This window comes from Astyanax mexicanus, chromosome 5 (genome assembly GCF_023375975.1).
Source record: "Astyanax mexicanus isolate ESR-SI-001 chromosome 5, AstMex3_surface, whole genome shotgun sequence".
Lineage (NCBI taxonomy): Eukaryota > Metazoa > Chordata > Actinopteri > Characiformes > Acestrorhamphidae > Astyanax > Astyanax mexicanus.
Window position 1 is genome coordinate 51,610,854 of NC_064412.1, and position 144,179 is coordinate 51,755,032.

At 37.1% G+C, this 144,179-nt stretch overlaps 5 protein-coding genes, 1 long non-coding RNA gene and 1 pseudogene across 11 annotated transcripts; 3 read left to right on the plus strand and 4 right to left on the minus strand.

The window, feature by feature from the left end:
- Nucleotides 1-308: 308 nt before the first annotated feature.
- gadd45ab (growth arrest and DNA-damage-inducible, alpha, b) lies at nucleotides 309-3,938 on the minus strand. Its single transcript, XM_049479704.1, has 4 exons — nucleotides 3,805-3,938; nucleotides 2,545-2,646; nucleotides 2,210-2,423; nucleotides 309-915 (listed from the first exon to the last, which is right to left on the minus strand). The coding sequence occupies exons 1-4, from the start codon at nucleotides 3,852-3,854 to the stop codon at nucleotides 802-804; spliced, it is 480 nt and encodes a 159-aa protein (XP_049335661.1). The 5' UTR covers nucleotides 3,855-3,938; the 3' UTR covers nucleotides 309-801.
- A 1,712-nt stretch (nucleotides 3,939-5,650) lies between these two features.
- Nucleotides 5,651-36,838, plus strand: sec16b (SEC16 homolog B, endoplasmic reticulum export factor). Of its 4 annotated transcripts, XM_049479536.1 has the most exons (27): nucleotides 5,690-5,736; nucleotides 6,253-6,274; nucleotides 7,410-7,505; nucleotides 7,622-7,971; nucleotides 8,417-8,514; nucleotides 9,459-9,561; nucleotides 10,151-10,238; nucleotides 11,053-11,173; nucleotides 12,199-12,350; nucleotides 12,714-12,775; nucleotides 13,335-13,473; nucleotides 16,072-16,314; nucleotides 17,495-17,592; nucleotides 22,737-22,818; nucleotides 23,681-23,798; nucleotides 24,313-24,424; nucleotides 25,545-25,650; nucleotides 25,862-25,999; nucleotides 26,777-26,875; nucleotides 27,432-27,510; nucleotides 29,305-29,700; nucleotides 30,846-30,874; nucleotides 30,968-31,063; nucleotides 31,556-31,654; nucleotides 31,953-32,070; nucleotides 32,877-32,926; nucleotides 33,958-36,838. In XM_049479536.1, exons 4-27 carry the CDS (start codon nucleotides 7,676-7,678, stop codon nucleotides 33,964-33,966), a joined length of 2,931 nt encoding a protein of 976 aa, XP_049335493.1. In that variant the 5' UTR covers nucleotides 5,690-5,736; nucleotides 6,253-6,274; nucleotides 7,410-7,505; nucleotides 7,622-7,675; the 3' UTR covers nucleotides 33,967-36,838. The 4 variants fall into 4 exon arrangements, with proteins under 4 accessions (XP_049335491.1, XP_049335493.1, XP_049335494.1 ...); XM_049479537.1 differs by lacking the exon at nucleotides 7,410-7,505 and having other exon boundaries at nucleotides 5,691-5,736; XM_049479535.1 differs by lacking the exon at nucleotides 5,690-5,736 and having other exon boundaries at nucleotides 6,089-6,274.
- Nucleotides 36,839-38,756: 1,918 nt separating this feature from the next.
- Nucleotides 38,757-39,314, plus strand: LOC125802221 (uncharacterized). The gene is made up of 3 exons (XR_007439237.1): nucleotides 38,757-38,855; nucleotides 38,917-39,123; nucleotides 39,217-39,314. It is a non-coding gene; the product is annotated as an uncharacterized LOC125802221 (long non-coding RNA).
- Nucleotides 39,315-42,808: 3,494 nt separating this feature from the next.
- Nucleotides 42,809-46,488, minus strand: znf648 (zinc finger protein 648). The gene is made up of 2 exons (XM_007253444.3): nucleotides 46,255-46,488; nucleotides 42,809-44,781 (listed from the first exon to the last, which is right to left on the minus strand). The coding sequence occupies exon 2, from the start codon at nucleotides 44,691-44,693 to the stop codon at nucleotides 43,209-43,211; it is 1,485 nt and encodes a 494-aa protein (XP_007253506.3). The 5' UTR covers nucleotides 44,694-44,781; nucleotides 46,255-46,488; the 3' UTR covers nucleotides 42,809-43,208.
- Nucleotides 46,489-77,184: 30,696 nt separating this feature from the next.
- Nucleotides 77,185-82,141, minus strand: LOC125780434 (uncharacterized; annotated as a pseudogene).
- A 20,443-nt stretch (nucleotides 82,142-102,584) lies between these two features.
- glulb (glutamate-ammonia ligase (glutamine synthase) b) lies at nucleotides 102,585-109,270 on the minus strand. Its single transcript, XM_022675412.2, has 7 exons — nucleotides 109,118-109,270; nucleotides 106,458-106,642; nucleotides 105,890-106,051; nucleotides 105,377-105,523; nucleotides 105,107-105,234; nucleotides 104,547-104,746; nucleotides 102,585-103,625 (listed from the first exon to the last, which is right to left on the minus strand). The coding sequence occupies exons 2-7, from the start codon at nucleotides 106,621-106,623 to the stop codon at nucleotides 103,307-103,309; spliced, it is 1,122 nt and encodes a 373-aa protein (XP_022531133.2). The 5' UTR covers nucleotides 106,624-106,642; nucleotides 109,118-109,270; the 3' UTR covers nucleotides 102,585-103,306.
- Nucleotides 109,271-123,686: 14,416 nt separating this feature from the next.
- On the plus strand, nucleotides 123,687-141,761 carry rtn4a (reticulon 4a). Of its 3 annotated transcripts, none has more exons than XM_007253441.4 (7): nucleotides 123,687-124,185; nucleotides 131,381-131,588; nucleotides 131,976-132,114; nucleotides 135,750-135,819; nucleotides 138,626-138,672; nucleotides 138,777-138,835; nucleotides 140,734-141,761. In XM_007253441.4, the coding sequence occupies exons 1-7, from the start codon at nucleotides 123,885-123,887 to the stop codon at nucleotides 140,774-140,776; spliced, it is 867 nt and encodes a 288-aa protein (XP_007253503.3). In that variant the 5' UTR covers nucleotides 123,687-123,884; the 3' UTR covers nucleotides 140,777-141,761. The 3 variants fall into 3 exon arrangements, with proteins under 3 accessions (XP_007253503.3, XP_007253504.3, XP_007253505.3); XM_007253442.4 differs by lacking the exon at nucleotides 123,687-124,185 and adding an exon at nucleotides 127,618-127,721; XM_007253443.4 differs by lacking the exon at nucleotides 123,687-124,185 and adding an exon at nucleotides 130,179-130,277.
- Nucleotides 141,762-144,179: the final 2,418 nt, after the last annotated feature.

Consider the following 144,179-nt stretch of genomic DNA (forward strand, 5'->3'; position numbering starts at 1 on the left):
AACATTAAAAAGCTCTAAAAACATAAAATAGTAACACTTCCCATTTCGTCCCATTTAACTGACACAAGTGGACACGAGTGAAGAATTTTTTTTAAATAGTTCAAATAATAATAATAATTAATGGTAATAATATTAAGGTCATAAGTTATAATATATATATATATTTTAAACATCCTCTCTGAATTCCAAAAATGTAAAAAAACAAAACAAAACAAACAAAAACCCAAAACTGTTGCTGTGAACTGTGAAATTCAGCAGTTCTGCAGTCTATCGTCCATCTGTTAGTCTGCTCATGCTGAGCTGTGCAGCTCAGGCTTGTCCAGTCCAGTCCGGCCTGACCGGGTACACTCCATTCTTTCAGTTCGTACTGAGTTCATACTGTTCTCTTCCTGCACATCCAGTGCCAACGAGTGTCAGCGAGCGCCAGCGATTGAGCGAGCACTCACATGATTCAGTTTTCGGTACAGTCTTCCTGTTTCCCGGCTAAAGGCAGGCAGTGTCATTCCCTGGCAGCAGCAGCGGCAGCGGCAGTTAACACACTGCTGAGTCATGCTGCCTGCTCTCGACCCACCGTACCAGCCCCTCCTCCAGCCGGCCTGAAGGAAAAATCCACACTCCTCCTCTTCCTTGTCTTTGGATTTGGATTACTTTCCCGTGTTCCTTACACAATCTGCCGTTCCCCTCTGCGCTGGCGTTAAGGTGGAGATCCAGGGCGAGGGCCGTTTGGCCGAGGCAGTATGCAAATACAGTGCAGTAGCTTGTGCAACGTGTGACGTGAGTGACGACATGCTGCTCTTTGTCTCATCGCTCAGGCAGGTTGATGACCGGCACCCACTGGTCCAGACAGCGGCTGTCCTGGCAGAAGCGGTTGAGCTTGCTGAGGGCCGGGTCTTTGCAGGCTGAGGACTGCGGTTTCTGTATAACAAACAAACAACAAAATGCAAATACATTAATTCACTGTTATAAACTGTATATGAGGCACGGGATGCACTGAATATTTGGCAACCAAAACTGAACAATGATGTTTTTGACATTCAAATCATACTGTGCTTTTTTGGTATGTCAGATGTTTAGTGTTCAATAACTATTCTACATATTAAATTGTAGTTTGTTTTTTTTCAAACAAAAATACATTTAGGCTAATGCACGTATGTAATGATGAAAAAGTAGCAAAATGCATAAAACTTGAACACTGTATAAATGAATAACTGTAAACTAGATGAAAAACACTTGCAGAAAATTAGAAATGCAATGAATATTTGTAAATATTTGTAAAGAGTTGGCTTAAAGTGGCTAAAAATTGCAAAAACACAAAGGTTAAAAGGCCAGAATATGGGATGTAAAAATTATTTCTTTAAAAAACAAAATAAATATATATATTAAGGCTATTTCATTTCTGCAATGATGAAAAAAGTTGCACATTACATTAAATTAATTTCATGACCTCCCTACAGAAAAGCACATGTTGCACCCATTTCTACATCCATTTCACCCAAACTCCTGCAGCAGCTAGGGGAACTACACGTTTTACTAATAATCTTGGCCCACACAGCACGTCTGGCAAGGAGTGACTCAACAACCGCTTGCGTACAACAACTTACAGGAAGTTGTTTTCACAAGATCCCATTCTAATTTGCAAAAAAGGTGGTCACTTCACAGAGCTGTTCTTCCAGGAAGAGCTGTTTGCACAAGTGGCCCCACAGGAAGTGCTGTGAAGTCTGTCGAGGGCGGCCACACAAGCTCGCTAACTGGAGGCAGATCGCTGTGTACGGCTGCCAATTTAGCACAGCTCCAGACTGACTGGAATTCCACATCACAGACAGTGGGGCAGATCAGGGAACTTAACTACTGAAAGCCGGCCGTCTTCAAAGGCTGTGGCTAAAGCTAAGCTCTATCAGCCCAGTCAGTCTCCTGGCAGCGCGAAAGCTTGCAGTGCCAGGAATTTCCAAGAAACCTCCAATCCAAGAGCAGCTGCAGCCGAACCGACACAATGCACTCCCATCAATCCACGTTTTAGTGCAAGTGCAGGAAGGAGGCGTGAGGTGCGAATGAACGAGATGAGCCGTGTACACGTGAGATCTGAGGCTCTGAGAAAAGGCTAATCTTTAATCGATCTACACTCCCCTGTGGTTACTACTGCAGGATGGATGAGTCAGGGGTGAGAGGAAAAAAAAAAAAAAAAAATCAAACGAAACGGTGAGAAACGTACAGTGACTAATACACAGTGCAGGTCCATGGGCTCTCCTCCAGGTTTCACCCCCTCCAGGATCTCAGCCAGGCGTCTCATGTTGTTCACCCGCAGGATATTGATGTCGTTCTCGCAGCAGAAGGCCTGGATCAGAGTGAAGTGGATCTGAAGGGCGACATCGTGGACATCGTCCTCGTCTGTAGCCAACAGGCACAACACCACGTTGTCTGGATCCCTGAAAGAGACAACAATAGAAGGAGGGCCAAAGGTTAAAAATGATCACAGTAAAATCCTCCTAGAATGTGCTTATGCACTTTAAATAGCATAAAACTACTGGTTACAATTAGTCCACTTACACATTTAGTGACTTTGCAGCCTCATAGACCCCCACTGTAATGCAGCCCTGAGGCAGAGCTGCAGTCAGCACCTCTTCTAGCGCTTTGACCACTGAGGCCATCCTGCAGACAAAAGAATACAATCACATGTCAAATGATTTGTTAACCAGCTTGTTCATCCTCACACTTGGCTTGACATGAAGTAAAACATGCAAATCACAGCATTTGAATCTCTGGAGTAACAAAGTACATATATGCTGAACTAATAACAGTTTATAACAGTTTTATAACAGCATTATTGCAGATAAATGAGGAAAATGTAGTCAGATGACATGCCCATGTGGAGTCCCTACAAGTATCCCAACTGGGTACCAGAACACTGCTACTGTAAACTGGATATGAGCTCCCACATGGAACCCACATGAGCTGTAATGATGGAGCCATCTCAGAAGCTTAACTAGGTCCCAGTTACAACACATATCGATAGCTTAACAAAGTCACTGAGAGCCCAACACCCAGACCCATTTGGAACCCACACAGCCCATGCTGCACCCATATAAGCCCCACATAGGATGTTGGGTAACTCAGCTGTGCATCTACTGTGGTTAGCAAGCTAAACTGGTGCTGATGCCTCGTGAGCTTAGCGTGCTGTAGCCTCGTGACGCCGGTGTGTGACTGTAAGTAAGCTCGTCGTGAGCATGCAACATACGGTACATACGGTAAAACAAGGTAGTTACATTTTTGGAACATTTAAATAAAATGCATTAAAAAAGGTTTGGTAAACTTGAGGAAACTTGTTTTATATTTTAATGTTTTATTAATTATATTTTCACTTTAAATGTAACATAATTTTGCGCTTTGCTAAAATGCATTTTTGCATTTAGCTAATTAGTTTTTATGAAATAGTCTTTACAATTGTGCTATTTTTTTTTTTTTTTTTTAATTATTTGTATTATTTTAAACTGTACTGTACTAATTTCACTACTCTCTTATTAGCTATCAGGTTTGCTTGCGTTGTTTGTTACTGAAATGTAAGATGCTTTATAAATAAAGCGCATAGATTAACTAAATTATAATAATATTATTATATTGAGCCAGAAATTATCACATGCTGCAGCAACCTTAGCTACACATAAAGCATCAGCAGTGAAACTTGCAACATTTATTACATTAATATACTTTCTGCTGTTTTAAAACGATCTAAATCGATGTAAAACGACAGAGCATGTCTAAAATAAAGTGTTTACCGCATTTTACATGCATAAATGTAGAAATTCGTACCTTTCTGAGGCGTTTTCCCCGCTGAGCTCCTCCAGTGTCATCCTGCACATCAGGCTGCAGCTCCAGTGACTGACTCAACTCAGCTCGTGAGCGCGTAGTGAGAGCGCGAGCCCCGAGTGGGAGGAGCGATACCCACTTCTCTATTTGCATACCGGGCTCTCATTGGACGGCTGGGGTATCGAGACTAAGTGGCTCAACAGCGGCACAAGCGGCTGTGAATTGCATTGCACCTAAAACTGCAAAATCTGATCTCTGGATCAAATCAAAATGAAATAAACATCAGGGTTATTTTCACATTTCACATTTTCACAGGTGTACAGGTGCGTAGTACTATCATGATTTATTCAATGAAAAGTATATAATATATACTCATTGCACAAAAAAATAAAATGTGTTTGTAATTGATGGTTTAGGTGGTCTGCAAGCATGATCAACTCCACCAAGTTTAAAAGCTAGTATGACAGAGCCAGGCCATGCTGGTTGAGCAATATGAAAAAAGCAAGACCAAGCTTGTTGACCTGCAGAACCAGCTTGACCATTAAAGACCAGCTTAGGACCAGCTTCTAAAACCAGTTACCAGCACAGACTGGTCTTGAGCTTATTATTTTTTACCAGACGATTTTACAAGGTTTTGTAATGTGCATTTTTTAATATATAAACTATTATCTTTGAAATATAAAGATGGTTATTATTATATTTACAAATTATAAGTGATTACCCTGTAAACAAATTCTAGCTGGTCATCTAGAGAAAAAACAACTAACTTTTTTAAATTGTGCATTACATTTACTTCATAATATCCAGTGCATATTTATGCCAATACATTAATGTTCTATTAGATATAAAATATTTGCAAATTATATATTTTTGTTTTATAATATATGATTTAACCAATATCTGTTTACGCGATTGACCTTTTGAAACTGCCTTTAAAATTTAAAATAATATACATTTTTATCATATATTATTAGAGCACAATGGCCATAGAAAGCGCTTTAGTGAAGTGGCGATTTGTGTAAAGCAACGGCGTCCCCGTGTGGCGGTTTATGAAAGCGCACGGTTGCTCTTCTCAAAATACTTTAGTGTTCACTGAGGGTCACTCGTACATTTATTTTAAATGAGCAAGATATTATGCATTAATTCACAAAACTAATTATTATTGAAAAAAAAATTACCATTATAAAATAAATGCCATTCTACTGCAATATGAACGTATGGCTAACTTTACTTGATTCCGTCAGTAAGGCAGAAATTAGCACAACACCCAGAAAGCCAACTTTCTAAACTCCCACTATTCTACAAACCAATCAGTGTGAAAAATAGAAAATGCAAAGACATAAAGTAAAGTAAAGTTCTTTTGTACGTTTAATCACTAAACTGCACAAACACATCAACCTTGGTTGAAAAAAAAAATCCACCTTGGTTGAAAAAAATGCAGTGAAATAATTTGACTTGGCCCGACAAAATAACCAATTTCTTGGATCACTTTTTGTACCATGATAGTTTAGTTAATTTTTTTAATGTATTTTAAAAATCGCAATAAATCACTTTGCTTACAGTATTGCGATATATTGAATCGTAACCCCTGTATGTTGATATTCTATCTCCAAGTCCCTGCCAATACACAGCCCTAGTGGCTTATTTTATTTTATTTTATTTTAATTTAATTTTTTAATGCCCTTTTCAAAATGGAGCTTTCAGCCTTCCTTTTTAGGGTATGTCCTGTAAATGTTCCGGACTGCTACACCGCTCCAGCGCTCAGTGGTTCCGCACAACGTGGCAATACAGCGCCTCTAATGGTATGAGAGAAAGAGAGGGAGGGAGGGAGAGATAGGAAGAGTGAGAGTGAGAGGGTGTGTGTATGAGAGAGAGAGAGAGAGAGAGAGAGAGAATCACCGCTGCTGTGCTGTGTAGTGATGCATGCTGGATAATGTAAGTTACTCTAATTCAGTTAATTTACTTTAATATTAACTTTATTTTAGTCTCAGTCACAAAACAATAGGTGTGCTTGTGTTTGTCTAACTTATTTATTTACTCTGTACTGTATTGTATTAGTTCAGTTCATAGATGTTTATAATGTATTCCAGCGGTTTCCACAGCTGTACTGCTGTCTGGAGTAAAGCCTCCACAGCTGGATGAAGTTATGAAGTTCTAAAGTAAAAAAAAAAAACAGGTTTAAAACGTTCAGACCTCCTGAATTAGTTAGTTAGTGCAGTAGAAGTAGCGGCAGTAGAGGCAGAGTGTATATAGTCTGTACTTTGGGCAGGTCCATGGGTCAGTGCTGTCACTGGTGTGTGTTTGTGTGTAATGATGTGGCAGTGTGTACTTTGAGACAGGAAACAGAAGCAGCTTTTGATCAGCTGTGATTTAAACAGTGGGCTGTTGTGATTTAGTGGAGGCTGATGAAGTTCAGAGAGCTTATTATTGCAATTTTGTCTTTTCAATCAGTGGAGAAGAAGCTCAGCGGCAGGTCTGTACAAATTTGTAATTTTTCAAAATATTCTTAATATTGAGTTTGAGGTTAAAATGTATTTTTAAGTTTGCAACAACAGCAAGAAGAAGAATTGTGAAATCATGTATACTAAGGGCTGGATGATATGACCAAACATTTGTATGGCAATATATATGTTCATTTCCTTTGACACAATATAATTCAGATTCAGAACAAAGGCTACTAAAAAAACAACAACTTTAAAACATGATGTACTTTAATGACCACCAGTCAGTTACATCTGCTGTAAACAATGTATATTTATATAGCAGAAATTAAGTAATACAATAAAAAGTTTTTATATTTGAAATATTACAGTTGTCTGTTAATTTCTATAGATTTTTAATGGTCAGTCATTTGCTACCAGGAACACCAAGTTTTTAATTTTATATACTGTTTTAGAGCTTTTTAGTAAGATAAATTAGTCTCTCCATCAATATTTTGTCCCTCTTTCTTTCTTTCTTTCTTTCTTTCTTTCTTTCTTTCTTTCTTTCTTTCTTTCTTTCTTTCTTTCTTTCTAATTGATTCACACCTGGTAATGCAATCAAAAGTACTGAGCCTTTCTCTGCTCCATAAACAGTCTCTGCACTCACAAAACAACTGATAAGGAATGACCCAGATAACTTTTAGGCTAAAGCTGAGGCAATATTCTCCTAATCAAACTGCAGTGTCATTCTTATTATAGAAACCTTTATATTGGTATCTATTGGTTCTCTTTGTAGTGATTCATTTATCATTCAGCCAGTTACTGACAGAAACCTGTTTTTTGTGGTCCCAATCGATTAAAGAACTTCCTTGTATTTTTGTGAGTGCACTCATTGCGGATTGGCTATTTATAGTAAATATAAATAGTGAATAGCCACATATATAATAATACCACAATAGAACTTTGCAGAACATTTTGTTTATGCATATCAACTACAATTATATATATTAATTCTTTATAGTAAATAACAAATAAAAACATTATATAATTTATATATTTATAACATAATACAGAATATCCCTGTTATGACTATAGAAATATTTTCATTGTTTCAAAAATAACAAAAAACATCCTGACCTCACTGAATTGCTAACTAGCTCTTGTCTCTGAATGTAATCTAATCCTCAGAGCAATGCTCCAAAATGTAATAGGAAGCCCTCCCTGGACAATAGAGACCTAAAATCAGAGACACTCAAAGCAGGATAAGAAACAATAAATGAACAGGTGTCTCATTACTTTTGTCTATATATTGTATGTTTTTACTTTTATCACTATTGTGTACATATGGAGCAACATATCTCATAGCTCTCTCATCTTTTTTTCCTCGTTTCTTTATTTAGGAGTGTCTCTGTGTCTCTCTAGTGTGAGCAGTTAGCTTTAGCACTAAGCTAATTATGGATTCCAGAGGGCACGGTTGGTACGGACCTGGCCAACAGTACCACCCCTCAGGCCACACCCCACGCCACAGAGACAGACATGACCCCTACACGCCTCCTTACCCCGGACAAGGCCATTACCCTCCTGCAGACCCCAGAGAGAGAGAGCGAGAGAAACAGTGGTACCCTCCGGACCCACGGTACCGGCAGTTTTTGACCAGTCCTCTACCGAGGCCTGAGTTTATCCCTGGGTATACCAGCACTCCACAGCCCAGCCACGGCTACGGACCGAACCATGCTCGCCCACTTTCAAGGTAACTACGGGAAAAAGTGTAATTTTTTTAATGATTGACAATTTTTATTGAACTTTCTTTTCCAAACAAGACATTCATTGTCATATTTTTTGCTTTAAAATAATTCTACATACATTTCCAATTGGGATAAGGGCTGGGATGCAGGCAGGGCCGTCCAGTACTGCTCACAGTTCACATATTAGCATGATTACAATAAATTGTTTTTACACTTAATTTTTACACTTTAATTTTGTAAACCTCATACTACCTCTAAATTGCCCCTGTCCCATTTTTTTACTGGAATGTGTTGCCAGTCTAAATTGCAGGTTGGATATATATTAATATTTATAATACACCATTTCCAAGCTAGTGAATGGTTGTGTTCATGGCATTGGTTTTAATGCAGTGTTATGCGCCATTGTAAGACATTATAACAACGTATATCTAATTGGTGTGATCTATTTAGACAGTCATATGACTATCCTCCTCAGAGCTACTGGGACTACAGGGATGACTATGGATATTATGATCACAGCTATTACAGAGGCCACTATGGATACCCAGGTATTTAATAATACAAATCATATGTGATGTGTGTGTATCATTTGCTTGATGATTGAAACTGTTATACTAAGTAAAACTTTAGTATTTAATTTTGTTACAGTAGTATAAGGATGTGTCATATCATATTGTATGCAATAATATATATATATATATATATATATATATATATAAAAAATTGACATGATAAAAAAAACTCCACATCATGAAAATAGTGATATTCCTGAAAGCCATATCTACCTAGATCTATCTAGATTCTTCTGATACATTATTTTTGTATTTATTTTATTTTGTTACATTGTTACATTGTAATGTTATTATTATTATTATTATTATTATTATTACTATTATTATTATTATTATTATTATTATTATTATAGTATAGAGGTAGCTAATGGTTTATATATTTACTACTGAATCTACTGAATATATAAAACTGTTATATGTATACTAAATAAAACTTTATATATTCTTTATCATAATAAAAAAAAACAATATTTTGTCATATTGCCAAAAATATTGTTATTTAAAAATACCCTGAAATATTGCGATATTGGCTTTAAAAATATATATTTTTAGGTGTTTGGTCCTACTGCCAAGAATATTGTAAATGCAGAATTACCCTGAAATATTTTGACTTTAGAGGGTGTGTGGGTTAATTATCTAAGCTAAATTGGGAAAAAAATTGAATAAGCAAACAAATAAATAAATTAATAGATATATCATATAAGCAAAAATGATCTGATTTTTAAAATTAGTATCGCCAGATTGAAAAATTATATATCAGTATCTGATATGAAAAGGGGAATCGTTCCACCCCTACCACAGTACACAGAGGAAGGCATCGTATTGTATCGTATTGTCATATCATCCACCTCTCTTTAGAGTTAAATTAACAGTGAACAGGCCAAATTCCAGCTAAATAATCTCTCATGGGTTTATTTCAGATGCGAGTGGATGGCCAGGGCAGGAAGGCTGGAGATCAGATGGGCATCAGGGCAGGGGGCACGAGCAGGAATGGACAGCAGCTACATATACAGACCAGCAGGGGTCAGTACATCCTTTATTAACTCCCACAGCATCTCTATTAATCTTCCATCTCCTCTTTTTCTCTTTTAAAGGGGCACTAAACTCCCTGATTTTAGCTGACTCCACACTCAGCTCAAATATAAAAAAAGGCAAAAAGATGGGAGGGGTAGTTTGGGAAGGGCACTGGATGATGTATGGGTTTAGGGGCGGGGCAGGAGGGAGAGCTGATTGGCGGAGCTGACCTGGCCTCCGATAGTGGTGAAGTGCAGATGATTGGACGTCAGCATAGTGCCTAAAAAGGCACTACTAAGGCGGAAATTACCACAGTAAAAGTGTTTTTTAAAGGTTAGGAAATGTTTTTTTTATTTTAAGCAGGACTGGTATGTTTCATTACCTCAAAGGAACACATTTAGTCTATTAATAGAAAAAGAAATGTGGTTTAGGGTTTAGTGGCTTTTTAACTGGCAGAATGGTAGTGGTAGTAATTTTATTGTTCTATAATATATCGACACAGACAATACACACATTTTTGCACAATATAATGCTTTTTAAGACATTAATATTTGAATACGGTGAGATTTTTAATTTATCTCTGATTATTGTCTCTCAGGTATGCTCCCAGAAGAGACAGCGCTCAGTATGATGGGGGCGTGAGGGAACGCAGAGAAAGCATGGCCAATGGAAATGGAGCTGGGGAGGTTAGCTGCATCCAATCTTACTGCAAAGAGCCCCTGTAATAAAAATAATAATAATAATAAAATCAACAAATCAGTGTGTTCCCCACTTTGCACTGCAAACAATTATTTTAGCAAGTGAAATCTTCCAAAATATAGTCTAAATATCTAATGTTTCTCATTTTGAGATTGTTAAATTGATAAAAAGACTTATTTCTAACTTCCTTGTACTTGTTCTAAGTGATTAAATTTACTAAAAGTGTCTTATTGTATTGGCAGATTTTTTTATTTTGCTTAAATGATTTAAATTTTACCAATGCAACAAGGCACTTTCAATAGATTAAACTGTCTAAAACAAAAAAAGGTTTAATTAAGTCAAATATTTGTATACAATTCTGAAAACAATGCAAAAAGTGAAATGTCATATTTTTGACAAGATTAACTAAGATTGCTAAGATTTACATTTTTGCTGTATTTGTGTGTGTGTGTGTGTGTGTGTGTGTGTGTTTATGTACTATGTTGCTTGTTCCAAGAAAATGTCATGCACTGTGCATTTTTCATTAAAATAAGCAAGCTAAAAAAAATAAATTAATTATTATATTATTTTAACACCATTTTACCCAGCATTACCTCAGGTAAATATATCATGAACATTTTTAACAATTACATGTGACATTGCATGCCCTGCAATGTGACTACTGTGCATGCATACATTGCAATGCTGATGCTGAACTGATATATTGTGCAGCACTGTTATAAACCAAAGCAAAGTAAAGCATCCTGCATCTCTTTCTGCTTCAGTGTTCAGCTCACACTGCTCTTGCTGTTTTACCTGCAGGCGTGTGAACCTGGAACCCTGGCCAGTTCTAAAGCGTCCGGCCTGTCGTCCAGCAGCTACGAGCTCAGCCAGTACATGAACGGGGCGGAGCAGCCTGACGCTGCACCTGCATTTCGCTCAGGTAGAATCTGTACGAAAAAAAAGCACTCAAAAACACAACCTAATGCTTTTATGTTGTATTTAAATATAGCTTAATTACAATTGAAATATACTTAAATAGTACATTTAGTATGTATTTTAGTACTTATTAAACTATGCTAAATTAATTAATGCTAAAGGTGTGTACTTTTTAATGTTAAGTATACTTTAAATATATTTAAATGCACTTTTTTCACAAGGGCAGTTTTTATATATTTCTACATATTTTTTTTGTGTGCAAAATCTCTAGCCCTTAGTTAACTCTAGTTAGTTTCAAACTAACTTTGTCTGGCCCAAAGTGGTGCGTCTGTCCAAGAGCATATTCACACCTGGCATTAATATGCATTATTTAGAGACGCTTTAAGAGACTTTAGCCCTGATCGCCTTCTAGTATTATTGGTAAAGAGACATTAGTCCTAATATTTTTACTCCTCACTGCTTTTATTATTTTCCTTGGTGCAAAAGTTGTGTGAATTCTGTTTAGATGTACTGTGTTTAGGTGCATCTTAAAAAAAATATATCAGTGAAAAGTTACTTTATTTCAGTAATTCAGTTCAAAAAGTCAGTAGTTCAGAAAACTTGAATATTTCAGCTGTCCACTGATGTTGCATTAATGTTAGCAGAGACTTTAGTAATGAGGAGACCAACAAAAAGAGCCAATCAGTTTGCTGCTTATACTGTGGGTGGAGCATAGCCATCGTTCATGTGGGGCATCTTAGTGTGGAGATTTGCGCAGGTGCAGTAGCCACAAAAAGCTGAAAAATTACTTTTTTGGTGCGTTATCGAGTCAAATTCTAAAAACTGTTCATGAGGTTTATATAATATATTGTACAAAAATATATTTTGGTGTCTTCTGCCAAAGAGATAGGAGGTTGTACTTGTATAAGTGGCTATAAGTCATGCCCGGCCATGTTCAAAGATGGTCGTCAAGTAAACGGATTTGTCTAAGACTTTGGGGGCATTAAATTATAAGATATGGTGATAATTATGTATTTTTTCTAACGTTAGAACCTGAGGCTGAGCCAAAAGCGGTCGCTCCGCTGAAGTTCTGCATTCCTCATGTTGCAGTGAGCTTTGGGCCTGCAGGGCAGCTGGTCAGGGTCAGTCCGACTCTGCCCTCTCATGGTGAACCTGCTCAGGTGGAGCTCCACAGTCTGGAGGTATTGTACAAAAATCAGGATGCAATCACTGGAATAAATAAGTGCTTATATCCCTTAACACTGCTTTTATGTTATTGTTTTTACTGAGATGCTGATGCTAGTTTATACACTGGCATACCAAATGTCACAACATGTGTTGCTAAAGAAGCTAAAGAACACTGCACTGATCTGTAGGATATGTGTCAGGTACAGACATAATCCTGTGTGTCGAGGAAAGTTAAATACCCACACAATTTAAGAAGTGCACCTCATACTCAGTTGACATACTGTAATGCTGTCCTATGACTTTTGGCATGTTATACTGTATAGACAGTGTATAGAATGAACAAGACAGTGAATAAATTGTACATATTTGTTTGTCAGGTTATATTGAGTGATACACGAGAGCATCAGGATATGAGAGATTTCCCTGGACCGTTGGCAAGGTGAGGACACACTGCATGATTAATTAAGATAATTAGTTCATGCCTTTTGCTTGTTTAGAGCCATGCAAGTGTAATTTGGGAAGAAAATTGGTATATGAATTATGTTAAAAAATGACCTAAAATAATAACTAGTAGTAGTACCCTTCCAATGAATAACCATATATCAACCATTACTCCTTTTTTGAAGAAATGTATTATTATTTTTTTTATATAATTGGATGGACAACTTTTTAACATTAAAAAAACTAAAATGTGGTTTCTTTAAACTTCTGTTTGTTCATTAATGATGGATTTGTAATATACAAATAAAAAATTAATTACAATAGTACAAAAAAATAAAATAACAGATGTCTTAGGATAAAATTCTTAATATATGTTTATTTGTTAAAAGGGCTCAATTGTATATAATCCTGATACAAAATCATTATTGACTTTACAGAACTGCTTGTGTTTATATTAATGTAGCTTTAATCTATTTAAAGCAAATATAAGAATGATTTTTTTTCCATTGCCTGAAAAAAATGGTCTCTCTCTCACCTCAAATTGTTTTTTTGTTTAGGGAGGATTTGCATAAGGTGGATGTCATCAACTTCGCCCTTCAGATGGCTGATGAGTGTCTGAAGGATAAAACTCTGGCAGATGCAGCCACTGCTGCCCTTCTGTGGCAGGTGTTGGTATTGCTGTGCAGACAGAATGGGGTAAGTTCTCAGTGGGGTCAAACTGCATTAAACTTTAAACTTTGATTTAATGTTTACCCAAATTAATTAAATGAGTTGAATTTAGCTAAATTATAATTGGATTTTATTTTATACCCACAAGGGGGAGCGACTCCTGACTAATGTCTATGGGTTTAGAATGGAATGGCATAATAGCTTCCGTAGGTGTGAGGTATAGGTGTCCCAATATAATATATTTATTCCATAAATAAATGCTGATATGATGATGATTTGAGCCTGTAAGGTCTAAATATCCACATTGAGTGCAGGCTCAGTTAAGGTCTCACCTGCGTATCCCACAGGACAGGACAGGACAGTACAGCGCTCTTTAGTTTCCATGGGACTAGAAGTGTCATGGGACACAATGCTACTTTCTCCACCCTTACATTTGGTGCTTTTTAAATATTGTTACAGAATTATATGAATATTTTTGTAATTGGGTAAAGGTACAATTATGCCATATAGTGGGGTTCTGGACCACAGTAAGGTATTTTAAAAATCAAAAATCTGTTTTACTTGGTTCTATAAGTGAAAGGTGCAAACTGCCTTAGTTGAGTGCCACAGCTCTAGGAAAAAATCTGTTGAGCTAACCTGTCACTGATAGTAGAACCAGAGAAGTGGCTGGAGGAGGTGATGGCTGGGGTGAGGGTGGCCAGGTATAATCTTGCCAGTGTACTGAACGACCCTGCTGATATTAATGTCCTGGAGCTGGCAAAGTTCACCCGACAACTTTGCCCTAATTTGTTTACCCAAATGAATTAATGATGGGCTAATAGGTGGTATTATTTTAAAAATGATAATACTATAGTTTTGAAAGTGAGGAAAGTGAAAGTGTGGGTTTAAACATAAACACAAACAAATCTCATGTTCTGAAAATTACACATGAAAACTAGTCTAAAACTGGAAGATCGATTTTTAGTCATTAATATATTTGTATATCATTGCTGTCCAATGAAAAACAAGTATTTCCAAATGAGCTTCTTTACAAGAGAGAGAAAAAAAATCTACACTTTTAGTAGAAGTCAACGTAAAAAGAGTTTATTTCAGGTCATTTTAAAGTAATTCTATTGGTCCATTTATCAGGAAACTTTGGCACAGTGTAAGAGACAGTTTGTCTGTTCAAATTATGTAGTAAACTAAAAAAACAACAAAAATGGAGACACTTGTTTTTCATTGGACAGCGACACTATGCAATAAGTAACACATTTGTATCACCTTGGGATACTTCATGTACCACCTGTGATTTGAGAACCATTCTGCTTTATAATCCATATTTTGTATTTGGGTGTTTTTTGTGTCTAAAAGCAGCCATAATTGTGTTTTGTCAATTTTACAACATCACTTTAATTTTACATTTTCATTTAGTCCTGTTGCCAAAGGTGTATAAAAGACTGCACCTAGCCATGCAGTCTTCCACACCTGCTGTTAGATCTGCACAGGGGGACTGACTCCACACAAATGAATATAGATTTATGTGTCCTAATACATTTCTCTTTACAGTGTATATGACAACTCTAATAAACAACAAATTGCGTGAATATGTTTAAAAGCAGACTGTCTGTGCAGACAGACAAGCAATTCTGTTATAAATTACATCCACATTCAATGCAGGAGACCCCACCCACCTTCAGCTCTGTAGCATTCCTTAGCTTCTATGGGGCACGAGACGAGTTTCTAATGGTTTTCATAGTAAACTCGTGTAAGCAGGTGAAAGAGCAGAGGCCTGGGGTGAGAGCGGTCAGGTATAATCTTGCCAGGCTACTTTACGCCCCAGCTGATATAAATATAAATGTGCTGGCCCGTTAATCGGTGAATGATCCAACACAGATGGTAATATACTGTCCAATATGGTGGATAAGTTAATAGTGTAAGCATCCTTGCTACACTATTTACACTATGGACAGAATTTTGGGACACATGTATATTCATTGTTTCTCTGAAATTAGGGGTGTTTTAAAGAGTTTTTCCGCTTTTGTTGTAACTGTCTCCACTGTCCAGGAACGATTTTTTAATATATTTAAGCAAAAATACACAAGAGGGAGTGCTATAACATGTAATATTGGCACTGCTTATTAAAAGATTTTGAGTTAAAGTGGAAGAGAAAATACTATCTGTTTGGTTATAAACACTCCGCGAGTTAAAATTGTTCCATTGCTGCTATGTTTGTAGCTGTGCTGTTTGGCTTGTAAGCGCTGCATCGTTGCTAGGTTACCTGTATGTGGCAAAGTAATACATGGAGAGCTTCGGTTACAGTGCATTATCAGCTGATATTGGCACTCATAGAACACCTCTCAGCCAATCACATTGCAGGGTTGGAACTAAACCCCCCTCCCAAACCATTAAGTTGTGGAGCAGTCGAGCTGTGCTCTCTATTGCTATGGTGCTTCATTCAATACTTTTGGAAAAGCCTTCCCTGGACAGTGAAAACAGTAGCTCAATACCTTAATACCTTTGATTTCAGAAAAAAAATATGAATAAGCTGGTGTCCCAATACTTTTGTCCATATAGTTTACACTGCATATCTGATTTCATATTGTCACAGTATATAATAATAATAATCTTGTGTGTCTTTGTGTGCAGAGAATCGTGGGTTCTGATATAGCGGAGCTGCTGGTGCGAGGCCGGCGGTCTATAGGAGCGTGTGAGGGGGACAGTGAGCAGACTGATGTCGGGAGTCTGATTGATCTGAGTGGATCTCCGACTCCAGAGACGGACAGCCTGAACACTGCAGACCTGCTGACCGGAAACCCTCTCACTGAGGAACAAGCCTCTGAACAAAACCTCCAAAACTACACCAGACTCCTGCTCGCCGGCAGGAAAAAGGTCAGCCCTCTGTCTGTGCTGTGTCTTAACTAAAAAAATGCACTGTGTTCTCAAAGTGACGCCATCACAGGTCTAGCACTTCTGTTGTCTGGCTCCACCCATCCCCATATGTTTCAGTGACATGAGTCATGCCCATTTTTCAATCAATTACATTCCAAACATTAACTGCACTTTCACTATAAAGGGGAACAAAACCCTCTGATTTTTGCTGACTCCTCCCTCATCTTAAATTTATAAAAGGCTAAAAAATGGGAGGAGTTGTTTGGGAGGGACACTGGATGATTTATGGGTTTAGAGGCGGGGCAGGAAGGAGAGCTCATTGGCTGAGCTGCAGCAGCAGCAGTGTGTTTCTGATAGCAGTGAGACGCAGATGGTTGGAAGTCAGCAGGGGGGAGGTATTATTGATTGACTGATGTGTATGCATAGCAAAGTACACAGACACATCATATACGCCTATAGCACAGTTGAACTTGAGAGGGCGCTGCAAAGGTGGAAGTTACCACAATAAAAGCATTTTTTAAAGGTAAGGACTGGTGTGTTTCATTACTTCAAAGAAACACATTCAGGTATTAATGGATAAAATATGGTTTAGGGGTTTAGTAAATCTTTAAAGCATTACACTTAATACCCAAAATGCTTCTGGTCCTTTAGGTTGCACTCTGAACTAAGTGAAGGCAGTCTGAGACACTTGTTCTGGGAGAAGTTATAACTTTATTTCTATAAAATGGATGGAAATGGAAAAGCCACATCCATGCTTATAAAGCCAGTGATTTTATTTAGTGACTTATTTAGTGTGAGAAAAACTGATTTACTATTTTTTGCAGTCGAATGATACATTAGTAATAGGACCATGAAACAGTTCTTGTCATTTTGCAGCTGTACATCACATAAGTGAGTTACAAAAATGTAAATGTAGTGTTATTGAACTTTCTGCTTTGCTTCAAGGGGTTAAACAAAAATGTAAAAAATTGTTTATACATTCTACATTTACATTTTTCCTCTGTCCAAGTATTTTTTTTTATATCTTTCTTTATTGTTTAAAGTTTAAAGGCAGTGCCAATGCAAACAGTTAATGAATGATTGGATTTTTATTGTACTTTATTGTATATACTGTAAATAATTTAATCAAACTGTTATTTATGGATTTCACTTGGATCTAAACTATCACTCACTTTTGTAGGAGGCTTTGGAGTCGGCCATGAAGAGTGGACTTTGGGGCCATGCCCTGTTTCTGGCCAGTAAGATGGACAGCAGGGCCTACACCACTGTACTGACCAGGTGTGTTATGCTGTAGATGCTGAGACTGAGTATGTTGACTGAGTATCTTGGCTCGAAGTGTATCTATGCTCAGCTGCTTTATACAATACCTATGTACCTAATATGGTTAGAGTCAATGGGTCATTTGTTTATGAAACTAACACAGTGTTCAAAAATGCTGTTTTTACAATGCCAATAGTCATTAGTAATAAACTTTACGGACAAAAGGGTTGATACACCTGCTTATTTGTTAAAATAGTTAAAATAACTTTCTGTACTCTCCATGCAGTCCACTAAGCAGAGCATTGGTGTGAATCAGTATTCAGGTTAATTTTATTTTTGTGGTGCAGATAGAGCCAGCAGTTCTTAGAGGTGTGTCTTTTCATATTATACACAATAATATCGCAAACTTTTTTTTTATGATAAAAAAATAATAGAATAATAGCAGTATTCTTGAAAGCTGTCTGCTTTGTATTTGTTTTACTGTTTACTTTATTTACTTTCAATTGTTTGTATAGAATTTATATCCATGCACTATATATTCTGCACTTTATCATTATGGTATGGAACATTTTTTATTGTATTACACTATTATATTTTATACAAAATCAGACGAATTTTGATATATTTTATTTGACTGAATATATGAAATATTATTATACTAGACAAAACATATTATTTTTTTTGTTGCAGTAGTACATTCGTAAAAGTTATTTTTAAAAATCAATATTTTGTCATATACTCGCAATATTATTTTAGTACCGTATCGCTCACAGCAGCAGTTCTATTTCCACAGCAAAGAATTAGTAGGAAACACATTTAGATATCTGCACTTTATTATTATGGTATGGTACATTTTTTGTTTTGTTACACTATTATATTTTATACAAAATCAGACGAATTTTCATATGTTTTTTGTTTTTACTGAATATATGAAATATTATTATACTAAACAAAACTTATTATTTTTTTTTTTCGCAGTAGTACATTCTTAAAATATATTTTTTTTAATCAATATTTTGTCATATGCTCGTAATATTATTTTAGTACCGTATCTCTCACAGCAGCAGTTCTATTTCCACACCAAAGAGTGAGTAGGAAACACATTCAGGCGTTTGAAGTTCCTGGATCTTGTAATGGGAGATTTCACTTTGGAGTGACACATTTTGCAGGCCATTAACGCCGTAGCAGTGGAGGAGATCAAGTGCTGACTGTGGGAAGCTGCCGGCTGAGCCATTCATAGGTCAGAGCTATATCAGTCTCTGTTCCAGCCTTCTCCAGTTCTGCACCGACATCTACATCTGCTGCTGAACTGAGCTTACTGGAAACGGATTGGTTTTGGCTCTTCTGCACAGTCAGGCGTATCCAAAAGCGCTTGATTGACAGTGTTAAATTCTCGCCACCTATTTAAGGAGACGTTTGTCAATCCAGAATTTCCCCACCTCAAAGACTGATCAAAAATATTCAGTGGCCATCGGTTGCCATTACTGTAACAAAATATTTGAAGGGGGGGGGGGGTTCTTAGAAAAGTACAGTGTGCATAATGGCTTACAGTGGTGCCTGAAATTTTATAAATCCAGTATAATTTGCTTCAGCTTATGCAAACATTTGATTGGCTACAAAGCCAAGCCAATCAATCAAAAGAGACAAAAGAGACTTATCTGACATATCTGTGTGTGGCAAAAGTATGTGAATCTTTGCTTTCAGTATATTGTTTGCACAGTATATTATTATTTTTTGCATTGATATGACAATTTAAATATGTGCAATGATCACATCGCAGGACATGCAATGTTTCTAATGTATCTAATTACATTTTTCTAAACTTTTTGCTCACCCTGTTCTCATTTTGCATGATACTGTCTATCAGATTAAGGATTACATCATAATACATAATTACTGTTACTTCAATGATTGACGCACAGACTGCATTTTTAATGTTTAGACATGTAAAGTCATTGATATTGACTGGCAAAATTATGCAAAAATGTCTGGATTTTTTAGTCGTTTATCATATATTACAGAACAAGAAAATATTTACACTTTTTTCCAGTATTGTTCAGCCCTATATCAGTATCATGTGTGACCCCCTTGTGCAGAATTAACTGCACATCGGTTCGGAAGAATGTAGCCCCTACCTCTGTTTCACCATCTCTGTTGGATTAAGAACAGGACTTTAATGGCCCCATTCCAAAGCATTAAATTTGATAGTAGATCTTGAGTGCTTAGGGTCATTGTCTTGCTGCAAGACCCATGTTTTCTGGATATTCGGTGTTTAACAGATTGGATATGATTTTAATGCTGGAATGCAGTGTGACCAGGATTTTTTAGAAGTTAAAATTTAAGAATTTTTAGAACTTAATTTTTCAGAATTTATTGAACCTAACTGTAGCCGTATATTTGCAAATGTGGTATTTTGTACATATTGTGGACTCCAGGTAATGACTCCATTATGGAACTGAGGCTGAGTCATTGGACAGGAACTTGTATTGTGTTCCATGACTTTTGCCATCTTCAGTGGTAGCTAATGGATGCTGCACTGACCTGTGGGATATGTGGGTAATGTCTCCTGTATTGATTGTGGATGTCGCAGGTCTGTTTGCATGGATAATTCTAGCCAGACACTGCCGGTCACAATCATTACCACCCACTGCACTCATTGTCCACTGTGGGTGGTAATGCCTTCTATTACTTATTCTCAGTAATTCACATTGCCTTGAGCAGGTTGGCCAGTGTTTATCCTCCCTCCAAAACATAAAAAAAATTGATCTTTGGCCAACAGCCCCCCTTGTAGTCCCAATGCAAACCACTAGGGGGCCACAGCCCACAGGCTGAAATCCACTGCTGCAGAGGATGTGTTTTTGATTTATCTAAACAGGGCTGTCTGTATATTTACATCATCCTGACTGTATATATACAGTATCTCCCAGAAGTGTGTACACCCGTCACATTTCTGCAGATATCTTATTATATCTTTTCATGGAGCAATGCTATAAAAAAATGAAACGTGGATATAAATTAGAGTAGTCAGTGTGCAGCTTGTATATCAGTATAGATTACTGTCCTCTGAAAATATCTCAACACACATACAATCATATCTAAATAGCTGGTGACACAAGTGAGTACAGTACAGTGTACAGAGTACAGTGAACATGAAATTCACCAAAGCTGCACAGGATGCTACTGGAATTTCTCTTTCACTCCTCCATGGTGACATCACAGAGCTGGTGGATGTTAGATAGATACCTTGCACTCCTCTACCTTTCATTTGAGGATGCCCCACAGATGCTCAACTGGGTTTAAGTCTGGATTTCATGCCTGTAATTCGTTTCTATGGTCCAAACCAGTTGATGAGTTTCTCCTTCTGTTTGGTGAGTGCTACAGACTAGTAGCTCTCCAGCCCAGAGGGTTGTTGAACCCAACTGCAGAACAGTTGATCTCAAAGCATGTAAACCCAAGAAGAAAGGAATATATAAATAAGTAAACACACTGCTCCTCCTGTAGAATCGAACCCGTGTCACCAGGGTCACGGTCCAATACACTATCACTGCCAAAGCTAGTGAATTGGGACACGACCTGGAAAAAAACGCCCTTATAAGTAGATAGGGAGCCCGAGAGCGGACGGAAACTAAAGTCACGCAGAGTGCGACAGAGAGACAGGGGAGGTATGTAAACAAAAGCTCGCTCAAGAAGTATTAATTTTTTTTTCATGATCGTTCACTATAATTCCAAAAACCTCATGGGCCAGATGTTTTAATGCTTACGAGCCGCCTATTGCTGACCCCTGTTCTACACTGACTACTCCAAATTATATCCAAGTTGTATTTTTTTATGGTGCTCTCCTATGAAAGTATATAATATTTTTTTTGCAGAAATGTGAGGGATTTACTCTCTTTTGGTAGATACTGTAACTACCTTCCACTAATAAATCTCATTTATCAGAGCTGGGTCCCAATCCAAAATGACCTAGCTGGAAGACTCAGCACTACAGGGAGACCATTCCCCTGATCAACACGGCCAGAATGAAACCCGATTCTTAAAGAAACCCAGTCCAGCAACCAAAGTGCTGAGCGCACTGTGTGTGTGTGTGTGTGTGTGTGTGTGTGAGCGTGTGAGCGTGTGAGTCAGGGTGATGTGTGAACTTGGGGAACCTGAGTCCGTCCAGAGGCCAAACTTTTATTTTTGGGTCTTGTGTGGAAGCGTGTCATAGTATGCATGTTTTACAATTTGTGTGTGTGTGAATGCACTGGTGTCTCCCTGTCTGTGGTTTTACTGCTTGTGGCAGTCACTCTTTAATGGCTGAAGAAAGTTTGTAAACACTCATAAGGGATGTGAAAATCTTGGCAGTGTTGGGCTTTGACTTATTTCAGAAATCAACATGATTAACCCTTGTGTGGTGTTCGGGTCTGTGGGACCCGTTTTCATTTTTCATCAAATGATACTAAAAAAATGTTTTTTCTAACTCAAACTCATTGGCATTGGCTCATTTTTTGTGAAAAACATATATCAAAACACATTTTCGATAAACACACACTGTACACCCCCCCCCCCCCCCCCCACACACACATTTATATTACATACAGTATGTTTGGCCAAGGGCTAATAAACATTTCTTCATTTGTAAATTTGATACTAAACAAATTTTCTACTCATATCTTGAGTTAAATTTATTTTCTTTTACATTTTATTAAAAAAACTAATAAAAAAAAGAGTAGCACTTTTTGAAAGAAATGTAACATAAGAAAGGTAAAAGGCAAATATTAACCATGTAAGCTGTTTATATTGTTTGCAATTTAGGTGAAGCAAGCATGTGTAAAGCATTTTAATGTAAAGTTGCTTAATTTTGCTGAATTAAACACAAGTAACAAAGTAAACGAGTAACAAAAATATGAACACCACACAAGGGTTAAGATATTGCCCACAGGTTCAACTATATACAATAAGCACACCAAATTTTTGATTAAATGACCCTAGGCTACGTTCACATTACAAGCCACATTGCTCAAATCTGATTTTTTTGCTCAGACCGACTATCTTGAAGATTTACATTCACAAATGTAAGTGATCTGTATCTGTGTGTAATATGAATGAATCTGTCCCTGAAACGCCTCAAATGCGCACACTGATATGTGTATAATTGGAGTGTGTGTGTGTGTGTATGGCAGGTTTACAGGCAGCCTGGCTCCTAGTGATCCACTGCAAACCCTGTTCCAGTTGCTTTCTGGACGGATTCCAGCTGCTTCCACAGTAAGTTTCAGGTACACTGAGTGCACTCAGAATGAAATCATACACTCAGCTAGTGTTACATACATCAAATAATACACCATAATCTCACCAACTTTATTAACTTCTCTTCTCTTCTCCTCTCCACCTCATCTCTCTCTGTCATGCCACTTTGGTCTTCTCATCTCACCTCTTCTCTTCTCTTTTATTTTCCCTTCTTTTCTTTGCTTCTGTTTTCTTCTCTTCACATCTCTTCTCTTCTCTTCTCTTCTCTTCTCTTCTCTTCACATCTCTTCTCTTCTCTTCTCTTCTCATTCTCCCTTTTTGGCCCGGGTCTTTTCTTTTCTTTAACTTTGTCTCTCTGCTCATCTTTTCCCTCACCTCTTCACTTTTATTTTTGTCACTTCACTTCTCTTTTCTTCTCTTTTCTTTACATCTGTCCACTTCTCTTTTATTCTCTTCTCTTTTTACCTTGATCTTCTCTTCTCTTCTCTTCTCTTCTTCTCTAATGTCTCTTTACCTGTGTGTTCTCTTCCCATCACCTTTTTCCTGTCTTCTCTTCTCTTTTACTCGTTTCTCTTCACTGCTTTTCTCTACACCTCTCTTCTGTTGTCTCATCTCCTCCTCCCCACCTCTGTTCTTTTTTTTTTGTTACACCTCTTCATTTTTTTCATTCCACTCTTTTTTCTCTTCTCTTCTCTTCTTATTTTTCTTCACCTTGGTCTCACTTTGGATCTTTTCTCTTCTCCACACTTCACTTCCCTTTCCTTAATTTCTCTTCTCTTCTTTTTTCTTCACCTCTCTGCTGTCTCGTCTTTTCCTCCCCACCTCTTTTCTCTTCTTATCTCTTTTCTACTATTCCTATCTCTTTTCTTTAACTCTGCAGTGTTACAGCAGGGAGAAGTGGGGAGACTGGAGGCCGCATCTTGCTGTGATGCTCTCTAATGAGACTGGAGACTCTGCTATGCACTGCAAGTCCATCATCACCATGGGTGATACGTTAGGTATAAAACCAAGAGAGCTCTTTATGTGCTTCTGCTCACTTTTACATTTAAAATCTACTCTTATTTACACAATATAAAGCACCCCATTAAGTTTGAGATACAGATTAGACACTGGGTCTTTAAACAAGAGGCTACTAACATGTATAAAGACATTTTGTCGAGTTGACTAGAGACTTCTTTTTTAATTAAACAGTTTTTCCCAATAAACATATACATTCCAGTCTACTTTTTAATAACAATTTACTTGTCAATAAGTGTATTTAACATATCCTTATTTTGGGATTCATTTAAGCAGTGTAGCATCTGTTCTTTAAGATAACAGTATGTCACAGTGTTGGAAACATCTCAAGCAGATCTATTAGAGAATATTTAACAGTTTGAAATGGTTAGAGGCGAGGGTGTGATAAACCAAAGAAGCAAGCTAGACCCCAAACGTGTTGTAACTGGCAACTTAAATTTCGTACTTAGAGCTTACTGCTTTAGCTTTACTTGTGTTCGTGGTTTTCCCTGCCAGCGTCACGAGGCCTTCTACATGCTGCTCATATCTGCTACCTCACAGCTCATTCACCCTTTGGCTGGTACTCAAACAAGGCCCAGCGCCTGGTTCTTCTGGGCAGCAGTCATAGGTAAGGCCATAAAACTAACACATATTTTTAATATATATATATATATATAGGTGATGCATTGTGAAAGATAAAGGCTGCATTCCTGTTGTGTACCAGGCTAGACTAATTACTACTTTTAATTACTAAACGAAAACAAATTTTACCAGTGCAGGTTTTGCTGGTTAGAACCAAAACAATAGAATATTGAATTTTTTTTCCAGGTGTTTACTAAATTTGCCACTTTTTTGTAGTTTAATACATTTTATAGTCTAACTGTATTTTTGTCTTGCTTAAAGTTTGTGTCTTCCAACTGAAAAAAAAACAGACAGTGTGTAAAGTGGTAGTAAACTTATACTAAGGGTCCTATTGTACACCCTGTGCAAGACGTGTTGCGATGCTCTTAGTTATCTTAAACCCCGTTAACACTCTATATTCACACCTTGTGCCCACGCTATTAAAATAGCATTGGAGTTTTGGAATAAATCTGCACTGATGGGTTTGGTGGTCTGGAAGTGAAAGGTGTGTTCAGTTAAATTTCTTGCGTGTTGCTATCTTGGCGGTGGAAAACACAAGTGCTCCACTGGCTGATTAAAACCAGGACAACAGCCGATCATCAGAGTGCATTCCTATAGGTGCACTCAGTGCTGCATAAACCCCCCGCTTGCTAAATATACACACACAAACTGACGCACTGCAGAGCACAAACACAACTTTTAACAAAGCACACGACTTTTATCATAGCACACCAACACGCCCTAAATCCAGCTGCTTAATCAGCAATTGAACAGTGGGATATAGATAATAAATAGATGTCTAAATAGGGCCCTAAAATTGATACGTGATGATGAGCACCGTATTTCATTTAATGATTAGAAGTAGAGCGTAAAAATGAACTTAAACTTGCAGTTTGTTGTCTGTTTTCCGACTCTTTCCCGACTTAAGTACCCATTGGGGAGGAGGAGTGTGGGGCTAATGCTAATGCTAAAAAAATGTATTAGAGGTAACTAACAAAAGCAATATAACTTCAAACATAAAAAAATGAGTCATTGTTAATTTGAAATTATTCACTCTTTTCTTTTATTCTTCAATATTAACGTATTCTGCAATATTTTGTTCTTTTATTTTACATGGTTAATTTCAGTGCTTCCTTTGCTGAATTCTGCCGGAATTCGGTGATACGCTGCACTGAAGTGTTTGAGTACAGCCAGAGGCTCAGCGATTCGACTTTCATCATCCCCTCATTTCAAGTATGTTGCTCTATATTTGTAATTTCCCTGTCTGGCAATCTTAGCTATAGGTCTACACTTTATTATAGATATAACATTAGATATGTGTGTAGTTTTAATTCCTGTTTAATTCCAAACTAGTGTGAGTCTGCTGTTCACTGTAGCTTGTTAAATTGTAATTGACCTGATTCTTCACTGTGTTGCTGTAGCTGTGCTTAATTTCACTGTGCAGGTGTATAAGTTCCTGTACGCCTGTCGTCTACTGGACTGTGGTTTGACCTCACAGGCTTTTCATTATTGTGAGGTCGTGGCAAAAGCTCTGCTCAGGATAAAAGAGCCACACACGGTACTGATGGGAGAGGTTATCAAGGTAACATATATACACACATACAGGGGTTGGACAATGAAACTAAAGCACCTGTCATTTTAGTGTGGAAGGTTTCATGGCTAAATTGGAGCAGCCTGGTGGCCAATCTTCATTAATTGCACATTGCACCAGTAAGAGCAGAATGAGAGAGTGTGAAGGTTCAATTAGCAGAGTAAGAGAACAGTTTTGCTCAAAATATTGCAATGCACACAACATTATAGGTGACATACCAGAGTTCAAAAGAGGACAAATTGTTGGTGCACGTCTTGCTGGAGCATCTGTGACCAAGACAGCACGTCTTTGTGATGCATCAAGAGCCACGGTATCCAGGGTAATGTCAGCATACCACCAAAAAGGACCAACCACATCCAACAGGATTAACTGTGGACGCTGTAAGAGGAAGCTGTCTGAAAGGGATGTTCGGGTGCTAACCTGGATTGTATCCAAAAAAACATAAAATCACGGCTGAACAAATCACGACAGAATTCAATGTGCACCTCAGCTCTCAACTTGTGGTTTTAACCCAGGCGTTTCAGTTTCATTGTCCAACCATTGTATATATACACACACACACACACAGTTCCAGACACATTTGTTTTTCACCTGTATGCATATGTCTGCTTTTTTATTTGAATTATTCAGAGTCAGTATTTCCATATTACAATAGAAAGGCTAAACTCAGCAGTCCCCTCTTCCACTCCCCATCTTGCTGATCACTGTGTACTGTATTTGTGTGTGTGTGTGTGTGTGGGTGTGTATATGTGCGGGTGTTTATTGTAGTTAGTGGACAGACTAAAGCACTCAGAAGCTCAGCTCAGTGAGACCGGAGCTGACCTAGACTGGCTGGAGCTGCTGCAACGTCGTCTACACGACATGCAGGTAAACAAACTCCCCCCATCTAATCTGATGTTATTCCTCCACTGAATTCAGTCATTTTTCCTGAATATTAAAATACGTCAACCCAGAAATGTCCAAAACACTGCACTGTCCACTGTGGGTGGCAATGCCTTCTCATACATAGGTTTGAGTAGTGATACACAGTCTAGACTGAACTATATTTCTTAAAGTTTTTTTTTTTCTTTACTTAGTTGAGTATATACTGTAATATGCCAGCATATGGATTAGAACATTGAAATTCAAGTAATTAACTCTTAACTCTTAAAGTTCAGCACAAATGGTAATTGAAAGCCATTTAGGTGACTTTACTTAATAAAGTTGACTGAGAAAATCCAGCCAAGATGTCTAAAGCTAAGAGATTCATCTAAGCAAGGGATTCCATGTTTTTTTCAGAGTTTGGATGCTTTTAGTATGAATCTATTTAACTTTAAAATAATCTAAAACCACTGAATTTAATGTGTATCCAAACTTTTAACTGGAACTGCAGTATGGTTATAATTGGCTGTAATGTGATTTAATGGTGCTTGTGTATCTATAGATGGGCTGCAGTACTGGTGTGTATCCGTCAGCAGCTGAAGACAGCATTGGGGCTCATGAGGAAAGCAGAGAATATGCAGGTAATCTCAGGCAATTACCTCAATATAGTATACACATCATCCATTAGATGGCAGTATGTCATAAAAACACTGTTATTCACAAGTATCCAGACACACTTTGTAATGGATGAATTTGGCTTGCAAAAATGTACAGCCATTTTTTGACACAATTCAACTGCCTTCTTACAGCTTGTAGAATATCTTTGTCTCTATAATAAATATGCATTAACTTTAGAGTGGGAGGATCAGGAGCAGCCGCACATAAGTTTAGGACCATTATGCCCAATGTTAAGCGTAGGCTACAGCGGTATATCGCCCCCCAGAATAGGACGTTGGTTGGATGCCAGATGCATGTAAACAACACGCCCACCAGGAGTTCTCAGAAAAATGTCCTGCTTGAATTACATGCGGGCTTGCTCAGACATTACCTGGACTTTTGTTTCCTTTAAGTCATGTGAGAATCATGAATATGAGATGAGTGCAGATGAGTGCAACCACAAACTTGCAGAATTTTTGACCGGGAAACATGCTTGTTTACAATAGTTGTAAATACTGTACATTATATTGGTGATTTAAGACTTGAATGAAGCTTCTTGGCCTTCAAAACTGATTCACTAGCAGAGAGTCACTGTCGTTCCCAGTCTCTTCCACTGTGTTATAATATCACTGACAGTTGGCTGTGGAATATTTAGTAGTGAGTATTGAAATTTCACGACTGGACTTGTTGTACAGGTGCTGCATCCTATCACAGGACCACAGTGCTGGAGTTCACTGAGCTCCTGAGAGCCTGAGACTCATTCTTTCACTAATGTTTGAAGAAGCAGTCTGCATGCCTAAGTAATGGCAGTTATTGGAACCTGAGTTTAGTGATTTGGATGGGTGAGCAAATTATATTGCCAAGTTTTGGCAATATCATGTATACTTGCCCTCTGTACACTAAAAACCATAATAAGTTAAGTCTACTCAAATCATTTGAGGTAATTCGTCGCCTCAAATGAATTAAGTTTTTAAAACTATAGGTCTCAAAACATAGGTGTGGACCTATGGCTAAGATTGCCAGACAGGGAAATTACAAATTACAAATTAAGTTTTTTTATATTCTTAATATTGTATGGAGTTGAAAAAGCGTTAATCTAAAAACAGTTCAACAGACAAAATAAAAATACTTGACACTTAAAATGTGTCGTAAAAAATGTGTCTTAAAATGTGTTGTAACTAAAACCTAACTTTTTAAGTTAAAGTAACTACTGCACAACAGGTCTATCTTACTTAAGTTTATTGCATTAATTACAGTAATTTGTTTTCACTCAAAATATGCATATTGTAGTTGCTTTTATAGCCAAAAAGTATAAAAAATTAAAGGGGCATCACTAAAAAAAATTACATATATTCTTAACAGGATGCAGTAGACAAAACAAGCTTACATTAGTAGTCTTTGCTCAAAATCATTAATTCACATTAACATAGAGCTATTAAGTGAATAGTATTGAGAGCACAGCCAGCACAGAGTTACTGCAGCTCAGAAAATGATGCTTGTTCTTACAGCCTACAACACAGAGTCCAGGCTGTTAATCATAATATATAATCTACCTTAGTTTACCTAAGGTAGCCTATGGAGTTTGACTACACACTGATGGTAAGTGTCAGAAAATGGGGTACAAAACCAGTATGCAAAGAGATTGTGCTAAAAGCCAATGGAAATGAAGCTGCCAATGGCAACAGACTACACTCAGTTATTAGGTTGGTTATTAAGTTGATTGTACAAGTGTACGTGTATACATATTTTTCTTTAGGTGTAGTCTTCTTTTTCCGCAGATCTTAACCCAGACGATCTGTCCACTACTGAAGAGATGATCCAGGCCAGTCATCACAATGCAGTAGAGGATCAGTTTAAGCATTCTCAGCCTGCAGCTCAACCACAGCATTCCTTCTATCCTTCAGAACAGCAGTCTTACGCCTTCAGTGCTTCAGTAGAGCAGTCTTACCCACCAGCAGCCCAAACAAATGCTCCTGAAGAGCAGCTTCCCCAGACTTATGCTCCAGTTCCCATGTACACCATGCAGCATTCTTTGGCCGCATCTCCAGGCCAGACTCTGGGTATGCCTGGGCTTCTCACCGTGCCTGCTGACCAGGATCATGCTAATAATCATTCTGACCCTTCATACCACCAAAACGCTGCTGATCTGAATCAGGGGAGCCGCAGTAATACAGGTTAGAACAATGGTGGAGCTGATCAATGCTCAACACAAACATCAACAAACTGAAACATGTATTTGTATGTTGTATTAAATCTAAAATATAATACGTTATTGACCGTCCTTTGTAGAGTTTGTAGAGTTTGTAGAGTTTGGGCATCTCAGACAAATTGTTGGCTAATTCTTTAATTTACTTAATCTCTAAACCCAAACTTTAACACTAAACTTCAATCCAACACCAAACCTCAAAATCATTTGTATTTGAGCTAAAGTAATTATTCAAATATTAATGATTATACTACCTTGTTTAAGCTGGTTATTTTACTCATTGTCTGCCAGATTGAATGATGGAGAAGGATGGTGTTTGCTGCAGAAACTTGGTGTTCATTCACAAAAGTTGATGTTTGTTAGAGAACACTAATAGTTGTTTAGCATGAATAGTGTTGGTGTTTGTTAAAGAATGTTAGTGTTTAATGGAGACTGTTGGTGTTGGTTGGATTGTTGGTTTTGGTTGGAGATGGATAGTGGTGTTTGTTAGAGAGCATTGGTGTTTGTTGGAAAATATTAGTGTTTAATGGAGACTGTTGGTGTTGGTTGGACTCGTTGGTTTTGGTTGGAGATGGATAGTGGTGTTTGTTAGAGAACATTGGTGCTTGTTGGAGAATGTTAGTGTTTAATGGATACTGTTGGTGTTGGTTGGATTGTTGGTTTTGGTTTGAGATGGATAGTGGTGTTTGTTAGAGAACATTGGTGTTTGTTGGAAAATATTAGTGTTTAATGGAGACTGTTGGTGTTGGTTGGACTCGTTGGTTTTGGTTGGAGATGGATAGTGGTGTTTCTTAGAAAACATTGGTGTTTGTTGGAGAATATGGAGACTGTTGGTGTTGGTTGGATTGTTGGCTTTGGTGTGAGATGGATAGTGGTGTTTGTTAGAGAACATTGGTGCTTGTTGGAGAATATTAGTGTTTAATGGAGACTGTTGGTGTTGGTTGTGGATGAATTGTGTTGGTACTTGTTTGAGAGCATTGGTGTTGGTTATAGATAGATTGTTTTGGTGCTTGTTGGAGAACATTGGTGTTGCTGGGGATGGAATGCGTTGGTGCCTGTTGGTGTTTTGAAATTGTAAATGTAATATATTTTTTATGTTGTTTGTTGTTTTAGGTCTTGAATTCTCCCCTGATACAAATATGGTAATCAAAACCAAACAAGTTTCTTTTTATTAAGAGGATATTTGTTTTTTTATTTAGATTAATAACATTTGACAATGTGTTTCTGTTGTCAAGATGACCACTCCTGAAAATGGAACTGATCTTGGGGGTCAGGAAATGGATTCACCACCTGAGGAAACCAAGGAAACAACCAGCCAGAAACCAGAAAAGGTCAGTGTGTCCTCAACAAGTACTGTATACAATCAGTATTTGGAAAGTGATATTTTTTTGCTACTTATAATGACACTTAAATATATTTATCACCACTATACAAGCATGCTTAAGAAGCTGTAACTGAGCAAGCTCTAGTTGTATCAACTATATCAGAGGTGACTGCAATTAAATTGCATTCAGATGGTAAAAAATAGTTTTTTTTTATAGTTGCAATTATGTTTGATTTTTCAAGCATATTGAAATTGGTGAAAATAGAGGGGGGGGGTGTAAAAATGGCTGCATTTTGTAATCGGTTCGTAAAATATACTGTATTTTTTAACTCCTTGAATTAGCAACAATGGTCATTACATGTTGATTGCTTAATTTCTTTGCTTCATACTGTAATGATCTAGTAGCAAATGGTAGACTAGTACATTATTAATATTAATATAAATGAATTAATATAAGTTTTAGAAGAAATGTTAAATGTATTGCGTTTTGCTTAAACAGGAGGCCAAGTCAGGATGGTTCAGTGGATGGTTCAGGTCTAAACCCAAAGAAACTCCTCAGGAACAGAGCACACCAGAACAGCCAAAGGAAACTAACCTGGTGAGATTTAGTTTGGTTTTTATTGACCAATTAAATCTATAATGATCTACAGGTGCTTTCTGACTGGTGCTTTACTGTAGTATTGAGATAAGTGAGATCTAACAATAATGTTATAGCATCGTTTATGATCTTTTTTCCAGAGGGATGTGTATTTGCTTGAAATTACTGTTTGTATAAATGCTACAGTTATGTGTTATATAGTGTATATGTACAGTAGGTTTGTGTTACAGTAGTTTGGGCACTTTGCTGACAAAACTGTTCAATATTTTTGCACTATAACTGTTATGTCCTTCTGTAGGAACCTACACCCATCCCTACTTTTCCACCTCCCATGCCACCTGTGCCAATGGCCTCTCCCAACATGTTGGCATCACAACCTCCAGCAGCTGGCATAAATCCTTTCTCTAGGAGAGCTGGTAAGTTCCCATTTACTGTGACTAAGCAACAGGTGATCACTGCTATTATGTAACTGTCATTTTAAGCTGTTCAATATTGCCAAGGCATACCCACATCTCCAAATGTTTTTATAAGATTGAATATTTGGTACAGATGTGTTTAGGATCTTTTAGCACCAATTTTTAAATACCATTTATGTGCTTTTGTTTGGTATCTGCAACAAAATGTATAGTGTAGATATTTATAGTTTTTTGCAACTTGTGTCCCCCTTAGCCCACCACAAAACAGTCTGTGGCATGCATATTAATGTAATTGACCATTTGAAATCTACAGAAAATCTACAAAAAATACAACACAAATACAAATACAGCACAACACTCAGTTTACTTGAACTGCCTCAGGATCTTTTACTGTAAAATATTCTGCTTTCATCCTTTTATTAATGTCAAATTTATTCAATATTATAAATGCATTTCACTCAGGCTCCCTCTAATATTAATGCAACTAGCATGCTAATTCAACAGTTGGCTTTGTTGGTCATGTGACTGTACTTTGCTGGACCAACAAATCAACAAACTCATAAACTCATACTTGTTTTATTTTAATATACTTATTTAAAGGACTTTTACGTTACAAAACTGATAACAAAATAACACAAATTTTGGCCAAAGGTCCACTAGCAGTACCACTGCTGCCCACTGGGGGTGTTGCTCCCAGGTTGTAAAGCACTGTTTTAATACATTTACTACTTTGTCATAAACCTGGCTGTTTTGTGGCCAAGCACAGTATCTTTTCAGTATAAATGAAGTCACATTTTTCTTTTTAGGTCAGCAGACAGGTGCCAGTTTGCGTCAAAATTATGGATCAATGCCACAGGTAGGTTTCTTATCTCAGCATTAAATATTTATGAATGAATGAAGTTGCTGAAGATCCACTTATATAGCACAATTCAAGACACTTAAGGATACTTTACAGTCAACACTCCACACAATAAAGAACACTAGAAAGAAGCGGCAGCCTATGGCACACAGTCTGCTCTTAACCAGAAACGGCTGTCCAGCTGAAAGACTGTTTTAAACACTAGGGCACTGATCTAGCCATCCAGACACACACACATACACACACACACACACAAATTTAGAATATTGCATTTTACACACAATAAGGCACACCATATTATAAGGCACACTGTCAATGAACGCCTATTTTCTGGTCTATTTTCATACATAAACACATAAAAAATCGGATTATAATGCGATTAAAACTGTAATTGTTCGAAAATAAAAAACATTTTAACAAAGTTAAATGAGCTCTGAATGTTAAACTACACAAATTTCTCTCTTAAAATCTGTTTATTTTGGGTGAGTAAATTGCTTTTGTTTACTTTCAGTAAGCTTAGATTTCCAATATTTTAAACAGCGCTACCTGCAGTTAGCAGAAGCACTAGCCGTGGTTAGCAGTGCTTAGTCCTAGTAAATACTGGCAGACAGCGCTACACTGAGAAATCCTGAGTGTTCGGGTAAGCCAGGGTGCTATCAGCTAGTGATTCGTCCCATGTAGCTTGTTTTAACATGGTAAACATGCAGACTACAGTTCGATATACTCACCTCTGACTGGCAAAAGAGCTAGCGCTGAGGTTAGAGGCTAATGCTAATAAGGCGCACTGATGATTTGGGGGAAATTAAAGGATTTTAAGTGCGCCTTATAGTGCGAAAAATACTAGGTCTAAGGGAGAAAAGCATTGTCCCCAAAGGAAACCCACATGGTACAACATAAAAAATTGCACCCAGATAAGGACTTAAACCCAATATCACAGGTTTCAAGCCAAAAAGCTGCATAAATTTATGGTTTGAGCTTATCATCAGCCAATGTCAGTAATTCATATGTATGTTTTATTCTGTTTCCAGGGTCCATAATGTAGATCCACAAATAAGACTCCCCTCTGGATGTGGTGAAAAACATCTGGACTGAAATATCTCAGGACTTAACGCCTTAACGTCTGTGGACCCTAGACTCTTCATTAATTGAAGTACATACGCAGTACTGTAAGCCTTAGTGTGTAGGTCCGAGTGTAGGACTGAACGTTTATGGCTTGGGGGGTGTCCTCCTCTCTCACTGAAGAAGCAGAACAGCTGAGATGTGGCAGCTGGAGCTGACTGTGGAGATTTGCGCTGGTACACAAGAAGTACGATAGGGTCTGGGCATGGGGGGGGGGGAGAGGGACCTGATATGTCACAACAGCCTCAGATTTGTCCCATCAGCTACATTCCTGATTATCATGGACCCCAAAAGAGGTGGGGTGGGGCAGAACGGGAGCTGTGCCAGGCTTCCATCTTTAATTACGTTTTTCCAAAAATATTTGAAATTTTTGAGCAGAAAACTGATATCCAAAAATAGGAGTATTCATGTTTATCGCTTAAAATAAGATATCGATAAACATTTGATTTCTGACATCAAGAGAGGTTCAAAACAAGTCAACCAGTTAAATGTGTAATCTTTAATATAATATCACATAAATTACAACATATCACAGCTCTGCTGGTTTAATTTTCACCCATCATGCAACAGTAATCAGAAACAGGCTCCTCCAGCAACCATACTGCTTCAAATATTTTCCAAGTTGAATCCTGATAGGCACACACTGTTCTTGGCTGCGAGGGCTGGAACATGTACAAGTGTGTAAGTTCATTACGGACACTGCAACGCAAGCAGTAATATTTACGTGCTCAGGTTAAGGACAGGCTCCTCCAACAGCCGTCTACATCCATACACAGACTGTGTTTTCCTTTTGCAGATAGAACAGCATTTATAGCCATTTTTTTTTTTGTAGCATTTTTAACTGTTGCCAGCAATTATTGGATATTTTCAAAGCAAATATTAAGAATTCCTCTTTAAATGCTGTTAAAATTGCTAAAAGTTAAAAATCAAAGGGATAAAAGCAAATAAAAGAAAAGGTTTTTAATAACCTTCATGCTACAAAGGGTTACAATAATGCCACAATAATGGGTGTACTGTAAAAATAGCTGTACCTACTTATTAATAAACATTGTGTTTGTAGTGTGTGTCAGTTCTAAAGGCACAGTAATAAAAATACCCTGTTTAATTTAAGACTCAGGAAAGTGAAATATGAGAAAATGCATGGTATGGGCTCTGCAATAAGGGGTTGGGTTGTCAGTGTGGTCAATGGATTCTGCTGAGTAAGGAAGTTGCCACACTCTCTCCAGTCAGTCTGTCCGTCCAGAATAAACCTCGCAGACAGAGACACGGACACGGAGACAGCTGTTATCAATTGGCACGGCCTAAAATAATTTTAAGACGCTCAGCATGTCAACATTTCACACTGCTGCTCAGCTAATGTTGTAGAGCTTTGCGATCATGCTGATATGCTCATCCTGCTTTAATGCATTCCTTGTTAATTAGAAAAATATTCTATTTAATTTTCAAAAAAATCGTATACTGTAAATATTTGTATGAATTTGTATAAAACTGATGAATTTGTACTGTTGAGTTTCGATTTTTTTTTATGTTTTGTAATTTTTTAATTATTTATGTAATTGATTATGTAATCTTTCACTATTGTATACCTGCTTCACGTGCACTTGGACACTTAAAGGAGAACCCAAATGGACTTTGGGTGTATTAAAATGTATTAAAAATGAATATATACTTACCTTTGTTGAATAGCCCACCTCCGCTCTACCGCAGCTTTCTGAGATCCAGTATTATCTGCACTTTGCCCAAACAGGCTTTTAGAACGACTAATACGGGGCATGCCTTGGGCCTGCAGATAAATCACACCATTTTTTTCCACCATTATCCAGGATCAAAGTAGCTCCACACTTCATTGGTAGAATCCGGAGAGCCCTGACATTCCAAACATGGCATTTAGAACTTTAAAACTGCACAAAAAAACAATTTATTAAAAGCCACTGTTTACATCCCATAGCATAGATAAATCAAGGCATGCCCCGTATCATCCATTCTAAAAGCCTGTTTGGGCAAAATACTGGCTCTCAGAAAGCTGCGGGAGAGTAGAGGTGGGCTTTTCAATTTAGATAAGTCCTTTTTATCACGTTTAAAAACACTCAAAGTCCTTTTTACATCGGAGATCTCCTTCCTAGACAGGGATAAGGTCTAGTCCTAGACTAAATTTTCATTTCAATGGGAAATCTCCACTCGAAATACTATGTAACCTAAGACTAGAATGAATCCATATCTGGTAAACTGCCCTTTAGGAATTAAGCCTAGTCCTGTATTATATTATCCTTTCAATGGGAAATTTCCACAAAAAATGTACATACATTTCTACATAATTTGTCAGTATTGTGTTGATTGTCAGTATTGATTGAGATCGGTCTCCTGGAAAGAGATTAAGCCTAATCTTAAACCCTATATGGACGGGATTATTTTCTCAGGCGGACTGTCTGTGAAAAATAATTCAATAATTAGTTCTACTCAGTGATAAAACCGCATCCTGCGTCCGGACTGCAGTTTAAAAAACAGGAGCACCAGTGAGTTTTTAGGCTTTCTCTGTCACATGACATCGCGTTCAGTAGCTCCTCCATTTCCACTCTCTGTTGTGTTTACGTGGATCTCTGTGGAAACAAGCAGGAATTTTAAACATTTCCTTTTAGTGGGAAATCTCCATTTAAAAAGCTGTGTACACCAGTACTAGGCTTAATCCTTGTCTGGGGAACTGCCCAAAAATGTACATTGTCACAGAATTATTGGAATCCAGTAACAGCATTATTGGCAACCGAAGCTAATAAAAGGAAATGATTGACTGCATGCTATGTGCTTTATTGTGTGTAATAATTACCGGCACGCTGTTCAGACATCCACTATCAGAGGGGCTGTAAGCTTGTGGACAATCGGTATGTGTCTGTGTATTTTCCAATTAGGACAGCTGAGTTTGACAGCTAGATTGATGGCATATCGTTTTACCATGAGCTAGCACAGCTTGATTCAGCATGTGCCAGTTGGTAGCAAGAATGTGGCACACTGGACCATTCATTCCAGATCAGTGGGAGAAGTGCCAGTGCTAGCCATCAATAAACACTCTCCACCCAAAATATCAACATTTCAGCTTTTATTTCCAGGTATTTACAGTATATCTGAATTTGATACACAGTTCATAGATATCACAGATAGCAGCACATTTTGTCTGTGAGCAAAGTATTGGAACAGTTCAACTTTAAATAGATTAAAGCGAATAAGACTTATTTAATCTTTATTTGCAAATCCTTTACCTGTAAAAACTGTATCACATCTGTGACCCACTGACATCACTAACCTTCTGCATTCTTCTTTTATGATGCTTTTCCAGGCAGTGGATTTTGGGTCATTATCTTGCTGCATGATGAAGAATCTGACAATCAGTTTAATTTCATCTTTCTTTAACTTGATAGACTTCTGAGTTCGCTAAACATCAATTAAGATTAATGAGCTCATGCAAGCTTATGCCATGACACTACCTCCACTGGGTTTCACAGATGAGCTGGTATGTTTGAGATCATGTAGGATTTCCTTCACCCTAGTAAATGTTAATCCTTGTCTCAATAGTTCCGAAATCAATCCATAGGCTTGTCTCGGTATTCCAGAGTGGCTTTACAATTGATACAGCGCTGAAAATAAATAAAAGACCCTCAAAAATGATGAGTTTCTTTGAATTTACCGAATTGAAAACCTCTGGAATATAATCAAGAGAAAGATGGATGATCACAAGCCATCAAACCAAGCTGAACTGCTTGGATTTTTGCACCAGGAGTAAAGGCATAAAGTTATCCAAAAGCAGTGTGTAAGACTGGTGGAGGAGAACATGCCAAGATGCATGGAAACTTATTTTCTGCAAATAAATGCTCTAAATGACAATATTTGTATTTGAAATTTGGGAGAAATGTCCATAGTTATTAATTTTTCCCAGAGCTGTATACTCTGTGGTAGCACAGTTTGACAAGGTAGCAAAACTCGTCAGTCGGAAACTATGTGAACCTTTGAATCCCATAAATTGCATGCATCGCTTTTACTGCATGTTTGGCATAACAAAAAATACACATATACTATGTTTAAATGTAAGGCTGTTTATTTGAATTGACCATTTTCATTAAGGAAGAAATAAACATGCTATCTTATGCTAAAACCAGCTAGTATGCTAATCTTTGTGCTATATATGTTTTACAAAAAGGGGATCTCCTGATATGTACACAGTGTACACCATGTTCTTGGCTGGAGTTGCTGGAACATTTACAAGTTTATAAGTTCACAGGGGACAGTGCCATGCAAGCAGTAGTGTTGCACATGCTCAGTTCCATGTGCTCTTAAAGGTGAAGAACCCTTTACCACATTACCCTGTATGTTAAGGATGTAAATCATTTAAGTGTTGGAACACCTTACTAGAAAGTATATGCAAAGACTGAATAAATGAGATGCAAAAACACAACACTATATTAAGTTTGTATTCACAAAGAAACAATTTAATTGACCAGTAGTGAAATAAATGTCTTGTGCTTTTGCCTCAAAACAAAAAATATAAATATACTCATTAATATTACATTCAAATATTGTCCATGCAGTATATTGTAGTAGGCTGTATTTCCAGTAAACTGATGTTTAAGTAGGCTGAGATTGTACGATTTTAAAGCTATGAGGTGGTAAAATGAGTTGATACAATTTGTTTGTTGAGTTGAGTGATTGTTGAGGTTGTTGTCTGTGGTTTACTAATGCTGTAGGTGGATGCTGTATTTTGTTAAGGTTGTAGTTTGTTGAGGTTGTAGGTGGTGGCTGTAGTTTTTTGAGATTGTTGTAGGTGGGGTCTGTAGTTTGTTGAGGTTGTTGTAAGTGTAGTCTTTGGTTTGTTAATGCTGTAGGTGGGGTCTGTAGTTTGTTGAGGTTGTTGTAAGTGTAGACTGTGGTTTGTTAATGCTGTGTGGTGGAGTCTTTAGTTTGTTGAGGTTGTTGTAAGTGTAGTCTGTGGTTTGTTAATGCTGTATGGTGGAGTCTGTAGTTTGTTGAGGTTGTTGTAAGTGTAGACTTTGGTTTGTTAATGCTGTAGGTGGGGTCTGTAGTTTGTTGAGGTTGTTGTAAGTGTAGTCTGTGGTTTGTTAATGCTGTAGGTGGAGGCTGTATTTTGTTGAGGTTGTATTTTGGTAAGGTTGTTGGTTGTTGAGGTTGTTGTAAGTGTAGTCTGTGGTTTGTTAATGCTGTAGGTGGGGTCTGTAGTTTGTTGAGGTTGTTGTAAGTGTAGTCTGTGGTTTGTTAATGCTGTAGGTGGAGGCTGTATTTTGTTGAGGTTGTATTTTGGTAAGGTTGTTGGTTGTTGAGGTTGTTGTAGGTGCAGGTTGTATTTTGGTAAGGTTGTTGGTTGTTGAGGTTGTTGTTGGAGGAGGCTGTATTTTGTTGAGGCTGTATTTTGTTGAGGTTGTTGGTTGTTGAGGTTGTTGTAGGTTGGAGGCTGTAGTTTTTTGAGATTGTTGTAGATAGAGTCTGTAAATTGTTGAGATTGTTGTAGGTGGATTCTCTGGATTGGTGAGGTTGTAGTTTGGTAAGGTTGATGTAGACAAATGTTAAAGTAGGCTGAGGTTGTAGTTTTGTTGAGATTGCTGAAGGTGTATGCTGTAGCTTGAGGTTGTAGTATGTAGTTTGTTATGGTTGTACTGATTCTGTAGTTTGTTTGAATTGTAGAATGTTGGAGTTGAAGTAAGATGATGTAGTAGGTGGACTTTGTAGTTTGTTGAGGTATTAGTAGGTGAACCCTGTAGTTTATTGAGGTTGAGGAAGGGAAGTTACTGAGAATGATGTTTGCTGAGCTTGTAGTCGGCACAAGTTGTAATATGCTGAGGTTGTAGTAGAATGAGGTAATTTGTTGCTAAAATTTCAGCAGGTTGAGGCTGTAGTATGTTGAGGTTGTAGTTTGCTGAGGTTATAGTAGGCTGAGTCAGAAGTTCACTGAGGTTATAGTAGGCTGAGTCACTAGTTTGGTGAGGCTGTAGTATGTTGAGGTTGTAGTTTGCTGAGGTTGGAGTTTGTTGAGGGTATAGTAGGCTGAGTCAGTAGTTTGTTGAGGTTGTAGTATGTTGTGGTTGTACTTTGCTGAGGTTGGAGTTTGTTGAGGTTATAGTAGGCTGAGTCAGTAGTTTGTTGAGGTTATAGTAGGCTGAGTCAGTAGTTTGCTGAGGTTGGAGTTTATTAAGGTTATAGTAGGCTGAGTCAGTAGTTTGTTGAGGTTGGAGTATGTTGCGGTTGTACTTTGCTGAGGTTTGAGTTTATTGAGGTTATAGTAGGCTGAGTCAGTAGTTTGCTGAGGTTGGAGTTTGTTGAGGTTATAGTAGGCTGAGTCAGTTGTTTGTTGAGGCTATAGTATGTTGGGGTTGTAGTTTGCCAAGGTTATAGTAGGCTGAGCCAGTAGTTCACTGAGGTTATAGTAGGCTGAGTGAGTAGTTTGTTGATGCTGTAGCATGTTGAGGTTGGAGTTTGTTGAGGGTATAGTAGGCTGAGTCAATAGTTTGTTGAGGTTGTAGTATGTTGTGGTTGTAGTTTGCTGAGGTTGGAGTTTGTTGAGGTTATAGTAGGCTGAGTCAGTAGTTTGCTGAGGTTGGAGTTTATTAAGGTTATAGTAGGCTGAGTCAGTAGTTTGTTGAGGTTGGAGTATGTTGCGGTTGTACTTTGCTGAGGTTTGAGTTTATTGAGGTTATAGTAGGCTGAGTCAGTAGTTTGTTGAGGTTGTAGTATGTTGTGGTTGTAGTTTGCTGAGGTTGGAGTTTGTTGAGGTTATAGTCGGCTGAGTCAGTAATTTGCTGAGGTTGGAGTTTGTTGAGGTTATAATAGGCTGACTCAGTAGTTTGTTGAGGATGTAGGATGTTGAGGTTGTAGTTTGTTGAGGTTCCAGTCAAAAATTAAATTGAACACAAAAAATAAATAAATACAAGACAAGGAATATAATTTTTAGTGCAGTCTTTAACGAAACAGAAAGCAAAGAGAAATCACTGCTACTTCTGAGAGACAAAGTGCTACATGTTTAAAAGTATAACTCAGACTTGGAAGTAAGAATGAAAGCGACACGGGAACAGAGAGAGAGGGGGAGAGCGTGTGTGAGACAGAAAGTGCTTTCCAGTACGCTGAAGTCCAGCAGTGGCAGGTGCTGTGCACATGTCAGGGAACGCTCTCAGTAATCTGAAGCTTTCTGCAGTAATCTTCTCACCTCCTAGAAGCTGTTATCACTCTATGAAAAGAGTGTGATGTGCTCTTCAAACAGCCCAGAAACAAATGTTAACAGCACAGCATACAGAACTCAACCAGCAACAAATGGCACACACATGAGAACACACACTCAGAGGAAACAGATTAAAGATCCCTGAGGAGCAGATAAATTAAATCCCTCCTAAACATAATGCCTGAGATTACAGGTCACATTGATGCCATTTCTGGGCTTCTATCTAATTATAGCAGAATATAATATTACTGCATTAATAAATAAGCCAGAAGCCAGTGTTATAAGCCAAAGTTGCAGTCAATCATAGTCATAGCCAACTATGGCTGCCATCATGCTTTTATAAGCAGTAATAAATGTATCATCAGCATATAAACGCGAAAGTCCTTGGATTGTGCGAATAAGACGTAGTGCAAAGTGAAGTCATTGAACCAGTGGTCGTGGTGTTATTTTGGTACAGAGGTCTAAGACCATAGGCCAGAAACGAATCAAACCCAAGTACATAAACACCAGGAGTGGAAAGTTCTCAAGTGACTGCACTTTGCTACTGTATTATTATTATAAGTTAATTATTATTCATTCAGTATTATTTCTTTTTTTTTTTTTTAATCTGGTACTTTAATTAAGCTTTAAATTTCTGTGAGTTTAAAATACACCTTGCAAATCTCAGAGGATAGTGTGTCTGTTAATGACCCCATTTACACCTGGTCACTTCGTGCATCTTCAGTAACCGGATTAAATCTGGATAAGACCAAGCCACATAAAAATACAAGTGTAAACGCACCCAAGATAGATTTAGATTTGAAACATGCATGCTATCACTCAAACCACTTCCATAGGTGTTGTGAGATGCATTTGAGCCAAATTTCCGAGTCGCATTAAAAACAGATCCAAACCGATCATTCACACCACTTTGAGACACTTGTTTACACCTGCCACTGAATGCATTTTTGGTAACACATATGGATCACATTCATATTTCAACTGTCAGAATAAAAAGCCAAGTGTATACACTGCCAATATGCAATATAATGAAATCAGGATCAGATCACTCAGACTACATTCAGAGCAGAGGTTACCTGATTCACATGTAAAGGATGAAGATGCATAAAAGAAAAATAAATACAGGATAAAATATATACAAAACAAACTGCTGAGTAATCAACCAAACATCAATTATCATCATTATTTTCGATGACGATAAAGGGAGTGGGCTGTTTGTTCATTTTGTGTTAGCATTTCCGATGTGACAGCAGATCCACGGATATACTGTAGATTACACCCACAGTAACAATAGATGTACAGAATGAGTAGTTTAACATGCTCAGATAAAGAGGTCCCAATCACTTGAACTTGAACAGAATTACCATCACACAAAAAAAAATCTGTGGTCCATGAAATGATAAGCGCAGACATAAAATTTCCGCTTGGAAGGATATTTTAAATTTGTATTCAGTAAACGTATAAAACCACAGATGCAGCTCCTCTTCTTTGGAAGAAAGTTTTATATATATATATATATATATATATATATATATATATATATATATATATATATATATATATATGTATATATATATATAGCTAAAACACTCACATCTTTTTTTCAAATTGTTTTGAAACTTTTTAAGCTATGCAACAAAAAAAAAAGCTCTAGATAATTTTAAATAGCCTGTTGGAATGTAAGGTTAGCTACTTTAAACACTTGAGACTGCAGACACTTTAAATTTGCGTCGAATAAACCATTTGATACACAATTACCGGAAATTCTAACACAAACTGAAGAAAACAAACTGTTGAAACTCTTGGGTTTGGTGGAATAAGGTGGATAACAGTGAACCACAACTGAACCACAACCTGAAACATGACAAAACAAATCCCAAGGAAACTAGAATCACTCTGAAGTACATTGCAAAACTGAGTTTAACCGAATGTTTGTTGGAACCATAAACATCAGTTTAGCTCAACGGACGATTCTGCAGCGTCATGGCTGAATATGTTATCAGCGAACTGGGAGCTACAGGAGGATGACGAATCACTTTTAGAGCACACAGATGTTTGTCTTTCACACCTCCGCTGCAGCAGGTGGCGCTGTAGCGCGGTGGGTCGGCTGAAAGTCATCTCGCAGCTCTGGCACGCGTAGGGCCTTACGCCGGTGTGCGTTCGCTGGTGGCGTATCAGTCGAGAGGGCATGGCGAAGGTCAAACCGCACTCTGAGCACATGTGCGGGCGGAGCCCCGTGTGAATGCTGAGGTGTTCCGCTAGGTTGGAGGACTTGGTGAAGGATTTGGAGCACATGTGGCAGGAGTATGGCCGTTCCCCAGTGTGGATTTTGCGGTGTTCTGCCATTCGACTGGCCACGGCGAAGGCTTTGCCGCATTCGGGGCAGAGGAAAGGTCTGTCGCCCATGTGGGTGCGCTCGTGACGCATGAGCGAGAGCAGCTTGTTGAAGGTTTTGCCGCACTTCTTGCAGGGGAAGGGCTTGTCGTTGGCGTGCATGTTGCGCTCATGTTTGCGCAGGTCAGAGGAGCGGACAAATTCCTTTCCGCAGTCCTCGCAAGCGTACGGCTTCTCGCCAGTGTGCGTACGAATGTGCTTGCGGTAGTCGGACGACCAGGTGTAGGTCTTGTCGCAGAAGGGGCAGCCGTAGGGCCTCTCGCCTGTATGCAAGCGCTTGTGCTGTTGAAGCGTGCCCTGGTGCGAGTAGGCCTTTCCGCAAATGTCGCAAACGTGAGGCTTGAGTCCACTGTGGGTGTCCATGTGACTCAGGAGGTTGCTGTACTTCTTAAAGGCCCAGTGGCAGCAGGTGCATTTGTAGGGGCGGTTCTCGGCGTCCACCTCCATCCCCTGACGTTTCTTCATCGCACTAAAGACAAAGCATGGCCCACGATTAGCTTTACTTGGCTCATTATCCTTGGCTGCCTTCACTGTAGCTTTAGCTGTTGCAACATGTTGACGTACTTCTGGGGCCGGTGCCAAGTCACAGCCCTGCTCCAGTTTCTCCCTGATCCTGATGTCAGTAGAGCCAGCCACTTCCTCCTCCACTCCTGTACGACTGGCCGGAGAACTAGAACTCTGCACCTGTCCAGGCTCTGATTTTGCTTTCTTGCTTATTTCCTCAGCCCTACACGCTCTTTCTTGTTGTTCACCATAAGACAGCTCAGCAAACCTCTTGGAGAGACACTGTCCACCAGATGTAGCCAGACTGAAGAAAACTGGATTCAGACCATCGGCAGCAGACAATTCAGCAGGTGGCAATGCTTCCTTTTCGCCGTTTAGCGACGGAATCCCTCCACGACTTTTCGGATTAGCATTAGGTTCTTTCTCCACCGGCACATACCTCGTCTTGCTGACGAAGATCTTCCTGATGCTTCTTTTAGACATATAGGCTGTGTCATTGAGGATATCTAGGCTCAAGTGGTCAAGATTCGCAGCCATGTTTTTTCGTTGGTTAGTGGTGACTTGGACTCGAAAAAGGAGGGGTTCAAGTCTCAGCTTGCTTTTGTCTCAGCTAATGCTTTTGTACCTGAGGAGATAAAATAAAACCATTGTTTAGACCACTTAATTCAGGTTGGGTAGTTTTTTTTATCAAGTATAACTGACATTCAGATGACAGGCTGCAAACATATATATATATATATATATATATATGTATATATATATATTTACAAAATATATATATATGCCAATTGAATAAAAGCAATATGAAAGCAAAAGTTTGGGTACCCTACATGGCTGGTGCTTGGTAACAATTCCCTTTGGAAATTGTCACAGCTTGTAAAAGCTTATTCAGCTAAAAATTAGTATACATTTTATTTATGTTTATGTATGGTTTGAGTTTTAATGGCATTTAATGGAATTTATATATTATTTAATACATTTTCTGACACAGAGCTTGTATCGTTTCTTGTATTTATTTCATTTTAAATGTAAATAAACAATTATAATTAAACAGTATAAATTGTTACACTGTGCTTAATCAGTACATACTGTATATAAACAAGTCCACCACAGAAAACTTAAATAGAATTCATTTATAAATTATTTTCCAGTTTAGTCAAAGACTAAACATAACATGTTAATAACATATACCATACACTTTATGCATGCTAGATTTTATGTTTCATATTTTTTTCACTATTCCCATTTAAGAAAATTAAACAAATAAAGTTTCATTCATACATTTTTAAGGCTGGTAAGCACTGAGGTCTGGAGGTCTGGAGCTGACCCAGGGATCACTGGGTGCGTCGCGGGAATACCCCCAGGACAGGGCACCAGGCCATCACAGGGGAGCAAATTATCAGCATATATTTTCTGTTAATATGCTGCTTATAGAAAAAACTAAGCATGTATATTTTGGTACATAGTATTAAAATGATATGTTTATTATTTTTTAGCTTAAACTCAGCTAATTAACTGCATTAAAAATACATGTAATTATAGTTTGTTTTTTGTAGTGGACTTATATATGGTATATATATTTGGTATGCATATGTATTTAGTAAGTATATCGTTGCTGTCCAATGAAAAACAAGTATCTCCAAAACAACCTTCTAAACTTTCAATAGAAGTTAATTTAAAAATTATTTATTTCAGGTGATTAAGAAGTATTTCTATTGGTCTGTTTATCAAGAATTTTTTGTAAAATAAAAATCCACAAAATTAGAGATACTTGTTTTTCATTGGACAGCGCCGATATGTATATGTAAATATATTGCCATGTGAAATTTATTTATGATTTAATTAGAGTACAACATTTTAAATAATGCCAATGAACAATATTAGGTGTAATAACTGTATCAGTGTCAGTGGGGGCAGTAAATGTAGTAAATCAACGAATAATATTAACTGACACTATTTCAGGCATCTGTGTTATAAATTCCAGTTATAAATTCAAAGTGATAAATTACAGTCGTTATATTTAACTACATTATAAATCTCATGATTGCGGCGTATAAAAGTTATAACACACACATTTGAGTGTGTGTGGGTGTCTTACCGTGGAGAAGCAGCAGAGCTCTGGTGATGTGGGATTCACAGTGACCAGTTCATATTTAACTCCCAGTTCAGAGGGAAGTGTGAGATGCTAGAGGAGGAGGAGTTCAGCATCTGAGGCAGAGCTGGAGGAGCCGCAGGGGGGCTTTGGAGATTGAGGGTGAGTGTCATTTAGAAGTGACCATGCCTGTGCCCTATTCCCTACACCCTACTCCATACACCCTACACCCTATGCCCTAGCAACACCATCTGTCTAGAGTAGGAAGGTTGGAAGAACATTTAGCAACGTTTTAGTTTTAGTTTCCAGGAAAATTAGCCTGCAGTGTTACATACTGTAAATAATGTTCCAGGAACGTTTTGGAAAGGTGTGACATTATAATAAAGTTTGCATCACAAGGTTAATACAACGTTTTTCACATAACGTATTCAGCTAGAAGAATATTAACATTATGGAAACTTTAAAAGGAAGTAACATTCCCAAAACTAAAACATTAAACACAACAAATGATGTTGCATCAACGTTACCAGAATGTTTATAAATGTTAACAGTGGTTTTTAATAAGATTCTTGTGCACTTTTTAAGTTATTAATGCCTCGTTTAAATGTCAGGGCTCTCCGGATTCTAGCAAGGAGATGTGGAGCTACTTTGAGCTGGATAACAGTGGAAAAAGCGATTTATCAGGGTAAATTATGCCCCATGTACTTTTTATCATGTTTTACTACAACAAAAGTTCATTTTACATTGGAGTTCTCCTTTAACTCTTTATAAAGTTGCCATTCTTTCTAAGAACATTTTAAAGAGCACAACAATGATGTTGCAGCAACGTTACTAGAATGTTTATACATGTAAAATGATTGTTATTTAATTGTTATTGTGATTGTAATGTTTGTAAGAACATCTTGACAAGAAATATGACAAATTAAAAGCTTTAAGAACTTAAGAATTATAACATTCAGGAAACATTCTACTGACCAAAAATAGTTAGCTCAGATGGTTGTTTGACTATTTTTGGCTCTGTAACTTCAAATCAGAATAATTTGGGACAGAAAAGCATTTACCTCTTCATAAAGTTCCAACTCCTATTAAAGAACATTTAAAAAACATTTTTTTTTTGCACTGAGGATTCCAAGTGATAAAGTTATTCACATGTTATTTTGTTCTATTTTTTTACTGAAACCACACCTTAAGGTGTGCAGCATTGTGTCCTTGTATGTCAGTCTGTACCCTCTGCTTCTGCTGCCATGCCTTTGTAATATATGCAGCATGTGGTTTTGCATTGTTTTGTTGAATAATGGATGCATGGAAAATACATTGTCTTGAAGGCATCATTTGTTACTCTAAAATCTCAATTAACTTTTCTGTATTAAAGCTGCGTCACAGACGTGTACTGACACTACCCCATACCATAATAGACCCTGGCTTTTGTTGGGATTTGTTGCTGAGAACAGTCTGGATGGTCCTTTTCTTTTGAATGGCCCCAGTAGAGAAGTAATAAAACATGTAATATCTTGGGTTCATATTGTCTGCACAACCTCTTTTTTAAAGAATAGGTGTTTTCCCATAGATCAATTTGGCTGTGAATCTTTGCGTTGTCCCTTCAAAGTGCCCTAGAATTATTCCATTTGGAACACACCCAGTCTACACTGGTCTCAGGCTGTACATCCCAAGAATTTACATTCCCAGCCCTCAGGCTTTACATTCTCACCTACTGGCAAGTTCTTGGTAGTAAATCAGAAGAGAATATAATATTTACTAGTAGCTTTTGAAACAGGATATCGGTATACAGTCCAAAGTTTGGGTACCCGGGTTAAATGACATACAGTATATTGGTCTAGCAAAAATATGTTACACATCTATGTCCATCATAAAATTTCCAACACTCTGAAGGGTATTTAAACTAATGTTTGTTTAATATAACATATCACAAAATTTAGAAAATAATAAATGCAGTGATGGGAAAAGTAATTACAAATTATTATTATTTTTTACAAAACAACAACAACTACAGGAATTGAGTCTGAAGTGTGCAAAAAAAAATATATCAATATTATAATACACAAAGAATATTATTTTTTATTCATGTATCATTTGTCCAGTGTCACATAAACTTTTGTTTTAGTCTATAACTTATACGCATTATTTTAATTTAAAATGTAAAGATTGCAGCTAAAGTGTTGAAATGTTCGTACGTTATAAATATTAGTTCCTTTCAGTGTAAGTACCCATGTTCTACATTACATAACTAACGCAATTAGCTTTTAAATGCTGAGCCTAATTAATTGATTAAGGGAGGGATTTAGGGACAGGAATAAAATATGCTGATAGCAGGCATTACTGACCACTTGATAGCCCCTGAAAAGAGTAGATATAGAACAGGGGAAACCAGTGGTAGAGGAAATATGAGAACAGGACAACAGACTGGAGGTCAGGCCACAGCAGCCGGCACACCTGTTAACATGCCCAGGTCCCTCAGCCGTCTCCACCAGGCCTCAGAGTGCTGAGCTATACTGGACTATTTCAGGCCCGATAATACAGGAAGTACTGGGAGCACGCTTGGATATACAGTACCAGTTAAATGTTTAACACACCTTCTCAAAAACATTTAATATATATATATATATATATATATATATATATATTACATTATAGATTAATATTTAACATATGGACACAATTAAGGGATACATATTTCATAATTATACTGTAAATTACATAGTAAACAGTAAAAAGTGTATGTTCTCCACATTAATCCCCTGATCTAAACCTGATGAACTGAGATGAGGTGATTTGAGGTGATTTAATTGGGATGAGCTGGAGCTTCTTTCACAGCGTGAAGGAAAGCAGCAAATGTTGTTCAGCACCTCCAGGAACTCCTTCCTTCAAGACGCTGAGAAAACTATTTCATGTGACTCTCCCTCATGAAGAGACACTGTGATTAAAGACCAAGAGCTCATCCCAAATCCCAAACCTTCTCAGTTGATCAGGTTTAGATCAGGGGTTGTGGAGGACAAGCACTATTTTACTGTTTACTATGTAATTCCATATGTGTGCCTTTATTGTTTTCCTGACTTATTATATTATATTAATTATAATATACAAAGTGGAGTTATGAATATAATTTAATTTTGGGAGATTGATCCACGCCCTTACTCCTCCCACTCTCCGTCGCCTTCAATTTCTCTGGACCTGTGTGTTGAACAACTTCGCACCCACCTCCTTCCCCTCTTCCTACTTCTTTTCTAATTTCTTTTCTCTTCCTGTATCTCTTCTTGTGGGGGGCTTCAGCTTCACGCTTTTTTAGCAAAGGTGCCCCGAACTCCTGCCCAAATCCTCTGAGTTCGCCCCTCCCTTTTCCTTCTCATTCCAGTCCAAGGAACTAGGAAATACTGACAAAGTAAAAAATAAATAAATAAAGAAATGAAAAAATGAAATAAAATAATGTATGGCATTGAATGTCCAGACTTCTGACTGCACATCATGCACCTAACAATGACAACATAAAATCAAGGTTGATACCAAAATAGAAGTGCTTTCCACAGGCTTTGAATTAAAGTAAACTAATATTGGTTATTTATTATTTAGGACCCACCCATACACCCCATGTCACACATCCCAAGTTGCAAAAGTTGATTTCAGGGAGGTTAGATTGGCTGTCTCACAGACTCTTTGCAGAGAACAGGCCAATAAGAACCCTCTCTCTTTTTTCTCTCTCTCCTTCCCACACGCGATTAGAGAAAAAAAGTTTGTCGCCTGTGTGCGCGTTTGTGTTCGTTCTGAATTCCGGCAGATTATATGTGACTCGCGGGCATCAGGGAGCCACTACCAAAATGCGGGAGACTCCCGCAGCTTCAGGGAGACTTGGTTTGTCTGCCATGTATATAATTAGTATGCATGAAAAAGATTTTTTTTTTAATTAAAAGGGGAGATTAAAGATTCAATAGTGCTGAAAGTTCCAACATATATTTAAACCCTATATGACATAAATTTTCCTATTGTCGATTATTTATAATTAACTATATTTTTGAACTCCACCAATTGTTTCCCACTCTGTGAAAATGTGCACATGATGAATGGACCAATAATAATTTTCCAAAATAAAAAAAATAATAAAATGTTTTTATACTGACCTCTACCTCTAATTATGAAGAAATGTTAAAATAACTACGATTTGGTGCACAGGTATTAAATTGATTGCACAAGTTCAGTTTTTGTTGAAACGGTTTTATAGAAGTCTATAACATTATATGCCAGGATTTCGATTAGTAAATGTTATATAACTAATAGTATTCTGGTTATACTGATATCTAAATGAGGGGTTAAACAGTGACCAGTATAAGCACTGCTCTTCAGTGCCTCTCCAGTACAAATGGCCCGAGAAAAAATGGCTACTGTTGTTAATCTCCAGCAGATGGCAGTCCTAGCTTGTGGTCCATGTCTGGATCTCAGAGCCAGTGGCACATTGCTGGAGTACCAGGGCATCATGAACAGCAGAACAGCATCCAGAGAGTCAGATCTGTTTTAAATTAGACATTCCTGTCCGAACCAGAGTAGTTTAAATACATTTATACACATATTAACAGTAGGACTAAGTTCAGTTTCTTAAGGAAATCCATTCCAAAAGCTTAATGATCTTTATCAAATTTACAATGGCCCCTTATATGTGTCTGCGGTTGCTAAAACACTGGAAACTGCATCAAAGGTATTAAAACTTACTACTTACTAGGATTACAAGTTTAGTGGTACTGGAAGCTCCATGCATGTCTTATAAATTCCTGTTAATAATCATGATCCACTACAGCTGGTAACTTCCCTGTGCCCACATGAAAAGCATTTTATTGTTAGCACTGTTAAGCATGGTGGTGGGAGCATCAAGCTCTTGGGCTATTTTGCTATCACTGCACAAAGTAAGACGACTACTTTATACAGTACAGGCCAAAAGTTTGGGCACACCTTCTCTTTTTCAATGCATTTTCTTTATTTTCATGACTATTTACATTGTAGATTCTCACTGAAGGCATCAAAACTATGAATGAACACATGTGAAGGTTTGTACTTAACAATAAATGGTGAAATAACTAAAAATATTTATATTCTAGTTTCTTCAAAATAGCCACCCTTTGCTCTGATTACTGCTTTGCACACTCTTGGCATCATTCTCTCAATGAGCTTCAAGAGGTGGTCACCTGAAATAAAAAGTTTTACAACAGTCTTGAAGGAAGGAGTTCCCAGAGGTGTTTAGCTCTTGTTGCTCCTTTGCCTTCTTCACTCTGTGCTCCAGCTCACCCCAAACCAACTGGATTGGGTTCAGGTCCGGTGACTGTGGAGGCCAGGCCTTCAGTGAGAATGTACAATGTAAATAGTCATGAAAATAAAGAAAATGCATTAAATGAGAAGATGTGTCCAAACTTTTGGCCTGTACTGTATATAGTAGTCCTCTTACTTTGTGCAGTGTTAGCCCAGTAGCCCAAGAGCTTGATGCTACCACCACCATGCTTAACAGGGTGTCAAAAGTGCTTTTCATGTAGGCACAGGGAAGTTACCAGCTGTAGTGGATCATGATTACTAACAGGAATTAAAAAAAAGACATGCATGGAGCTTCCAGTACCACTAAATATGTTTTTATGTGTTGGGATGTCTGGTACATATAGTTCTCTGACTAGCTGCTATACCCAACAATTTCTATTTTTTTTTTACAATCACCAGGCCTTCTAACTGTCAATGTCCACCAAATGTACTGGTGCCTTTATAAAGATAACAGTGTGTTGGACAGTGTCAAAACACACAAAAGTAATTTACTAGAGAGAACAAGACAGTTTGAGGCAAATGTGTGATGATTCATACAAGCTTACAAGTTTGCATGAATCTGATTGGAGGGATATAAGCTTCTATCTACAATATTTGCTTCATGTATTCATCATCGAACCATGTGCTCTGATTTTGGGGGATTGCAATTTTAACAGCGCATCACATCCGCGCTTCCCAGCAAAGGAAACTGACCTGCATGTTCATGCTGTGAAGGTGTGTGAGCAGGTCATTTAAGGGAACAGCAATGTTATTTTATTCTGTGTTTTGTTTATTTTTGATGTAAAAGTTAGGTTTGTGCACTGCTGCATGTTGAGTGTGCTCAGTGCATCTGCATGGCCAAGATAGCAATGAACATATGACTGTTCATTGTTGTCACAGTTCAAATCAATCAGTGGCGCACCTGTATTTTACACCACCAAGATAGCAATACGCCAGAAATTTAACTGATCACACCTCACTTCCAGATCACCATGCCCATCAGTGCAGATATACCTGTATTTGTAAACGACTTTTCTATTTTAACTGCACAGGTACAGGCTGTAAAAATAGACTGTTAATAGGGTGAAAGATAGCAATGAGCAACGCAACTCTTTGTAACTGTATATGACAGCAAAGTTATATAAAAACGGTCAAAAACTGTAAATGAATCAAAGCAAAGCATTACCCAAAAGTCGTTTTTATTCCAGAATATTATTATTGTTGCGATTCATTGCTCTCATCACTGACCTTGTGTTTAAAGCCGGTGTTGTGCAGAATTCAGCACCCCGCCAGCAAAGGAGCCCCTTTCTGGAGCATGCGCCAGCATCTTCTTGTCTTTAACTTTACTTAGAAAATGGAAATACCCACTGATACTTTTCTAAGCTACATTGACTCATAAGAAATAAGGAAAATGTAATGTCACCTGAAGCCTCTCCCGTGAGGAAGTGCATTTCCTGGTGGGGGTGCTAAATTAGACACCATAGTAGTGCCTAAATCTGCACCCCCGCCATGAAAAGCACCCTCTCCCTGCTTAAGCTAACTTTAATTAGAAACAAGCTTCCAAGAGGGGTTGCTTTTCATGGCGGGCGTGCAGATTTTGGCGCGCTTTCAGAATAAAAGTTTATTTTAACACAATGTCAGCTTTTTCTGCAAAATTTTCTGCGGGGGACAAATACACCTATTTCTATTTCTGATATTGGGTCCCCCCCCTACATCCCCCCCTACGCCAACGTATGAAAGGTGCTATACAAAACACTTGCATTGCCTTAACTTTTTAGTGTCATTTACCAAAACAGTTCAGATTAAGATTATTCAATGTCTAGAAAAACAGTCCTTTAGATACTGACAACCCATCTTCTGACAGAATCATTAATCAATAATAAGCCATTGCTGATTAATTACCTAAAATATGGATTATAAAATGATTATTTTGATTATTTTTAAGGCCTTTGTAAGTAAACCCATTGCTGACAGAATCTGTGGACATCTTAACACAAGGCCTCTGTCTGTAATAACAGAGTTTCTCAAGGTTAAAGTGTGTCTGGGTGCTTTCTCAGAGGATGAGAACATTCTGTTCATTTTCCTTCAGCCCGCTGTAGGACCTTTTGTCTCAATCAGCATGTGGCCTACATTCTGTAAACAAGCTGCAGTGCCCACTCTACCCTCCCGGAGGCGCTGTTCCCTCACATGTTTTATCAATAGTTCAGCTGAAAGGCTTTAGTGGTGTGTTTTCTTTTAGGAAGAGGAAAATTAAATCTTCCTCTCTCCTGAATTTCTCAGTAAGTGTAAAGCAGTTATGTAGTTCTGGGAAGAATGAGTGTGCTGGTAATAAAAGTAAAAAAGAAAAGTGTTTATGATGAACATAGCAAAATGTATTTTTCTCTACTTTCTTTCTTTTTTTCTTTTCTTATTGTGCCTTAAGTGTAAAAATAAATGCCAATCATACAAGCCTCATGAGCTTGGAAGGCCACTGAGGAACTCCTTGCATGCTTGGTAGCTTCTAAGTTTGGGGTGGATGGTGGATAAGAGTCTCTGCCAGTGGAGCCATAATTTAAGAGAGAATCACTTCTCATTGGCAGCTGTTTACTAAAACCAGACAGGCTCATTGTGTTCCAAGAAAACATGAAGCTTAAAAACATTGGTCGGAGTACCAGGTTTACAGTGAAACAGTTATGGATTCACTACTCAGGTTTGGTTAGCTGCCACCATTAGGTCCCTAAGATATGCCTTTAAATCCTACTGCTACCCACTGCTTTGGGCCCATCTGCTCACTATATCACTCTGTATGTGTGTATATGTTTGTGTGTATGTGTGTATTTTTATAGCCCTATCCAGGATTAGTTTCTTAGGGGGACGTCTGTGAAAAACATTTCCCACTTCTACTCAGTGATAAAACTCTTGCGTCTGGACTGCAATTAAAAAAACAGGAGAACCAGTGAGGTTTTTGGCTTTCTCGGTCACGTGACATCCACCGCGTTCAGTAGCTCCTCCATTTCCACTCGCTATTGTGTTTACATGGATCTCCATGGAAACGCGAGCCCAAAGTGTAATTGCGGTGTGTGGCAGTGGACAAATAGCTATTTTATCAAATGGGAGGAAACAGAACTTAGACATGTGGATCCGGACAGGACTAAAATTACTGGAGGACCATGGAAAAACAGCAGGTAATTCAGGCTGTATTTTTTTTCAGAGGACCCATTAATCAAATAAGAGTCACACAATTAAAGCAAGTGATAGACACCAACACAACTCAATAACATCTATTTTATTTGTAATAATTTTTTTATTGCAACTAACTCATTTATTTATGATTTTAAAACATAGATTTAAAATAAAAACAAAAAGTTCGGCAACAGGGTGGTACAAGTGAAACTCTTTTTTTGCTTTATAATTTGTTTTCCTTTAAAAATAAATTAGACACATTGAAATTGAAGGAGCTGATTTAATCATGTTGACACAGGAAAAAGTTCCAGTACACCAGAGCATAAAATGTAGCATAGCGTTTCACTTAAAGCACTGCATTCCAGCGTCATGTTGCTGTTCAATCATATTGAAACCTAACTTAGTTGGAAGTGCCACCTGGCATTCACTCTCATTCAGTTTCCCCTTTAAATCAGGAACAGGAAATAGCCATTTTTGGGTCTTGTGCAAACACAGTGCCTGACTCAGTGCCATGTTCTGAGTGTGGTTTACCTGACAGTGTTTGAACTGCAGGGCGTACCAGGCCGTCCCATGAGTTTATAGTTAGGAAAGAGGCTCTGAATCAGGACAGGCCTTGTGGCACTACCACGTCCTCACAGAAAGCAGGTCTGATGCAATATACTGGCAGTATTGAGAGATGTGGAGCAATTCTTCCATACTGAAATTGCCTCAAAGGAAATTGGAATAAGAAGGAAAACTGATCATGTACTTTTACATTATTTTTTTATGAGTTTAGTATGCTTGATTGTTTTATTTGTTTTTTTTTTTTGTATTGTTTTATGTGAATAAAGAAAGATTAGAAGGATAGGGTCATGGACCTGACCTCTTTTTAGGATTTAAATGCATTTATTTGAGAATTTGAAGTTGTGCAAAATATATTCTCTTTGAATATGTTTTGCAAAGTGGAAATTCACTTAGATTTTATACCAGTGTTTACATTTACATTGACCTCATATTCTGTGTATGGATTTTTACAGCTTCAAACGCATCTTTCTCCATTAAAACCTCACCAAAAACCTTACTAAATTGATTTTTCAATATATTGTATCATATATTTTTTTAATTTGGACAAAATTATGGATATGGGGCATCAAATATCAAGATTTTTTTTAAAACACAGGCGATTTTAAGACTCGCCCCTGATTTAACTTAAAACCTGAAAATCCTGACCAAGGTTCTTGTCTTTGTTATGTTGATTACATTTGGTCAAGTTAGTTTTGGTTTCATTCTGCAGTTTAAGGAGTGACTAAATAACCTTATTTCATCCTGATGTCTTCAGCTACATGGGTGGAGTCTCTCTTTATGCTTCATATTCACTAGTTTGCACAATGTAAGTGTTGAGTTTTGTGAGTTCTTTGCCAGGTGAGAGATGTATCATGATAATATTGTGAAATGCCCTGTGATTCCCAACTACAAAAAAACTACAAGATTAATTGTCTGGATTCATATACAAGAGAAAAAGAGAGCAAGACAGCGTGAGAGAGAGAGAAACAGACCAGATGTCACACAGGAAAGAGTAAGAGGACAGATGTATAGGTATGCAGGTATAATTCATTGTAAAACAAAAAATAGATGAACAAAGCAAAAAGCAGAAAAACACAAGAAATGCCAAAAAACAAATAAACAAGACAGTGGATAACTAATTAATGAAGACAATAACAAAGACTAATCAAAACATAGAAAATAACACAAAAGACTCCACAAGAAACACTGAAACGAAGGGGCTTAATTACACAAGGAGGGTGAGGAACACCTGGGACTGGTAACGAGGGGGCGTGGCTACAAACAAGAAACCACATTGAACCTGTGGAAAAAAATATGTCATCCCCAAATTTGCAACTTTACAGGTGAAAGAAAAAACTCACATTTAATAGAAAATCAACATAAAAAGATTGTATGATGTTAAATTGGATTTAAAGACGCCTCATTAAAGTACAGCGTTTTGTTCTCAGATTTGAAACTTTTGGACGTGTCTGCAGTTACAGTGTGAGTGGGACAGTCATGCCGGGTCTGTCGCAGTGTTATCCAACACAGCCGGGGGGGCTTGCACTGACACTGAAGGAGACGGCCACAACCGGTTCAAACACGATCCTACTGACTTACCCAGCATTAGTGAAGGAAGATGAAATCTTGTAGTAGTGCTTTTTCGGTAGCACTCGTTTCACATCATAAAAAAACAAATAAAACAATTCCAATTCTGAAAAAATTGCAGTATTTCTTACATTTAGGTTAACTTTGATTGCACTGAATACCTTTCTTCCACAACCATGCTTTTGTAATCTGTGCAGCATGTGGTTTGCATTGTCTTTTTAAAAAAAGCACGGAAGTCCCTGGAAACTGTCACTCTGAAGACAGCAGCAAATGTTGCTCTAAGACCTTGGTTTTTAAACATATTGCCTCTAACAGTCTACATGGTCCTTTTCATCCACTGTCAGGAGCACACTGCATCAATTTTTTTCCAAAAAGGATCTATAACACTGATTCACTGAAGATCACAATACACTTTTTCCTTTTTGGTACTATATACAGCTCTGGAAAAAAAAATAAGAGACCACTTCAGTTCTCTATTCTATAAACTCCTAACTCCCAACTCTCCCAAATTCCAAATAAAAATATTGTCATTTACAGCATTTATTTGCAGAAAATAAGACATGGCTGCAAAGTATGCAAAGAAAACAAGTTCAGAAGTTCAGAATAAATATTTGGTAAAATAGCCCTGGTTTTTAATGCATTTTTTATGCATCTTGGCATGTTTTCCTCCACCAGTCTTACACACTGCTTTTGGATACTTTATGCCACTCCTGGTGCAAAAATTCAAGCAGTTCAACGTGGTTTGATGGTTCTCACTCATCCTTATTTTGTGGTCTCTTATTTTTACCAGAGCTGTATGTTTTCTTTACCCCTCTTTCATTCTCTGTGTGGAAAAAGATGCTTAATAAAAACCCAGTACTTTAATGATCAGCTTCATTAACTTTTCATTAACACTAAGACGTTTGAGTTCTCTCAATCTCTGTGCATCACAGTGATCAGACTGTCGTTCACAGTGATTTTCACACCCCCGTTTCATTCCTGTAGAGACACGATCTCATAGGAACAGTGAAATCAGCAGCATATAATTAAGCCAGTCAATCAGGCAGGAAAGGTAAAGGCTTGTTTACACTGATTCTATAGATATCACTTGGTGCAACAAGTATGTGATGAACTTGCCGACCTCAGTTCTCTGAACTGTCTGTACAGCTTAAAGCCCTGATGTTCCAATCCCATGTCAGATCTTCAGTGCAGGAGCTTGTCCCGTCATGCAACCTGATCCTGTGCAGCACGGCAGAGCAGCTTTTGCATGTTTCTGTAAATGAGATCGGGTTAGTCTTCCTGGAAGCTGCTCCAAGAAGAGTTGGCCAACTACTGAGAAAGTACACTGCTTTACAATAGTCTGTTGTTTTTTCTCTGTTCCTATTGCACACTTTCACCCACTTCCCTCTTACCTACATCTCTTACAGTCCTACTGAAACAAAAAAGCATGGCGTGATCAAGCTATGGTTTTGTTTTTGTTCAGTGGTTTATCTGGTCTAGAGGCATAATTAACCAAGCTAACCAACCAACATGAACAAGAGGTTGACCATTATGGCCGGTATGACTGCGGTAGCTGACCAGCATGATTATCTTAATCAAATTGGCTGACCAACATTACCAAGGCGGTTTATCACCATGACCAACCTAACCAAGCTGTTTGACCAACTTCAAAAAGCTGGCTGACCAATATGAAAAGAAATCAGCAACAAATTGGTTGGCCAACATCCCCAAGCTGGTTAACCTACATCACCAAGCTGGTTGTTCCAAACGACCAACATCAGCGAGGTGGTTCACTAACATTAGCAAGGTGGTTGACCAACATCAAAAAGCTGGTTGATCAACACGACCAACATTAGCAAGATGATTGACCAACAGTAACAAGATGGTTGACCTAGATTATTAACACCAGCAAGGTGGTTGACCCACAACACCAAGCTAGTTGACCAACATTACCAACATCAGCAAGGTGGTTGACCAACATGGCCAACATCACCAGGCTAATTAACCAACATCAGCAAGCTGGTTGAGCAACATCACCAACATCAGCAAAGTGGTTGACAAACATTAACAGGCTGGTTGATCAACATGACCAACATCAGCAAGGTGGTTGAACAATGTGATCAAAATCACTAAGCTGGTTGATCAACATCACCAACATCAGCAAGCTGTTTGACCAACATCAGCAAGCTGTTTGACCAACATCAGCAAGCTGTTTGACCAACATCACCAAGCTGGTTGACCAACATCACCAATATGACCAACATAACCAAGCTGGTTGACCAACATCTGCAAGATGGTTGATCAACATCCCCAAGCTGGTTGACCAACATCACCAACATCAGCAAGCTGTTTGACCAAAATCATCAAGCTGGTTGACCAACATCACCAATTTGACCAACATTACCAAGGTGGTTTACCAACATGGCCAACATCGCCAGGCTGATTGACCAACATCATCAAGGTGGTTGACCAACATCACCAAGCATAACTGTGCAGGTGTGTACACTATTAATACCATGCTAAAGTGTTTGTGCTGTGATTTACGTGCACAGGAGCAGGCTGAACTGCTGTGTGGACACTTTTGTAAGCAAAACTTCTAAATGTTCTCTTTAGATTACAGCTCCTATTGTTCTTTAATCTAATCGTGAGAAAGCATATCGTTACACACAAGTTTAAAAGCCTGTGATGTAATCTCACAGCTCCAGAGGACTCTTTACTGGCCTACTTTGAGTCCTTGAGTCCTGAATTTTTTCATACAGTACAGGAAAGAGGAGGTAGAATACATATCCATCACCAGAATGTAACATGCAACCGTGTTAATTTTTTACTCAGTAAAATACTAATATTAGAAAAAAATACAAATAACATTCAACTAGGAAGTAGTGCTCTGTATTTTACTGTGTCTAATAAAGGTGTCAATTCTCTAGAAATCATTTAGTACTTGTTTTTTTTTAAATACAATAGTTCACTTCGAGTTGCATATGCATGCATGTTCTTCTAGCCCAATTTCCTGCTTTAGCCAATAAAAGAAAACAGATAAAAAAAACAAGTGAATCAGGAAAACTTTGTCCTAAACTGCGTACTCTTCATGCAAAGTTGTGCATTGGGGGCTCCCACTCCCTTTTCTGTCATTATTAGAGCTAGTTGTGCATCATCTGATTATGGTAAGATATTTTCAGTCTTTTTGCAATATCTCGTAATGAGTAGCCTTCCTTTCTTAACCCAATGATAGTCTTTCTAAAGAAAGTTGTCAATCTCCCTGTTTCAGCTGTGCAACAAAATTAAAAATAGATTCTTAACAATTTATTAGCCAAATAATGTTGAAAGCCATACCAATAGATTGAGAAAAATGACTGAGAATTGCTGATAATAAGGCCTCTATACAAAACTAGGATTTAATGCAAACTTTTTCACTGGATAAATTGTTTGTGAATTGTATAAAAATGGGATTTACTTAAATTGCAAGTGATCCCAAACTTTTTAGTGGTAGTGTATACTAATAGAAACAACAAGAAACATCAAGTGTGACATTGCATTTATGCACCTCAAAGCATTAAATCAACTGCACATGATTTTTTAAGTTGTCTGTGCACACCGGAAAAAACAAGCTTCAGAAAGCATGGTTCATATTGAACTCAGGATACCAACCTAATTTAATTTGCGGAACAACTATTCGATGGGAAGATATAGGATGCAGATCAGGCCTAATTGAAAACATGCATGCTTTATATAACTGCAGCTTACGGAGATTTGGAATGTTCTGGTCTCGTTTTGCGTGCTGTCGTGGCATTTCCTTCAGTGTAACCCAGTACTCAGTTCTCTGAGAACCAAACGAAATCGCTTAATTCTAAATTCTCCACAATTCAGCACTTTTCATGGAAGCTGACCATGAACAAAAGATATGCATAAACAGTTGATTGAACACAGATGAATGGGCCCAAGAAATAACATCCACGAAAAACGCCCATGTTCAGAGAGCCGCCCATAATCTGTCCATATGGAAACCTGATATCTGGGGCAACCTTCCAAACAAACAACATTTCATGTGAAGCTAAACCACAGCATACACTACATAAACTACATACAATTCTGTCTCTACTGAGCATCAACAGCTTTCTACTAGATTTTGGAGCCTTGCTGTGTTAGTGAGGTCATGCTGTTGGATGATCACTACCTTAACTCATCCTCAACTCATCCTCAACTCTTTCCTTCTGAAAGTATTAGATGCAGCAATGGCCATCATTCCAGAGAACACAGTTCCACTGCTCTGCAGCTCAATACTGTGGGGCTTAATACTCCTCCATTGCTCATGTCTGACATTAGACATGGTGCCATTAGGTTCATGTTTCTTAATCTGCTCCAGAGAGTCCTATTCTATTGGCAATAGTTACAGCTAAAAAGAAGCACATACTGGGGCTACTGTATGAGTCTTGCCTGCTTTTACAATCTACAAATTACTGATTATGGTTTCTGGTAAATACATTGTGCCTACTGAGACATCATAGAGTATAAAGATTGAGACTGAGGGATATAACAGAAATGTAAAGCCTTTTCTGGATGGGATTAGTTTCTTAGGGGGTCCTGCGCTAATTTTTTTCTTTTATGGGGGGTCCTTTTTGATTTTATTCCCGTCCGGATTGATCATGTATGTGTTTACAGGCTGAATTATCTACTCTGTGGTCCTCCGGTAATTCTAGTCCTGTCCGGATCCACATCTCTGAGTTTCGTCACCTCGCGTTTAATAAAATAGCTATTTGTCCACCGCAACTCACCGTAATTACACTTTAAAACCGGTATATATGTGTATATATGTATATATATATATAATCATTTTAGAACTGTGGTTATGACAGTGAAGAACATAAAAATTGTGGGCTTAGATAAAAAGACTAATGGGTTAAGTACTAAGCACAAACAAATAAATTAGCTATAAAAATTAAGTAGAATTTAATTGCTTACTATTATATATTTCATATTTTAAAAAATATACCAACACTAACAGAATAGTACTGGGGTAACACAGTTGTGAAAACTGTTGTACCAGGTTTAAAAAAAAAGAAATAGAAAAACCTTATTAACACAGAATAAAGGTAACTTGTTCTTACAGCCTACAACACTGAGGCTTTGGAAGTTAACAATATATACAAACTGAATGCATACCCAAGAGAATGTAACTTTGGGTGACCTACAAAATACTAATGGTAGGTAGAGGGAAGGACATGCCTAGTATGCAAATAAAGGTTGCAGTGCCAATGGAAAAAAGCTGTATGAACCAACACTAATGAAAGAGCTGTGGTGCATGTATTAGAATTAAAAGCATTTAGATTTTATATGATAATATAAAATATGATAGTTCATCTGACTAAAACACATCACTTTTTAGAGTGTACTACTGATATAAAAGGTTCTTTACACCCTTATATACCTATATAAATATTGCTATGTTTCTTCAAACTCATTTTTAGTCCCTTTTCCCTCGTCTGCACAGCGAGAGGTTTTTAGGGAGTCTGAGATGAGCTGTTGTCACAATAGGTCAGAGGATTCAGCTCTGAAGACACTGACGTGTTTAGGCCGAGCTGAGAACGCAGCGGGCCTGAAGCGCTGACCACTGCTCGCAGCTGGACAGGTCGACCTCCGCAAGCTGATTAAACTGATCTGACTGAAAGGGCAGCGATTAGCCCTCCTGCAGAGGATGAGAAAGGTTATTAAAGGCCTTAATGTTTAGATTCCCCAGCAAATCTCCCATAGAGATATTTATACAGCAACTATTATACTGTTATACCATTTATAAAATGAGAATGGGTGCATGCATGAATCAATAAAATAAAATAAAATAAAAGGTAAAAAAATAATGTCACTACAACATATTCATTAATGCAAAATACATGGAAAACGTATGGCACACCTACACAACACACATTACACCAACAGGAATTTTTATTGCATCCCATTTTTAACCCATGTGCATTAGTGTGGAGTCTGTCCCCCTTCACAGCTCTAACAGCATTTGCCAGACCAGACCAGACCCCCAGCTCTGGAACATGGCCAGTCATGTTCTTTCAGACTTCGGCTGCTGATGGTGAAGCAGCTTAATTCAAATTTAAACTCGCAATCCTTGGGCTATAGAATGAGCATTTTAATCTGCTGAGCAACTTAGAGGCCTTATAACACTGTTATAGGTGTATAAAAATGTATATGTTTAATGTTAATGTATTTTATATAATATGTAATATATTTAACATACAGGAATTATGGTACCACTTTAAAATAAGACTACCTTCATAAAGGGTTTATAAATGGTTTACAATGGTTTACAGTTTATTAATGTTTACTAATTAGGTTGTAAATGCCTTAAAAATCATTAATAATCAGTTATAACACATACATAGAAAGGGCAACAATATAGATGGCTGTGGGTTCACTATTTGACAAACAACAGGTCATTGTTGCCCTTTCTACGTATGTGTTATAACTGATTATTAATGATTTTTAAGGCATTTACAACCTAATTAGTAACCATTAATAAACTCATTGTAAAACATTTATAAACCCTTTATAAAGGTAGTCTTATTTTAAAGTGGCACCGGAATTATATTGTGAGATTCATTATGCAAATGTATACATGTGAATTACATTGTGCATGTGTACTTTTAATAAACACAATCGTTTAAAATACAGGTTGAAATAAAAAAATAAATGGATCCCATTATATATGTACGCATAACACTGTTTATTAACATCCGGAACATGTACTCAGGGAGAACCTTGACATTGAGACGTGCTGTGGTGCTACAGATTTAACTCTCACTGGGACTGATTTAGTGATAAAAGCACGTTTGAAGTCCTTTTCCCTGAACTAACAGAGCTCACGCACCCAGCGCTGCAGAGAAATCAGAAAACTGCACTCTCATTCTGTGCTGAGCTGGTGAAGAGACGGCTGTCAAGGAGACGGGTCTAATTGAGACCATACAGAAAGCTGTAATTTTCCACAGACTGAGCACGCTCTGCTGGTGAGGTATAGAATATAGAGGATAAGTGGCTGTATAGGCCGCCCTATGAAACATCACCCCTTCTGGGCACCACCTCTTAAATCCTTCTTCACACGAACAAGTTATAACTCAAAACAGGCCCTACTGGAGGAAAAGAAATGTTACCAGACATGGATCAATAAAAAAAAATCCGTTTGCAATGTTATAAAACGAATAAACATAATTAAAGAGACTTTAAACTTTAAAGCTCTTAGGCAGGCAGTAGGTGCATGTGCTGTATTATCATTATTTTAACTGAACACATTTAGTTTCCATTCCATTATGGCTTAAAACAAGCATTGAATATGTTTTATTATGCAGAAATTAGTAGAACAGCATTGACTCTAGACTGACTCTAACATACACCGAGTTTAACCGCTTGGATGAGCTGAATTTACTTAATGTTTACTGAAAACAAAAGTTAATAAGATTTAAAACATTTAATTATTATGCCAAAATTGCAAGTTAATTAAATTAATATTTTTTGTGAATTAAAAATCAATCATTCTACTTAGATTTTTTATAAGGTAAATAAAATACATTTGTCTTTAGTCTTCTTTGTTATGATGCTTGCTCTTACAGCCTACAACATTGAGGAGCAGCAGTGAATCGTAATATGTGATCCAAAATTGAATCCAAGAAAGCCTGAGAGTAATCACCACATGGTGATTGTCAGAACCTGGGGGACACCTCCAGTATGCAATAAAAGATTGTGCCAGAAGCCAATAGAAAAGAAGAGGTCAATGGCATCAGACTAAACTAAGCGATTATAGGTGGATTAAAACTCAAAGAGTAAATGAGGTTCACCTCAAAATAGTCGAGTAATGTTTGGAAATATACAGCTCTGGAAAAGATTAAGAGATTATTTCAGTATCTGAATCAGTTTGTCTGATTTTGCTATTTATAGTTAAATGTTTGAGTAAAATAAAATAAAATATTGTCATTTAGAACATTTATACAAAAAGATACAGAGCTTTTAGACCTCAAATAAAGTTTTAAGAGCTCAGAAATCAATATTTGGTGTAATAGCCCTGGTTTTTATGTATCTTGGCATGTTCTCCTCCACCAATCTTACACACTGCTTTTGGATAACTTTCTGCCTTTACTCCTGGTGCAAAAATTCAAGCAGTTCAGCCTAGTTTGATGGCTTGTGATCATCCATCTTCCTCTTGATTAAATTCCAGAGGTTTTTAATATGGTAAAATCAAAGAAACTCATCTTTTTTTAAGTGGTCTCTTATTTTTTTTTCCAGAGCTGTACATAGAGCTGTACGTAAAACAGACTTAATTTATTTGAGTTCAAACTAATTATGTGTCTACAGTTTGGTTGAAAGCTAACTAAATTAACCAGTTATTTTAACTCTTAACTAATAGGTTTTAAACATTCTTTATACTTGTTAAGAGCTAAGCTGCTCAACCATCTCGACAAGTTTAAACCTTCTTTCAAGTTCCAGTACTCCACAGTTTAATGCTGGGGGGCTTTATTCCCCTTTAAAGCCCACGCCTGGTAATAGGCATGGTACCGATAGGGTGAATAGGTAAGAGGGTCATGTGCACTCGAGGCTTATTAATAAATGTGGGGAACAAAGGTTAGCCTGTCTGGTCTGATCTCAGATTAGAATAATTTGCTGTGGGGTCCAGGCTTTGATGGGTATCAGCTCTTTTGGCAACACAAGGGGGATATCATCAAAATTAGACCAGATTGATATGCTAATACATTTTTTAAAATAAAATTTTAACTTTAGCTTTTTTTTTAGCTATATTTTTATTTCCTAGCTATTTGGTATTATTAGGACCCAACAAGTATAAAAACTAAACTTTGTACAAGAAATCATAAAAAAACTTTTTTTTTGGACAAAAAAATTTTTGGATCAGAAAGACCCAATAACTCCAAAAACAAAATGTAATCTTTCTACGGTAAATATGTAAACTAGTTTCAAACATAAAATTTTTTGAGAATGTTTATCTGGCTCATGTTTTGCCAGACTGCCAGACTGGTTGTAGAAACCATTGACTGGGATTCCTGCCATCTTGTTTTTAAATCAATTGAGTGTAATGTTGTCATGTGACCACTAGAAAAAAATTGTAGTACAGTATATTAAAATATATTTTTATACCCCCCCAAAAAAATACTAGAAGTGCGCTACTTACAAAAGACAGGAACAAAAATCATATTTTTTACTATGTAAATGTAAATATATTTAACATCAACTCCCTTAGTACATTTCTAATATACCTGGTGTATAATAGTAATACAGTTGTAATACTCATTAAATATAATTATAAATTTACTGTAAGCATATTTAAAATATGGGGATACATATGCAACTACATGAAGTAGGATGTTTAAATGTTTCTTAAGCACGTTTAAAATAGTTCCATTCTAGTACAGTTAAGTACGCTTAGCACAATTTAAGTAGGACTTTTGTACTATTTTTTATACTAATTAATGAAAGTATAATAAGTACAAAAAAGTTGTTCCATTGTGCTACAAGTGCACTTTAGTGCACTATAGCATAATAATGTTTAGTATCCTTTAATCTACTTTTTTCACTAAGGTGGAGAAGGATCACAAGTGTTTTGCATGACAATAAGTAGAACCTAGTTCTTCTTGATGTTCTTGTGAATAATATGTGTATTTGTCTGTGTGTCTGTGTGTGTCTTTGTTTGCATGCACCTCAAATTACCTTCACTTCCAACAATAGTAATATGCGTGTGTGTGTGTGTGTTTGACACATAAAAGGCTATCTGTGTGCGTTTGAGTCTGTAATCTCCCGGCTCTATCGCTCGGTCTAAGTGGCTGCGTCTCAGCGGCTGAGTGGGAGGGATTATATAACGCAGAACAGTCGACTAAAGCTGGAGATAAAAGGATTTATTCGCAAGTAGTAAACAAAGCCAGTCTGTGTCAGAACAGAGGAGAGAAATCATGAGTCGTATTGCGAGTGACGCAGCCTGAGGACGCGAGTGGGGTGTGTAACGAACCGGTGACGCTCATAAAGGTGTCAAATATTTAACCTTCGCCTTCCACAAAGACCCGGACTTAATGGTGGAGGTGTTTACACTGAGAGCGCGTTACAGCTGAGAGGGAATTATTAAAGGACACTCCTGTAATGGCGTATATGATGAAAGACTAACAGTATAACATGCAGTCACTGTGATGGAAAAGATCAGAATGATGAGCCTGTAGGAGAATCGACTTCAGCATGAGCTGATTTATTTAATTTAATTTAATTTTTTTATTTTATTTATTTGCACAAATAGAATGTGACATCAAAGTGTACAAAGTGCTTTCCCTCCAAGGAAATTATAAGAGAAACACAGAAGAAAAAGAAACAGAAAAGAGAAACAAATAAAATAAAATAAAATGAAATAAAATAAAATAATGATAGTAACAATAATAATATGTAATAACTCAATATACATAATTACAAGAATATACACAAATACATATTTACTATTTGGATTAGTTACAGTGAGAGTAGATAAGTTTTAAGCTGTTTTTTGAAACTAGTGATGCCATTGCAGATTTTCAAATGAGTTGGTAAGCAGTTCCTTTTTAAAGGCCCCTGAAAAAATATCTGAAAAAAGCAGATATGATCATACAGTACCAGTCAAATGTTGGGTCACATCTCTCACCTTCTCATTAATTGTGCTTAATTCTTTTTTATGATTTTTTACATTGTAAATTTAATAGTGAAGTCTATATTTAAGCTATACAGAAACACATGCAGAATTATTCTGTAAAAAAATGTGTTAAACAAACCAGAAACTGTTTTATACTTTAGATTCTTCTAAGAAGCACATTTATCTTTGAGGACAGATCTGCACACTCTTGGTATTTTAATCTCAGTGTCTTCATGAGGTACATAAATCACCTGGAATAGTTCAGTGTCTGAACAAGAGTTGCTGTAGGTTAACTTGTAACTTGAGTGATTTAATGTGTAAATAGTTTGTGAAATTATGATCGTGTTCTCCATGAAGTTGTAGCTGTAGTGCTGTTACTAATTCAGATTATTTTGTCGCCAAGGATGAACGCGAGCCGGAAATTAGCTGCTACTAATCTGAATTAGTCACAGCGCTTCATAGAGAACACAAGCATAATTTCACAAACTATTTACACATTAAATCACTCAGTTACAAGTTAACCTGCAGTTTTTCCGTCTAACAATCTAAAAACTCCAGGCTCTTATAATAGGGGAGATGAACTTTGCTTAGACCGGCTGGAGGCAGCGTTAGCTCCTTTTATGGAGAGTAATTCCTTTGAATTTAATAAAATTCTCTCTCTTAACATTATTCATTTAGCTTGTTGTCTTTATATTCCCACTATGCTTATTGTAGTATCACATCTGAACTAGTGGGTGTGGGTAAATTTCACACTTATTTTTATTTTTGTGAAGCATGTTATGTTTTTGTTTTAAGCAACTAAAATGTCTAAATTGATTAGTTGACTGTGTATGATTATACTATTGCTTAGTTTAATGTTTTAGCTTTGATAGCTTTTACAAACTATTTATTATTGTTACGCCCTCGCTATGTTTTCCTGTGTTTTCCCCGTTTCCTAGTGTGTTTCTCTTGTACTTTTCCATCACGTGTGTAATTTGTAGCTCCGCCCCTCGTTACCTGTTTCCCCAGGTGTTCAGTGTTTCATGTTACTATAAATAGCCCTCCTCTGCCACCTTGTCCTCCGTCGGTCTTTGCACCCTCCTCTGTCGTTTGTCTCGCCACGTTTGCTATTGTTTACTACATCACGTTATTGCTCTTTCTATGTTCTTGTATTTACACGCTATTGTTTATTTCTAGTCACGTTTCTTGCCTGTTTGTTTCTTTGTTTATTTTGTATATATTTACGTATTCATCCTTTGTATATATTCCCTAACCTTGTTTTGTTCTTATCTGTTTAGCTTAGCTCTGTGTTGGTTTTCCCTGTTTGTTTATGTATATATATTTATTCGTTATTCCCCTGTTTGTTTATTTGTTATTTATTAAAGTATTGTTCTTACCCGCTTATAAATCCGCCTCCCGTCTCATCCCCCGCGTTACAATTATATTATGGTTGCATAAATCAAATCAGAAATAAATAAAAAAAATTTAACTGACCATACTCTTAAGTATGAAGTGACAGAATGTGTATAAATTAAAGTAAATCATGAATATTTAAGTTAATCTGTAATATTTGGATGAGAAAACTGCAGCAGAAGTGCAAAGGAAAGATAAATAGCTACTGCTGTTTGAGATTTATCCTGAGGAGTCTTTGAAGACAAAAAAGGGAACAGCAACTGTACATTGTATATTAATATTAGGATTAATGTATTTAATCCTATATAAAATATAGTGCCTTTTTTGTATCTGCATCTTAGTTCTTTATTAACTGATGTCTTCAATTATTTATTCAGCTATTTTCATAAAAAAATATCCATCTATTGCTTGCCCACCTGTCATCTTAAAGGACCCTGCCCCTTTAAGAAATCTTTACACTCACAGACATCATAATCTTTATACGGTTTTCTTTTTAAGGGACTGAAGACACTTCATGTTCAGCAATTCGTAATAATAATTTCACTTTATATTTCTCATATCATTTCCATAGGCCAAGCTTAAGCTGTCCATCTTTTTGTGGGAAAATATCATGTAATTAAAAAATATTTTCTGAAATGTTTAATTTATATTTGTAATACAACAAGGTCACCATAAACATTTTTGGCGTCAAATTGAACAAATAAATAAAGAAATATATTAAAATTTTCACCAAAACTGGCCAAAGTGTCATTGCATGCATGACAGGAAATTAAAAGTGAAACTATGACCTATTATTAGATAATTTGGTACTACTTTAAAATAAGACTACCTTTATAAAGTGTTTATGAATGGTTCACAATTAGATTATTAATGGTTACTTATTAGGTTGTAAATGCCTTAAAAATCATTAATAATCAGTTATAACACATACGTAGAAAGGACAACAATATAGACGGCTGTGGGTTCACTATTCAGCAAACAACAGGTCATTGTTGCCCTTTCTACGTATGTGTTATAACTGATTATTAATTTTTTTTAAGGCAGTTACAACCTAATTAGTAATTATTAATAAACTAATTGTAAAACATTTATAACCTCTTTATAAAGGTAGTCTTATTTTAAAGTGGTACCGATAATTTATATATAATTTGCATATATATTTTTTTATATTTAATATGCAGAACCGTGGAACACATTAGCATCATAATTGTGTTTGTCACATATTTCAGCTCTGGCTCATATAATGGTTCGTGACACCTCAGACTGTTTCTGCTGCACTCATTAATATTAACAAGTTGAATAATCTTCATTTTCATGAAAAGTGAAACTGGTAGAGGATTTAACTGCTAAATATTCAAAATGCATAATGACTTTTTCAGAAATATTCTTCTTCCTTTTGCTTCAATAACTGAACAATGATTTTACCTGAGAACTACTTTATTTTTTAGTATTCATGTTTCATTTGAATCTCATTAATAAAACATATTCCACCATGACCTATTCCACCCACCTGTAATTCCTCATTCCAGTCAGTACTGATGACTCGTCTCACCTGCTGACTCTGTTCATTCTCATTGCTTTGTGTGGAGGACGCGGCTGATGAGATTAAGATAAACGTTGCTGATTTATTGTAAGTGACCTTCATTCTTCTTATGCTTCATACAGTAGATTGTTTCCAGCCAAACACAGCCAGCGTGGAATGAGCTGTACGTCACAGAAAGCATTCCGAATTACTATGCTGATGCACTTCTATTCCAGGCGTCAGTCTTCTTAATAAAAGGTGTGGATGCAGCCCACAGTATGTTAATACCTGTACAGGTGTAGCTTAGGTGTCCCACCAACGATCAGAATTCATTGCTGATGAGGTCATCACTATAAGTCTACAATGGAGAATTTCCGGATTAATTATTAGATTAAGGAATCCAATAAAGAGATTATGGATATGGAGATATGGATTTTGGCTCAGTAATTGGATTTCTCAATCACACATCAGTGTTACTGCTGGACTGAGAATAGTCAACATCATCCTATGGACAGTATGAAGAATAAATTAATGAATAAATTGCCTTTTTTTATTATCTCTATCACGTATTTAGGTGTGTTAGCTTTGTGTTAAGTTATATTAGCCATGTGTTTTGTTAGCTTTGTGTTTAGGTGTATTAGCCGTGTGTTGCGGTAGCAGTGTTTTGTGTTGTATTCGCTTTGTTTTGTGTTAGCAGTTTTGTGTTGAGTTGTGTTACGTTTTTGTTGTATTAGCCATGTGTTTTGTTAGCTTTGTGTTAACCTGTGTTAGCCATTGTTTTGTTAGCTTTGTGTTGAGTTCTGTTAGCCATGTGTTTTGTTAGCTTTGTGTTGAGTTCTGTTAGCCATGTGTTTTGTTAGCTTTGTGTTAACCTGTGTTAGCCATGTGTTGTGTTAGCTTTGTGTTGAGGTGTATTAGCCGTGTGTTGCGGTAGCAGTGTTTTGTGTTGTATTCGCTTTGTTTTGTGTTAGCAGTGTTTTAGATTATTTGTTTTTTGTGTTGAGTTGTGTTACGTTTTTGTTGTATTAGCCATGTGTTTTGTTAGCTTTGTGTTAACCTGTGTTAGCCATGTGTTGTGTTAGCTTTGTGTTGAGTTCTATTAGCCATGTGTTTTGTTAGCTTTGTGTTGAGTTCTATTAGCCATGTGTTGTGTTAGCTTTGTGTTGAGTTCTATTAGCCATGTGTTGTGTTAGCTTTGTGTTGAGTTCTATTAGCCATGTGTTTTGTTAGCTTTGTGTTGAGTTCTATTAGCCATGTGTTGTGTTAGCTTTGTGTTGAGTTCTATTAGCCATGTGTTTTGTTAGCTTTGTGTTAACCTGTGTTAGCCATGTGTTGTGTTAGCTTTGTGTTGAGTTCTATTAGCCATGTGTTTTGTTAGCTTTGTGTTGAGTTCTATTAGCCATGTGTTTTGTTAGCTTTGTGTTAAGTTCTATTAGCCATATGTTTTGTTAGCTTTGTGTTGAGTTCTATTAGCCATGTGTTGTGTTAGCTTTGTGTTGAGTTCTATTAGCCATGTGTTTTGTTAGCTTTGTGTTGAGTTCTATTAGCCATGTGTTTTGTTAGCTTTGTGTTAACCTGTGTTAGCCATGTGTTGTGTTAGCTTTGTGTTAAGTTCTATTAGCCATATGTTTTGTTAGCTTTGTGTTGAGTTCTATTAGCCATGTGTTGTGTTAGCTTTGTGTTGAGTTCTATTAGCCATGTGTTTTGTTAGCTTTGTGTTGAGTTATATTAGCCGTGTGTTTTGTTAGCTTTGTGTTGAGTTCTGTTAGCCATGTGTTTTGTTAGCTTTGTGTTGAGTTATATTAGCCGTGTGTTTTGTTAGCTTTGTGTTGAGTTATATTAGCCATGTGTTTTGTTAGCTTTGTGTTAACCTGTGTTAGCAATGTGTTTTGTTAGCTTTGTGTTGAGTTCTATTAGCCATGTGTTGCGGTGGCAGTGTTTTGTGTTGTATTCGCTTTGTTTTGTGTTAGCAGTGTTTTATATTATGTGTTTTTTGTGTTAGCTTTGTGTTGAGTTGTATTATGTTTTTGTTGTATAAGCCATGTGTTGTGTTAGCTTTGTGTTGAGTTCTATTAGCCATGTGTTTTGTTAGCTTTGTGTAGACGTGTCCTCAGTTTGCTGTCTGGGTGGCTGGTCAGACTGGTTTAACTAGGATCTTATTCATACGTGCTGGAACAATTATCTTGGCTTTAAACCTGATTGGCCTGTAGCATTTACCAGCTCAGTTCACACCCACCCAAGCGTATTTTAACTGACATCAAACAAGAGAACAATAATGCATACTCCATACCTTTTTTATTTATGAAAAATGAACATCCAGCTGTTCTAATACTTGAATGAATATTATCCTGAAATGTATATAAAATCACTTTACTCACTCAATATAGCTGTAAATAGTGTAATGTTTTCACCACCAAACTCTATTACTACATAATTAATTACAAAGTGTGTTACACAATTAAATTATTTTTAATTTAATTATTATTTTAAAGAAAAAGGTTTAAAAGATTGGCAAAAAAAAAAACATCTCAGCTGATGACATCTGTAAATTTCTTAAGTGAAAGTAAAGGTATTTTAAAGATGTCTATTTTAAAACTGCTGAGTAAAGTGAGGTATGCGTGCAAAAAAAAAAATCCCACTTTTATAATAACAGTATTTACTCAATATATCATAGAACTTAATGATTTCCTCAGAAATCGGGCTCATTTCTGGAAGAGCTGGGCTCAGTGTTTTCTGCCTTGTTTGTGGTTCTGTGGAAAATTCCCAAACACACTGATTATAAGAGTGTGGTGGGCCGCTGGTTTTGAGAGGGGAGGGCATGTTTTAGCTGAGCAGGAATTACAGGGGTGTGAGGTGGGTGGTGAAAGCAGAGGAAAAGGGCTTGTGTCTTCAGCTTTCTGGAATGTGGAGTAGAGAAAATGCTGGCTCAGTTTTTTCTGAATGGAAGCTCCATGATCAAAGATCTCTTAAATCACCTAAACCCTCTCCTAAGCTCCCTACTGGGTCATTCAATGGAAACATTTATTTTGTCTTTAATGTATGTATATTACACTTGAGAAACATATGAGTTAAAATGTATTTTTATTTTAAAATAAAAAAGGTTATTTTAACTATTATACAATTAAGTTTGTAGTAGTTACTTAATGAATTTAGTTGTGACTGCCAAATTAAAAGCAACTCATTGTAGTGGTTTAAGAATTAAACAATTCAATTTATCTTAGTTACTGAAAAAGTTTTGCAATTAAAGGTACTTGAGTCACCAATTTAGAGATTTATTTTTTTATATTTTATAATTTATATATTTGTAAAATAATTATTTAGTATATCAGCTGGGCCAAGATAGCAATAAGTCCGAAATTTACCTGAACTCTCATTTCGAAATCACTACACCTGTCGGCATAAATATATTCACAAGCTCTGTTGCAATTTAAATGATGCAGGTGCAAGGTGTGAAAAATAGCCTGTTAGCGGGGTGTAAGATGGCGATGTACCTAATTGTGCAAAGTGGGAGCCAGGACCCTATATCTCTTTTTTAGTTATCAGATTTTATCAAATTCAGACCTAGTATAATTTTTAGTATAACTAAATTAAATAACTTATTTTAGCAGATATACCATAACATGTTGTTTAATGGTCAGTTGCAGCTGTTTTGCAAAAATGCATTTTTTGCATTTTGGTGGCGTTTTTTTTAGTACCCAAAACATTCTAGGGTACCCAAAAGTAAAATAAGTATAAATAATAATAAATCTGTAATTTATGCGTATTCATACAGACAAAAAACTAAATTTTAACATTCCAAAAGTGGACACTTCTGTAGAATGACCTTCCTACCAAACCTGATAGGACATGTGCAGCAGTTTAGACAAGTGTGCACTGGGATTGTGACCTGGCCTCTGTGTGTGCTTTTAAAATGCTCTTCCCTGCATCTGTTTTTTTTTTTTTGTGCCAACATGTCACGCTATCTTACAGACGTTGCCTGCCAGATAGACGGAGGAACTGCCAAGTAACCCCGTTCACATGGGGCTGTTTTGAAAATTGATTTCTCTGCCATCTTAAAATAATGCCTGGTATGAAAACATGACTAAAGCGAAAACGTGACTAGAGCTAATTTATAGTTGTCCTGTTGCAGACTTATCCTTATTAGAGCTATTTTGGTGCAACTGAGACACTATGCAAGTTATAATGCCATGTTTACATTTCTCACATTGACTTCAACTCGATTGCTCCAAATAGGAACTGAAAAAATGAAATTTAATGTTTTATCTGATCAAATTCATTTAATTTGTTAATATGCATCCATTCCGGCATTTTTTTAGGCTTACAGCACATTCCAAAAAAATTGGCATGATAAAGTGTTTAGCACTCTGTAATGTTGCCATTCCTTCTTACAGCATTTAAAAGACATTGTTTCAGGTGTTATTTTGTCCACGTTCTCCTTGTAAACATGTCTTAAGGAGTGCAACAGAATCATCTTTATCACATTTTCTGTTTCAAAAGTTCAGAGCTGTGTCTCCAAGTGGTCCAGCGGAGATCGTCGGTTTGAATCCTGTTCATGTAGCTTGCCGTCAGCTGCTGGAGCCCTGAGAGAGCACAATTGGCCTTGATCTCTCTGCGTGGGTAGATGGCGCTCTCTCCCCACATCACTCCAAAGGGTGATGTCTATCAGCACAAGGCGTCTGTGAGCTGATGTATCAGAACTGATTCGCTGCACTTCCTCCAAGTGCACTATGATGCTACCCTCCGGGTGTTGGGGCATTCCTAGTGATAGGGGGAGTCGTAATGAGTGGGTTGGGTAATTGGCTGTGTAAATTGGGGAGAAAGTGAGAAAAATTTTATAAAAAATTAAAAAATTAGACAGGCCAGTCAAGTACCCATACCCTATTCTTCAACAGCCATTACTTTGCAGTGTGTGCAGCATGTGCTTTAACATTGTCTTCTTGAAAAATGCATGGAAGTTCCTGAAAGAGATGTCGTCTTTTAGGGTAGAGTATTGTAGAATAACCGAGTGTAGAGTAATGAAGCCAGACGATAATCTCATTTGGCACCTTTATTCAAACAGGAAAAAAGACAAAAATAACCACATAAACAGCAGTTCTCTTTTAAAATAGCAGCCCATTGGCCACCTCCACACCGCACTCTAACACTAGAGGGTGAACAATGCTTCACCACAGGAACCCCTACAACCCGCCAAAACACTAAACCCTTGAAATAACCATAAACAAAAGAGAAGGAAGGCTGCCGAGCATGCTGGGAGCTACTCTGTGAGCTCCTAGGTCTTTTTCCTCCCATCACAATACACAGTGTTTTCACTGTGTGATGGATCATCTCAGATTCCTCAGAACCCAGTAGAAAAGTGGACAATGCTTCTGGTCATGGTGAACATAAGGCTTGTGTTGTGTACAGTAAAGTTGTAAGTGGTATTAGTGAATACAGTAACTCTGTATTGTCGAGCTTGTTGGTGATAGGTTAGTAAAGTTCATGTGGTTCTAACAGCTGTTGTTGAATGATGGTGCTTGATGCATAGACTTGTGCTCTTAACCTTTACACACTGAAATTTCTCTTGATTCCTTGAATAGCTTTGAAAATTATGGGCTGTGGTAGGAGAAATATGCAAATTCCTTCCAGTCTTTCATTAGGCAACATTGTTTTTAGACATTTCGTGCTATTTTCATGCATTTGTCACAAAATGTAGATCCTCTGCCCATCTTTTTTTTGTATTTTTTTTGTTGCAGGTCTGCAATGCAGGACTGTATGTACTGCATATTAATAAATAAAAAGAAGCTGAGCAGACAAAATGTTATACTGTAAGGGAGGCGACAACAGGCCTATGCCTTGTCCTCCTAATGCGTATTCCGTCTAACCGGTACTTTTAGATGAGACTTAGGTGAGACACTAACTTAAACTAATCTGACTCCATTTATAATTATCAACTAGGTAAAGATTAACTGTTAACTATTAATAGTAGCACATCTACTAAGATTAGAGTCTATCTAATAAAACTAGGTCTTGTTAAATAGTTCAGTGATAGGAGATATGGGCATAAAAGCTAGACAACAATACTACATAACATGTGAGAACAGCCTGATACCTGGGTTGAGATGTTCAGCGGTCCAGAACTTAGTCTACACTAGCGGTTACAGAACATAACACTCAATCTTATCTATTTCCCTCAGAGGTTAGAGTGTGGCATAGCCAACAAAACTACATAACATGTGAAAACAGCCCGGCACCTAGGTTGAGATGTTCAGCGGTCCAGAACTTAATCTAAATTAATAGTTACAGGACATAACACTCAAACTTCATATTCCCCTCAGCGGTTAAGAGCTTAGTATAGCACCCAGTGAAACTCACTATATAACTATGAAAGTCTAGAAACTTAAAGAATCTCAGACTACAGACCTCTTTGGCTCCTAGGCTTACTAGGAAAAAGACTCAACAAAGTAATTGCTACAGATTAACAGTTAATGGTTTATTGTGGCCTTAATTGACATATGTAACAATGTAACAATATTCCTAAAATAATCTAAAGACAGATTTTAAGATAACAGTTAAGAATAGTGCACAGTACATTTGAAATACAATGTTGTATGGTATATTTGAAGTGATGGTTACATGCAGAGCATGGGAGGTCTCATACTACCAGAAAAACTCAGAGAGTAGGTCTTTGTGCTTTCCTTAAATATCCAACCAGAACATTACACCTCAAATTTACATTGAGATTGGAATTTGGCACTATTTACCGACTATCACAACCATTTGTTCATCATGGCCTTTGATCATCACGGGGCAATCCTAAACCCATCAGGAGCAGGAAGGGGAGTGTCTCTCCAGAATGGAGACATTTCTCCCAAAGTTCAGAGATGTTTTATTAAGGTTATCTTTAACATTTCTTCATTGAGACCATTGTACTTCTCACACTGAGACCATTAAAATGATACCAAACACAAAGACATTCACATTTCATATTAACAAGATACATTTCAGATCCAGCATTTAAAAAGATTCTTCAGCTCAGTAGACATCCTCAAGCAAGATGGTCAGTTGCCCTTTGGCCCCATCTTCAAGCAAGAGGTGTCAACTGCCCTTTTGGCCAGGCTTCATGATTTCATTTGATTAACAACACAATGCCCGAGGTGAGGAGCGGAGGTGTGCAAAGACAATTACGGTACCCCATGGAATAGCCTTACAGATTCCCCCCTTTTGGCCCCTGAGAGCCAATCAAAGATCACGGGGGTCAATTCCAATTCAGTCCATACCCCATCCCAGGTCTACTCCTGCAGTCTTTGTGAAGTTGACAGCTGCAGGGGCTGGGCACGAAGTGTGTGGCTTTGCAGAGTGAACGAAGAGCACATCGGACATAGCAACACTGGATCAGGGTGACAGTGAATGTGACCATACTTGCAAATACACATCCTCTGAACACCCAATCCCACCCAGTGTAAGTGTATTGAGCCGAGTGTGTAGATGAACTGGGCAGGATCTCAGCAGTCTTCTTGGCCAGGTTCGTCTGTACCTATGCTTGGGTGATGTGATAATCCATATTTATAATGGTATGTTCAACTAAGTCCATTGTTTCTGTCAGGGCACAAGTGTTTTCCTCATAAAAGGTGTCGTTCCACCAGGGAGAAACATCCAAGTGATCTCTAGGCAGAAGCTGTGATTTGCCTGACAGGTCAGACCACTGTAGGTGAAAAAGTTCATTTCCATGCAGAGATTGGATGCTGATCAGCCTTGAGTTGTTCTGTGAAAAAGTTTTAAGAATGTTACAAGTACAAAGAATGTAACTAGTAGTCTCATGACAGCAAATGCAAGAAGTGAACAAGGTCTCAGTGTTTTCTAAAGTCATATACCCCACAATGTGGTCCCATTTTATTACTTGATTCTTCACCACAACCTCTATGGAGTTAATTGTAGTGGAATTTCAAAAAAAATCTGTTCTGGGTGGATAAATGAGAAAGTTACAAAGAATCCAATACAAACAGTGCACTTAGTGCTAATATACATTGTAAAAGAGGATAACAATTCAGCATAATTCATATCCTTCATATATATAGACCGCCTGTGTAGGTCCAAAGTTTCAATCTAATTATTTAGGACATGCTTAGGGTTCTTTTGCAGACGAAGGTTCCGGATTTCTTGGCTGGGTTGGTCTTCTGTGAAAGAAGTAAGGGTTAAAGAGCATGTCTGTGTACACTATATGTGTGAGATTGTATGTGTGCATCTATATGTGGCTATTTCTAGATCCTGTGTAGTAAGACTTTTTAGGATCCAGTCCATTATGCAAACTGATACACCAAATTCAAAATGCCAATTTTGGAATGTGGTGTGTTTTTTGGACATGTTGTAAGATTTTGGAAATTTGGTGGTTATATTCTGAGTGGGGAGATGGGTGGATCCCTCTCTATAACAATTTCTGTTGTTACAAATTGGTTCCGGAGCTACTCCGGGGAGCCATATCACTGACTGCATTATTGGAAGTGTGATGTGAGGTGTGGATGGCTCCTTGTAATATTTCCATACCCATCTCCCACACTTGACATTACAAGTGAGAAAGGCTCGCCGGCCCAGGTAACTGTTTTCTGGTCCGGACACTCTCCTGGCATCTGGATCCATGGAATGGCAGTGTGAAAACCTGGGTACATACAACAAAGACAACAGAGAGATTTGAGATCAATGTACAGTCTGGTTTGGCCTGGCACATTGCCAAGCACAGAACTTTCAGTCTCTGACTTTGGTTCACAAAAATGGGGCTGTCCGTGTACTTCTTTTGGCTGGTGTGGTAAGATTCTGTCATTAACTGTTGTAATGTCACAAATGTTAATGTCAGTAAGCCACTGCACAAACTTCTGTGCTGAAACCCCTTTGATTTTTCTTTGTAGCAACATTTGAACTGGCATATGCACCCTGTGCACTGCAACAGACTGGAAACCAACAACAGGCTCCGTTGTGGTCAACATCCAATGAACTGCCAGGACTTGCTGTGTGCATAGATCAAATTCAGTTTCTATCACAGACTTTCTTTGACTGTAGTACACTACTGGTCTAAGCTTTCCCCCATGTTCTTGAGCTAATACACTGCCATGGGTATTCTTGTGTGTGTCAATTTGAATGTGGAATGTTTTGGATGGACTGGGCAGGCCTAAAGCTGGCACAACACATAAAGGCTCTTGTAGTTCAGTGAAGGCATTTTCATGTTCAACAGTCCAGTCTTGTACTTCAGAGGGTTTCAATTTGCCTTTTGACAATGCATATAAAGGTGTTACGACACCTGAAAAATTTGGGATGAACTCGCGAAGAAAATTAGCAGTTCCTAACACCTTTTGGAGCGAGTTAAGTGTGTCTGGTCTTGGCAGTTTAGCAATGCATTTGTGTCTATCCTCTGTCAGTGCACAGTGGTTTTGGGGTAACGTGTCTCCTAAGTATTGAGCCTCATTTTGTCCAATCTGTGCTTTCTCCTCATTTAGTTGAAAACTCACAGCTCCCCAAGTCTGAATGACATTATCCACAAGGTTTAAATGGTCATACAACGGACCTTTTGTCTCAGGTAGGATTTCACCTACATAGCTAGTTACCTCTTCTGTGCTATCACACGGACTGAGAATTTCTGAAGCATCCTTGTGGAATGCTTCTGGACTAATGTGTTGTTCTTGACACTTTCTTTGCCATGTAAATTGAGTTTGGTTTATGTGAAACGCAAGTTTCCCTTGGTCTTTTGGGTAAAGGGACAAGAAACCATTTTTGATATCCAAACCTGAAGACAAGGCATCAGGTAATTTAATTAAAATTGTGGCTGGGTTGGCTACATTTGGCGTTGCTTGAGATAGCCCTTTTGGCACTGGTAAACGTGGTGAATTTGTGACTGGGCCGCATTTTCTGACTATACTCCTAGTTTCTAGCTCTTTGACAGTGCCGTGTTCAGAAGCTTCTGCTTCTGGTTTGATTTTATACTGTTTCTGTGGGGGAGGTGAATTTCCTACAATGCTGACCTCAAAGTCAGTTAGGTCACAATCATGCTCATGATTGGCCCTTGTGTCACTTTGTTTTTGGATCAGCTGTTGCACTGGGTCAGTTGTGGAAATGGACATAATGCTAGCACAGGACTTGTTCTTTGAAGTCTTATCTGTGCAAATCTCAATCTCTTTTTCCAAGCAATGAATAATAAAGCCATGCTTTTGCATTATGTCCATGCCCAACACTGTGCCCTCCCTGTTTTCTGGTAAATACCAAAATTGTTCAGTCAACACTATTGAGCCTAAGTCGAGTCGAGTTGGTTTTGTACGGGTGGCTGTCATTAGCTCCTTGCCTATCCCTTTGATTTGGATGGTTTCATTAGTTAATGGAAGTGGTATGTTTGTGCAGGAGCAAACTGCACCGGTATCAATCAAAATGTTCACTAATCGGCCTCCAAGATTAGATTTTATCTTAACGCGATTGTCACTAGGACTGACACTCCCAGCTTCAATGGAGGCCACGCACCCCTATGGTTTACCCATCCGATCTATAGCAGTTAGCACCTCTTTGTAAGGACTGTCCTGCACCTCTGTGTAAGGACTGCCCCTCCTTGTGTTTTTTGCCTTGCTTGACTTTGGACAGTATTTTGAGTTTGGGCGAAATGCTCCCCTAAACTTAGATATTCCCGATTGACTGATTGGCTGAGTTTCATCGCGCAGTTTAAAACAGTGTTTTCTGTCATGCCCATGTCTCTTACAGTAGCTACACACGACAGCATCACTATTCCCTTCAGCTTTCCAATGGGCTGCAGCTATGGGTTGTGTTTTGTAAACTTTTGATCTTTGTTCTATTTTTGTGGCCCATTCAATCAGTGCATTGTATGTGTTGTGTGGTGGGTCTCCACCTAGAGCTAATGCATTCTGAATTTGTGGCCCAGCATTGCTTCGCAGCATCTGCAGTAAAATTTCATGGTCACGGTCACACTGTGGGACTCCACTATATTCTCTAAATATTACCCACATGCGCTCTGCAAACGCCTCAAATGTTTCCATGTTGGTCTGTTTGTTGTCAATAATTCTGTGCCATTCGGCTTTTGTTGGCCCTCGCAATTCAAGCAAGTTTTCTTTTATTCTGTTATAGATGTCACTGATAGTTTCTCCTGGGAGACGAATTAGAATGTTTCCTGTTCTAAGATCATGTGACATTTTTGGTTGTAGCTCTTGGGGAATGGTGAGCAAGATTATTTGCCATACGTCGCGGGGTTCTAGGTTGTAAACGGACGCCTGTAGCATTATCCTGTCCCAGTAACTCTGAAATGGGCCTCGACGAGGCATCATGCCAACTACTTCTTTGTGTTTGGAACATTCATCACACGAAAGGGCTCGAGTGATGGTGGTAACGCCATTATTTGCATCCCTCACAGTTTTGACAACGGACACTTTAACGGTAGAATTTCTAGATGTGCCTGTTTTTGAACGGGTGATAATTGGGCTTTGGTACACGTGAGTTTTATTACGCTTTCTCAATTGAGAATTGCATTGGGGTCTATCTTCATCGTCCTCTTCATCTAATGGATATCGCAGACTTGCTTCACACATTTTGTTGTTAGAGATCTGACAGGTTTTAGAGAGCTTTGTAACAACTGCAATATCCTCATCCTCACTATCATCTGTGGTCCTACTCATGCCAGTTGAGCTAACTGCAGCTTCTCTAATGGCTGCTACGGGGAAGCCTGCATTGTTGCAGTAATCTTCCAGTGTGGAAGTGTAGCGCTTGTCTAAGTTCAGTTTTTGTCTGAGTTGTTTGATTTCAGATTCCATTACCTCACTTTGTCTTGCCCAGCTATGTTTTTCATAATCAAATGCGTCAATTTGTGCCCTCAGCTTTTCGATTTCTGTTGAGCGCATTGTCTCTAAGCTTTGGATGTTGTTTAAAACACGCTCACCTTCGGCTATTGTTTTTAAATCATTGCGTCTAAGCAACCATACAATTGCGGCAGGGAGATCACGAAATTTACTTTTATGTTTTAGTTTGACGCCTTCTGTGCAATACCAGTCAAGGATTTCGCTGTTATCCAACCTTAAATTTACACCATGGTCGCGCAAACGAACTAGGGTCTGGTGTAGTTGATCGCCACATGTTTCCATTAATTCCTCATCTACACTCTCATATCCCTGTCTTAAGTGTTTCTTGACTGAAAGTTTTCCCCCCATCGGATTTCTACGGTCTCCGATCTACCAATGGATATACCGATCCGTTCTACTGTATGTGTCTATATGGGGTGCAATTAGACTCTCCCTGAAGCTGAGAAAAGAAAAAGGTTGTACTCACCAGAACAGCTTGAAGAAAAGAACCAGTTCAAACCTCATCGCGGGTTGTGCCGGAATAACGTTGATCACTTGCAGTCCTTGCAATTCTTGTGATATCACGTCGGGGTCACCACTTTGTAAGGGAGGCGACAACAGGCCTATGCCTTGTCCTCCTAATGCGTATTCCGTCTAACCGGTACTTTTAGATGAGACTTAGGTGAGACACTAACTTAAACTAATCTGACTCCATTTATAATTATCAACTAGGTAAAGATTAACTGTTAACTATTAATAGTAGCACATCTACTAAGATTAGAGTCTATCTAATAAAACTAGGTCTTGTTAAATAGTTCAGTGATAGGAGATATGGGCATAAAAGCTAGACAACAATACTACATAACATGTGAGAACAGCCTGATACCTGGGTTGAGATGTTCAGCGGTCCAGAACTTAGTCTACACTAGCGGTTACAGAACATAACACTCAATCTTATCTATTTCCCTCAGAGGTTAGAGTGTGGCATAGCCAACAAAACTACATAACATGTGAAAACAGCCCGGCACCTAGGTTGAGATGTTCAGCGGTCCAGAACTTAATCTAAATTAATAGTTACAGGACATAACACTCAAACTTCATATTCCCCTCAGCGGTTAAGAGCTTAGTATAGCACCCAGTGAAACTCACTATATAACTATGAAAGTCTAGAAACTTAAAGAATCTCAGACTACAGACCTCTTTGGCTCCTAGGCTTACTAGGAAAAAGACTCAACAAAGTAATTGCTACAGATTAACAGTTAATGGTTTATTGTGGCCTTAATTGACATATGTAACAATGTAACAATATTCCTAAAATAATCTAAAGACAGATTTTAAGATAACAGTTAAGAATAGTGCACAGTACATTTGAAATACAATGTTGTATGGTATATTTGAAGTGATGGTTACATGCAGAGCATGGGAGGTCTCATACTACCAGAAAAACTCAGAGAGTAGGTCTTTGTGCTTTCCTTAAATATCCAACCAGAACATTACACCTCAAATTTACATTGAGATTGGAATTTGGCACTATTTACCGACTATCACAACCATTTGTTCATCATGGCCTTTGATCATCACGGGGCAATCCTAAACCCATCAGGAGCAGGAAGGGGAGTGTCTCTCCAGAATGGAGACATTTCTCCCAAAGTTCAGAGATGTTTTATTAAGGTTATCTTTAACATTTCTTCATTGAGACCATTGTACTTCTCACACTGAGACCATTAAAATGATACCAAACACAAAGACATTCACATTTCATATTAACAAGATACATTTCAGATCCAGCATTTAAAAAGATTCTTCAGCTCAGTAGACATCCTCAAGCAAGATGGTCAGTTGCCCTTTGGCCCCATCTTCAAGCAAGAGGTGTCAACTGCCCTTTTGGCCAGGCTTCATGATTTCATTTGATTAACAACACAATGCCCGAGGTGAGGAGCGGAGGTGTGCAAAGACAATTACGGTACCCCATGGAATAGCCTTACAATACAAAATGTTAATGTAAGATGCATTTTTATTGAATTTGCATCTTCCATACTGTCTATATTAATTGGCTCTAAATCCACTGATTTTAGTCGACTCTACCCTCAGCTCAAATTTGAAAAAGGCTAAACAATGGAAGGTGAAGTTTGGGAGGGGCACTGGGTGATGTATGGGTTTAGATGTAGGGCAGGAGTAAGAGCTGATGGGTAGGTTGTATTATTGATTGATTGATCTGCATATTGTGATGTGTCTGCGTACCAAAGTGCACAGAAACATCATATATATATATATATATATATATATATATATATATATATATATATATATATATATATATATATATATATATATATATATAGTATATATAATGCCTATAGCACAGCTGAACGAACCTGAGAGGGTTTAGAGTTTAGTGGTTCTTTAACTATACCTGATTTGTGATTGTAAATCACTAATATAGTTACTGACTTGCTGACAGCACTGACTGCGCAGCACAGCACTGAAATGTTTATTCAAGGCGCAGAGTTAATCCTCCTGAAGTGGAGAAGAGCAGATAGGGGTGCCAGGGAACATCCTGTTCTATTTTCTTTTTAAAGGCCGGGCGATTCAGCACCCGGTGTGGCTGTGAGAAAGCATCTGTAAAGTGGAGGCTCAAAAACACAGTCTTCAGAAGCAGGGGCTGAAATCTCACCTGTGGGCTTTTCAGAAAGGTTCAATTTTCTGAGAGAAACGTGCACATTCCTCATATCTCCTGCTTTGATTACGGCCTACACTTTCAGAGTGATGTAGCCTGAGGCAAATATCTCAGCGTGCTCTGAAATGACCTGTCCTGTGTCTGGATTTACGGGAGCACGGAGCTCTTTTGGAGAAAATAATGTGTTTTTGAGGAGCTAAAGTCTAAAGTTATTACTGCTGCTTTGATTTAGTATTTTTAGTATTTGCAGAATAACAATTAGAGATGTAATTATATAAAGAATACATATATTGCACTAAAATTCCATTAAATTTACATTCTCTACCTGCAGATTAGCAGTTTCTGCAACAGTTTGGTTTATTTCCTGGTCAAAATGCCTGTGTTTTTAAGTGTTTGCAATATTTAAAATTCAATAAAACAAACCAATAAAAAGGCAGCAAAAATTGCAGTGTAACATTTAAATGTTAAAACTAGAAAAGTGCATTTTCTGCAGGAAATGTAAAATAAAATTGTTGCAGAGCTCAATTGTCACACATTTTCTGGACTGTTAATATAGTAGTATGGTATATCAGCTGGTTGCTATGGTGTTGCCAAATGTTTGCTATGGTGTTGCCAAATGGTTGCTTGGTGGTTACTATGGTTTCCCAAGTGGTTGGGCGGTAGTAGGTTTGTACAGTGTTTCATGGGGGTTTCTATATTATTACAGGTGGTTGTTATAGTTGCTAAGTGATTGCTAGTAGTGTCCCAGGTAGTTTTTTTTGGTGAAGTTGCTATATGTTTGCTGTGGTGTCCAAATTGGTTGCTGGGGTGTTCCAAGGTGTAGTATTGTTGTTGTAGTATCTCAAATGATTCTTGTGGTGTTGTTTAGCAATTGCTAGGTGGTTACTAGGGTATCCCAGGTGGGGATACTATTCTCTTAATAAGTGGACATTAGTGGAAATACCTCAAAAACAGTAAGATGTGTTATGGAGCAATAATCTTGCAAAAAAAAATTATAATATGAAGAAAATAGAATTAGTAGAAACCTAAAATGGATAACAATGTACTTGTGTACTGCTTTGCAATGAGCAACCATAATTATTTAAATTAATGTTGCACACTTATTTACATATATGTACATATACAGTAAATACAGAGAAAAAAATACTGAATAAAATATGCAATAACTAGGGCTGTCACCTTAACAGATTAATTTAGATTTTTATGAATTCATTACAGAAATAAAAAAACTTGCAAAAATCAACAGATAGCATCCAGGATAACACACTTCAATGTGCAGATGTGCATTGAGCAGCACATCTGGTCTTCTGAGGTCTGTAACTAAGGATTTGAGTGAATCTAACTAGCACAGTGCCGTCCATCAATGATCAAACCCCAGAACCCCCATATAATTAATTTGTTATTTTTTTTATAATTAATTTGTTATTTATCACTTGACAGTACTATTAATACATATAACTAATGCAGGATAATTTAATTATTTTGTTTTTGCTATTTTGCTGTGGAACACACCTTTTAACCTCTAAGAAAGATGAGCAGGATGCACAACAACCTCAAAGCACATATTTCCAGTAGGTGATCAATAACTCACTAAATCTAGTTTTCCAATAATGTGAGGAAAAGAAGCTCTACTTGGCAGTGGCAGTGCGTGAAACCTGATTAGGCACACTTGACCTCTTTCTGCTCCCCCTGATGACCTCTGACCTCGGCTGTCAGCTGCTGTTTTGTGTTGGGTTAGAGAAATGTCAGCTGCTGATTGGAGAGACTGAAGAGGAGCTGAAGACCGTAAAGCTTTGATATGCTGTGTGTCTAAATGTTTGTAGACACCTAGACTATTGAAGGAGAAATCTGGGGTGTAGTGAAACACGATAACGAGTATGATATGTTGTCGAATCGCCGGTGCTCCCATCAGACTTACGATGCTACACTGCAAAAAACTAAATCTTTCTCTGATCAGATTTTTTTGTTATGCTAAGCATTGGAAGTGTAAAGATGTTAATTAGTCTTACTTCAAATAATTCCCTTATTTTAAGTAGTATTTGAAGTATTTGAAATTAAAATGAGCACAAAAAAGTTTATTCAGATTCAGATCTAAAATCTAAAAATTTAAGATCTAAAATCAAGTATTTTTAAGCCTTACTTCAAAGATTTTGAGAGTTTGCGATTGCTTTTTGCTTTAAGAAATCTAAAAATATTTCTTACCCCACGGTAACTTCCATTGAAAGGTTAGAAGGTTTTTTCTCTCTTCTGTAAAGTTGCTGTTTTGGAGATACTTGTTTTTCATTAGACAGCGATGATATATGCCTCAATTTGTATATTTTTCTTTTAGTTTTTGTAAATGCAAACATTTGGACTGTAGTGATAGGGGCATTGCATAACCCATTCAAATAAATTGATATTTTGCAAGATTTTGCAATCTGTCCTTACCTTAACTATTTCTTAATGCTTGTCAGTCAACTTATCATGACTTAATTTGAACCCAAAGAACTACCTGAAGTTACTGTGTCTATGAACAATCTTTTTTAATATATATACATTTTTAATCAGTGCACTTTCAATATTCTTAAAGCCTTGTTTTATCTGTCAGGCCCCTTATAATTCTATCAATGAAGTGAGGAGTTACTCTGAGCTTGTTAACTATGTAAAAACAGCAGTTTATTTACCCCTATCCTTAGAATTAAAAACCTGTTGGGAGCATCAGCTAAAAGCTCTGTATTTCAGAATGCTGGGGGTAAACCGAGGTGGACTATTCAACACCCCAAGTCCATTTTATGCTGGATTTCTCCTTTAAATTAATTCAGCATTAAGCATTAAGATGAACTGACTACTAACACTGTGTGTATAATCTCCACGTAACAGCACCAATATAATGCTAATAAATAAGGACACCCTGGAGCAGCTGCTCATAAACCCAAGGTCACCAATGTCCAATTCTAAGCACTAGTAAAAGGGCTGTAACCCCCCCCCCCCCCCCCCCCCTAGTATTAAGCTGTGGAGCAGTGGAACTGTGTTCTCTGGAATGATGATACTCTATATGGCTTCAATAACTGACCTAATTTTTGTATTTCAACAGACATATTGGATGACCACACCCTGGAATTAACTGGTGCCTCGTCCAGGGGAAAGCCTTGCCTTGAAGCCAGTGTTTATATTTAGGCTTCAGACCCTCTGTGACCCTGACCCTGAACAAGTAAATAAGAAAATGGCTGTAGTAAGAGATAAAGTTGTGGAGAAGTTTAAAGCAGGGTTGAGCTATGAAAAAAATCCCAAGCTATGAACATCCCATAGAGCACTATTCACTCAGTCATCCACCCAAAATGGAAGAAATATGACGTTACTACAAACCTTTCAATACATCCTTGCACTTAAACTGACAGCACATGCAAGAAGAGCACTAAAATAGAAGTAGCCAAAAGGCCAATGATCACTCTGGACGAGCTGCAGAGATCCACATATTGAGTGCGAGAATCTGTCTACAGGTAAGCTGTGTAGCAAATCGGGCCAGAGTAAAACTCAAAGAAGGTAAAGAAAAAGTCAATTTAGGGAACACAGCAGGGTGCAGAGTGTAAGTTGTATAAGGAGGTGAGTTGGGCAGTACACTGTCCTATTGACTGTTCAGCATCCTGATGGCCTGGGGGAAGAAGCAGGTTCACAACTGGCTGGGTCTAGTTTTCAAGATATGTGAACAGGCAGTGGATTGGGTGGATGGAGTCCTTTATAACCCTCCTAGATTTCCTCAATAGCAGCAGTTGGTGTATAAGTCTTAAAGGTTGAAAACGGAACATCGATGGTACTGCCTGTCAGGATACCCTCCACAGAGTAAATCATTTTTATTTTTCTTCAGAACAGCGTTACAGTCCCACACTTCCTTTTGGATGCTTACTATTTTTTTTATGATAAATGTAGTTAGTTACATTATTCTACATTACAAAGTTCCAGTTTAAAGCTAAAGCACATTTCAGACAGTACACATTGTCCTTGATCTAAAAATGTGGCTGTTTTTGCCAAACTCTTGCTTAAAGATGGTATTTGACTGCCTCAGAGTAAACATAATTAGAAATGTGGTTTGGAATGATGGCTGAGCTTCTGAGTATTACCCTCCTCACCAGCATGAGGGTAACAAGGAGGCCAGTTTCAGCATTGTGTAAAGACGTGCATGCGTGTGTGTTGTGTTGTGTTGGCAGTCGTTGGTTTATGTCCGATTACGGTGTGTTTACCGAGAGGTGGGCACGACTGGTGTCCTCTCGTCTCTCCTGTCCTCTTTTCCTGTCTCTTATGCTTGCCAGTTGGCCTGGGTACGCTGCAGTCATCTGATCCAGACTGTGTCCTCAGGAATACACACACACACACACACAAACACACTTACAGGTTGAGTGTGTCCTTACCATGGCATGTATACACACACATACACACACACTGATAACTTATTCTTGATCAAGTTTCTTTCTGATCGTAAAAGTACAGTTAATGTCCACTGTATCCTCTATGTGTGTGTGTCTGTGTGTGTGTGTGTGTCTGCATGTGTGTTAATGTGTATGTGACTGATTATGTTTAGGCCACAGCTGCAGAGGGTTTAGAGGATTGTTTTGGTGTTCGTTTCCCAGCATGCCCTGCTTTCTCAGCTGCTCAGGTTAAGCAGCGTGTAGCCTTGGCTCTGGCGTCATATCACTGTTTCCCTGTTTGTCCCTAAACACAGCTTTAAGCCCGAGAGCTTAGAGGTCACACGACAGCGTCAAGCCGTCCACAGAAAGTCGTCATTAGCCCAGATGTGCGTCTTTAAGTGGCTCAGTGGCGTTTAATTACATAGGTGGCAATAATGCTAATAATATGCTTTATAAATTCAATGTACATTAGTGGCCTAAGGTTTTAGTCCAGGTAAATTTAGCGCACACATTTATTATTGGGGATAGAGAATACCTTCTTCTTTCACCGCCACGCCTCTGTAATGTGTGCAGCATGTGGTTTTGCCTTGTCTTGTTGAAAAATGCATGAATGTTCCTCAAAACATGTCTTGAAAGCAGTATATGTTGCTTTAAGATATTAATGTACTTTTCTGCACTATTGCTGTATCACAGAAGTTTGCTGTTACATCCCCATACCATAACAGACCCTGACTTTTACATTGATTCATCCGGAACACAGTACACATTTCCATTGGGTGATGATCCATCCCAAACGCCTCTGAGCCCATAGAAGTTGGTGCCACTTCTGGACATGATTAACATAAAGCTTCTGCACATTAAAATTTTAAGTAGTATTTAGTAATATAAGGTAATAAAAAAAATATGTAGGGCTGGTAGGTTAATATAATTTATTTTATTATTAAAATTACTGTTTTAATGGAATTTTCAAAATGGGATAATGGAGATTGTACGTCTTTACATATAGAAGCTGCCAGGGTGAATCTTGTTAATAACTCATAAATGTGAAGTGGTGTTGTCTGTTTACAAAAAAGCCTTGAAGTTGTTATATAAGAAATTTAAATCATATCTGAGAATCACTCATATATGTGAAGAATATTAAGCTTAATCTTCCATGCTACCTTAAAAAGCACACATTAGATATTAAACACATCATTGCTGATAAACTGTGTTTAACTAAACTTTAAATAAACTGTTCATTTAAATACAATTAAATGCACATTTAATTGCATTTTATAAGATTTATCTGCAATATGATTACATTTTAAGTGTGCTTTTAGAATTTTAGTCTAACCCAATATAGCAGGTGCCTCAAACCACTGTCTGGAATAAAGGACCAAAGTTTGGTCCAACCAAAAGAGGTGGTCTTGGTCTTGGTCTAGGGAACCATGATTTAGTTTGTCTGCTGTGCCAAAGCACTTTTCTAGATGGTTTGGGCTTTTGGACCAAATTGAAGCAAGTAATCACCACCCATTGAACAAAAGAAGAAGAACAATTACAGATGTTCTGCTGAAATTCGACTTTCCGTTTGGTGCATGTGCATCACACAGCAATACACTTACACCTGCGACTGCTGTATCTACTGTAACTGTAGATGAACCCTTTTTTTCATAAACAAAATAATATAAACTCAAGGTGAATGTTTTACACTCACTCTGTGGAGTGATGGTCCTGCACTTAAAGGGAGTTGGATTCTGGCAGGGAGGTAGATTACAGACAAACCTGGAAAAGGCAAATCAATGAACTGACAAGATACTACAAACCAATCAGTGTGAGGTATGGGGAGATGCAGCCCATGTACAGTAGGTGATGATGACAGATTGTAAAGTTCTTTAGTGTGCTGCCGTGTGAAACCAAAGTTAATCAGACTAAATGAACAGTATACAATGTAACAAACACATAAACCTTTTGGTCCAGATCTTCAGGGGTGAAAACCCTCTAAAAAAACCCTGAAGATGTCTTACAGGGGTCCAACGAAAGGTCAACAATGGATTGTACGTTGGTACGTTGCGCTCACATCGGTTACATAACAGCTCAGCCCCTCACCCCATCCTCAACACAACATACACATTGTCTGGGTTCCCCCTGTTGCCATGGCAACCCTGCAGCTCCTGTCCCCTTTTCACCCTCAGATTGCCGGGTTTCCCACCATGTGTTGGCTCCGTTAACCTCTTTCCTCCAAAACACTGTTTTACACCCACTGATTGGTTGTCTTACTGCTATATTCTGTTCATAAGCCTGTGTGCATATCGTTTTTATGTGTTTGTGTATGTGTGTGTGTCTTGTATGTATTATTGGATGTATATTGCTGCTGTCAATAAAACCAACTGTTCATCAGCAGCTGTTCTTTACATTGTGTGGACATGGTGGACTGGACATATCCAGTAGCTAACTGAAGTTACAGCAATGTCCAAATGTTTGTGGAGACACCCTGTAATGAATCCTACACTTGATGCTACATTATGTAGCACCCATTGCTGACACGGATCTGCAAATGCACACATACAGCTTGTCTTGGCAATAGAATAAAATTCTCTGGAGCAAAGAAACAAAAAATAAACTTATTGGCACCATGCCTTATATCAAGGGTGGGATATAGAGGGGTATAAAGCCCTCCAACACTGAGCTGTGAAGCTGTGGAGCAGTGAAACTGTTTTTTTTTTTCTAGAAAGATCTCAGGAAAGGAACTCATCTTTTTGCATTTGTTGCTGAATGCAACCAAATCCTCACAGCAATGCTACAAATTGTAGGGACCAAGGTTGACCACCATCATCAAGCTGGTCAAGAGTTAAATAACCATCTAGTGCACCAGTGTTAAGCATTATTTTGCCTAGATGACCTGCTTTTCAATAACCATGATCAATAAAAAAACAGCTTAGACCATCTGAAACCACCCAGCGAACAGTAATAAAAGCAGAATGTTTTATGAATGTTACAGTTAACGTTCTTAGGACATGTAATCGTTCAAGTTTTCTGTATGTTCTTAGAAAGTTTTTAAGAACATCCAGAAATGTCATGTGAGAAACGTTCTAATAACGCAGTAATGCAAACCATTATAAAGGTACACGTTTTAAGAGCGTTCCTGGAACATTATTACAGGATACCATATTTTTTCGCACTATAAGACGCGTTTAAAACTGTCAGTGTGCCTTATAATCCGGTGCACATTATGTATGAATTTTACCAGTCAGGTTGTAAGGAACAGTAAAGTCACTCTGCTCAAGTACAATATAAAAACAGTTATAAAAAAGTTTCAGTTTAGTTCTTCAGCTAACTCTCATAAGCGCTACCTCTTTGGCCGTTCAAAGGTAAGTATTATCGGCCACTACTCTGCTGCTAACCCTGGCTAGCGCTGCTGGAGCAGCATTAGCATTACCCGCTAACCACAGCACTAGCTCTTTCGCAGTTCAGAGGTAAATAGATCAGACTGTAGCCTGCTCGTTTACCATGTTACAACAAGCTACATGGGCCTTATAATCCCAATAATATAATAGTGTGTAAAATACGGTAACCTTCTCATACCATTCTCTGTTAGCGGGGCAGTTATCAGATGAGATGGATTTTTCTGCAGGGTCTATATCCAGTTTTCAGTTTCATAAATATAAAAAAACTGTGCCAACTGTTCTGTTGAATTTACAATACATTACAAATTGTACATTTTATGCTAAAAACAACAACAACAACAAAAAAACCCATACAAAAACAGCTCAATAACTCGCATTCACATAGCCAAAATATAGGACATTGTGTTCTGTTTAACAGCAGTGCAATGTGATACTGGGTTGTTTGTATCATAGCTGCAAAGGTGTGTGTATTTAGTGTGTGTGTGTCTTTTGTGTCTGTGTGAGTGTATGTCTTTGTCCAGTCCTCACTGGTTGATGAGAACATTTTTGGTCATTGTTGGGACATGTGTCTGCGCTCCACAATGAAAAACACTTCAACCACAAAACTGCGACTTTTATCAGAAAAAGATGATGCTTTGCTTGTTGATGATAAGGCATGAATAATACATTTTTTTTTGGGTTAGATGAATGTTTTTACTGCTGCAACGTCACTTGTGTCAGTGTTTTTTTATTTTATTTTAATTTTGGTAATGTTACTTTTTTTTTGTATTGTCGAGCTTAGCTAGGAACGAACCATGTTCCACTCTTTAGAGAAGATACAAAGAGGAGGAAAACTTGCAGTTGGCCACCAATTAACCCATTCTCATAATTGGATTCACCTGTGTAAGTAGATCATAGGTTAATGAGCTTACCAAACAAATTTTGTGTTCCAATAATTAGTGCTAAAAATATTTAAATCAATAAAACAACAAGGGTGCCCAAATGTATGCACCTGCCTAATTTAGTTTAAAGAATTATTGCACACTTTCTGTAAATAATATAAACTTCATTTCACTTCTCAAATATCACTGTGCTCTTCTGCTATATGATATATTTAACTGAAATTTCTGATCCAAACAACCAATGATTTATGAAGAAAAACCATGAAAATTACCAGGGGTACCCAAACATTTCCATACCACTGACTGTTTATTTCCAACAGATGTAGACAAATCTCAGTATGTTTTAAATACAATTATGTACATTCTTTCTACTGAAGCACACACACTCTCCAATAAATACTAACACACAGGCATTTAAACACCACACACACACGCTGAGCGTGTTGTCACAAATTGGCATTTGTGGTTGCAGTAATTGCATTTCCTGGGCATGCTCCTTAATGATGCTGCATGTGATGAGCACATGACTGATCACCCGTGCCCATCTGTGTGTGACCGCCTGCGTCTTTGTGTGTGTTTTACTACATTTTCAGGACATAAATTCCTGAAAATAAATAAATTTCAAGGAAAAAAACAGGATAAACATTCAGAAGCAGATACTGTGAATTGGCTCTTTTTTTTTTTTTTTTTACAAACATTTTATTTTTAAAAAAAAATTAAAAATAATATTACAGTTTTTCCACATTGTATACACACAAAATATGGAACTATGCACACAAATCCAAAAACATGAAGCTCATGTGTCGACATTGGGACTCCAAACTGATAAACTATAAACACAATTCCATATGTTCTCACTCAAATATAATTTAAAATCACAGCTTTGCAAATCGCTAAACACAAATTAGGACACCATTGCATCATTTAGTATACCTTGGTCACCTACAAATCACTGACCTTCATATTCATATTCAAATAATAAATACGTTTTTGTTAGCTCTTTGTATGTGAACTGATTTTCCTCGTCTTGTTTCTCATTGTTCTTATACATAAATGAAAATTACGGTTTTGCAACCTTAGTACATACAGTAAAAACAGCTTAAATTTGTGCCACATATACATGTAGTACTGTAATGCTATATGGGGGGGTCCTACACCGCACCAAATAAATATAAAGAACAGAAAGCCAACATATTTCCATGGGCATGTATGCATTTGAATTTGTACAGTGGCGTCATGAAGTCAAAAACACATCCAAATTTTTCTGATAATAGTGCTTTGAATTGATCTTGTCTGCAAGAGATGAGCATATAAATAGCTGTGTGTGTTGTTTTGGAGGAAGGAATCAGTTTCGCTAGATATTTGTAGAGTTTTAACAAAGCTGTTCATAATTTCCAGTTTGTGTTTAGAGTTTCAAAAAACTGAGCCAAGTTTCTAGAAATGCATTTGGGAAAAACTGTATATATGGACACCTACACATATGGTATATAACACACTCATATGCAGAAGGCTGTATATCCTGTTAATGTATTAAAAACAAGTGTTTTTGTGTGTCTGTGTGTGTCTTCTAAGTGTGTGGGATGGACTACAAACAGAAGTCCAGCAGACATACTGTAAAAAAAAAAAAAAAAAAAAAAGTTTAATTTGCATCATGTGTCAGGTCCCAGTCATCACGTAACTCAGCCACCAACTGCCCATTACCGGGGCGGGGTGGAGCAGAGCGGGCCGGAGGAACTGGAATGACCTGGTGACTCCAGAATGTACACGGCGCAGCTGTTTTACACTGTAAATTACCTCCCCGTATTTACCAAACCTGTTCACTTAAACTAACATATAATAAAGCACATGATCAGTTCCAGGAATGTAATATTGTTGGTAATTTTGACTGAATAATACAGTGCTGGTAATTTTTTCTGAACGACTGGAAGACCTTTTTTCTCTTGGATTGGTGCTGAAAAAGTATGGAATCACTGTTTCAATCACTGTTAAAAGTGTGGAATTTTTTTGTAAATGCTTCTATTTAAATCAGTATTTAAAAAATATGAATGAAACATGATTGGTTTTAAATATGGTTTAATATTAAACATTTTATTTGTTGGATAGTTGGAATTATTATAAAAAACTTTTAATTATTTGTTAAAAACTTGGAAACACTGTTCAACAATGTGGAACAACTGTTCAACTCTTCAAAAGTTTGTAATCACTGATAAAATCACTATTAAAATTACTGCTAAAATGTTTTGAATCACTGTTGAAAATGTGGAATTACTGTTTAAAAGTTTGCAATCATTGTTCAAAGATTTAAAAAGGGGTCAGAGGTCATGTTGACTGAGGCGTAAAGCGTGGGTGTGTGTGTTTGGTTGTGCTTCACTAAGCATATGTACACTGAATCATATACAGACAGTCATTATGTAACACTGACCCATCACTGAAACAACTGCCTTTCCCTCACATCAATTCACTCTTCATATTTATTCTGCTCCTATGACAGAACTGCACACTGTATTCCCAAATATTTGTGGAAATCTCGCTTAATAAAGGTATTTAGCTACTTTAGGATACATTATTTATCTCACAGGGGCAATTTATGTTGAAGACACATCACAAAGTAATAATTGACCAATATAACCAATCACCCACAATAACTTAAATGTCTAAACAATTATTTTAAATGCTCTATTAGCAGTCTGGTTGCTTCAGGCACAAAATACACTTTCACTAATACCCTTGTGTGCGGGCTGTCCATGCTTGGAAACTATCAAACCTGACTGAAATGGAGATGTTTTACAAAGAAGAATAGTCCAAAATAGCTTTAACCAAAGCCAGACTCTTATTGGAAGCCATAGGAAGCGTTTAGAGGCTGTTATTTCTGCAAAAAGGAGGATCTACTAAATATTGATGTATTTTTTCTGTTGGGTGCCCAAAAAAGTTTGCTTTTTTTTCTGCATTCTTTATTCCAGTGCCCCATGTTGGTTTTATCTCCCATTAAACATCAGTTGACACCACTAATATATATATATATATATATATATATATATATATATATATATATATATATATATATATATATATATATATATATATATACAGTGTATACATACAGTATATAAAAGTCTTTGTAATGTATCAAGAGCCACGGTATCCAGGGTAATGTCAGCATACCACCAAGAAGGACGAACCACATCCAACAGGATTAACTGTGGACGCTGTAAGAGGAAGCTGTCTGAAAGGGATGTTCGGGTGCTAACCCGGATTGTATCCAAAAAAGACATAAATCCACGGCTGCTCAAATCACGGCAGAATTCAATGTGCACCTCAACTCTCCTGTTTCCACCAGAACTGTCCGTCACCTCAATAAATTGTTGTGGTCTAAAACCAGGTGTTTCAGTTTCATTGTCCAACCCCTGTATATATATAGTTATATATAGCATTTATAGTATATATAGTTTTATTTCAGTTTAATACACAGAAATCTGTGTATTTAGTTGGAGCTAGAAAGGCATGCATGGGGACCTAGCTTTTATGGGACCTAAACCACATATGGCTCTGTTTACTGGACATTTGGAGTGTCTCATTCCAGACTTGCTTTGTTTGAAGAGGACGTGAACTAAGCACATCTACAGCAGTGACAGGAATGCCTGGCTATAGCTGCAATGGTCTAATTTAGGCTGTGACACACTTATTAAGTCGTAGTGTCGAGTTTAGACAGCGTGAGGGTGAAGGGCACGACCAGGCACTTGATTATGGTGGTGGATTATGATTATTTCAGGATGAATGGAATATCATGTGGACGTGAAAAGGTAAAGCCTGTGATAAGTCTGGGGTAAGGCAGCAGGATAGGAGCCAGAGAACTGAAAGGTTTGGGACATCTAAATTTGTCCCCTCCCTTCCACTACAGAGCTTGCATAATCCTATATCTTGTCACGGGAATCCTAATTTTGGAATGCCAATGCAGGGTTTAGTGCACACTTGAGCTAACACAATTTTGACTCGTCAGCTAAGCACGGGACCTACTTAATGCTACATTATATGGACAAAAGTATTGGGACACATGCACATTAAACCTACAAGAGCTTTTATTAAGCATCATTTTCTCAGATCAGATATGAAATGTATCACAGAAACAGGTCAATTTTTTTTTTATTTTATTTTTTTTTTATAATTTTTTACTTGCTCTTATAGCCTACAACGATGCCTGGCATCTTCCTTATATATAAAACACAAATGCACACCCCAAAAGTTACGTTTTTGGGCGACAGGCTACACATTAATGGCAATACACAAATATATAATGCAAATGGGGCAAATGGAAAATAAGTATGTGGAAATACACCAAGGAAAAAGCATTGATGGCTGTGTAGGATGCTTGAAAAAGTTGGTTAAAAACCCTTAGTTGCTTTGTCTCAACAAACATTTTTAAGTTTTTAAGTTCTTTAAACAAGTCTTTTTAGTTGTACTGGCCAATAAGTTCACTCAGTAATAATAATAATCTGAAATAAAATAAATAATAACTTTTTAGAGTGTAGACATAAACAGAATGGCCATCTAAAGGCTGAATTTTGATTATAGTCTAATTGTACCAAAGTACTGCTCTTTTACTGTCCAGTGATGTTTTTTTACTAGATTTTAAGTGTTGTTTTGAGGATTTGATTGCATCGAGCAATGTTGGATAATTGCCACATATCTGTGTCACTGTAATCCAGCACAGTTACTCCTGAATATATAAAACCTATGTGGATGTATAAAATACTTTTTAAATTTTAATTTAAAAGCCGTTTGACCAATGGTAGGATGGTCCCCCCTTAAATGTGAGTCTTGGTCCTCCCAAGGTTTCTTCCTCCTCCTGCAGCTCTGAGGGAGTTTTTCCTTGCCTCAGCGCTCACTGGGGGCCCTGTATTCTTTATTTTGTATGTTTAATGTTTTACCTGATTCTTTGTCCAGTAATCATGTTTCTGTAAAGCCGCTTTGTGCCAACACCAGTTGTAAAAAGCGCTATACAAATAAATTTGATTTGATTTGATACTGTTACTTTACAGTTACTTTACAGTACAGACAATAGTAACTTGCTCTTACAGCCTACAACACTATGGTCAGGCAAATACCCATTATATAAGTCACAAATTATTTTTTTTAATTCTATTTATTGTTTTTTTACGTTTTTTTGCACATAACAATAACAATAGACATTAATATTATATTTAAATTTATTTGATCTAGTTTAGAACACTTTATTTAATCAAGTTTATCCCATGGTTTAATCATGGTTTGTGAAGCAAAAAGGTCAATATCAGTTATGAAATTAACTTTAATGTTAAACACAGGCTTCCAATGCAATGGGCATAAAATAATAAAATATTATATGGTAACATTTAGAATTGTACTGTATTAGATTTCTGTTTTGTGTGGATTACAGAAAACAAAATTCTAACCGTCATTCTGGAATAATTCAGGTCTGAAAGGGTTAAAATTACACTTTGAGAGTGAAAATTCACTTTTTAACTGTTAACTATTAAATTTCACCTCTCCATTTTTGTGTAAAAAACACCAAACTCCTCATTTCTCCTCCTCAGGACACATCTGCCACACTCAGCCCCCTGTCTGACCTGAGGATATATAATAGGTTAAATGAGCAGTGCATGCACAGACCACACGTGCACACACATTCCACACAAAACACACGTGACGCGTTTGGCGATTGGGTCAGGACGTTCTGTCCCCTTCTGACCCCTTTACTCGTGTTATTCACCAGACAGGTGTCTGAGACCACCAAATTTAGGTCGGCTGTGGTGCTGCTGGTCATTTCGGCCTCATTATTGCGTGCCTGCAGATTCCCAACTGCTTTGAATCAAAGTCCGTTCCCGTTAGGAGTTGCAGAGGATAGAATAACGTCAGAATGGAAACAGAGCGTGACGCAGGATCTCCTGGTGCATGACAGACATGACCACAGCAGAAGAGACAGGCTCTGCTGTCAGAATATGTGTGTTGAAATAGTAAATGTATGAAATTGCACCAGAAAATTCTGAAACGGTGGGACAGTATGGGAAATGCAAATAAATATTCACTGTGGCATTGTTTCAATAAGCTTCTGCAACGTCACAAGATTTATTTCGATCCAGTGTTGCTGGATTAATTTTTCACCAAGGTCTTGCAGCAGCATTGATGATGGTAGAGTCTGACCAACCGCTGCACAAAGCAGCTCTTCTCCATCCAGCACTTTATCCCAAAGATTCTCAATGAGGTTAAGATCTGGACTCTGTGGTGAACTCTCTCTCAATCCATGTGTGAAAATGATGATCTCATGCTCCCTGAACTCTGAACTCTTTCACAATTCCACCACCATGAATCCTGACATTGTCATCTTATATGAATATGCCCGTGCCATCAGGAAAGAAAAAAAATGCATTGATTGAATAACCTGGTCTATATTCAGCATGTTCAGGAAGTCAGCTGACCTCATTCTTTCAGCACATACTGTTGCTGAACCTAAACCTGCAGATCAACTGCAGCATCAACCCCACATCATTCACTTACTTAAATTTAACTCCAGGTGGCAACTTTTTTTTGGCCAGGCAGCGTACATTTCTACAGGTACATTTCTGCAGCATATTCAAAAAAAGTTTTTTTTTATGATAAAGCATTTATCACTTTGTTGCAACCAATGTTGCCATTCCTTTTCCCAAAACTAAAAAAAACATTGTGGCACCAAAGATACTACCGTAAGTGACACAGTCAGTTTTCAATGTGTGATTTTGCCTCATTTGTTCTGCAAGCATGTCTTAAGGTTTGCAAATATATATATATATCTTTCACAGTCAACTGTCAGCAATATTGTAACACAGTAAAAGAGACTGGGAACTCTGTCAGAGTAAAATAACAGAGCGGGGTCAGTGGGTGCTGAGGTGGTCAATCACTACAGACCTCATTTTTCATGTGGCCTTCAGATAACCTCAAGAACAGAGAGCTTCGTGGAATGGGTTTCCATGGCTAAGCAGCTCCATCCAAGCCTAACATCACCAAACGCAATGCAGGCAAGAGGACACTTTTGTCAATATAGTGTACTACTGCATTTAAAAAAAATATTTATTTCAGTTTTTCTGTTCAAAATGTAAAACTCATATTATATAGATGTATTACACACAGAGTGATCTACTTTAAGCATTTATTTATTTTATTATTGATGATTATGGCTTACAGCCAATGAAAACTCAAAAGTAAGTTTTAGAAAATTTGAATATTAGATAAGACCTGTTGGAACTTTTGGCAGTGTGGGCAGTGTGCCAAGGAAGAGTGGAGAGACACACAGTCCAAGGTGCTTAAGGGTCTAGTGTGAAGTTTCCACAATCAGTGATAGCTTAGAGATGAACTAGTACTGTATATTTAAAATTATAAATAAGGCAAGTACAGGGTCGATGGTGATGAAGAATGTGGAGTGATATTTGCATGTTGTTATAGTAATACTTCCATCACTTCTATCATTATCAATACACATAGGTTAGAACATTATTATTTATGTACTCATCTAAAAAAAACAACATTATTAGGAATAGTAGATAATATCTTGGACTTAGACTGTGTTTTGGACTAAATTTTAAGCAAAATTCACCATTAAAAAGCAATTAAAATCAGGCTTTTCAAATCATGAACACAAAACTTAAACACACTCTATACTGGTCAACCAGCTTAACTGGCACAACAAGCTTAAGCATAACATAATTTCTCACCATTATTCTGTGTTCTCTCTCAAACTACACCCAGACCTGCTCAGCACAAACACAATACTTACAACAGACTACATTCCATTAGTCTCTAAACACAAAACTCATTTAATACACACAGCTGACGTAGAAACGCTGCAACGGAATCCGAGGCGATACTATTTTTTTTGTTTAGAGCTTATTTTTAATGTGTGCATTAACCTTGTGTCTATCATCTATCAACAGCTGGTTTCACGTTTGACTTTTGTTATATAAGTGATGCTCCTGATTGTAAGATTCACACAACACAACTTTTAAAGTGGTTGTCCCTTTCACACTACAATTTCCTCTCCAAACTAATTTTTAGGTGTGGGCAGACTGAGAACTTTACTTTTATGCTTGATGTAGAAATTCACCCATGGTCTTGTTGCTTATCCTTTAGCTGTAGCTCACTGCTGCATTCATTTCCAGTCATCTAACATTCGGTCTTTGCTGAGTTATCACTAATGAGCTCACCACTGGTTTGTTTTCACACATAAGAACTATTTTAGGGGTGCTTTTTATTCTTTTACTGTGGATGATTATGTCTCACAGCCAATAATTGTGGGCAGTGTGCCAAGTCCTGCTGGAAAGTGAAATCCGCATCTCCATAAAAGTTGTCAGTAGGAGAGGGAAGCATGAAGTGCTGTAAGATTTTGTGGGAAAACGAAACTGCACTGACTTTAGACTTGATAATAAAACACAGTGGATCAACACCAGCAGATGACATGTCTCTTTATACCATCACTGATCATCAGTAAATTTTACACTTTAGTTGTAAATCAAGGGAGCAGAGTCTGGAGGAAGAGTGGAGAGACACACAGTCCAAACTGCTTGAGGTCTAGTATAAATTTTCCAGGTCATCTGCCGACAACATTTATGCAGTTGCGGATTTTTTCATTTTCCAGCAGGACTTGGCACTGCTCACACTGCCAAAAGTAACAATTGGTCTTTCATAATATTCTAATTTTGTGAGACACTGATTTTTGGGTTTTCATTGGCTGTGAGACACAAAAAAATAAATAAAAAATAAAATACGCCCTTAAAATAGATCACTCTGTGTGTAATACATCTATGTGTTTCACATTTGGAACTGAATTACTAAAATAAAGTAACTTCTTTCAACGATATTCTAATTTTTTAGATACACCTGTACATTTTAAATAACTAAGTGATTTATTGATCAACTGTAAATGACCAGATCAATTTACACGGTTATTTAAATTCATTTTGGCATGTCAAAATAGGATGCTTAATTAAGTGAAGTGAAAACTTGTCCCTTTTGATTTTCAGCTGCAAATATATATATATATATATATATATATATATACACACAGACATAAGAATCAAAGCAGCACAAATGTTCTGGTAAAATTATTAAGTTTTAATGTATTGGTGAAAAGGTAATCCACATTTTTCTGTAATAAACTTTCCATTTGCAAGAATAGAATATTAAACATATCATAATAATCACCACCATCGGTCATAAACATGGAATACATCTACAAGGAAAGTTATACAAATGTAAAAATCACCAATGCATCTTGGACCCCATCAGAAACAAAAACCATACAAAAAAACAGTGATCTGAATCCAAAAATGGACTACAGCATGGCAATGGCACCATTAGAGAAGTGTAAACCACTCAGGTACATCGTTAAAAACCATGTTAAAATGTATTACATGCGCAAATAGTGGCACAAATGCATATATATGTACAAATATAGACTAGCTGCTAGTAGCTGCTAGCAACTAGCATAGTAGAGAGCTTCCATAGAGCCACACACTAGATGTAAGCCAGCATCTGGTCTGCTGCAATACAGCTTTACAAACTACAAAAAATTGGCAGTGTGGATGTCAGACGTTTGGATTCTCTGACCCTTAAAATCTGCACTTATAATAAAATTTCTAGATCAGTCTAGAACAGTTCATTCAGTCCCAGGCTTGTATTAGACTGACCTGCTTAAATACAAGGCTCCCGCAAAAGACCACAGAATACAGTACTTAACCACATACATCTCGATATGTCTACCCTTCAAAAGACTGGTCTATTAAACGGAGGTGTGAGCAACTGTTCAGTTCAGTTTATTGTTTGTATTCCTCAGGTTCTTCTCCGATCTCTCCCAGCAGACACGTGCGAATCAGAGCTTCAGTAACGGCGTATGGGTCACAGTTGGCTGAGGGACGGCGGTCTTCAAAGTATCCCCGCTTTTCTTGGCCCACAGAGCGCGGGATACGAATGCTAGCACCGCGGTTGGCCACTCCGGCTGAGAACTCGTTGATGTTGGAGGTTTCGTGACGGCCGGTCAGACGTCTGGCATTGTCCAACCCCCCTTTAGGGTCGTAGGCACGAATGTGGTACTGATGCCTCTTGCTCAGCTTCTCAATGGCTTCCTCAATTTGCCTAGAGTTAGAAAAAGAGGGAGATACTTAGCTACAAATATAAATATAATTTGCATTCAATAGTTTTTTTAAACTTTAAATACAAATATTTTTTAATGTTTCAAAAAATAAAAAGAAAGTCTAAATAATGAAGAAACATCTACGGAAACGGAACAGGTGGTTTCATAATTAGATACAGGTTTAGCTTAAAAAAATTTTTAAAAATCATTGAAAAGTTAGTTTATTTTAGTAATTTATTTCAAAATGTAAAACTCATTATATAGATGTATTACACACAGAGGGATCCCTTTTAAGTTTTTATTTATTTTATTGATAATGATTATGGCTTACATCTAACAAAAACCCAAAAGTCGGTATCTCAGAAAATTAGAAAATTATTTAAACAAAAAAAAAAATAATAATAATAATAATAATAATAAAAATAAACAAATTATTAGTGCGCTAAGTCCTGCTGGGGGAATCATGAAGTGCTTAATATAAGTTTCCACAATCAGTAATGGTTTGGGGAGTCATGTCATCTGCTGGTGTTTGTCTACTGCATTATATCAAGTCTATAGTCAGTGCAGTGTTTTCCTAGAAAATCTTACAGCACTTCATGCTGACAACTTTTATGAAGATGCAGATTTTATTTTCCAGCAGGACTTGGCACTCTGCCCACACTGCCAAAAGTACCAATTGGTCTTATATAATATTCTAACCTTCTGAGACACTGATCTTTGGGTTTTCATTGGCTGTAATCAATAATCATCAACAATAAAAGAAAAAGAAAATAAATAGATAAATAAAATAGATGACTGTGTGCAATACATCTATATAATATATATGAGTTTCACATTTTGAAATTAATTACTGAAATAAATAAAAAGTAACTTTTCAATGATATTCTGTTTTTTTGAGATGCACTTAGTAAGTTTTTACTTACTTCAAGCCTCCTTCTTCTCGCATCTCCTTTGTGCTGAAGTTAGTGTGGCACCCGGCTCCGTTCCAATTGCCAGAGATGGGTTTGGGGTCGAAGGAGACCACAACACCGAAGTCTTCACAAACCCTGTGCAAAATGAAGCGAGCCATCCACAGGTGATCTCCCATCCGGATACCTTCACAAGGACCCACTTGGAATTCCCACTGAGAGGGGGAAAAGGAAGAACACACAAAGGGTACATGTAAGATGGATTAGTCTGCTTATTATTTACTGCAATATTTAGCTGGATGCATTTGACAAGGAGATGTTCTGTATTCTAATTAGCCATGAATTGGGACAATTTGCCAGTTGTTTTGTTAGAAGCTCTTCCATACAATACATTTATTAGCTTTGGAGTAAAAAAAAAAAAAAAAAAGAATAATAATAATAATAATTAAAAAATATATGATGTTTTCCCAGACATATGGTTCTGCAGTTTTGTTATACAGTACAGATCTTGTCTGCAATCACTTAAATTCATTTGTTGTCCAATCTATCACAAACAGGGCTTTAGAGACACTCACCTGGGCTGGCATGACTTCAGCATTGGTGCCACAGATGTCAACCCCAGCATACAGACAGGCTCTGTAATGGGCCTCAACAATGTCCCTCCCATAGGCCTTATCTGCTCCCACGCCACAGTAGTAAGGACCTAGTCACACAAAATCAAACAGCACCATTAAATTTAGAGAATCTTCTAATTAGACAGACAACTCTTTTGGCTAAGGTTATCAAGGTAACTGAAAACACAACCAGCATATAAAAACACACATCATCATTAACTCAATATTTACCCTGAGGTCCAGGGAAGCCGTTTGAGGGCCAGCCAAAAGGATGCCCATCAATGCCAAGAATTGTGTACTCCTGCTCCATTCCAAACCACGGATGCTGGTTCTCCACCTTGTCCATTATCTTCGCACACATCTGGCGAAGATTGGTTTCTAAAGGAGGAGAAATCATTCAAATCAGTGTTTAGGAGCACAGTCATAATTCAAGTGTTCAAAATTATCCATTTAACTTTGAGAAAACCTAGCCAAATATCCATCCAGAGAGGAAATTTTACCATTTTATACTCAACTTATGCTTTATAATAATGCACTTTACTACAGCATACAAACAAATATAGAAAAAAAATAATCTGAATTTGAATTTTAACAAATACATGAAAGTGAGTTTTGGGAATGTAATGACCTCTCTAGTGAGAATGTGTAATTGCACAGATCATGTGCAGGTTAATATATATATATCTTAAGTGGTTGTTTCTCTTAATATTACATTACTAAAAACTATTTATTTATTTATCTTACCTGCAGGTTTGCGGTTGTATTTGAGCACTTCACAGAGAATGAGCTTGTTTGGGTCTTTCCTGAATGGGTCTCTGAAAATGGCCTTGGGGATGAGGTACATGTCACTGTTGGAACCCTCAGACTGGTATGTACTGGACCCATCAAAATTCCACTCTGGTAGATCTATGAAAAAAAAAAAGTTATATTATTAGCAAATCAATAAAAAGAGAGAAAATTGAGGAAAAATTATCACAATTCTAGAGGTCTCTCAAATGATGAAACATTTTTGCAATTTTATATACCTGTTTTACAGTGACATTACTAAAAAATCAAAATCAAAATCTGGTATTCTATTATACATTGTTTACAGCACTGACAGTCACTGACCAAGCTTTATTACTGGGTACATTACATGAATTGGCATGTTCAGGTTTGTAGGTATAGACATCTGGTGTTTGTTCGTATTAAAAAAAATTACATAATTGTGGTCTATATGGTTTTAATATGATATATTGGCCATATCATCCAGCACTACGAAATAACTTCAGCATTTACCCATCCATGCCGTATAAACAGTTTCCAATATTACCTTCAATGGTCTTCGGTTCTGCATCCAAAGTCCTGGTCTTGCAGCGGAGTCCCTCTCCCGTCCCGTCGATCCAGATGTACATGGCCTGCACCTTCCCTCCCTGCGGCAGCTCCATGTACTGCTGCTTCACAGCTTTACTCAGATCGGCGCTGGATGAAGTGGCCATTGTGTGGGCTATAAGAAACCTGAGGAGCAGGGTACAAGTCTGTTCAGTGTGCTATCAAACCATCATTTTAAACAGATCAGTAATGATCATAATTATAATACTGACTTATCATACAACATTACATACATAAAATCAATCATTTTGGCTGATCCTTTTTTTTTGTATGTCAATAGATCCAGTTATGTTTACATGATGATTAGAGAGAGCTTAGTGTTGACTGTTTATAAACTGGATTTACTTTACAGAACCAGTCAAAAGTTTGATTTTTCTTATTTTCCACATTGCTGATTAATACTAGACATTAAAACTATGAACTATGTCCGCTACTCTGCGCTCCAACTTGTCCTAACGCACTTGGATTAGGTTGTTATGTCTGAGTTTGTGAAGGCGAACATTTTCAGTTTACTGAGCCAATTGCAGGAGTTCATTTATAGTATTTAAGTCTTTAACATTGTAGATTTAATGTGGTAAATAATACAAATATAAAATAAATATTAATGAGATTATGTCTAAATTTTGGCAGGTACTGTACTTTTTTTTTTAATTTACACTATTTAAAAGAAACTCAATTCCAACATAATTAATAGCCAATAGCTGTATATTTCTAATAATTAAAAAGTTTCACTCTTAAACTGTATAACTGTATTAATATGATTACACAATATTTTTATGATAGCACTAGCATAACATTGCCTTAACATTAAAAGATTTTTTTTACAACACACTTTATAAGGGAAAAATATTTATAACTCTAACTCATTACATTGACTAGATGTGATATTTTTTCTAGATGTGAAATTTTTTCTATTTTACAAAAATAATATAGCAAATAAATAATAATAATAATAATAATAATAATAATAATAATAATAATAATAATAATAATAATAACAAATAAAATATTTACAAATCACCCTAATACCTTATTGTCCATACTTTGACTGGCAGCATTTTCTGACATAGCTTTTATCCAATCATATTTTTCTATATACTCTCTGTGCTTTAATGGTGCAGCTACAGGCTGAAAACACGGTTAACAAAGAAACGCAGTAAAGCTCACTAGCACACTTCCCCCATTTACACAAACAGCACAGGGTGTTCCGACGAGCTGTGCTACCCATCCACATGTGCTTCTAGCGGCACTGCGCATGCGCCGACACCATATTTCTCCTAAGGTTTGTGTTTTTGTGATGAATCTTTCGTTTTCCATGGGTGTACTAAACAACCTGAGCGCACTGCCATTATTAGATTGATTTTTACAAAAGTGTACATGACAGTAAATATAAAAAAAACAGCTTCTAAATCACCTCTTACCTTAACCTTACCCTGATAGAGGGATTTAGGCAATCTAATTAGCCTTTCTAGCTGGTTAACTACATTTCTACTATGCATTTTTTGATATATGCACTATCAAAATGTGTAAACAACTGTTGAATATAACTGTACATATAACTGTTGCAAGCATTACCAGTAAGAACAAAGCAAGAGAGCAACACAATACAAGAAAACAACAAAAACAACAACAACAACAACAACAACAGTCTAATATGGTGACCATTACTATAATAAAGAGGCCCAATATGCGTGCTGCTTTATTACAGCTACAGGTTTAAAAAAAAAATAAAAAATAAACGTCCTTATATATTGTATATTTAACGCAAATATCCAGATTTACCTGACAACACTAGGTTATGTAGGTCGCTAACAAAGAAAGAGAGCAGTAAAACTTAAGAACACTTCCCCCTTCAAGAAAAACAGCATTTGGTGTTCTGTCGAGTTGTGCTACCTGGACAAACCGTGCTACCCAGTGTATATTTAAAAGGTAAAAAAAATGCAATACGTTAAAGATAATTAGAAACATTGCCATTTATTTTTTTTTTATAGATTTAAACACCCAAGTAAAAATGATCGTGACTGTGCACCCAAGGAGAATTATCACGAAAAACACTTAAACAGAGAGCACACAGCGCATGCGCAGTGCAGCAAGAAGCACATATCTATGAGTAGCACAAATTGGCAGAACAACTAACTGATTTAAAAGAGCATGCGGAGCTACTTAAAGCCAGCTGTCTGGTAAAAAAAAAATATACGATTTAAACAACCACAAATAAACAGGATTAACTATTTAACTTAGCGTTAATTAACTAACAAAATTAAAATGCTGACTACGATGACTGTACTTATTAACTAGCTATTTCCTTACTTAGAATGATGCAACACAGAGGATGAATTGGGCGATACTAAAATAAAAAGCTAAAAACAGCAAAATAAACAACCTTTTTAGACCTTAGTGGTATAAAAACCTTAAGGTGAATGAAGAGTCACAGTCTTGACTACTTATGTTAAACAAAACAGGCAGAAATAACCGGTAATACACGCATATAAGAGCATCTACAGTTCACTGTGTAAATGGTTAAATAAATGATTAAATAAAACAGCTGAAACAACAATAACATTCCTCTTCTAAATCCTGAAAAATATAATAAATACACACCTTTCAACAGAAACAGATAATCAATGCCTGACTGGCTGTGCGTCCAGCTGCTTCTTGAAGATTTTCTCGCCTGTTTTTCTCTCATTCTCCTGCCGAGCATCTCAGCCTCTCCTCGGGCTTTTAAACAGCGCACAGAGCCCTGGCCGCCCCGCATTGGCCAGAGAGCACGCCACACGCTCGTGGAAACTCGACGTCATTGAAAAGCACATCGCTCATTGGATGTTTTACAAAATGGGTTTTGTCTCTTTAATCAACACTAAGTTCACTTCTTAGACCGAGTGTACACTTGTGGATGCTTACTATATTTACTATATTTACTAAATAGTATCTATCTATATAGCATTTTCTTCTAGATATATATTTTTGCCAAGCATTAGAAACATGTAGTCATTACATAGTCATGTATTTTATATGTGGCCATGGTCAAAAACGTATATGCATAGCATATTTATATACTGACTGCAATTTAAATGTGGAGATGCTAAGTAACTATCTAAAATATAATCTATTTACAATACAATTATGATTAAATAGTACAGCTCTTTCCACTGTATAGTAAAAAAAAAAGTTACAACTTTGTGGGCTGTTATTGTTTGCTCTTCTCTCACATATGACATTTCAAAACATCAAGGCAGCAGCACCAGTTTACATATTATTAAGCCTATTTGCAATAGGTGCATGACAAATTTATATAGTAATTTTTAATACTTGTTTCTGAGTACGTAGTACATAGTATACACAAATATCCAAGATACAAATGCAAAAAAATCAGTTTTTGAATAGAGTATTATAGTAATAGAGTTGTTTCATCATTTTTGCTAGTAATACAAAACAGGTTAGTACATTAATGGTTTATATGTATTTTTTGTATTAAACTTTATGTACAATAAATATGTAAAAATTGTTTGCATTTTATTCTTACAGTCTGTACTGTGGTGGTCTTACAGTGTAGAAAGGGACAGTTTTAACATTAACTGATGCTGATTATGCAATGTTAAATAAGGGTTGTTTAAAGATTGAGAAGGGCTGTTTAAACAAGAGTGTTTATTCAATGTTCTTTGCTATAAGGGACAGTGGTTAGTAGGCAATTGGGATACAGCCACAGATTAGAAATAAATGTATCCATGCAGCAGAAAAATATAATTTAATGCCCTAAAATGTTCCTAAAACACATGATTACATTTAGTGTAACATTGTAGTCAATGTTAACATGTTTGTAGTATAGTGGCAGGTTGGGGTGGGCAATATTATATCGTATACAACATATTGTGACACAGAAATATCATGATATTAAAAATCAATATCGTGTAATAGAGATGTTCTGTCTTAAAAGTATGTCTATTCTTTACTGTGAAGCTTTAGGTGTATTTATTGTATAATTGTTTTAGTTTGCAGTTTATATGCATGCACTAAATATTCTGCTATATTTTTTGCTGCATTATATTATTTTATGCTATATTATTCATTTTGCCACATTATGATTATGCTGTTATACTATTATACTATATTCCTGAAATTAATTAATTATTTTTCTGTTTTCCTATATCGCCAAGTATATCGTTATTGCAAGAATACCCTGAAATATCGTGATATTTTTTTAGAGCCATATCGCCCACCCTAGTTCCTATCTAAGAAAAGTGTGCACTAATTTAGCATTTTTACACACGAGTGCAGAAACCACTGGTCAAGCATTCTAGAACACAAGAGGGTAAATTGGAACACGACCCAAAACTTGGCTCATTATTATATTATTCTACAGCTGCTATGGTATAATGAGACACAGTCTAAATTAAGTCAAAATCAAGACTAATCAGTTTTTTATTTTATTTTTATTTTTATTATTTAGGTAATCTGAAGATTCATTTTATATCTGCCTAATATTACAAGTTTATACTTTTCGAAATCCACAGATTTATAACCCGATTTATTATTTTATTGTCTTTATTTATATTTATCTGCATTCGTTCTGCTGCTCTAATTGTTGCTAATAATAGTAAGTCTAAGGCGACCCCTGGTGGCCTCCTAAGAAAGTACCACGATTCTGCAGTTTAGCTCCTACAGACATGTCCAGACCTGACCTGATACAGTATTTTAGTACTTAAGTACAGTAGTGAAGAAAAAATAATACTCCAGTAGATACAGATACAGTATTTTAGTACTCAAGTACATAAAGCATTTAATACTTCAGTACAGTAGTGAAGTAAACAATAATACCATAATAAATCATGATACATACTTTAACCCAATAAACCCAAGTCTACCACAAGGGATAATGAGATCAGCATTTAGACTGATGAATGTTTTGTTACATGATTTGATCAGGCAGAGTGGATCAGTGGATCAGACTGGTGTAGACAGACCTGTTGAACAGCCTGAATGTGTGTGTTGATGGGTGTTTAACACCTCAGTGTGAGTGTAGCTGATGGGCATGTTTAGTCAGTAAATGGACTGTTAAGCTGTTTGACACTGGCAACATTCCTTACCTGCAGTTTTATGCAATTATCATATGAAAAGAGCACACTGCAGTTTCTGTGTTCACAGTTAAAAAAAACAAAACAAATAAAAGCATGTCCTGCTAGTCTTGTGAATTAAAAGGGACACTAAGCATTTTTATGTGTATAGTGTTTTATACAAACTGGTTTTAATGCAGGGATGTGAATCACAAGTGATCTCATTAGGGGTGATATCACAATACAGTAATTCTGCAGTAATAGATACATCACAAGACAATTCCCTAGGATACTTCACAACGTCGATAATATCTATAATATGTCGCAAGTGACAACATTGAAATATTTTGTGATATTGATATACCATCCCATTACTTTTAGTTTAATATGAATAGTTAAAAATGGCATATTTGAAAGCAAATATTGTTTCATTGCACTAGATTCCAGTTTTTTGTGTATTTATAGATTTTTTCTTTCACGTGTTTTAAGAAAGGTTTTAAAATGACTTTAACTTGAATTGAGTTTGAGTTAAGACATTTTTTTACTTCTCCCACAAATCAATCAACCAGCCAAACAATTGATTAATAAAAAAAATATTTATATTGCAAATCATAAGCTTGGTGGAAAAATTGGGGGAATATATATATTTTTTTAAATTACAGTCTTATAATAGTAAAAATAAATAATGAATACATGAGGAGTGGGGTCAAGTGTTTGGTGCAGGTTTTTTTATGACAGCAAAACAATATTAGTTAAAATAAATCCTGACTGTCATAATAAATAGACCATAATGTTGTGTGCATGACCAACACCCTTAAATTATTATGCTGTATATACTTTTTCTTACATACTGAGTGAAGAACGTATAAATAATAATATCTAATAGTATCTAATTCAGCGCTAGTATAGAATTGAGTTTCCTCAGTTTTGGAATGATGGAATGATGTACAGAGCAGTCTCAGGTCATCACAATGTTCCAGTGCAGATTTACTAGTTTTATTTTACTGCAAACTGAATATTTCCATTGGGCTGGTACATTATATAATAAGAGTACAGGACATGAACACTATGTGCCCCTAGGTGTCCCGGTCAGGGATTAAACAAAGTCCTGCGCTTACGCAGCATAATGATGCAGATATCCTATTGACAAGAACATTGCATGCGGAGGACGAATGGTCACTTTATGGGAACAGCATGCCTTTCATGGCTGGTATACCAGGTAGCTTTAACGGAATAACACAGGTCTGTCACTATGGCTACGTTCACACAGCAGTTCAAATCCTATGAGAGAGGTCTGTGGTTTGTGCGTCAGTGTAAACATGTGAACCTGATATTTTTTAGTTCTGATTTGCGAAACTAGACCTTTTTTACACTTTTGGTTTTGTAATTTCTGGTAGTGTTCTATGATCGAGGCTACTGCCTGATCCTAAATACACCAATAATTCAGTTAAACTCACTCTTCAAAATTTATTCTCCATCAGGATTAACCTATTTAACTCCAGGTGAAAAGCTCTCTTAATTATGTGATATTTTAACCAGGAAATAAATTAAAAAAAACAGAGTGAAACTAAACTAAGCACAGCATTCACTCTGGTTCAGATTCAAAAAGGGAAACTTAACATGAAGCTTTGGCCTGTTTTGCATGTGCATCACTTAAACAGTGGAAACCGTTGAGACAGATGTCAGATATGGATTACATAAAAAAAAAAACTGTATGAACTTCCTATTAGATTTGGGATCTGTGGGATCATAAAATCGTAAAAAAGTATTGGGATATCATCTACGTATTGATTGTATCTTCTGATATTAATGGTATTGGAAAGAGCTTTTCCTGCTTTTGTTAGGAGTTCTACATTTTAAACATTGTTGTGATTGGATTGGATTGCCTCCAGCAACAAAAAAAAACATTACTGAGGTCAAAATGTTGGATCATCGCATTTTAACATATTGCACTGAGCACTTTGCATCATTCCAGAGAATACAGTACTAGTACCCCACAGCTCAAATGTGCTTTATACTCCTTCTATAGCCCATGCCTGGCATTAGGCATGGTGCCAAGAGGTTCATGTTAATGGGTGTTAATGAGTAAACACATTCAGCTACTTTAAGCTACACCCATTGCTGACACAGATGTGCAAATGCACACACATGCACAGCTTAGTCCCTTTAGTACAGAAATATTACCAAAAGAATATGACTCTCTGGAGCAGATTAATGAAGCACGAATCTGTTGGCACCATGTCTAATGCAAGATGTGGACCGTAGAGGGGTATAAAGAGCCTCAGTATTGAGCTGTGGACCAGTGGAACTGTGTTCTCTGGAATGATGGCTTTCCATTATAGTCCCAATTCTTTTCTTTTCTAACACTCTCATTAATGCTCTAGTCACTGATTGCAATCAAATTAATTAAATGTATCAATCAGGAGTGAGGACTTGTGTGTTCTGGATGGAGTGACCTCAGCAGATCGTGCCAGAAGAAGACTACTCCATCTTGCAATCCCATACCTCCCTTATGTCTCTAAGTATTCCTGACACTTTCCCTCTGTGCATCATTATACAAAGTGCCAGCTGGATTCGATATTCACCCCGTCATGTTACTTCCAACACACATGCGGAACCGCTGGATTCGGACCAAACTGCACACAGGCTGCGGACGTGGTGCCAGGCAATCTGAGAGGCTGAGTGACTCCCCCAGTCTCTGCCAGTGGCTTCCCCTGGACGGCTAGTGTTATATCTTTATTTATAACACACTCCTGACCTTCTGAGTTGTTTACGCAGGAGGATACAGGAGGAGGATAATATTACCTTCATATCAAACAGTAAAATGAATGAAATATTACTATACACACTGTAGTGCTGCTTTCTGTGGAATGATAATACAAAAATAAATATTTGAAACAAAAGTATTGAGTCACCTGCTCTTTACAGTTTTTTATTTTTCCAAGATTTTAGGAGTTTATTAAATTTTTGTTGGATTAACTGTCTCGATTGTAAAAGAAATACTTTTTTTTTTTTTTTACTAAATTCTGGATTTGGATCTGTATTGCTGTGAAGATCAATTGCATTTTAACAACAGAAAGAGTGTATTGGATGTATTAGATGGAGCACCATTATTCCAGAGAACACAGTTCCACTGCCCCACAGCTCAATACTGGGGGTCTTTATACCCCTCAATAGTCCACATCTGGCATTAGGCACCATGTTTGTTTCTCTGCTACACAGAGTCTTATTTTATTAGCATAACCGCTGCAATACAGTGACTGTGTACATTTGAACATCTGTGTCAGCAATTGGTGCAACTTAACAATAGCAGAATGCATTTATTAGAAAGGGTGGCCAACGGCATATTAGCATGTAGCGTATGGCTGCACGATATTGGAAAAACTTTACATTGCAAAATGTCCAGACCAATCAAGAGCTGAGTCAGCGCAGATCACTCAAAACCAGAGGAAAACAGCAAAACTACAGTAATCTGCCCTTTAATCAGGCACTTAAATGGCTTTTTAAAAGGTAAATAGAGCGTTTTTCTGGGATTAAAAGCATGAATTCAGCTGTAACTGGAGATATCTGCGCAAAACTGTGCTGGACTGACGTGCACAGCTTTTGACACGTGTGTTTACAAGCATGTGCCCAACCATGTGGATTGAGGCCATTTGGTTACCTTGTGTTTACTCCTGCCACACCCATACTCATGGCTTATCTAGGTGTTCCGCAGCATAGACTAACATGGCAAAAGACTCACAAGACAGGAACTAGTATCGTGTCTCAAGACTTTTGCCATATCCCATGGAAGCTAAAGAACGCTACACTGACCCGTGGGAAAAGTGGGGGGGTCTCTTGCATTGAATGTGGATGTGATTTCTGTTCAATAGGACACTTCTAGCCAGATGCGTGTGGTCACCATCATGACCGCCTACTGCACTGTCCACTGTGGTGGTAATATTAGCCTTCTATGACCTTTCCTGATACACAAGTCACACTGTGGACTAAAAAAAAAAAAGAAAAATGCCCAGGCCACATAAATAGTCTGCCTATAGCCTCAGAGAAGAAATGCTAACCCTCACACCTGTACGAAAAGCTACAGGCTGCAGATGACCTCATTGTCTTGCCCATACACCTTAGCTTCCGTACCTGCAGCTTGCTCTATGAGCACAGGGCCTGACTGCAGACCCCTCCGGGCCTTTCTGCTGGTCCATGCTCTGAAACCACACACTGCAGTGGCTGGATCTGTTTAAAGAGCTTGGTGTTTTTCTCAAGAGCTCATGGAAGGGATTGCTGTGTGCTGCAGGATCAAATAGACTAGTGCAGTGTGAAAACAGCCTTGTTTATTTGGATACAAACATTACAGCAATACTGCCCTCTAGTGCCAATTGCAAGTTTTGCAATGTACTTCTGAAAGCTGATGATTATGAGGATGAGGGTACCATCACATCACTCATTGGCTTATTGTCTTTTAATCCAAGCTTTTGAGGTAACAGTAATCCTTCTAATACAGCAGAAGTGTTCTGATAAAAGCCGCAAGTATGAATGAAACCCAAGAAAGCTTTTCAATCTTTTTTTTTTTACACACAACCAGTTATACTCAACACTCATCCATACACTAGTAAGAAGCAGCAGCCAATAAAGCACAGCGTACTCTTAACCGGAAACTACCGTCCACCTGGAGGACTGCATTAGGCACTACAGCATTTTACCCAGGACAGAGGGACAGGTCAATTTAGAGTATTACATTTTTCTGAGTAATTTTAGAGCGTATAATTTACCTGATCTCCATGTTTTTGGACTACGGGGGGAAACCAAACCAGTGTCCCCTGGAGGACACCCAAACAGAGAGACAAATCTGTTGTCAAATTGTCTGCTGTTTGAATATAGCTTTTGTCTCTTACTGCAGGCCTAACTATTAGAGGTGTGCCAAAAAATCGATTCACATAAGAATCTTGATTCTCATTTACTACGATTCAGAATCGATTTAAAATGTCCCAAAATCGATTCTGAGGGGCGGGTTTTAGACTGATTTTGGGCTGGGTATTTTTGTTGGACCTGGCAACCCTGGGGATAGGGCTTGTCCCTTCAAACGGAGATCTTCCAGACACACACAGAGCGTAGGTGTTTGAGAATCACCGGTAAGATGGCAGAACAAGCACTATATTACCTTAGATTAACGTGTAGTTTCAATGTTTTATGGCAGAATGCTTCATAACAAGCATAAAAAAGATCGCTAGTAGTTAGTTTCAGTAACTGTTAGCTAGCTAACTAGCTAACTTTCCAGTTCCACCTTAAATAACGCTACAGGTGGCAGTGGGCTGCAGCATTTAAGGCGGAACGGAAAAATAACAATAAGCTAATCAGAGCTAATTTCAGCTCCTCATCACAGAGGAATTAAGGAATGGACAATATGAATTAATTTCTCCACCTCCTGCCCCCTTTCTGAAGAAATACAACGACCTTAAAGTTAACTAGTTAATCAGCAGCTGCTCCTGAACTTTAGCGCTTCACTGCTATCATCACATCAGCCCAGCAGCGTCACCTACACACCACCGCTAGTAGCCTGGTAATAAAGCAGTGTTATTTATTATTTATTTATTGTTCATTAACGTCATTGTGATATCCCAGTGATTTCTCTGTCACTGAGGACCCACATTCCTGCACATTTTATTGTTTTTGTAACACATTACTTGCTCCAGGACCAGTGTATATTATGGAGGGTTTTTTTTTCAATAAGATTCATAAGCCAGAAGCAGAAATTTTTATAATTCAAATCGTTTTGAATCAAAAATCGATTTTGAATCGAATCGTGGCCCCCAAAATCGGAATCGAATCGAATCGTGAGATAGTAAACGATTCCCACCCCTACTAACTATTACACCTCTTTTGGCCCCAGCCCAATTTTGGTAGTTTGAACATTCTTCAGTCATATGAAAAAGTTTGGGCACCCCTATTAATCTTAATCATTTTTAGTTCTAAATATTTGGGTGTTTGTAACAGCCATTTCAGTTTGCTATATCTAATAACTGATGGACACAGTAATATTTCAGGATTGAAATGAGGTTTATTGTACTAACAGAAAATGTGCAATATGCATTAAGCCAAAATTTGACCGGTGCAAAAGTATGGGCACCCTTATCATTTTATTGATTTGAATACTCCTAACTACTTTTTACTGACTTTGGTTTGGTAACCTCACTGAGCTTTGAACTTCATAGCCAGGTGTATCCAATCATGAGAAAAGGTATTTAAGGTGGCCAATTGCAAGTTGTTCTCCTATTTGAATCTCCTCTGAAGAGTGGCATCATGGGCTCATCAAAACAACTCTCAAATGATCTAAAAACAAAGATTGTTCAACATAGTTGTTCAGGGGAAGGATACAAAAAGTTGTCTCAGAGATTTAACCTGTCAGTTTCCACTGTGAGAAACATAGTAAGGAAATTTAAGACCACGGGGACAGTTCTTGTTAAGCCCAGAAGTGGCTTAAGAAGTGATAGTCCAATGAATTTCAGATGCTTCATAAGACTGCAATGAAGCTGCTATTTCATTAATAATTTCTGGGAAGACTAGGAAAGATTTTGGACAGTAAATGGACCCTAAAAAGTGTGTGGGGCCCGAACATGTCTAATAATTTTCTTTGTAATAGATGAAGGGAAAGAGGGTAAGTTGGGGGGTTGTGATATTCTTAACCCTAATAAGAGGGATGCACTGTAAAAAAAAAAGTTAGGAATCCTGGTCATAAAGTATTAAAAGTATATGTAGCATTGCTTTCTCCTTGAACCAGGGTTAGGAACTGCTGCCCTCTAGAGGGTTCCTGTTCTTCTGCATTTTATGGTATAGTCCTGCCATCTATTGGCTGAACACGATTTAACCCAGTCTAAATTTGAGAATGGTTCAGGATGAGAATAATTTATGAGTTCACCAACTGCAGGGCGGCTGTGGGGGCAAAGTGAGAGGGCTGTGGGGTCAAAGGTGAGAGGGTGAGTGTTTCCACAGTCTACTGTATTCATTATTAAAAAGAGAATAAGCTATGTGCTGAATATGAACAGCAGGGCCGCATGAGTAGGCACAAGGAGCAGTTTCTGCGTAGAGCAGACCCTTCTAACAGACTGAAAGATGTTGTTCATTGAGATGCATAGAAAAAGTGCATAGAAAATGTGTGAAAATGAAAAAAAAGTGTTGCAAGGTCATAAAGGGCAAGCAAAGACAACAGGTGCTCCTACGGCATCTCAAAATAGGGACATAACACATTGCAACACATGGCAAAGTATTTCTATACTAATATGGTGTGCTGATTATATTTATTTTAAATGCATATGGATTATCCAGCTTTTACTACCCTTAGCTAGTAACGATTTTATCCTCATAAGAATCTAAAGCATTCATTACATGGACCAAACTTTTGGGACACAACTCTTAATCACTAAGCTAGGTGTTTAAAATTCAGACCTATTGCCACAGATGCATAAAATAAAGCACCAAGCCAGGCATTCTGCCTTTACAGACTTTATTAAAAGAAAAAAAAGCTGTGGTTTGAAAGGGTTAACATTATGGTACATTTCTAAAATATGAAATTTCAAAATTAAAGCAAATCGACTAAAAACAATAAAAAATACTAGTTGCAAAAACATTGATCTTTTGATCCCCTTGTCTCTATAAAATGTGAAAGCTGTGATGACTGCCATGTTGAATAGAAAGTCCCTGTGCCCTGTTGGCCACACCCCCACAACTGAAACTGAACTCTGGAAAGCCCAGGATTTCTCTTTACGCGACTTAACAGGACTTAAAATACAGCTCTAGTAAAAAAAAAAAAAAAAAAAAAAACTCTACAAGGAGATTCTAACGCTACATCATCTTTACCAGTAACCAGTTTCAACACACTTGCCTTACACACAAGATAACTACCAATTAAGACTTTTACTTTAGATTTTACTGTTTTCTTTCAATTATTAAAATTTTATTTTGAAATCAAGCGCTTTTATTTTGAATGATTGTCTCCAAAGTCTTCTGGTAGACAGTATAGGTGTCTACAGTGGATAAAAATGAATTGCACTGTTTTATACAATTCTCATTTAGGGTGATCCTAGGTTCAGAGAACCCAAATCCATTGTGCCCCCTTAATAAACAAACAAAAAAAAAACTGTAAATGTATTTGAGCTTCCCAGGAGAAGTGAGTTTGTCCTATCAGACTAAAACAATCATTTAAACTCAAATCAGACACACAAACTAATATATACAGCTGCATATAGCTTACTTTTATGTTAAACATTTTTACAGATTTTTATTAAACATTCCCCCTAAAACTGCACTCTCTCTGATATGCACTAATTTAAATAATTAAAAGCAGGAAGCTTCTCAAAAATCTATGACTTTTTCAGAGCATTTGCTCATGCTTTGCAATGAAATCCCACCATTTATTTTCACCTTGTTCTCTGCTTTAGCATCTTTCACTTCAGTTTAAACACTGGACAGCGGTTGATAGTCAGCCTGCAGCATTAGCTTACTAAATTTAAAGAACGTCAGACAATAACAGCATAGATAGTGCTGTTTAATTGTGCACATGTGCATATTGTGCATGGCAGAGTGGAGAGAAACTGGATCATACCATTTGCATGGCAGGTGTAGACTGGTATGTTTTCATTGTTAAAAATCGGTTTAATGATCTACTTTCTAAGATTTTTTTTTTTTTTAGCTTAACTTCTGTCCATGATTCCCACAAAAACTTACATAGCTAAACACAGATGTTCATAGATTTTTTTTTTTTTTTAGAATTTCTTCCTGATATTGTGCTCATATCAGACCAAGTCTCATTAGGTGGAGGTGTGGAAGCGAATGTGTCATGTCAAGTGCTTGGGCAAGTTAAAAACAAAAGGTGGAAGGAACTGAACACAGGATATGTTGTGTGATCTTATCAGAGAAGATGCAGCATCGACCAGTGACGAGGACTACGCCCAATAGCAGTCTGTATGCATTCCGGATATATAATTAAGCAAAGGCCTCATTAATGACCACACCAATGCACTTCCTGTGAGCACTGATGAAGGACTAGAGGATGACCAACACTGCAAACCGTGCAGAAACAGATGTAGAGCTTCTGTCTTTGGCTTTGTTTTACTTTATCTACCAGATGGAGCAGCTACTGTAGGTAGGAGTGTGTAATAGAGTGGAGGACAGTGAGTGTTTTAAATACAGTATTTAAAAACTCCAGCAGCACTGCTGCAGCTGATCCACTCACTGTACCAGCACAACACACACTAACACCACATACACCACCACCATGCTAATCAGTGCTCTATGGTGGTTTTCTCTCCTGTGGGGTCATGATCATCAAAGAACAGGGTGAAAGAAGGATACTAATAAAGTATACAGAGAAACAGGAAAACTCGTGTCTGTAATTAAAGTTCTGCTATATATTCGTATAATTGTTAGCTTTATGTTTGACTGGTAGAAAATGATGGAACATTAAAAAATATGGGTCCATTGGTGGTTTTGGATGGTGAAAAAAATTGCTATATGCTGTCCCACTAATAAACAATGGCAATCATCCCAAGACTGAAGTAAATTTTTGCACTCTTCTTTAATAAATGAAATTAAATAAAGCATTTAGCATCACTTATCCTTACAATTGGGTAAGTTTTGTGTCTGTTTTCTGTATTTAAGATATGAGCTGTACAGGGCTAGGATAGTAACATTAGCTCAACTACAGAGTTGAACTTTTTTATAGCTTGAACAGTAATAATGTTGCATAGTAGAAACAATATTTCAGAAATAACAACTGAAAATGTAATATGTAGCATACAGCATTAAAACTAAAATGTCTCTTAGTCTTTGGATGAGAAATTGAATAATTGAATACTTGTAGGCAGAATGCAAAGCAGTTTGATGCCATATAGAAAAAGTTCACTACTAAACAGTAAAGCTAAGGATATATATATTAAACATTCTTACCTGCTTGTTGCTTTGGGGGATTCCTGGGGAAATGGCCGCCATGTTAAGGCCTTCTCTTATAGTAGTCTTGGAGCTCTGGATGTGTTACAAGATGGGGGTAGGACTCATTACTGTAACCCCTGTGGGAAAGAAATGAATAATTAATACTTACTATCTAGTGACTTATCTAGAAATCTGTATGTAAAAGTGATGTGAATAATGTCCACATGTATGTATGTACGTGTGTGTATGCATATGAGTGTGTATATACCTTTAAGGTACCCCTACCTGTAGTTTTGGTTTGGCCCAATTAGAAAAGGGGCAGGGCTACACATAAAAAATGGGCAGGTAGAGACCTCTGTAGTGGAGGTCTACAAGGGAAGTAATTTTGAGCCAGCAAAACCAGCAACCAAGGACTCTTACTGGAAATTGGACCCCAGTCTCTCACATGATGTGGTAGATCACTGGCATGCAGTGGTGTTATCTCATCTGCACTAACACAGCCTTTTTTTTACCTCAATAAAACTGAATAAAGATGACAGATAATGCCAGCTACAAAGAGGGTCAAACAAAGCAAAACAAATAACAACATAACAATTAAAACATGGGGTATATGTAGGCTTGAGGAAAAATGGGAACACCTGGGACAGATAACAAGGGGGTGGGTGGTGGGGGGTAGGACGAAGACAAGACAGCAATAAAACAGAGCCATGTGCTAAAGAACACATGGGAGAGAAAACAACAAACAAAAAACAGGTAAGAAAACAAAACAGTAACAGAAAGAACCAAGTAAAAAAAAGGAAAAAATAAAAAAAAAAACAGACACAAGAATTAGGTGTGACTGACTCATATCTTAAGTAAATTATTTTGTTATTATTGTAGCAAATCTGAGCCCACTGTGAGACTTCATTGAGATCTTCATCTGAGATACTAAACCTCAGAAGGAGAAACATGAGATCACTGAGATCTTTATCTCAGGGGACACATTTGAGCAGCAGGAGATTCATCCAAAAGTCTTCTTTGTCTTTTCATCTGATCTCATTGTTGTCTAGAAAAAACTACAGAGATATCAAGGAGATCTTTTCACTCTGGGTAATCATTTAAGAGGAAAAGGAATTATCATGGATAAACTGTGTTCTATGGTTAAATGTTAAAATGTGTGAGAGTACAATTCTGAATCACTTTTATGGCTTTAAACATATTCACACAGGAGCATGAGCAGAATTTCTTCATTGTGTACTCAGTGATCTGCTGGCAGCAGAGCTGAATGGGCCTTTTGTTTCTCTCAGAGAGTGTTTATCTTTGCTAGTCTGTACCCGCCGCCAATCCCATTAGTGCCATGCTCATGGTCAGAGTTAAAAAAAAAAGAAAGATATTACAATAAAACATGGCATTTGTCCGTTGACACTGAATGATAAAATTAAATGATCATAATAATAATCATGATGTATTGTACTGTAATCACAAAACAGTGATACCTGCAATTTAAACATAGTTTATTTAGCTTATTAAGTTTTTTTTCCCACCATTGTTAATGAGAAATTTGACAAAGACAGAATAAAAAAAAAAAAAAACGTTATGCAATACAAACAGATGAACAGATCTTTCTGTTTGGCTGTAATATCTGAAACACAGCCAAACCATTTAAAATGAAGCAATTGAATTAAATAAAAATAAATAATTTAAATACAAGGTGGTCAGCATATATTACATTTATTTATGAGACATTTCTTGGATTGGGCTGTATTTAAAGTAATATATATATATATATATATATATATATATATATATATATATATATATATTATAATATACTGTCTGTATACTGTGTATTGTATTTTGTTATAATTATGATATTATCAACATAAAATATTGCTTTGTTTAATATATATTCTTTGTTTAATAAATAAATTCTTTTTTGGACCAGGCAGTGTTTTTTTTTTTATTATTTAGTATTTTATTAATGCCTAAATAATATGAATCTTTTTTTTTTACATTTTGTTTAAGTAAACATTTTTGTGATATTTTTGGTATTTTAACATTTGTCAATTTTAAATTACTGCTGTACAATTTTATTTTAAAAATGAAATAAAAAATACTTTCATATTTTTCTCCGCCATGTTCAAGTTCTGTCTCCGCCCACTTTGCCCCACAGCCAATCAGAGCTCTGTAATGTTTCCACATTTCCGCTCTGTGGCGTTTTTCCACTTTTTGGAGTGTAAAGATAGCGAGGCCAGAATTCTCCTGTCTCTCAGTTACTTAGTTACTGTTACTTATAGAGCGTAAAGAACGTAAAGAGCTCAGCGGGGTTATATAGCTACTGTTCATTAGAACAATAATATCGTTAAACCCGAGCTTTATTCTGTGAGTTTGTTTGTTTAACAGTTATTGTAGTGTTGTTCAGTATGGAGGCTGAAATAAGCTCTACTTCTGATGAGCTGAAGTTTCCGCAGGATCCCACAGAAGAGCCGCCGCGCAGCTTCCAGAGCTTCAACCCGGACTCCGGCTCCAGGCCGTTTGATGATGATGATATTCTGGATCTGGCCGGAGGAGCGCAGGATGCTCTCGCCAGACACCGAGCCACGAATCAACCTGAGCCGGACACCGAGCAGCGGGGAGCCGGGGCGCCGGAGGAGCTGAAAAAAGCGGAAGATCGGACTGAGGAAGAAAAACCACATGTAGAACCTGTTCAATCCAAATCTACATGTAAGCAGCACTTATATATCACTTTATCTTACATTTATCTGCTGTAATTTCTTATTTAATGCTACCTGCTGTGGTCACGTGGTTGGATTCCTGCGTTAAAGTAGTGTAAAAACACACTAAAATATTTTTTTTTACTAAACAGTAATAATAATCTCAATCATAGCTAGGAAAAACAAAATATCCCTCTTATATTTATTGATCTATGTAGCTATAAATGTGTATGTGTGAAACTAATATATATTTTTTACGTTTATCTGCTGTATATCCGTATGCCGTTTATCTTATCTGTTTCAAACTGCTGTGGTCACGTGGTTGGACTTTAGCCTTAAATTCAGCCTCAAAAATATATTAAATAAAATAAATAAAATCTAATTAATTCCCTCTAAATAATCTTCATGACTGACGTGAATAGAATAATCTCTCTTGTAGCTAAAGAGAAAAAATATATAGAGCTATGTATTTGGTCTTTTCTATCAAATTCATCTAAAAGACAGCACTAAAAAAGATGCTAATACCGTGTAATCCACAGATATTCATGTGAAAAATGATAACATATTATAAAATATATTCAAAAAGGCTTGGCAGATATTATAATCTCTGTAAACGATATATTTATATAGATAAATAAATAAATGAAATATTTAAATTTTGTTTAAACACTATTCAGTCTGTATTGCTGAGTAATAGTGATGACTCATGACTACTGTTTTTATTGTATTAAAAAGAAACTCTACTATAGTTAGGAAAATAAGTGTTCCATTTTTAATAATGTATGTAGCTACGTATTTTGGTAGTTTTATTAAATTAATCTAAAGATATTACTGAAAACATGAGGACTCCAGTCTGCCAGTGAGCTAAACTGGCTAATTCACAGACATCCATTTACAAAGCATAAAATATTATAATAAATATATTACATAAATATTCCCCAAAAAGGTGTGGCAAATATTGGTATCTCTGTAAACAAAATGAAATTGCTTTTATATTCTAATTTTAGAATATATTCATATTGTTTAAAATATTTAAAATATTAGTGATGACTCATGACTTCCTGTTTCATCACTTGGCCTAAAGTATATATAGGCAAATAAATATTCTTAATCTGAGTCTTAATTTTGATATTTATTGATGTAGGTATATCTTGCTTTTTGGAAATTACAATTTTAAAGTTGCTCTTAATTCTCCACTAAAAATTCCTTCCTTTGTATAAAAAAGAAATAAATAAATATAAGTGGAATTTAAAATTCTTTAATATACTACAATTGGTTAAAAGACATTTGAAATGTTTTACCTATAAATACCTGTATATTTATTTGCTGTACTGGTCCAATGAAGCTAACTAAATGTATAAGTAGCTAAATATCTATATAATGATGCTGCATTTGACACATCTATTGATTTTTAAGGTGGGTGACCTTTGATCTGATTATTAGATCTTCTCTTTTTAGGAGAGCAGAGCAAATAATATGGTACATGGGACCATTTTACCAGGTCATTGTGGCCTTTGGTGATTAAAAAATTGTTTTTTTGTTTCTTTTTTAAAATTTATTTAAAATTCCCTGCCAGTTAAAAGAGTAGTAGTATGGACATTTGACACATGTAAATGTGGACAAACATTGTTAGATGCATTCTTTTATTGCCTAAATGAACAGAACAGCTTAGCTGACAATGGGGCAGGTAAAAATGAGAATACATCATTTAAACTGTTACACGATTGTTAAATTACAAACTGTTAATTAATAATTGTGTAATTTATTATATTATTATATCAGTGGCATTGAATGGTCTAAGAATTGCTATAATATTGTTGATCCAATTTATTTCTGGGAGAGTATATATTGTCAAAATAAAAATAGTTACAATTACAGGCCTAAATATGCTTAAAAGTTTATTTAAAAAAATTTAAAATATCAGTTTAGCATTTTGAATTGTAAGAGTTTTCTGCCATCTTGTGGCTGAAGGATTAATCAGCACTCAGTGATTTTTATCTTCCAGTCAGTGATGAGCCACATGTGAAGCATGTGTCCTGAAGCCTGACTCTATCTGACATAGACAAGATCACTGACCTCTTCCCTCCCTGCCCTTTTACCTACATTACTATAAGCATTCAAACTTGCTAACAGCTTTTTTTTTACACTGAGAAACCAGGCTATCAGCAGATTCAGAATAGGATTATTCTGTACTATCAACTTAAGGACAGTACCAGTTCAGTGCAAAAAAAAAAAAGAAAATCTGCCATTTTGTTTGTGTCATACTGACAGAAGTTGCAGAAGACTGCTCTGAGGTCATGTCTCATGTCTAACACATTGTTTTTTTTTTTAGTTCCTCAGTATTTGTCTTGAAGGGCTGTCTTCCAGCACAATGTTCTTTCTTAATTAATGATTAAGTGAAACCAGGTGATGAAGCAGAAAATTTACCGAACTATGCATGACTCTTTTAGGACTAGGGCTGGGTATCGTTTGAAAATTTTCAATACCAGTGCAGATATAATACTTTGAATTCGATACCGATAACCATTTAATACTTTTTTCAATACTTTTGCTGAATTGTAACCAAAAAATACAAAAAGTGATCATTTTTCTTACACAATGATTTTATTTAACAATCGACATAAATAATCTCATTCTCATATTGTCACCATGAGAGATTTTTCTAGATCTTGTTGGAACAAACAGTAATATCACCATTACATTGACAGAATTAAATTAAACTATATTAGTGGTGTCAATCATATGAAAATTACTTGTGATCATAATTCTTTTTTTTAATGCTTCTAATTTCCTGTATTTTTGAGAGGGGCAGTAGTAATAGTGTAGTGTGGTTTAAGTCAGGCAGACTAGAGCTTTTTACTGTATTGTATAATATTTTAGGAGGCAATCATAGACAAGGTCGCGGTTTCAATACCTGTGTTTGGTGGGCCACCACTATTCTCCTTATGGTGTGTGTGTGTGTGTGTGTGTGTGTGTTCACTGCAAGGATGTTTTCAAAGCAGAGGCTGAATTGTATCTGTGCCCAGCACAAGTGTGGTTAATATGGTTTTCTCTATGGTCATACTGAATTTTACAATCATCTAATGACATTTATTGTTTGAAATCAATTTATTTGCCCAAAAATTGTCCACGTCCTCACTTTTTTGGAATGTGTTGTCGGGTTGAAATGCAGGAATAGATGGATATTAATAAATACGTAGAAAATGAGCAGACAAAACAAGAAATATCTTCAGACAGTGTTCAAACGGTCTGCAGTCAGATAGGAGACTCAAGTCCTAACTCTTCAGCCCTCTAAAGAGCTTAAGATCTTGGAATGAACCCAGCACAGTTTATTACCACCTAACCTGGCACACATGTGGCCCTCGGCTCAGCTGATCTCAGCGTTCCAGCGGCTTGCCAGGAGGTTTTACCCCTCGCTCCCTGCAGTCAGTCAGTCAGTCAGTCGGTCGGACCGCCCGCCTCCCCCCAGCCGCTCTGCATGAGTGTTCTGCTCTGGTCGGCCTAGGAACCGTGAGGAGATGGACTCGACACAATGGAAAGAGCAGGGTATCTTCCACAGCTTTCTGCTTCTGCTTTAATCAGGGGTTTAAACCGAAAAGGAGCTGAAGTCAGAATTAATCAACTTTGTAAAGGTTCCTGTTGGTCGTCTGTGGAGAGAGAGTGCTTGCTGCTGTCAGTAAACAGCTCGTTCGTCATTACCCAGCGGATTGCAATGCCAGGCATTCAGCTCCTCAGCCAGAGACTCGCCTTACAGCTGTAAAATCTTCAGCTCTGCAGATTCTTCAGCTCTGAAAGCCTCTGTAGCTGTTAGTTTTTTCTGCTTTTTTTTTTCGTTGCCATGCTGTGTAATGCCTGTTACATGAGTGCTCTGTCCAAAGTCAAAGGTTTAACAGTCCCCACAGTGTAAACATGACATTTCTCTTAGTGAAGTCATGGCGTAGTAGGCTCTACAGTGCTTTAAACTCTTTTTAAATTTAAGTTTGTTGTTATATGCTGTGTCAGCGTCTGTGACTTGACAGAGTTAATGTTCTAGATCATTTTAATGCCTTTATTCATTAGTGTTCCTACACAACATGCTGTGTCATTTGTCTGGGGTGCCCAAACTTTTGCATGGGACTGTATATGCCCCATAGACATTGAGAATCTTTAGAATGACAGTTCTTTCGATTAGCCTAGCCTCCGGTACTGATAAACTACTATTAAAAAATACATATGTACAAATATAAAATATTAATAATGTGTAATGCAATCTAATCTAATAAAACACGTAATTAAGCATTATGTATAATCGCAGCTCAGCAAACGCAAATAGCAAAACACTAATTTTACTATAGCAAAATTCTTAACCCAACAACTTAGCAACACCATAGTAACCACCTGGAATATCATAGAAACCCCCATGCAGTGCCATTTCATCCAAAGCATGGGGGCTACATAGTAACCCCTTAACAAGTACCTTGGATATCATAGCAACTGTCTAGTAAAAGCTAGTAACAATTTAGTGACCACTACACCATAGCAAACACTAAGCACAGGGTCACATGACATGACTACACAGGCAGTAGTACGTTTTTAATGGGACACTTCATAAACAAAATTAGGAAACTACTGATTAAAAATAAATGGATAAGCTGCATAGATAAGGTTACAAATATGTTAATTGATCTGAATGTTGCAAAACATTATATTTCGTAATACTGTAAAATGTCAGTATTTTCCTACACCCATAGTTTCATTAGTATAACTCTTTTTGTTGCCATAGAAAAATGAGTTAACTTTCAAAGTGCAGGGAAGTACAATTTCATGGAAAGTAATATCAGCATTATAACATCTGACTTCCTTCCCCATCAGTCCACCACAATACTACTGTAGTTTTTAGAGGTTCCGTTTTTTCCTGGGTAAAATACAGTACCAGTCAAAAGTTTGGACAAATTCACATTTAATATTTGTTCTTTATTAGTGTCAATTTATTATTACTTTTATCGATTAATTGTAAAGATAAAACAAAAACTATGAAGAAACACATGCAGTTAGGCAGTTGACAAAAAAAGTGTTTAACCTCACAAACACCCGACATAAAAATCCAACCCAGGTGGTTTGGGACGAGTTGCAGCACAGAGTCAAGGAAAAGCAGTTAATAAGAGCTCGGCACCCCTTGAACTCCTTTAAGACAGTTGGAGAAGCATTCCAAGCTCTTCCCACAAATATATTATTTTATGTCCATTTCTACTCTGCAGGACAAACTGTACATGCTATCAGAATAGAATACAAAAAACATATTTAATGTATGTAAAGTTTAGTACAACCCATACATATAAATCCATGACATTTAAATAATTTTTAGGATTGGCACTCCTATTTAATTGCAGCTTGTTTTCATTCCAGCTTCTCATCTTTCAGTAAAACCCCTATCTAGATAAATATTTCCATTCAGTTAGAGTGAATCTGTATAATCATATATCATTCCCACACCCTGTTGGTTTATATCATCCATCACACCTGCAAACGTCACGCCCAAACTCCAGCAAGAACATAGCAAACGTATGTAGTCTAGTATGAAGATGATCCGTTCAGAGACTCGAGAAATTGAGACCAATGTCCAACTAAGATTCTTTAGTATATTTACATTCTACTAAAATACATTAATTTACAATGAGCCTAGTGCATCCCAAATTTGTAAACATTTAACATTTTAATATTTCAACATTATAGTCATTATGGCTTTTAGAAAAATGTGTTTAAAATTTTGAGTTGATACTCTAACTTCTACAGAAGTATTTAAAACCCTAGTATCTTTTCTAAAAGATAAAATAAAACTCCAGCTTTAGGGAATCTTATGTTTTTAAAACACAACTGTGTAATGAATAAGTAATTGCCACTACTTTTATCTGGAGAGGCTTTTAAGTGGATTTTGAAACTTTGGACACGTTTAATAGGATTTTATTAAGCTGTAGACGCTTTTAAATGTGTGGGGACTTTTATCGTGGATTGTTTTAACCGGTGGGTGGGGACTTTTATTTTGACGCTGCTCTTGTCTGTGTGAGTGAAGGTCTGTCGGTTTTGAGCGTGTCGGCCTGCAGGGCGAAATGGACTCCAAACACGGTGAGGATTAAACCCGGATTTAGACCCGAATTCCGTTAATCTGGGTTGTGTTAAATTGGTTAGATATTAATACTGTATTAATGTGACTGTTGTTGGGTGAAAATCCGGCTTTTTAAGCTTTAAATCGGGTATTTTGTGGCGTGTAGTTCGGGCCTGCAGCTGGTCAGCGGCTGACTGCAGGCTGGAAGGGTTGGGGGGTTTAGGGTTAGGTTACTGTCAGAACTGAGGGGTTAAATAGTGTTTTGGACTCAAACCGGATCAGATCTGAACCGTATTAATGTAAACAGCGGTGAAGGAACTGTTTTAAGAAGATTTGAGCAGAAATAAAGGAAACTGAAGGGAAAACTGAGCTGAAATAACGGACTAGAGCCGAGCTTCTGGTAGCATGACAGAAATAGACTGTGTCAAATGTGAAGCTGCTGGTGGACAGACTGTGCTGTGGCGAGCTATTTTAATCGAAATTAACAGCAGTGATACAGTCTTAACTCTAAAACTCTAGTTGTACTGCTAAAAACTCAAATTTCAGATCTATATTGTTCGGTTTTACTAGTAGAAACTTAAATTTTTTATATATCAGCTATGAAATGTTTACTAATACTTATATATCAGATAATATCAGATAATAGACTATTATTTATTACATATACATATAGAGCTGGATGATATGACCAACCTTTCATTATTATATATCTTAAATTATAGTCGCTTCTCTAATAATAAATCCCAATATTAATGTCTGTACCTACATACTTCAGAAAAAAATTATACATATTTCAGTTATACATATGTTTTATATTAAATAATTGTCCATCCAAAAACAGCATGATGTGAACATCAAAGAAAAAACAACTCAAAACATTGTTAATTAACCCTCACAACCCTTCACAGTGGAAAGAGGAATAATCTATAAAATAAATATGAAATTAAAAGTTTCGTAAATAATTTTGGAATTATTTTAAAGATTGTGGAAGTGTGGAATTTAGTCCTGTCATTCAGACTCATTCAGACGTTAAAACACAATGGCTCTCAATGTTCTGACCTGTATGCTGCTGCAGCACTAACTGTACTCCCTCCCTGACTCCTCCCCTCGTGTGTGTTTGCAGTGGTAGAGCTGCTGTACTGGCGTGACCTCCAGCGGACTGGGGTGTGTTTCGGCGCCAGCCTGTTCCTGCTGCTCTCTCTGAGTGTGTGTAGCATCGTCAGCGTGATAGCGTACATCTCGCTCGCACTGCTGTCCGTCACCATCTCCTTCAGGATATACAAGGGCATCATCCAGGCCGTGCAGAAGTCGGAGGATGGACATCCATTCAAGTAAGAGAGATAAATATACTGCAGTTTCAGATCAATACTTATATGGATTTTGTATGTTTTTTAAAATAATTATGTAATCAGCTGTACATGCTGTCGGGCATTTCACACATTGATTGGTGATCACTGTGTTACTCTGCAGTAAACTGGTGTGAATTAAGATGTTTACTACTAGTTACATAAAGGCAGTAATGTCTTTTTACTTATATTAGTAGGAGAACTGTAAGTCATACAGTTAAATGAACTCACTGTTTATTTATTATTATTTTTAATATTGTTTATGGTTCATTCTTTAATATATTCTGCTAATTTAAAACAGAAAATTAACTCAGCTTTATGTTGCCATATGAAGATTTGAATTAACCTTTCTTTTATTTTTCTGTGCTGCAGGATGTATCTGGAGCAGGACATTGCAATTTCTTCAGACCTCGTACATAAATACAGTGAGCTGGCACTGGCGCGCTTTAACACCCTGGTGAAGGAGCTGCGGCGCCTCTTTCTGGTGGAGGATCTGGTCGACTCTCTGAAGGTCAGCATAAAAATATTAAAAAGTGGAATTAAGTACAAAATAAAAACGAGGGGGGGGGGGGGGGAGGAATGATGAGGGGCAAATAATCAGTAACATCAGACATACACTATGACAAAAGTCATAGGATAGCAGTATGCAGATTGATCATATTGTTACATTAGTGGATGACCTGGGAATGCTCACATCGGTACAATTTGTAAGGTGGTATCTTGTGAATAAGATTGAACTCTGGCAAACATGCTCATGGCAAGGTGACATGATTAATGGGCGTTGCAGCAAGGCTTGATTGTGGGTACCAGATGGATGGGATGTTACATGTCCAAAAATGTTGTAGAAGACTAATATTACCACCCACAATGAGCAACAGTGCAGTGGGTCGTAATAATTGTGCATTTGTGCAAACAGATCAGTGGTAGAAATCACATCCACATTAAAGGTAGGAGACTCCACCCACATATCCTACATGTCAGTGCAGCATTTTTAGCTTCTATGGGACATAGCTGAAATCATAGGACAAAATATTAGTTTATGTGGCATTGTTTGTGTTTATGTGATTGTGTGATTGCTATAGTATTAATGTTAATACAATACTATAACAAAAGTCCTAGTGTCACTGGACACATATCACACCCATGTTAATTTAGCTTTTTAAAGTATTGTGTTGGGAATAGTGTTGTCTACAGCGATTAACACTATGTAAAATACTTTGAATGACATGCCCTAAACATGTAACTACTCTGTCAGTTGAAACATAAGTGTCAGTTTAATTTTAACACGCTCTTGTTAGCTCTGGTGTGCTACTGACACTCTGCTGTGGTCAAGGTCAAACCAAAACATCCTTCAGACACAGTTTAAGGGTTGAGGTTAGAATTGAGAGTTTAACATGAGGATTACATTCAGCTCTTTCACTTTACCTTTGGGGCTCCCCAGCATAGTTAGGTAAAAATTTTAAATAAATTAATATCAAAATGTAGTAAAATAACCTTCCTAACAGTCTTAATACAGTTTTAAAATAATACTCACAATTGCTTTTTCAGCGCTTTCTTGATCTCCTGTCAAAGCTTACAGTAGTGTTTTACATCTTTTAAACCACTGAATACAACACAGTGTGCAGTGTCTAAAACATACAGTTCATTCACAAGCTTAAAAAGGATTACTCCTAGGGTGAGGTGGATCAGCAAAAGGCTGCGTCTGTGAGCTGATGTATCAGAACCGAGTCATTGCGCTTTTCTACAAACGCATTGTGATGCTATTCGGCAATGCTACAGCATCAGCAGCAGTTCAAAAAGAGGCGGAGTCATATGTAGCGAAGGAGGCATGTACTTAGTCTTCACCCTCCTTGTCTTGTGGCGTCAATAGTGATGGGGGATATACAGCTAAGTAGCAGCTGAATGGGTGGCACAATTGGTCGTGCTGAAATAAGGAGAAAAATGGGAAGAAGTAAAAATAAAAAAAAAATTGATTTGTACAAATTGTCATGTTAGTTGTTGACTTTTTTTTTAAAGCAAGGAACACTTCTTAATTGAGAATGAGCCAGTATGTTAAATTTCTTTTATTTATTCATAATGTTTATAAGACTAATATAGACATAATGTCTATAAGATTTTTGTGGCTTAAGGTGGTCTTAAAATATCAGTGCTAACAGTTATAACTGGGACAATATATCATCCAAACAAGCGTAGTTATCTTGACTGGCCAATTCACACAGTGGGGTGAATATCACAAGGCATCTCCCAGTACGATATCACGATATATTGGTCACTATAACAACATCACGATACTGTGATTCTGCAATACTCAATAATTATCTACGATATTACACAGCATCAGTGTTACTAAATGGGATAAAATACTCTTAAAAAATCAAATACCAGGAATTATAGATATATATTGGTGTCCATTTCACAGAATTTAACTGCTAATATTCTTTGCCGCAGGCTTACCCTGTTCATTTGATTTTAGCGCCACCATGTGGAGAAATGAAGCAGTAACTTTAGTAAATCAAATTGGGAGGCGGGTCTTAGGAAGTTTAGAGCACCTTTATCTATATTTGATGCCACATATCAACTTGATACTACTGTATATATATATATATATATGGCAATATCCATATGTATACAACTATTTACTGGTATAGTGTATGCATAACTTGCTGAGACTTTAGATTTTCTTTTTAATTGACCGAAATTATTTTTTTTTTCTATGTTGTTGCTAGGCATGCTCAGAATTAAATGTGTTATATATTATATAATATAATAATATAATATTGTATATTATATATATATATTATATAAAACATGTGTCTCTTTCTTAGTGGTGGTAAAACTGTTCTTGGTTCAGGTGAAGCTTATGAATATGAAAATCATTAAAAATAACCTGCCAAAGGTTAAAAGGTCACCGCTTCACGTCAGATCAGAGTGTGTGAGAGTGTGTGTAACACTGTGTTCTAGCTGTGCGAGTGTAATGTTCCTGTGTAATAGAAGCTCCTGCAGTTTGTGCACGCGTGCAAGCTTTTCTCGGCCCGGCTCCAAACACAGGGCGAGCGAGGCGTCCGTGTAAGGAGCTGTGGAGCAGCAGTGTAGAGTTACACACACAGACCTTCCTCCCAGCCAAAAGTTCCTCCCTGCTCACAGTCAGCTGAGTGACTGGTCCATTTGGTAAATTCTGTAGGTGTTCAGAAATCGTTTTTTATGCCGAAACTTCATTACCATAGTTTGCTATTTTTTTTTATTACAAATTATGACATTTATGGTATTTTGTCTAATGGACTTGCATTTGGATTATGTTACAAAGATAAATGAATGTAGCATTTAACAGTGTGCAAGAGCATATTGCTATCATGTCGTAATGAGTATTTTGTATTTACTGTTGTAATTTTTAAAATGGTCAGTTTACGTGTAAAGATTGGTGTCAGACAGTGGTTTAGGTTTTGTGTTTAAACCCTGCCCATAGGTTGCTGAGTTGTGCTCTGTGATTTAGTAGGCCTTGGTATTAAAATTCAATAATTGGTATCTAAAAGTTCAATAAATTGGTATCTAAATTTTTTAAATCGATACCCATCCCTAGTCATTAGAGCTCACTCTTTAATTGGATAAAAAAAACTTTTAAACAGATTATGATGGTATAATTAATAATAGCATAATATGATAGTGTTTTTAAATTGTCTTCCTAAAATTTAATTTAAACAATAGCGATATACAGCATTACCATATATTTTAAGTTCTCAGTTCTTGCCAACACACAGACCAAGCATTAAGACTTTAGTCAATAAATACAGTTTAACAAACTCTTGACTTGACTTGGCCTTTTGTGTAAAAATCATTTAGTTCAGATGTTGAGTTAGTTATTCAAACTTTTATTATTAATTTGCTAATAATCGTATAAAGCATATTAAGTCTGGAAGCAAATAAAAGTGGAGTGTTTTTTTTTATTGTATTTTATATATATATATATATATATATATATATATATATATATATATATATATATATATATATATATATATATATAATTTTTTTTTTTTTTTTTTTTTTTTTTTCACTAAATGTAATTGAAGATCACACAAATTTAATGATGCTCATTTATCCATCATCTGCTGTTTCACTGTATTAATTGATGTATTTTTTTTTCTGCAGTTTGCTGTGTTGATGTGGCTCCTGACGTACGTCGGTGGTTTATTCAACGGCCTCACGCTCATTATTATTGGTAAGTGGTGTAAGTCTAAATCCAAGTTCATAGTTGAGGCAGTCATTTCAGAGAGCACTTTGTAGTTCTATAATAATTACGGACTGTAGTTCTGTATCTGTTTCTCTGCATACTTTTATTATCCTTCTTTTACCCTGTTTTTCCACAATCAGGACCCAAAACGATAGACCAGCACAGAGCAACTATTAATTAGGTGTTGGGTCATTCTCAACACTGCATTGACACTGGCATGGCGGTGGGGTATTGAGACTGCCTATGGCATAGCCTGCGTTAGTGCCCTAGGAAGCAGGACACATTAATACTTCTGTGGCTTATACTTATGCATCTACGACTCTGTCGCTCTGCAGTTTGAATCGCGAAGACAGAAAAAAGTGTGGGCATTAACACAAGGCTCAACGGCCAATCACAGCTGTTGCTGTCAGTGTCGCTACATTTCTGGGGAGTTGCGCATTGGCAATGGTGTAGGCTACAATGTAGCATCCTTGGCTACACATAGTGTACGTGTAGGCTACGCCCTAGGTTAGAAGCAGAAGTATAATTTCACTTTTAGTCTGCGCTGTGCTGGTACGAGTGGATCAGATGCAGCGGTGCTGCTGGAGTTTTTAAACACTGTGTTTACTCACTGTAATCCGTTCTATTAGACACTTCTCTCTTGCTAATCAGCCTTATAGATAGAAATGTAAGGTCAGTTTGTGTTGGTCATCCTCCAGTCCTCCATCAGTGCTCACTGGATGCTGAGCTGTTTAAAAACTCCAGCAGCACTGCTGTGCCTGATCTACTCGTACCTTTTTTCCTGTATGGCAAAATGCACAGTGAGTGTATAAACAAGAAGGTGCTCATAATATTCTGCTATGGCTGCATATATACCAGTAGACCAGGGATGTCCAAACTTTTTTGTTGGGGGCCAGAAGGAGAAATATATTTGAAGTCACGGGCCACAGACTCTGTAATAAAACAAATAATGAAATATACCACTTTAAATAATACTTTTTTCCTGATTATTTTATTTACACACCATTTTACTTGACTAACTATCTTTATCTTTGACAGTGTTGTGTAAACAAAGATTTTTCAAGCTGATGTTTAATTTCATGATGTCTCTTAATATTAAACTCCTTAATTACGGCAACTTTTAGACTCTGGCCTGTTTTCTGTGCTAGAAATGCGCACTCTCTCCGCTTTTAGACTCTTTTGTCCCGTTTTTCTGCGCTAGAAATGCGCACTCTCTCCACTTTTAGACTCTTTTGTCCCGTTTTTCTGTGCTAGAAATGCGCACTCTCTCCGCTTTTAGACTCTTTTGTCTCGTTTTTCTGCGCTAGAAATGCGCACTCTCTCCACTTTTAGACTCTTTTGTCCCGTTTTTCTGTGCTAGAAATGCGCACCCTCTCCGACTCTTTGGCCCGTTTCTGACACCTAGCGTTCAAACTTTGAATCTCACATTTATGAAAACCTGCTTAACAACGGGCCAACTTTCATTCTATTTCTAAAATACCTCGGGCCGTAGTTTGGTGACCCCTGCAGTAGACCGATTAAGATATCACAAAGAGCCTTGTCCTCTTCAAGAGTGTGAGTTGGGTACTGTTTGATTGGTCAAGTGAGCACAGTGGACCTTCCTAAAGTCAGCTGTCATCACCTTTTATTTTATCTACTGTTATGTGTACAGTCATCAGTCATCAGCGTGAACAACAGTGGGCAGCACACCCGGCCCTGGAGGGGTGCCAGTGCTCAGAGCGTTGGCGCTGAGCGCTGTTTCAGTGCTCAGTGTTATAAATCTGGACTGTTCTGGATTAGAACGCTCAGGATCCAGTTACAGTGGGTGTGAAATCGCAGACTTCACTCTAAAACCAGTTTGTGTGAGATTATTGTGCTCTGTTGTTGTTGTTTTGTATTTATTCTGAACCAGATGGGAACGCAGAAGCACAGATATAAGATATTAATATCCTGCTTATGTGAACTGGAAGGAGTGTATTAAGAAGGGAGACTGTTTGTGACCCAGAACTGACCTTTTAATGAACTGGACATGACTGATAATATTTCACCATTGCGCTCTTAAAAATAAAGGTGCTACTTTAATAATAAAGGTAGTCTTACACCAGGGGTCATCACTCAGCAGCACTGCTCCTGGAGAGCTACAGTCTAGGGCTGTAAGAAAATATTGATTTCTTATTGCATCATGACATTATGTTTTGCGATACTGTATCGATTCTCAAAAACACACTTTTTATTTTTTTTATTTAGTTTACATGTAAAGATTGGTGTCAGAAGTGGTTTACTTAGTGTTGTGTTTAATCATTGTCCACTTTATACTTGTGTTTTACTACGCTATTAAATCCCACTGTTCTGATTGGATAAAAAGTGCTTTTCTTTTTACTCAGAATTGATGAATAATTGCAATATATCGCCTTACAGTATCACAATATATTGCAATACCCAGTATCCTGATGTATATCATCAACAATTCATGGTTGGTGTCCCCTATCTTATAGAATGCACCAAATACTCAGCACCTGAAATTATTCAGCCATTTATATATATTTTTTATTTATTTATTTATTTTGGTGTGATCAAATAGCAATTTTTCTTTTTTGGAAAATTCATGTTAAGACTTGTCTGCTGGGGTGTTTAAATGTTTAATAAATATTTTGTTAACATATGTTATGTAATTGTCATTTCTTTGAAAAATGCCAGACAAAAAATGCATTTAGGGTTTTTACTTATGTACTGGTGAATAAAGTGATGATTAATCTAATTGATTATTTACAGACGGTGCCATGAGTTAACAACTGATTTTCTTGTTTTTTCATAGCTCATATTGCAGTGTTTACCTGGCCAGTAGTCTATGAGAAACACCAGGCAAGTATTGGCTGGCAACATCAGAATTTACTCACACCTTATTAAAGCTAATCATTTTTTCAGCAGTAAATGTGTTAATTTCCCCTCTGTTTTTTTTTCTACAGGTGCAGATTGACCACTACTATGAACTGGTGAACAACCAAGTGAAAGATGTGATGAAAAAGTAAGCAGTGTTTATTTGTAAGCTGTATTTGTGGTCAGTAGTTGCATCTGCCCCTGATTCCACCACCCATTTGTTAGGGGTCAACATCCTTTTTATTCTCTCTACTTTGTTTCACTAGTTAATAAGGGCAGTGATCACACACAGCAGGGAGGGTGGGCAGCCTTAAGGTGGTGGGCGCATGCAGGATCCTGGATCCGCTATGCAGCATAATGTGCTATTTATTGAAGCATTGAAATGAGAGGGCCATAATGAATGTTTTGGTTAAGCAAGCTGAGGAAAATTTAATAGAGATTAAATAATTTAACTCATATATTTTTGCCTTAAGATGTGATGTCAGTAAGGACATGCAGATCCAGCCTACTCAAAATAAAAAAATAAGTGTCTTGTGGTGTAATAATGGAAAAAAAGAAAAAGAAATAAAAAATTACTGCACAAAGTCAGTCCTAGTTTGTGCACCTCCATTAAAAACATTGGTTTCCAGCCATGTCCAATGTGCATCTATCTTTTAAGGGTCTTCCTCATGCATACTCTAGTCTTGAACCCACGACCTTCCTGTCCTAATCCCACGTCTCTGAACTCCACAGCTGCAGCCCATATTTAGACCGATTTCTCCGGTTGCAGTGTGAGCTTTCAGTCCTGCTTGAAAGTTATGAGCCGCTTTATTTAAATGCCTAGTATTGTAAGTCTTCAAAAAAAAAAAAAAAAACACGATATAGTGCTTGTGGTGGCATGAATTTTGTTTAAATGGATCAAAACTGCTCTGTTTCCCAATTGGTTGCCCGACTTGTCTTATTACTAATATGGGTAGGCTGCCATAATGGACGTATACCTTATATGTAATATTACATCCTCGATTTCTTGAACGTCCCTGTGTGCACATTCATGTATGAGGATTGTTTTGCTTTATTATTGTAAATCCCCAATTATATACAGTGGTGTGAAAGGTTTGGGCACGCCTGATAATTTTCATAATTTTCTTTTATAAATCATTGGTTGTTCAGATCAGCAATTTCAGTTAAATATATCATGTAGCAGATGAACACAGTGATATTTAAGAAGTGAAATAAAGTTTTTAGGATTTACAGAAAGTGTGCAATAATTCTAATTCTAATTATTAGAACACAAAATTAGTTTGGTGAGCTTGTTGACCCTTGACCTACATATACAAGTGAATCTAATTATGAGAAAGGCTTCTCTGAAGAGAATGATTTGAAAATATGATTGTTTAACATCATTTAGGGGAACACAGTGAGGAAATGGAAGAACCACAGACACAGTTCTAGTTAAGACCTCGAGTGTCAGAACAAGGAAAAATCTCAGATAAGCAGAGGAGAAGAATGGAGAGAACAGTCATAGTCAACCTACAGACCTCCAGAGCTCCAAACACCTACATCATCATCTTAATGCAGATAATAGTCTCACTGTGCATCGTTTACTAATCACTATTCAGAGCACTTTGCACAAGGAGAGGCTGTAGGGGAGAGTAATGCAGAGGAAGCCTTTTCTGAGCACATGCCACAAACAGAGTCGCTTCAGGTATGCTAAAGCATATTTGGACAAGCCAGCTTCATTTTGGAATAAGGTGCTGTGGACTGATGAAGCTAAAATGAAAGAGTTATTTGGAGAGTGGTTATTTATGCATGGCAGAAAAAGAACACAGCATTCCAAGACAAACACTTTACTGCTCCCCACAGAAAAATGTGGTTGCTGTTCCATCATGCTATGGAGCAGCAATTTACAACTTACTTTGTTAAAATGCAGCTTTACAGAAAACAAAAATGAGGTAAAAGACACAAGAGCAAGACTTTTTTGTGTTTTTATTTATTTTTTTTATACTTTTGAACTATAGTCAGGACTAAAGCACTAAATACAGTGTTGTTCCTTTGTGTTTTTTGCAGGATCCAGGCTAAGATCCCTGGAGCGAAACCTAAGACTGAATGAAGAGCCTGAGGTAGAAGAGTGTGAGCGAGGGAGTGAGAGGAATAATACGTTCAGGAGGAATTCAGCGTGTGTTCTTGAGGAATCTGGGTGATGAGTGACAGTTTCAACAATGGGAATAAGAATAAGGCCTTAGACATCGTAGTGTCACACACACACACACACACACACACACACACACACACATACATACATACACACATACACACATTTGCACTCACACACGCACACCCTTTTTTGTTAACTTACCAATCCCACTATCTAGATCACTATCAGTAGTTCTAATACGTATTTGTTTGGAAATTAGCTGCTTTAGTGAATGTAATGTTAGTTATGTTAAGGGCTGCCACTGGTGAGGCCTTCCACTGAGGGATAATTCGTGTTTTTTTTCCCCATGTTTTCCTTTAAAAAAGGGTAAATTCAGCTTATTAAGGCTTGATTTTAGCTTTTTTCTGTTTGTATTTGGTTTATTTCGAATGCTGGTGCTGATATTATTATGAGGTGATGTTTGAGTGAGAAGTTCAGTCACATGGCCAGCTTCTTTCTTTCCACAGTAGCTGATGTGATGATGAAATTGGGCATTTTTTTCTCTGAGCGTTACGGAAAGGATCTGTTACGTCGCTGATTAAATTTATTTTACCGTTTTTAGTCAAAAGAAAGGAATAGAGTTAAAACAAATAAAGGATGTTTGCTGTGTTGTTTTGTCACTTCCTTACTTACTTGCTGCCTATAGTGTCAAAGCGAAGCGTTTACACAACCTGCTGTCTCCATCGTGGACCGAATATCCGACACGGTACAAAGCTCTTATTGTGAATTTCAGCTAAATTTCAAGCACTGGTTTGTTATGCAGTTGACTGTGAATGATAATTCATAGAGTTTGGATGAATTATATGCTGAAGACTGTCTATGGAATGCATTGTGAAACTTAAACCAGTGTGAATTAAAGCTTGTAGACAAACTAAATAAATTGGTTGAGTATTTTTGTGTACATACTTATTCATTGTTTTTTATTTCTTACTAAAATTAAGGTTTTTTGCTAAATGTTTGATGATCACCCCACCTCATGCCCATCTCATCCCTTCCAGGACGATAGGATAGAGTTCTATTCTAATGTCATCCCCTGACATTACACTACCACAGTCATGTTTTACCTTTAGTATGATGTTCTTTTTCTAAAATAATGTGTTGGTTTTAGACCAGATGTAATGTGATACCTAAAAGTTTTACTTTTGTCGCGTCAGTCCAACGAATATTTACCCCAAGATGTGTTTTGGCAATGTGAGACGGGCTGTTGTATTCTTTTTTTTTGCCTTGGATCTCTCCCATGGAGACCATTTCAACACTATCTCTTTTTTATTATTGAATCATTATAACTGACCTTAACTGAGGGAACTGAGACTTTAAAACCTTTTGGATTAATTCTGGTTGGCTGGCTACTAGAAAGGTTCACTAGTGTTCCATGTTTTCTCCATTTGTAAATAATGCTTCTAATTGTGGTCCACTGGAGTCCCAGAGCTTTAGAAATTACTTTCAACCTTTTCCAGACTGATAGATGATCAATGAATTTGTTTTCTCATCTGTTCTTGGATTTTTTTGTAGATTAAGGCACAATGTCATGCTTTTTGAGGTCTTTTATCTGCTTCATGTGGTCAGACAGGTTCTATTTAAGTGATTTCTTGATTCTACAGGTCTGGTAGTAAACAGGTCTGATTGTGGTTAGAAGTGAAATTGAACTCAGTTTTCCAAAAAGTGTGATTAATCACAGTTAATTTGTGGGGAAACACTTTTTCACACTGGGCTAGATTGTTTTGGATGTTTTTTTCTTTTAATGAATTAAAAATGATTACTTTTTTATTTTCACTCAGTTTATATTTGTCTGATATAAATTTTGTATGAAAATTTAAGTATGACAAAATGCAAATACAAAAGAAATCACGAAAGTTCAGGAGAAGGACCACGCCCAAACTTCACGCTCTAACTCCACCCCGTATCAAACAACCGCCCTATAAATACCTGCCCTAACTAACTACCTCTCGTGACGAAAGTTTGCAACCCACCTTCTCCCCAACAACCCCTTTTTTCTACTCTACCACTTCTTATAGTGAATAAAAAGGAGGGGATATAACTGCACACTCCTTCAGCAAGCAGTTCAAACTCCAGCCCAAATTCCCTGAGTTCCCTCCCGTTTTCTTTTTTCTCAACCTCTGTCAGGCGTGGTCCGCACTTTTCGAATAGTATTATCATGCTTTGCACTTTTAGATTTTTCAAAATTCAAAGCTCTTACAATCGCCTACAAGGTGATGACAGTACAGGCTCCTTCCTACCTGCACTCGCTCCTGAAGGCTTACGCTACCTCCCGGCCGCTGCGCTCCTCCAATGAACGTCGCCTTGCTTTGCCAAACAAACACTCACACAAAGCAATCCAGACTGTTCTCATACAGAGTTCCCCAATGGTGGAACAAACTACCTTCCACTACCAGATCAGGAGAATCTCTCTCTATCTTTAATAAACTCCTGAAGACAGAGCTCTTCAAATAGCACTTACTCTCCCAACACCTCTAACTAACTACCTCCTACTACCAGATCAGGAGAATCTCTCGCTATCTTTAATAAACTCCTGAAGACAGAGCTCTTCAAAGAGCACCTACTCTCCTAACACCTCTAACTAACTAACTACTTCTAACTTTCCTTCTTCCCCTCCTTCACTCCTCTATCCTATTACTTCATTTTTCCTTTAGGCCCTATCTAAGATGTTTTTACCTTTACCTTCTATTACTTTTGTACTTCATTATTGTAAGTCGCTTTGGACAAAAGCGTCTGCCAAATGTAATGTAATGTAATTTTGACACAGCCTTAGTATTCAGGGGAAAAATCTACTCCGCTTCTAAATTGTAAACTCAATGAAGGCAGTCTGAGACACACTTGTGCTGGGAGACGGCAGCATGTCTACTAAATGAATAGGTAAGTGTGGCACATTTGTCAACATGGCAGCTATTTTGTGTTGATTTGTAATAAAAAAACATGTTGTCCAACTTTTCCACAGTTATTGATCCAATTTGGAGTCTGAAATAAAAAAGAAGAGTTGAGGAAGAGTTAAGGAAGTTGAAGCTGGAGTTAATGAGCAAACCTTCCTCTATCCTGAACCCTAACCACCCAGGATGTCTGCAGAGGAAGGCAGTGGTGAGGACAGCAGGTGTGGATGGGTTCTCCGGGGTGCCCATCTGACTGACAGTTGCAGAGGCTGCCAGCAACCTGGAGCTAACAGGGTAGACCAGCTGACTGAGATTCCATCTGTGTGTAGAGCTCTCTCTGTAACGAGAAGCAGTGCGAACAAGAATCTTCCATGCACACGGAAGCACATGGTTAGCAGAGCAGTGATTGGGTCGGTTTGAGGAAAAGAAGATGG

Coding starts and splice junctions, on each gene's coding strand:
- gadd45ab (XM_049479704.1), bottom strand. CDS start 3,854: ATGTGCAGGATGACACTGGAGGAGCTCAGCGGGGAAAACGCCTCAGAA. Junction 2,647..3,804: donor GGGGAAAACGCCTCAGAAAG/GTACGAATTTCT, acceptor TTTTGTCTGCAG/GATGGCCTCAGTGGTCAAAG. Junction 916..2,209: donor TGCACTGTGTATTAGTCACT/GTACGTTTCTCA, acceptor TTTGTTATACAG/AAACCGCAGTCCTCAGCCTG.
- rtn4a (XM_007253441.4), top strand. CDS start 123,885: ATGGAGGCTGAAATAAGCTCTACTTCTGATGAGCTGAAGTTTCCGCAG. Junction 132,115..135,749: donor ATCTGGTCGACTCTCTGAAG/GTCAGCATAAAA, acceptor TTTTTTCTGCAG/TTTGCTGTGTTGATGTGGCT. Junction 138,836..140,733: donor GTGAAAGATGTGATGAAAAA/GTAAGCAGTGTT, acceptor TGTTTTTTGCAG/GATCCAGGCTAAGATCCCTG.
- sec16b (XM_049479534.1), top strand. CDS start 7,676: ATGGATTCCAGAGGGCACGGTTGGTACGGACCTGGCCAACAGTACCAC. Junction 10,239..11,052: donor ATGGAAATGGAGCTGGGGAG/GTTAGCTGCATC, acceptor TTTTACCTGCAG/GCGTGTGAACCTGGAACCCT. Junction 31,655..31,952: donor AGCCAAAGGAAACTAACCTG/GTGAGATTTAGT, acceptor GTCCTTCTGTAG/GAACCTACACCCATCCCTAC.
- znf648 (XM_007253444.3), bottom strand. CDS start 44,693: ATGGCTGCGAATCTTGACCACTTGAGCCTAGATATCCTCAATGACACA.
- glulb (XM_022675412.2), bottom strand. CDS start 106,623: ATGGCCACTTCATCCAGCGCCGATCTGAGTAAAGCTGTGAAGCAGCAG. Junction 105,235..105,376: donor CGGCTTCCCTGGACCTCAGG/GTAAATATTGAG, acceptor TTGTGTGACTAG/GTCCTTACTACTGTGGCGTG. Junction 103,626..104,546: donor CGAGAAGAAGGAGGCTTGAA/GTAAGTAAAAAC, acceptor TTCTAACTCTAG/GCAAATTGAGGAAGCCATTG.